Raw genomic sequence first — 144179 nt, forward strand, 5'->3', positions numbered from 1 at the left:
GTCATAAAAAGTGTTTTGGGACCTGGATCCTGCCCCAGGGGACATGTATCAATGCAAAAAAAGTTTTAATAACTGCAGTTTTTTGGGAGCGGTGATTTTAATAAAAGAGAAACAATAAAAGTGAAATATTCCTTTAAATTTTGCCTGTAAAGTGGTGCATTTTTCCAGTGTTTTGCCTCTGCACAAAATGACATTTCTAAAGGAAAAAAAGTAATTTAAAACTACTCGCGGCTATAATGAATTGTCGGGTCTCGGCAATACAGATAAAAGTCATTGAAAAAAATGGCATGGGTTCCCCCCAGTCCATTACACAGGCCCTTTGGCCTGGTAAAATCCATACTAGAACCTTCAGGTCTGGTATGGATTTTAAGGGGAACCCCCACACCAAAATTAAAATCAAATGTCTTTGCAGGATTTTGCGGTAACACAGGGATTCAAAGGGAGTGAGATGTCGTGTCCAGAGTGACTGTTGGGCGTGAGTCATGAGGAAATGCCTAATTTGTCTATAGGTCCAAAAAGATAGGGAGGACGTCTTGGAAATGGATCTCAGTTGTTCATAAGTTAGGGGCTTCTCGTTTGAGTAAAACTGAAGGGCCAGGATATCCTCATAGGCTCCCGACTCAAAAAGGCATCAGAGATACCCAGAGGGAAATCAGGATTCCCTATTAAGGTAGTCCGAGGGCTTGGGTGGGTGGCGAGCCTCCCATGAAGAGAGGCCTTCCTAAAGGTCAGGAGAGATGGGGCGATGAGCGGGTGAGACAGGAGGGTTTGAGGCCAATGTTTTGGAGGCAGCCACGGGGTAAGATGCAAGGGTCCAGACAAGAAGGCTGTTTCAAGGAAAATACAAGCCTTTTTGAAGGCATGGATGTTCTAGTCTGCTATCCTTGTAAGGTGACAAGCACTATGGAACTTTTGGAGGTCCGGTAGCCCGATGCCCCCTCTAGGTTTAGGTAATGTAAGACGGGCATGTTTAATGCGAGGGGGAGAGTCCTTCCACAGAAAATCGGAGCAGGCTTTCCGGTATGAAGTGAAGAAACCCGACGGTAAAGCAATAGGGATAGATTGCATTAGATACAGCAAGCGGGGCAAAATGATCATTTTAATCAGGGTCGATCGACCAAACCAGGAGACGTTCAGACCCCTCCAATCTTTAAGGTGCTTGTGAACCCCAAGCAAGGCAGGTTGGAAATTTCTCAGGTGGGAATTTGAATGCCCAGATAGGTCAGTGAAACTTTTTCCCAACAGAATGGGAATGACTCTTGGCAGTGAGTAACTTCCTGAGGAGGAAGGGAGACATTCAGTGCCTGTGATTTTGTGTGGTTAATTTTGAGGTTCGATAAGGTGCCAAAGAATTCAATATCCTTGAGGAGACTGGGCAGGGAAATACGAGGAGATTTTAACTTGAGCAGAATGTCATCCGCAAATGCCGCAACCTTAAATTCTCTCCCCTTCACAACGATCCCCTGTATGTCTGGATTGTTTCTCAGCCTATTAAGAAAGGGTTTCAGGGACAAAATGTAAATCAGGGGTGAGAGTGGACAACCCTGGTGTGTACCGTTGCTGATGGGGAAGGCATCCGACAGGTGGCCATTGACTTTCACTGCTGCAGAGGGACCAAAATATAAGGCCATAATATGAGATATCATGGTGGCTCCCAGGCTAATAGCCAAGAGAACCTCACGCATGTAGTCCCAGGCCACTCTGTCAAACGCCTTCTCAGCATCGAGCGAGAGGAAAAAACCCTGAAGTTTGGAAGACATGATCCAGTGGTGTAAATTTAGTGTGTGGATGGTGTTGTCCCTAGCCTCCTGGCCTGGGACAAAGCCAACCTGGTCCAGTGAGATAAGGCCAGGCACCAGAGGAAGCAACCTGTTAGCTAAGATCTTCGAATAGATTTTGATGTCCACATTCAGAAGGCAAATCAGCCTGTAATTAACCACCAAAGAGGGATCCTTGCCCTCCTTAGGGATCACAGCAATGTGCGCAGCTAGCATCAAAACTGGCCTGACATGAGGGGCCGAAAGGGAATTAAAAATGGCTAGGAGTCTGGGAGACAGAGGGTCAATAAAAGATTTATAGTACTGCAGGGATAGACCATCCAGGCCCAGACATTTGCCCGATTTCATCTGTTTCATAGCCATATTCAATTCCAAAGCCGTTATTGAGCCCTCCAACTCAAGCGACTGCTGGGTAGTTATCTGTTTAGAGCTATATTGAGAGAGAAAATCTTTAATGAGGGTAGTACGTGTAGCAGCATTGTGTGGAGAGGAGTTGGGAGTTTGTAGATTGTACAATGATGAGTAAAACCTCTCAAACTCTTTGGCAATGTAGACATTCTTGACCAGAAGAGATCCCCCAGGGATACATATATGATGTATTGTGGAAGAGGGTTTTGAGTTTTGAACTGCACGGGCCAAAAGGCAACCACATTTATTGCCTTGTTCGTAGAAAATCCTCTGGCCAAGAATGTACCGTCTCCTGGTACGCTTGCCCAATTCCTCTAAGAGGAGAGCATGGGAATGTAGCAAATCCTGCAGGGTAGCCTGTGCTTGGGTCAGTTTATGAGAGGTTTCAAGGGATTTGATTGACTCTATAAGATTATTTATGTTCTCTTGCTGTTGTCTCTTTACATTTGAGGCTAGAGCAATCAGTTCACCTTGGATTACGCACTTATGCACCTCCCAAAGGGAGACCGGAGACACCTCCGGACCAGAGTTTTCAGTGAAGTATTGCTGGAGCCGCACGCATATCTGGTCTGACACTGTAGGGTCTTTGAGTAGGGAGGGATTCAGACGCCAAACTTTTGTTCTAGATAGAGTTTCAGGGAAAGATAGAGTGATCGTGATCGGGTGGTGGTCAGATAAAAACATAGATTCTATCATAGATTGGAGGAAGAAGGGGAGGTCTAATTGGGAAAGGAAAAAGTAATCAATCCTGCAATATTTTTGATGTGGGGCCGAGAAAAAAGTGTAATCCCTATCCGAGGGAGACAGAGTGTGCCAAGCATCATGCAGGGTTAAGGATTGTAGCTGGAGATTAATCTGACAAAGTGCTTTATAAGTCAGGGTGGAGGAACCCGTGGAAGAGTCCAAAAGAGGATTCAGTGGGACGTTAAAGTCCCCTCCTAAAAGTACAATACCGGACTGGAACGAGGCTAGGAGATCACATGTTTTCCTAAAGAAAGCGACCTGGCGTTCATTTGGGCAGTATATGTTTGCCAGCGTGATTGGTTTCGAGGCATAGGTACCTTTAAGGAAAACGTACCTGCCTCCTGGATCAATAAGGGAGTCCGATAACTGAAAGTTAGCATTTTTAGAGATAAGTATAGAAACGGCCTTGGTCTTAGATTCAGGATTGGTAGCGTGGACCGCAGCAGTATAGATGTGATTCGCAAGCTTAGGGACCGCAGCCCAAGCGAAAATGGATCTCTTGCAAAGAATCAGTTCCGAGAAGGATGGCTGAAAGAATATTGTAGGCTAGACCCGTGGAGGCAAGAAACCTAGGGAGGGAGAGAGCCACAGAGAGCTGGGGAAAGAGGTAACAAGAGTGAGGGAAGACACTCACAAGCGGCAGTCCAAGACAGGAATGGTGCAAAGGATTTTAAGCGTCCACTCGGTCTCTACCCCTGGAAGGCGTGGAGGGGGAGCCTGGGCTGCGTTGGTATAGATTGCAGCGAGAAGCATGGTTACCTGGAGAGGCCGGACCAGCTCTGTGTCTGCGGGATCTGTGATGCTGAACCTTGGGTGATGGATTAAGGGAGACCGGAAGCCAGGGTTCAGAGGGGAAGTAGAAAGCATACCAATCCGGAAGGTCGACGAGTGGAAGATTGAGTTGCTCACAGAAGTTGTGCAAGTCTTCTGGTGTGCGAAGAAGGGCAGAGCGCCCTCTAGTGGATGCCGACAGTCCAAAGGGGAATTTCCAACAATAATGTATGTTCCTGGCACGCAAAGCCTCCAGCAGAGGGCACAGAGTGCGCCTGTTCTGAAGCGTTATCTGGGACAAGTACTGGAAAAGTTTTACTTCTGTGCCATTATTGAGGATTCGTCCTCTATCCCTGGCTTTGCGGAGAATTTCCTCCTTAAGTGGAAAATTAATCTCACAACATATCACATCTCTTGGTGGTTTATTTTCACGGGGTTGAGGGCGCAATGCGTGGTGGGCCCTTTCCATCTCAATGGGAGAATCAGCCGGGCGTTCCATCAAATCATTCAAGATTGAGCAAAGAGTCTGTTGCAGGGACCCCGGTTCAACACTCTCAGGAACTCCCCTTACTCTTATGTTGTGCCTCCGACCACGATTGTCGAGGTCCTCAACATGCCTATGGAGTTCCAGGAGGTGGGAATGCTGGGAGTCATAGGTGGTCTGAACCTGTCGGATGGCGGCTGCATGTGTCTGGGTGGTTTGTTCCACCTCGTCAATCCGGTGTGCAACTGCACAAATTTCCGCCTTGAGATCAGCAACCGCTGCAGTGACAGCATTCTTAATGTCAGCAGTCATCGTTTCTAGATCAAACAAGCTGGGGGGGATGAGCTCGCCCCGCACTCGAGACAAACTCCAGAGGCGGCGTTTCGGGCTCCAGACTAAGCGAGCTCGGAGTTTGGGCTATGGCCGCTCGCTGTATCATGGGAGCGCGCCCGCAATTACTGACCACCATAAAAGCTCTCGCATGACTGTGGTGAGTAATTGCGGGGAGGACCAGAGACAGCCGCCGAGGGACCCCAGAAGGCGTGGATAGGGGTCACTCTGTGTAAACCAACTGCACAGTGGAGGTAAGTATAACATTTTTGTTATTTTAAATGTAATTTTTTCCCCTTTATTAACCCTTTAAGCTGCCATCATGGTCTCCGTCTAGGCCACGCCCCCCACTTTTCACACTTTTACAGATAGTGGACGAGGGCTCTCTCCTCCTGCTGCCACCACTGCCTTTACCAGGCCCCCCTGTATGATCGAGGAGCCTGGTAAGGATGCGATTGGCAGCATCGGCATCCCCAAACACAGTGAGAGGAACTTATGTTGTTCCTTCCACTGTGTGACATCATAAACTGCAAGTGATAAGGATGTTGTCACTTCTGGTTTTAGTCCGATGTAAACTTTCCATTATCGGCTTGTGACAGCATCTGATAAAACTGATCTCGGTTTGGTCAGATGCCTTGGAGGACAGAGAAATCTTTCCAAAAAGAGAACCTGCCACAGCCCATCCTAGAACAAGTCATTTTGCTCATCTCTTGTGGTAGCAATAAAGTTGATGAAAAAAAAAGTACAGTGTTAAAAAAAAATGTAAATAAAATATAAAAAATGCATTATCCCCCGTGCTCATGACCAAATGCAAATGTGCATGTAAGTCCCACACACATTCTGTATGTAAACGGTGATCGCACCACACATGTGGGGTATCACTGTGAGCAAGAGCAATAATTCTAGTACTATACCTCCTGTTTAAAGCCTTGTACACACGATCAGTCGGAAATCCGGCTGACTTTTGCCCGGCGGTTTTTGGCAGTTTTTCTATGGGAAAAACTGTGATGGAGCATACACACGGCCAGGATTCCCAGCCAAAGCTCCATTGCAGTTTTCCTGTGGGGAAAACCGGCCATGTGTAGGGGAAAGCCTGAACCAAGCAGGTTCTCGGCTTTCCCCTCTGGATTTCCGACGGGAACTTTTCCAGTGTATGAGTCATAACTCTAAAATGGTAACCTGTAAAGGCTTTTAAAGTGCACCTATTAAGACTTTAAGCACCATAGTTTAGCACCATTCCACTGCATACACAATTTTAAAGTGCGACATGTTAGATATCTATTTACTTAGTGTTACATCATCTTTTATGTTTTATCAAACAGTTGGGTATTATTTTGTGTTTGTCATAACCAAAGTTGAAAAAACGAAATAGTAAGACCTATTGTGCGCTTATTCACCTGTATGAGGTGATCGCACAACTCAAACATAACTATGTAAATACTTGCGTGACAGAACACAAAGAAAGAGAGTCTTAAGCAAGGATCGGTTTTTTAACTGATGGTGTATAGGCACATCAGACCATCAGTCAGCTTCATCGGTTAACCGATGAAACTGAACTTCAGTCCGTTCTCATCGGTTTAGACTGATCGTGTGTACAGGGCCTTAGAGTAAGCACGGCTTCATAAATTGACAAAAGAAAGAGAGCTACAAGTCCAGCAAAAGTTAGCAAGCAGTTGGAAGTTAAATTTATGTACTGATAATGTGCTGATAATCAAAGCAAAGCAGCTGCCTAGAGATTCACTTGTGCCGCTGCAGTCGGCATATACACTTTTCCCAGGTCCAATGACTATACATTGGGTCTCATCACTCTTGCTGTGTCAGTCACTGTGTGCTTCAATGCTACTGCCTTGTCCGTGACCCGCTCCCTAAGTCTAAGAAGTGCTGCCGCTGCTGCTCCTGTGCGGCTGCTCATATGCTGGATCAACTTAGATAACAACTTGCTGTGGAGAACATTGTCAGTCATGACAGATGAGAGGTGTGGGCAGGGCTCAGAGGTGTCACCATGATGTTTATATGTTTTAACCAAGAATTGGGCTTATTCAGGACATTCAGAGAAGGCGTCAGAAACACACCGAGCTTCGCAGTGAAAGACTGTTCAGGAGGGGCATGTCAGGGCATGTCTGATCATTGGAGGAGAGCAGGCTGAGTTCCCAGCATACCTAGAGAACTGACCACAGTGTGCTCTCCTGGTTAGTGTGGTCAGTTTTTAATAGGAAAGCAGAGAGACTGACAGGAACCCCAGGGATTTCAAAAGAAGCAATACAAAGAGAACAAGATACTTTTTGATACAAGTACATGGTACAGCAGGCACATATCAGGAATATGAAATGTTGGGGTAACAGACATGTGCACACTGAAATATTTTGTTTCAGAATTTCGGTTTCGAAAAATACATTTATTTAGTTACTACCGAAATTTTTTTTTTTTATTTTGTTTAGTTAAAAAATGCATTTGTCCTAAAATCCGAATTAAGATAGAATCTGTCAATTGAAGGCTTATGGTGTCTGTCGAATGTTCTAATAAGATTTGACGAAGCAGCTAAACTGTATGACGCCGCAATCATACATTTCCGGCCGAATACTCCGCCCACAAGCTCTAGTAGAATTCTAATGATGTATGACTAGTAATATTTATATTTATTAAATATTATTACTAGTCAACCAACATTAGAATTCTTCTATAGCCTATGGGTGGAGCATTTGACCGTAAATTCTGCTTGCGGCGATCTTATGTTTTTAGCTGCTTCGTCGAATTTTCTGTCAAATATTTTCACTCTATGTTGAATTATCTTGGACATTCAACTGCAGGTTCGACAGACACAGATCGCCATTGTCAACGTTATGTTAAATCTTCTATCTATATCGAACTGTTGTCGCAACTAATGCCCGTACACACGACCGGTCCATCCGATGAAAACGGTCTGATGGATTTTTCCATCAGTTAACCGATGAAGCTGACCGATGGTCAGTCGTGCCTACACACCATCAGTTAAAAAAACGATCGTGTCAGAACGTGGTGACGTAAAACACAACGACGTGCTGAAAAAAAACGAAGTTCAATGCTTCCAAGCATGCATCGACTTGATTCTGAGCATGCGTGGATTTTCAACTTTAAAACAAGATTGAATTTTTTTAACCGATGGATAAATAACCGATGGGGCCTACACACGATCGGTTTGGTCTGATGAAAACGGTCCATCAGACCGTTCTCATCGGTTTGACCGATCGTGTGTACGCGGCATAAATGAAAATAAAGCATTTTTTATGTCGGATCTAATGGTGTGATTAGTTAGAGGAGGGTGAGGGGTGGAGTATCCTGACGTTCTGCTTTAAATATGATTCTTAACCACTTCCCTTCAATAGAAAAAAATAAATAAAAATTAACACAATCGATGCCAATCAGTGCCCACAAATGGGCACTGACTGGCAACATGGGCACTGGCTGAAATGATGCCCAGCAATGCCATCAGTGCCACCCCTCAGTATCCATCAGTGCCACCCAGTGTCCATCAGTGCCACCTCTTAGTGCCCATCTATGCCCAGTGCCACCTATCAGTGCCCATCTGTGCCACCCATATGTACCCATCAGTGCCACCCATACGTGCCACCCATGAGTGCCCATCAGTGCCGCCAAAGAGTGCCCAGTGCCGCCAATGAGTGCCCATCAGTGCCGCTATGAATGCCCATCAGTGCAGCATACCAGCGCCCCCTATCAGTGTCCATCAGTGCCACCTCATCGGTGCCCATCAGTGCCACCTCATTTGTCCCCATCAGTGCCACCTCATCGGTCCCCATCAGTGCCCATAATTGAAGAAGAAAACTTACTTATTTACAAAAAAAAATTACAGAAAAAAAAATAAAAATAAAAAATATCGGTCTTTTTTTAGTTGTTGCGCAAAAAAAAAATCGCAGAGGTGATCAAATACTACCAAAAGAAAGCTCTATTTGTGGGAACAAAATTATAAAAATTTAATTTGGGTACAGTGTAGCATGACCGCGCAATTGTCATTCAAATTGCGACAGTGCTGAAAGCTGAAAATTGGCTTGGGCAGGAAGGTGCGTAAGTGCCTGGTATGGAAGTGGTTAAATAGGACTTTTAGATTAAATCTTGAAATTCACTGCCACTGATTACTAAGAGCCATTTTTTTCTAGATATTCTATTCTAGAATACTCTGTCCACAGACACTTAAAGAGATGGTGTACTTTTGAACTAAAATACTTTTATTGTTTTTTTTTTTTTTTACTGAAAAAACTAAATAAGAATATTCATTGGCTGTTTTAAACACAAACTTTGTTTATTCTTATTTTATTTTCTTCACTACTTTTTGCTTTGCTTATAGTGCTCCTTAAATAGCAAAAATAGAAACATTTTATTATAATTTTGAAGACCTATCATGCTGCAAATTTACTAATTAAAATGCCAAAAAAATAACCAAAGATGCCACTATGGCAATGTTTTAACAGACTACATTTTCACTATCATTTCAGCTTAGTATCAAGGCACGCTCTTCTCTTGTATTTCATAGTCAAGGAAAGAGCTGATTGAAGGAAACAACTTTAAAAGGACTCACTGTATGCAAAGTAGGCAAATGCAGTCAAAACACTTACAGTAATCAATGGAAGTTGTTAGGTAAAGTTTTTTTCCATGTCCTATAAATTATTGAACTGCTAATTTTGTCTGCGTGCCTGCAAGATATCCTAGCTGCGGAATGACAGCTTTATCCATTAGAGTGAGCATGGTGACAGCAGCGGAGTGATTGCTAAGAACTATTGGGAGAAGGAGGCCATTTTCAGCTGCATTACTGACGAGCAGTGCTGGGACACATCAACATCTTAATCAATATGCAAGAGTCAATTACCGGGGGAAGCGCAAGCTTAAGCAGGATCTGATGATTAGGTTCATGTTCAGTCCACCAAATGGGTCTGATCAATACCAAGCAGAATATCATATACTGTATACATAATGTCTTTTCTCATGTGCTTGCTCATTTTACATGTGCCCTCTTTCATCACAAGTCCTTTGAAAAAATATACAGTTGAACTAGTTCTCTGAGCATTCACTCCATGGAACAAGGACAAAAGGCCACAGTGAAAAAACGCTATTCTTAACAATAACCTTGTAAGGGTCTTCTTAGACAATTAGTGAAATAACAATATAGATTCAGCATTTTATATAACACCTTTTATTTAACACTTCTCTCTCTTTCACACTCTCTCTTTTAATGTAAATGTTGAAGTGTATGTTCAGCAAAATATATTTTTTTGTTGCATAGAATGGGGAAGGTATAGAATTTGGATCAAATTGATACTGCTATCTTGGGCTTGGTTAGAAAGATTTCATCTTATTTACTATCCTGGCGGGAACAGTTTCACAAGGCAGGAAATGAGGCAAACTCTTCTACTAAAACATGGACTAAAAATAAAATTCTTAATTTTAGTAAAATAATGGATATCTAGAACCCTGGTCATTTTTTATTGCTGTCTATGTCTCTGTTGCAGATTTCCCTTCACGTTCTTGAAATTGTTGTAGGACAGGAAGTGAGGGGAATCCCTTTAGTGGAATGCCAGGTAGCAGTACTAACCCAACAGGAATTATGACTATATTTTCTAGCTTTGCTAATTTTCCAGGAATACTGTATTAATTATTTAATAATAGCTGCTGCCAGTTGATGAGCTTGGTGTTTGAGTCTTTTAAATATCTAAGTGTAGTGATATCTATTAGTCCTAACCAGAACATTTTCTATGACGTAAATGCACTAATTTTTACATTTTGGGCTCAGTGTAGCACAGTGACATGAACATCCTTTGTCTATAGCTGGCAGATCCAGCCTTGTAAAGATGGCCTGGATGCTACAGCTAATATAATGTATGTACTTCATAATTCACTGCTGTGGATTATAAAGAATACTTTTGAAACAATCAAACGTATTTAAGAGATCTCAAACGGAGGGAAAAAAATCCTAGATTACCTATAGAAACACTACAGCATCTAACGTAAGAGAAAGGTTTAGCCACTTTCAATTCATTCATGGACTTAGCTGCGCAGGTGCAGCATTTTGCGGGCAGGGGTAAAAGATTTTCTGATCTTCGGGTGGTGACCCTATTTTCCAATAGTTGGCTAAAATTCAGAGATCGGTTAAGGAATTACTGGGGGTCAAGGGGTTCAAATATTTTACACCTATTTGGGGTAACTATTTGTATAAAGATTTGCATAGTAAGACTTATGCAATTATATTGTAGTGGTTCTACAGGCCAAATTTCCTGTCAGAATAGTAAAACCAGTGGCGGTGTGTCCATTAGGGGCGCTCTCTCCAGCCACCTCCTCTGTTTACTATGGATAGATTCATGCATTGCATGAATCTATCCATGGCCACTGTAGCCACTACCATTCAGGCGTTCAGCCCCTTTTCGGGCGCCGGGCGCCTGAATTACAACGGCAGGCAGGGGTGTATTTGAAGCACCTGATTAGAGCCATAGGCTCTAATAGGCTTCAAAAAGATGCACTGTGAGCGCAAACCATTGCACCTTTTTTGAAGCCTATTAGAGCTTATGGCACAGCGACCATGGATATATTACAGGAAGAACACACGCACAGAAGAGTTGGAGGACACAGAGCCATTGCCACGCTACCGTCCCACAGCTCACCGCCTGACCAGCTGCCTGACACACCACCACAATGGGGTAAGTACTGGGCAGACGGCGGGTGGGCACAAAGACTGCAATTGATGGAGCACAGTTGGCTGCATTTACGGTGCACAGTGGCTGCATATTATGGGAACAGAGGCTACAAGTGATGGGGCACAGTTGGCTGCATTTGATGAGTACACAGGCTGCAAATTATGGGCACAGACTCTGCATATGATGGACACAGAGTCTGCATATGATGGGCGCAGTTGGTTGCATATGATGGGCACAGTAGCTGCATTTGATGGCACAGTGGCTGCATATGATGGAGCACAGTTGACTGCATTTGATGAGCACAGAGGCTGCATATGACGGGGCACAGTTGGCTGCAATTGATGAGCACAGAGGCTGCATATTATGGGCACAGTTGGCTGCATATTTTGGGCACAGAGTCTGCATATGATGGGCACAGTTGGCTGCATATGATGGGCACAGTTGGCTGCATATGGTGGGCACAGTTGGCTGCATATGATGGGCACAGTTGGCTGCATATGATGGGCACAGTTGGCTGCATATGATGGGCACAGTGGCTGCATGTAATGGGCACAATGGCTGCATATGATGGGCACAGTGGCTGCAATTGATGGCACAGTAAAGCTGCAATTGATGTTTTTGTTTCAGTATTTTTCAGTTCGTTTGCGATATGATAAATGGCAACTGAATTGTAGAATCGTAGTAAGCTGTAAGATATGGAATACTCAATAAATATAGGCAGAACAATATCAGCATGGCTACTAAAAATCATTACAGTAGTTGAAATAAAGATATATGTACTCCATTTCTGGTAAATTTAGTTGTCCTCTTTCACAAGAAGATGCCACCGATATCTGCAGCTGCAGGTACTGTAAAGTAGCAAGGAGAAAATGTGCCTGGTTCGATCATTGGATCCTGTTTGAACTCAACAAAACCTGAATTTGAAGAGAGGCAAATTTTGAAACTACAGTACATTCAAAGCATTTTCAAGGCTAATAGGCAAGCTATTGTCAACAATATGAAGGATATTTCACAAAGAAAAAAAAAAAAACTCTTTTAAAATACAGTACAGAGGGGACAGGGTCCTCATTTTAATGTGACTTGGAGGGAAAATAACCAATCTTTTAACCACTTGAAGACCAGACTTATGCTGACACTTTTTGTTCACATATGAGGTGTGTGCACGCTCTACCTTTGTTCGCGAGAATAGGGGGAGGGGGGGCGCTTTACATTTATTATTATTATTATTATTATTTTATTTTTTTTGTATATTTATTACCTTCAGAAAGAATGTAAACATCCATTGTGACAACAATAAGAAGTGACAGGTACTCTTTATAGAGAGATCTGGGGTCTATTAGACACCAGATGTCTCCTCTGCCCTTAAGATCATATGATAAATGGTGCTGTTTACATCTGAGAAACTGTAAGTGATAAAAATGCTTGTTGCTTCTGGTCTCCTAGACCATAAAGGTGATTGGAGATGATCCAGTCTCTGGTAACCTCTATTGTAAACCGACACAACCACCAGGTAACAGTGGGTAACACAAATTGTGTTAACCACTGGTGCCTAGAAAGTCCATTTTCTCCACAACAATAAACCCTTTTTAAATACTATCTAGGACGTGGCACTGCAGTACCTTAGGACACCCATAGTCCATCCTATGGTTTGTGTACCTCAAATCTTTTCAAATTCCAACCACCAGGTAAGACGCTGGGCTTCCTGCCAGAATGAGAGAGCCCAGAGAGACACCCGAGGGTGGTGGGAGGGGGCTGCTAGGTTTACTTTTACTTTGTAGACCTTTGCTGGCTATTGTCACGTACCTCAGAGGGTGAGCCCGACGTGCAGGAAGTGGCAGCCGTTACTCCTCTGATTCCGGGACCCCTGGTAGAGTAGACAGGGGGAACGGAAATACAGAGTCGCACAAGCGCCTGGAGAGACGCTGATGCAGGGGCTGGTGGTTGCTTCTGCAGGATCTGATGGAGTCTCTGGAAGGCAGGTGCAGCCTGGCAAGTAGCAGACCGGTGGGAAGAGGTCTGGAAGATCAAGCAGCAACAAGTCCCAGAAGACAGTGCAAGTCCCAGAAGCCGGAGAGAAACTGGACCAGCCGATCAGGCACAGGAAGGTCAGGATGGTAGAGGGGTCGTCAAGCCGGGTCAGTAACAGGCGGGCGGCAGAGTACCAGGGATGAGGCAGAGGGATGGTCGGAGCAAGCCAAAAGGTCAGGGCAGGCGGAAGACAGGATCAACAGGAACAAGCCGGGTATCAGAATCAGGATTCAAGCAGGGGTAACAGGTACTGGCAGGTTCAGGAAACACTTCAGACCGGACAGCAAGAGGCCAGACTCTCAGGACGCCTTAAGTACCTTGTTTTGGCGCCGAATTGCCGTTTGCACGTGCCCGTGCGCCGTTGCCGCCGGTGCGCGTGCCCGTGCGCGCCGTAGTACCGCAAACGCGCGTGCCCGTGCGCCGTTGCCGCGATTGCGCGTGCCCCGCGCGCGCCGATGCGCCGCTAGCGCCATCTGGTGGCTGAGGTATTTCATGACATTGCCCCCCTCCAATGGGCAGCCTCCGGATGCCCAATCGGGACATCTCCAGTGGATGCGAGTCCTTAAATGATTGGATTAGTCTCTCAGCATGTATGTTGTCCTCTGGTTCCCATGAATTCTCCTCGGGCCCATACCCCTTCCACTTAACGAGGAACTGAATTTGGTTGCGTCTCCTCCTGCAATCAAGGATGGATTCTACCTCAAATTCTTCTTCCCCATTGACTAATACCGGTTCTGGGGGACCAGTATCTCGTTCAGGAAAGGGGTTGGGAACATCCGGCTTGAGCAAAGCAACATGGAAGACTGGATGAATTCGAAAGGTTTCTGGTAAATCAAGTTCGTAGGCTACCTCATTTATCTTTCTTTTAACAGAGAAGGGGCCCACAAATTTAGGGCCTAGCTTCTTCGTGGGACATGCAAGTCTTAGATTCAGAGTGGACAAATAAACTTTGGTTCCAGGTTCCAGATTGAGTTCTCCTCTTCTTCCCTTGTCAAAGATCTCTTTATTGCGTTCCTGTGTCTTAGTCATTGTCTCCTGCAGGATCCTGTTATTTGTGTTGAAAAAGTTTAAAGTGTCCTGGACAGCGGGTACCGTACTCTCCGGAATAGAATTAGACAGGAACAAAGGATGAAACCCGTAGTTGGCATAAAAGGGTGACTGTTTGGTGGCGGAGTGAATAGAATTATTGTAAGCGAATTCCGCTAAGGGCAGCAGGGACACCCAATCTTCTTGAGAGAAAGAGGAGAAGCAGCGGAGATACTGCTCAAGAGTTTGATTTGTTCTCTCCGTCTGCCCATTTGACTGTGGGTGGTATGCTGATGAAAAGGAGAGACCGATTTTGAGACTACTGCAGAGTGCCCTCCAGAACCTGGAAGTGAACTGCACCCCCCGATCGGACACGATGTCCGCTGGGACGCCGTGAAGCCTAACAATTTCCCTGATGAAAACTTTGGCTGTTTCCGGGGCAGAGGGTGTGCCTTTCAAAGGGACAAAGTGTGCCATCTTTGAGAGCCTGTCCACGACCACAAAGATAGTGGTGAAGCCTTCTGATGGGGGAAGTTCCACAATGAAATCCATGGAGATCATTCTCCATGGTCTCTCTGGCACTGATAACGGTTTAAGGAGTCCCCAGGCTCTAAGCTTGCTTCCCTTGTTGCGAATGCACGTGGTGCATGACTCCACATAGTCCTTGCAATCCTTCAGAAGTTGAGGCCACCAAAAGGTGCGTTGCAAAAGTTCCGAGGTTTTTTGTATCCCAAAGTGACCGGCCAACTCATGATCGTGACAAGAGCTCAGAACATCAATTCGTAGACTCTCGGGCACGAAGATCTTGTCCTGATGCCATAGCAAACCGTCCCTGGACTGCAGCTCCGAACCAGATAAAGGGGAAATTCCAGCAGAGGCTTGCCTGATTTGCGGTAATAAGTCCCTTTGTAACAACAGAAAGTTTCCTGATGACAAGATGGTGTCAGGGGGGCTGAGAGACCCTGAATCTCCGTACATGCGGGAAAGAGCATCCGGCTTGGTGTTTTTTGACCCTGGCCTGTACGTGATATGAAAAGAGAATCTCGTAAAAAAAAGTGCCCATCTGGCCTGGCGTGGTTTAAGTCTCTTGGCCACCTTCAGGTACTCGAGATTCTTGTGGTCGGTGTAAATTAAAATTGGGTGCGCTGCGCCCTCCAGGAGGTAACGCCACTCCTCCAGAGCGGCCTTTATTGCCAACAACTCTCGGTCCCCGACGTCATAATTTCTTTCTGCTTCAGACAACTTACGGGAGAAGTAAGCAACGGGGTGTAACAGAGCCTTGGGGCCCTGTCTCTGCGAAAGAACTGCCCCAACCGCGGTTTCAGACGCATCCACCTCAAGAATGTATGGCAAACTCGCGTCGGGGTGTCTGAGAATGGATGCCGAAGTGAACAAGTCCTTCAGGGTTTCAAAGGCTGTTTGAGCTTCTGTAGTCCAACGGAAACGAGCAGTCTGTTTGGTCAAATCCGTTATAGGAGCAATGATGTTGGAGAAGGCTCTGATGAATTTCCTATAAAAATTTGCGAAGCCGACGAATCGCTGAACGCCCTTTCGGTCAGTAGGTGCTGGCCAGTCAAGAATCGCTGAGACCTTCTGGGGGTCCATCTCAACGCCTTTTATGGAAATTATAAGCCCCAGGAACTGTATACTTGAGCGTTCGAACTCGCATTTATCGGGTTTGGCATACAGTCCGTGGGTTCGGAGACGCTCAAGTACATTCCTGACGTGTAGCCGGTGTTTTTCCAGAGAAGGGGAGAAGATCAGGATATCGTCCAGATAAATGATGACAAAGAGGTCCAGGTAGTCTCTAAAAATGTCATTCACGAAGTGTTGGAACGTTGCTGGGGCGTTACAGAGCCCGAAGGGCATGACTAAATATTCGAAGTGCCCGAAACGGGTACGAAAAGCGGTTTTCCACTCATCCCCTTCACGTATGCGGACTAAGTTGTAGGCCCCACGGAGGTCTAGTTTGGTAAAGACAACCGCGGACCCAAGACGTTGAAACAGTTCAGGCACCAAGGGGAGAGGGTACCGGTTCTTAATTGTTATCTTATTAAGTTCCCGATAGTCCACACAAGGGCGAAGGGAATGGTCCTTTTTTTCCACAAAAAAGATGCCCGCTCCCGCGGGTGATGTGGACGGGCGGATGAACCCCTTCCTCAGGCTGTCATCGATGTATGTTTTTAAAGTCTCTAGTTCAAGTCCTGTTAAGGGAAAGATCCTTCCGAAAGGAACTTCAGCACCTGGAAGGAGTTCAATGGGGCAATCGTAGGCCCTGTGTGGTGGAAGGGTCTCAGCCCCCTTCTTGCTGAAAACATCCAGGTAGTCATGGTAAGCTTCTGGAACAGATTGACGTGTCTCGATGTCGAAGTCCATACAAAGTAAAGGCAGAGGAGGAGGTGACACTTGTAAGCAGTGCTGTCGGCAGAACAGAGAACCGAAGCTGACCTTGCCCGTGGTCCAGTCAATCTGCGGGTTGTGAATTTGAAGCCATGGTACCCCCAGTATGACAGGAAACAGGGGAGAGTGAATCACATCTAGGCATAGCAATTCATGGTGATTTTCAGCAATGGTGGTGGGCAGAGGCTGGGTTTCTCGGGTGACTGGTCCGGATTTTAACACCGAGCCATCCGCTAGGTAAACAGAGAGTCCAGTAGTCCTGGGACGAAGAGGGATCCGATGCTTGATGGCGAAGGACTGGTCCAAAAAGCAGCTGCAGGCCCCTGAGTCAATTATAGCGCTGACTTGGATGGACTCTCCTGGAAGCTGGAAGAGAATAGGAATAGCCAGATGAGCGGAATTACTTGGCAGAACAGGTAGGTGAACGGAAGACATGGACAGACACTTACGAAGTTTGGCAGGGCAGGTCCTCACGTAGTGCCTGGCCTCTCCGCAATACAGGCATAAGTTGTTGACCCTGCGGCGTTGTCGTTCTTCGGGCGTCAGGGAAGGACGGAGGAGACCCAGCTGCATGGGCTCTGAGGTGTCAGGAACAGATGAGGCTGAAGGAACCGGAGGAACTATACTGGAAACGGGAGGCACCCGTGGCAACATCCAGACCGGACGAGATGGGGCAGTGGTCCTTTCCGTTCGGCGCTCCCTCAGGCGCCGATCGATCTGGATGGTCAGGTTAATTAATGCATCCAGGGTCCCTGGAACCCCTACCCGGGCCAGTTCGTCCTTCAGTGGCTCAGAAAGACCAAGGCGGAATTGGTAGCAGAGGGCCGAGTCATTCCAGGTTGTGTCTGAGCTCCATCTGCGAAACTCGGACACATAGTCCTCTGCTGGTCTGCGACCCTGTTGCAGGGCGTGCAAAGCGGCCTCCGCGGAGGCGGCCTGGTGAGGGTCCTCATACAGCAGAGACATGGCTTGGAAAAAGGTAGTAACATTGTCAAGTGATGGATCTTTGTTTTCCAGGAGGCGATGGGCCCAAGCTTGCGGTTCGCCAGACAGCAGTGAGATGGCGAAACCCACTTTAGTGGCTTCTAACGAAAAGGTCCGTGGCTGCAGAGCAAAGTACAGTTCGCAAGCATTGCGGAAGGCCCGGTATCTACTACGCTCACCCGCGAACCTCTCGGGCATAGGGACTTTGGGTTCGGGCGGCAGCATGATCACGGATGGGGAAGCAGATGCCCCAGAAGCCGCTGCAGTGGTGGTGGGAGTAGATAGAGCCTGGACACGATTCTCCAAACGCGTGTAGCCTTCTTGTAGGGTTCGGACGGCCTGGGTCAGTCCCTCAAGATGGCGGCAAAGTTCCTGCATAGGATCCACTCCCTGTGCGGGCTCGGACATGGCTGTCCGGTACTGTCACGTACCTCAGAGGGTGAGCCCGACGTGCAGGAAGTGGCAGCCGTTACTCCTCTGATTCCGGGACCCCTGGTAGAGTAGACAGGGGGAACGGAAATACAGAGTCGCACAAGCGCCTGGAGAGACGCTGATGCAGGGGCTGGTGGTTGCTTCTGCAGGATCTGATGGAGTCTCTGGAAGGCAGGTGCAGCCTGGCAAGTAGCAGACCGGTGGGAAGAGGTCTGGAAGATCAAGCAGCAACAAGTCCCAGAAGACAGTGCAAGTCCCAGAAGCCGGAGAGAAACTGGACCAGCCGATCAGGCACAGGAAGGTCAGGATGGTAGAGGGGTCGTCAAGCCGGGTCAGTAACAGGCGGGCGGCAGAGTACCAGGGATGAGGCAGAGGGATGGTCGGAGCAAGCCAAAAGGTCAGGGCAGGCGGAAGACAGGATCAACAGGAACAAGCCGGGTATCAGAATCAGGATTCAAGCAGGGGTAACAGGTACTGGCAGGTTCAGGAAACACTTCAGACCGGACAGCAAGAGGCCAGACTCTCAGGACGCCTTAAGTACCTTGTTTTGGCGCCGAATTGCCATTTGCACGTGCCCGTGCGCCGTTGCCGCCGGTGCGCGTGCCCGTGCGCGCCGTAGTACCGCGAACGCGCGTGCCCGTGCGCCGTTGCCTCGATTGCGCGTGCCCCGCGCGCGCCGATGCGCCGCTAGCGCCATCTGGTGGCTGAGGTATTTCATGACAGCTATAATAGACAATACCAAAGTTATGGCTTGCAGCTGCAGCCATAACCCCCGGTAAAATCACATTTAGTCAATCACGTACATGATTTGGCGGTAAGTGGTTAAATTACATGCTTGGGGAAAGCCTTTAAAGCCTAATACCAGCTTTGCTATTACTTTAAATGTAGGCTGGCCCATATGAATTACTTATTTTATTAATAAATACAGCTGCTGTATAAACTGTATACACTAAAGCATTAGCTACAGACAGTAATGTATTTAGCACCTTGTTCTGCCTGAAACAGAATACAAGACTTCCTCTGAATGGCTGATGTGAGTATCATGAAGTCCTCCACTTGCCTCTCCTCCTCAGCCATTTAGAGGAAGCGTTGTATTTATTGATAGAATACAAAGCTTCCTGTGAATGGCTAAGTGGCTCCTGACTTTTTCTTCAGAATGGGACATTAAGGCCACATACACACGGTCGGTCCATCCGATGAAGCTGACTGATGGTCTGATGTGCCTACACACCATCAGTTAAAAAAACGATCGAGTCCAACGCGGTGAAGTAAAACACAACGACGTGCAGAGAAAAATGAAGTTCAATGCTTCCAAGCATGCGTCGACTTGATTCTGAGCATGCGCAGGTTTTTAACCGATGCTTTTGCATACTAACCATAGGTTTTGACCTATCAGTTAGGCGTCCATCGGTTCAATTTTAAAGCAAGTTCTAAAAAATTTTACCGAAGGATAACTGACCAATTGGGCCCACACACGATCGGTTTGGACCGATGAAAAGGTCCTTCAGTCCGTTTTCATCAGTTTGGACCGACCGTGTGTACGAGGCTTTAGTCTCCTTACCACTGTCAGAACACAGCGCTGCATACTGTATGCAGCTAATACTATATATAGTTGATACAGAGCTGACAGGAAATTAATGAAAGCCAAGTGTTTACTCTTAGTAGTCCCTGGCCCGGATTCAGGTAGATTTGCCCCTTATTTACGGAGGCGCAGGGCAGCGTTTTTGCCCTGCGCCCCGCAAATTTACTGCGCTACCTGCGATTCACAGAGCAGTAGCTGCGTAAATTGCGTGTGCGCTGTGTAAACTTGCCCTGTGTAAGGGCGCCTAATGTAAATGATCCCGTAGGGGGCGGGAATCATTTAAATTAGGCGCGCTCCCGCGCCGAGCGTAGAGCGCATGCTCCGTCGGGAAACTTTTTGGGGGGACTCCAGGCAATTTTGTTTTTAAATTTGGTGCAGAGTTCCCCTTAAAATCCATACCAGACCTGAAGGGTCTGGTATGGATTTTTTGGGGGAACCCCATGTCATAAAATATAACTAATAATATCCATACCAAACCTGAAGGGCCTGATATGGAATTTGGGGGCCCCCCCACACATTTTTTTTTAAATTTTGGTTCCCTGCACTGTCATTTTTTAAGGAAAAAAAAAGTAATTTAAAACTACTTGCGCTATTAATGAATTGACCGTTTTCCTCTGCAAAATCAATCAAGAAAAATGCTGGCAGAGCATTTTTGCAGAGAAAAACGGTTGTGTGTATGTTTTTCGTCGAGAAAACTGTCGTGGAGAAAAAAAGAGAACATGCTCTCTTTTTTCTCGTCTGGAGTCTCAATTTCCTCGTCGTGTTTCTCGTCGGGCTGGTTTACGTTCGTGTGTATGCTTAGAAACTCGCGCATGCTCAGAATCAAATCAGCCAGTGGAATCAAACTTCCCCTTTATAATGCCGTCGTACATGTTGTACGTCACCGTGTTTGTCTTGACAGTGTGTATGCAAGGAAAGCTTGACAAGATTCTTGTCAAGCCTGACAAGAACCTTGTCGAGGAAAAAGACGTTTACGACGAGATTCTCGTCGTGTGCACGAGGCCTTAGACTTTAACGGTGTTCGCGTGTTCAAACACATGTTTTGCCTGTTCGCATGTTCTGGTGCGAACCAAACTGGGAGGTGTTTGGCTTATCCCTACCGAGGATGACATTGTACTGAACTACAGTACCTCCCCCAACCATGTACTACTCACAGGGTTTGTGAGGCATGAAACCCACCCCTAGAGAGTACGTGATATGAAAAGAGAATCTCGTAAAAAAAAGTGCCCATCTGGCCTGGCGTGGTTTAAGTCTCTTGGCCACCTTCAGGTACTCGAGATTCTTGTGGTCGGTGTAAATTAAAATTGGGTGCGCTGCGCCCTCCAGGAGGTAACGCCACTCCTCCAGAGCGGCCTTTATTGCCAACAACTCTCGGTCCCCGACGTCATAATTTCTTTCTGCTTCAGACAACTTACGGGAGAAGTAAGCAACGGGGTGTAACAGAGCCTTGGGGCCCTGTCTCTGCGAAAGAACTGCCCCAACCGCGGTTTCAGACGCATCCACCTCAAGAATGTATGGCAAACTCGCGTCGGGGTGTCTGAGAATGGATGCCGAAGTGAACAAGTCCTTCAGGGTTTCAAAGGCTGTTTGAGCTTCTGTAGTCCAACGGAAACGAGCAGTCTGTTTGGTCAAATCCGTTATAGGAGCAATGATGTTGGAGAAGGCTCTGATGAATTTCCTATAAAAATTTGCGAAGCCGACGAATCGCTGAACGCCCTTTCGGTCAGTAGGTGCTGGCCAGTCAAGAATCGCTGAGACCTTCTGGGGGTCCATCTCAACGCCTTTTATGGAAATTATAAGCCCCAGGAACTGTATACTTGAGCGTTCGAACTCGCATTTATCGGGTTTGGCATACAGTCCGTGGGTTCGGAGACGCTCAAGTACATTCCTGACGTGTAGCCGGTGTTTTTCCAGAGAAGGGGAGAAGATCAGGATATCGTCCAGATAAATGATGACAAAGAGGTCCAGGTAGTCTCTAAAAATGTCATTCACGAAGTGTTGGAACGTTGCTGGGGCGTTACAGAGCCCGAAGGGCATGACTAAATATTCGAAGTGCCCGAAACGGGTACGAAAAGCGGTTTTCCACTCATCCCCTTCACGTATGCGGACTAAGTTGTAGGCCCCACGGAGGTCTAGTTTGGTAAAGACAACCGCGGACCCAAGACGTTGAAACAGTTCAGGCACCAAGGGGAGAGGGTACCGGTTCTTAATTGTTATCTTATTAAGTTCCCGATAGTCCACACAAGGGCGAAGGGAATGGTCCTTTTTTTCCACAAAAAAGATGCCCGCTCCCGCGGGTGATGTGGACGGGCGGATGAACCCCTTCCTCAGGCTGTCATCGATGTATGTTTTTAAAGTCTCTAGTTCAAGTCCTGTTAAGGGAAAGATCCTTCCGAAAGGAACTTCAGCACCTGGAAGGAGTTCAATGGGGCAATCGTAGGCCCTGTGTGGTGGAAGGGTCTCAGCCCCCTTCTTGCTGAAAACATCCAGGTAGTCATGGTAAGCTTCTGGAACAGATTGACGTGTCTCGATGTCGAAGTCCATACAAAGTAAAGGCAGAGGAGGAGGTGACACTTGTAAGCAGTGCTGTCGGCAGAACAGAGAACCGAAGCTGACCTTGCCCGTGGTCCAGTCAATCTGCGGGTTGTGAATTTGAAGCCATGGTACCCCCAGTATGACAGGAAACAGGGGAGAGTGAATCACATCTAGGCATAGCAATTCATGGTGATTTTCAGCAATGGTGGTGGGCAGAGGCTGGGTTTCTCGGGTGACTGGTCCGGATTTTAACACCGAGCCATCCGCTAGGTAAACAGAGAGTCCAGTAGTCCTGGGACGAAGAGGGATCCGATGCTTGATGGCGAAGGACTGGTCCAAAAAGCAGCTGCAGGCCCCTGAGTCAATTATAGCGCTGACTTGGATGGACTCTCCTGGAAGCTGGAAGAGAATAGGAATAGCCAGATGAGCGGAATTACTTGGCAGAACAGGTAGGTGAACGGAAGACATGGACAGACACTTACGAAGTTTGGCAGGGCAGGTCCTCACGTAGTGCCTGGCCTCTCCGCAATACAGGCATAAGTTGTTGACCCTGCGGCGTTGTCGTTCTTCGGGCGTCAGGGAAGGACGGAGGAGACCCAGCTGCATGGGCTCTGAGGTGTCAGGAACAGATGAGGCTGAAGGAACCGGAGGAACTATACTGGAAACGGGAGGCACCCGTGGCAACATCCAGACCGGACGAGATGGGGCAGTGGTCCTTTCCGTTCGGCGCTCCCTCAGGCGCCGATCGATCTGGATGGTCAGGTTAATTAATGCATCCAGGGTCCCTGGAACCCCTACCCGGGCCAGTTCGTCCTTCAGTGGCTCAGAAAGACCAAGGCGGAATTGGTAGCAGAGGGCCGAGTCATTCCAGGTTGTGTCTGAGCTCCATCTGCGAAACTCGGACACATAGTCCTCTGCTGGTCTGCGACCCTGTTGCAGGGCGTGCAAAGCGGCCTCCGCGGAGGCGGCCTGGTGAGGGTCCTCATACAGCAGAGACATGGCTTGGAAAAAGGTAGTAACATTGTCAAGTGATGGATCTTTGTTTTCCAGGAGGCGATGGGCCCAAGCTTGCGGTTCGCCAGACAGCAGTGAGATGGCGAAACCCACTTTAGTGGCTTCTAACGAAAAGGTCCGTGGCTGCAGAGCAAAGTACAGTTCGCAAGCATTGCGGAAGGCCCGGTATCTACTACGCTCACCCGCGAACCTCTCGGGCATAGGGACTTTGGGTTCGGGCGGCAGCATGATCACGGATGGGGAAGCAGATGCCCCAGAAGCCGCTGCAGTGGTGGTGGGAGTAGATAGAGCCTGGACACGATTCTCCAAACGCGTGTAGCCTTCTTGTAGGGTTCGGACGGCCTGGGTCAGTCCCTCAAGATGGCGGCAAAGTTCCTGCATAGGATCCACTCCCTGTGCGGGCTCGGACATGGCTGTCCGGTACTGTCACGTACCTCAGAGGGTGAGCCCGACGTGCAGGAAGTGGCAGCCGTTACTCCTCTGATTCCGGGACCCCTGGTAGAGTAGACAGGGGGAACGGAAATACAGAGTCGCACAAGCGCCTGGAGAGACGCTGATGCAGGGGCTGGTGGTTGCTTCTGCAGGATCTGATGGAGTCTCTGGAAGGCAGGTGCAGCCTGGCAAGTAGCAGACCGGTGGGAAGAGGTCTGGAAGATCAAGCAGCAACAAGTCCCAGAAGACAGTGCAAGTCCCAGAAGCCGGAGAGAAACTGGACCAGCCGATCAGGCACAGGAAGGTCAGGATGGTAGAGGGGTCGTCAAGCCGGGTCAGTAACAGGCGGGCGGCAGAGTACCAGGGATGAGGCAGAGGGATGGTCGGAGCAAGCCAAAAGGTCAGGGCAGGCGGAAGACAGGATCAACAGGAACAAGCCGGGTATCAGAATCAGGATTCAAGCAGGGGTAACAGGTACTGGCAGGTTCAGGAAACACTTCAGACCGGACAGCAAGAGGCCAGACTCTCAGGACGCCTTAAGTACCTTGTTTTGGCGCCGAATTGCCATTTGCACGTGCCCGTGCGCCGTTGCCGCCGGTGCGCGTGCCCGTGCGCGCCGTAGTACCGCGAACGCGCGTGCCCGTGCGCCGTTGCCTCGATTGCGCGTGCCCCGCGCGCGCCGATGCGCCGCTAGCGCCATCTGGTGGCTGAGGTATTTCATGACAGCTATAATAGACAATACCAAAGTTATGGCTTGCAGCTGCAGCCATAACCCCCGGTAAAATCACATTTAGTCAATCACGTACATGATTTGGCGGTAAGTGGTTAAATTACATGCTTGGGGAAAGCCTTTAAAGCCTAATACCAGCTTTGCTATTACTTTAAATGTAGGCTGGCCCATATGAATTACTTATTTTATTAATAAATACAGCTGCTGTATAAACTGTATACACTAAAGCATTAGCTACAGACAGTAATGTATTTAGCACCTTGTTCTGCCTGAAACAGAATACAAGACTTCCTCTGAATGGCTGATGTGAGTATCATGAAGTCCTCCACTTGCCTCTCCTCCTCAGCCATTTAGAGGAAGCGTTGTATTTATTGATAGAATACAAAGCTTCCTGTGAATGGCTAAGTGGCTCCTGACTTTTTCTTCAGAATGGGACATTAAGGCCACATACACACGGTCGGTCCATCCGATGAAGCTGACTGATGGTCTGATGTGCCTACACACCATCAGTTAAAAAAACGATCGAGTCCAACGCGGTGAAGTAAAACACAACGACGTGCAGAGAAAAATGAAGTTCAATGCTTCCAAGCATGCGTCGACTTGATTCTGAGCATGCGCAGGTTTTTAACCGATGCTTTTGCATACTAACCATAGGTTTTGACCTATCAGTTAGGCGTCCATCGGTTCAATTTTAAAGCAAGTTCTAAAAAATTTTACCGAAGGATAACTGACCAATTGGGCCCACACACGATCGGTTTGGACCGATGAAAAGGTCCTTCAGTCCGTTTTCATCAGTTTGGACCGACCGTGTGTACGAGGCTTTAGTCTCCTTACCACTGTCAGAACACAGCGCTGCATACTGTATGCAGCTAATACTATATATAGTTGATACAGAGCTGACAGGAAATTAATGAAAGCCAAGTGTTTACTCTTAGTAGTCCCTGGCCCGGATTCAGGTAGATTTGCCCCTTATTTACGGAGGCGCAGGGCAGCGTTTTTGCCCTGCGCCCCGCAAATTTACTGCGCTACCTGCGATTCACAGAGCAGTAGCTGCGTAAATTGCGTGTGCGCTGTGTAAACTTGCCCTGTGTAAGGGCGCCTAATGTAAATGATCCCGTAGGGGGCGGGAATCATTTAAATTAGGCGCGCTCCCCGCGCCGAGCGTAGAGCGCATGCTCCGTCGGGAAACTTTTTGGGGGGACTCCAGGCAATTTTGTTTTTAAATTTGGTGCAGAGTTCCCCTTAAAATCCATACCAGACCTGAAGGGTCTGGTATGGATTTTTTGGGGGAACCCCATGTCATAAAATATAACTAATAATATCCATACCAAACCTGAAGGGCCTGATATGGAATTTGGGGGCCCCCCCACACATTTTTTTTTAAATTTTGGTTCCCTGCACTGTCATTTTTTAAGGAAAAAAAAAGTAATTTAAAACTACTTGCGCTATTAATGAATTGTCAGGTTCCGGCAATACAGATAAAAGTCATTGAAAAAATGTCAGGGGTTTCTCTTAATATTCATACCAGACCCAAAGGGCCTGGTAATGGACTGGGAGGGGAGGGGGGCTGTCTTTTTTTTTTAATTACTTTTCTCTGTATTGCCGGGACCGACAATTCATGAATAGCCACTAGTAGTTTTAAATTACTTTTTTTCCTTCAGAAATGACACTTTGTGCAGGGACAATTCTAAACACGGGAAAGATGCGCTACTTTACATGCATACTTTAGACACCCCCCAGGTATGACATTTTAAAGAATATTTAACTTTTATTGTTCCACTTTAAGTATTATAAAAATCACTGCTCCCGAAAAAACTTCAGTTTTTAAAACTTTTTTTTGCATTGATACATGTCCCCTGGGGCAGGACCAAGGTCCCCAAACACTTTTTAGGACAATAACTTGCATATTAACATTTAAAATTAGCACTTTTGATTTTTCATGTTCGTGTCCCTCAAGCCTCGTACACACGACCGTTTTCCTCTGCAAAATCAATCAAGAAAAATGCTGGCAGAGCATTTTTGCAGAGAAAAACGGTTGTGTGTATGTTTTTCGTCGAGAAAACTGTCGTGGAGAAAAAAAGAGAACATGCTCTCTTTTTTCTCGTCTGGAGTCTCAATTTCCTCGTCGTGTTTCTCGTCGGGCTGGTTTACGTTCGTGTGTATGCTTAGAAACTCGCGCATGCTCAGAATCAAATCAGCCAGTGGAATCAAACTTCCCCTTTATAATGCCGTCGTACATGTTGTACGTCACCGTGTTTGTCTTGACAGTGTGTATGCAAGGAAAGCTTGACAAGATTCTTGTCAAGCCTGACAAGAACCTTGTCGAGGAAAAAGACGTTTACGACGAGATTCTCGTCGTGTGCACGAGGCCTTAGACTTTAACGGTGTTCGCGTGTTCAAACACATGTTTTGCCTGTTCGCATGTTCTGGTGCGAACCAAACTGGGAGGTGTTTGGCTTATCCCTACCGAGGATGACATTGTACTGAACTACAGTACCTCCCCCAACCATGTACTACTCACAGGGTTTGTGAGGCATGAAACCCACCCCTAGAGAACAACTCAATGTCATCTTCCCCTCAATGAGTGCATGGCATCCATACTTCTCGTCCTCCTCATCTTCCTCTTATGGCCTCAAAAGGATGGTGCAGGATAGAGTGGATCCTAAGACACATGCATCAGTGGCAACTGGTCTAGTGTCACTGATGCACGCATTGTCATGGTTCCCCAATTTTTTCTATGCTTCTTAAATGTTGACAACACAGTACATGTCTTCTGTATTAGCAACCACTAATGAGAGGGAAAATAGCCCAGCTCTCCCAAACCTATCCTCATTCCATACTTGCACATGTACTCACTGATGCACAACATTGAGTTTCAGCTAGTGTGCATTTCACAGGGCAGGAGTTTTGTGGACAGATTAAATTTTCTGCTGAATTTTAGCCAGCGGTACACTGGTTGCATAGTGACCACCTGAAATCGCTACAAACTCTTCTGGCCTGCCTCAAAAGATCTTTTAACCCAGGGTACCCTTTAAGGAACTACTTCACTACCAGAGGATGTGTGCCAGGAGTGTCAAATGTGTCTGCCAGAAGGCAGACAGCAGGTTGGTACCATTGTTGCCCACTACTATTCCTGCCACAATTTGCTGCTGGATTAATCACCTCTGGGCCTGCCTATTCAGAGCTGAAAGAATCTCTTCTCCGGTATGGCTCCTGCCCCTGTGGCATACAAGCTGCCTCACTGTGTGACATATTTTTTCCTGAACCATTGCATAGCCACTTGAAAGCTTAGGGGAGACTGCTGTAAAAGGATATTTGAGGAGGAGAAGTAGGAGGAGATGTCAGATTTGAAAAAATTGAAAATTGAAAAAGGCCCACTCAGGTGATCCCCAGGGAGCAGACTGGGGGACAACGGTGCCCTGCACCTATGAAGCTTTGCCACCTGGTGGAAAAGAGTGGCAGCTCCCACCACTTCTCTGTAAGCTTCCCCTGGACGACATCTTGCCTCAATAGGATTGTGCCTCTCCCTGACTTTTCCCCTCTGCCCTATGGCTCCCAGGTATAGTCAGAGACTTCATCATGATCCTCCCATTTTCATCGCTTGAGCCAACTTGGTAGTTTGATGGGCTGTGGGAACTTCAAAGCGAATTGGTTATCCCTGCTTGAAGTCCCCTTCTTTTAGACTCCCATTACTCTACTCCTTCACCTTGCATCCCATTAATTGCTGTGTGGCTCATGTTGTGCTCAAATAAGAGAATTAGACTCCTCTGTGATGATTGGCAGGGAAACAGCTAGAGTAGTTGTGGATGAATACACAGAATAGGGTGCTTTTGAAGCTGCGGTGAACCATGAGTTAGTCTCTAACTTGGGTGACAGACTTGGTTAGCCACTCCACCACCTCCTCCACATGCCCTGGCTGAATAGTATGTCAGAACCTGAAAATTGGCAAATGTACCCTGGTTGCAGATGATGCACTTTGTCCATGACAACCTCTTTGGCCTATGCAAAGAGAGGCTGCTCACACCCTCATAGCTCTATGCTAACTTCTGCCTCTTCCTGTAGGCCTACAAGACATGAGGCTGATAATGTGGGGTCAAATCCCTACTTTTATTTATAGCTATTGGGTGGAAGTGGTACTTGGGTGCACTTTAAATGGTGGTGCTTTCATAGAATAAACAACACCCTAATGATCTGCAGTACTCCTCTGCAGACAAGGGGCAGCTGTTGTAATGACACCAACAGATTCACTCCGCTATTGCTGCTGATGACCCCATCAAAAATAAATACATAAATTAAAATATAGAAAGCCAACAAATTAACCCCCCTCCCCAAACAAAATGGCCACAAACCAGGAATTGTTGCACCACAAGGTTTAGGACATGTGCCAAGTAGGGAAGATATGTGAACCTTCCCTAGAGAAGGGAGGCCAGCAGCTTTGTCGCATTGTCACACAAGACCTTGCCTGGCACAAGAAGGGGAGGGGTCATCCACCTTTCGACCCGGCCCTGAAAAGCTTTGAACATCTCTAGCCAAATGTGTCTTGTATCCCCAGACTCTAGGGGACACTTTTGAGGAGGGACTGGTGGTCACAAGGAGTTGGAGGATAAGACCAGTATACCAAAGACGGTACAGATGACTGCGCTTCCCCATGTATTAGACACAGAGTGCATTACCAACTCAAGCCCTATCCTGCATATTTCCTAGTCTCCATCAAACTTAACCATGTGTCCAAACCCATGCTTGCTGGATCACACACTCCCTCATGGGGACCTTGCTGCTAACAGTATGGTCCGGTGACATGAACATATTACTTTACAAATGCTGGTGGAGGGCAGGGGTGCAGTTGTGGATAAAGTGAAATGCTGTTTTACATCAGAGAACCATGTGCAGATATAACGTCAAGAGAATTTCTTGTAGTCATCACCCTGCAAGGCTAGCATCTGAGCCTTATCTTTCATGGAACCAATTTTTTATTTGGCATCGAGACAAGGTAGAGCTGAGGTCTAGGGATTCCTGTTTTCAGACATTGCTACCCTTGCCTGTGTTTGTTTCATGAGGGACAGGATGGTCTTAGGCCGAGTACTCACGATCAAATATGTCCGATGAAACCGGTCCGCGGACCGTTTTCATCGGACATGTCTGCCCGGGGACTGCCCGGGGACTTCTGTTCGATGGCCGTACACACCATCGAACAGAGGTCCGCACGTAAACAATACGCGGGGCGTGTCCGCGGTGTCGCCGCGTCGATGACGTGGTGTCGCCGCGACAATGACGCGGCAACGTGGGCGGCCTGCCTTTAAAAGGCTTCCACGCATGCGTCAAAGTCATTCGACGCATGCGAGGGATGGCGGGCGGCAGGACATGTACGGTAGGTCTGTACAGACGACCGTACATGTCCGGGCGGACAGGTTTCCAGCGGACTGTTTTAAAGCAAGTCCAGGAAACAGTTGTCCGCTGGAAACCTGTCCGATCCGCCCGAAAATGGTCCGCTCGGGCCTACACACGGCCAAACATGTCTGCTGAAACTGGTCCGCGGACCAGTTTTAGCAGACATGTTTGGTCGTGAGTACGGGGCCTTAGAGGAAAAAAATAAGAAAAAATTTAAATAATTTAAAGATGATAAAAAATCCATCTGTAAATACAGAATACTGATAAGCTACTACTACCACATGCAGAACCTCATTTTGGGTCTGACTGAACTTGGTTTTTATAATAGAGGGAATTCCTAAATTTTATATCAGCTACTGTACAGTGCCTTGAAAAAGTATTCATACCCCTTGACATTTTCCACATTTTGTCAGGTTGCAACCAAAAACTGACATGTATTTTCTTGAGATTTTATGTTATAGACCAGGGATAAGCAATTAGCGGACCTCCAGATGTTGCCAAACTACAAGTCCCATGAGGCATAGCGAGACTCTGACAGCATCAAGCATGACACCCAGAGGCAGAGGCATGATGGGACTTGTAGTTTGGCAAGAGCTGGAGGTCCGCTAATTGCTTATCCCTGTTATAGACCAACACAAAGTGGCACATAATTGTGAAGTAGAAAGAAAATGATAAATGGTTTTCAAAGTTTTTTACAAATAAATATCTGAAATGTGTGGCATGCATTTATGTTTAGCCCACTTTACTCAGATACCCCTAACTAAAATCTAGTGGAACCAATTGCCTTCAGAAGTCACCTAATTAGTAAATAGAGTCCACCTGTGTGTAATTTAATCTCGGTATAAATACAGCTGTTCTTTGAAGCCCTCATATGTTTGTTAGAGAACCTTAGTGAACAAACAGCATCATGAAGGCCAAGGAACACACCACACAGGTCAGGGATAAAGTTGAAAAGACGTTCAAAGCAAGGTTATGACACAACTGCAAACCTACCAAGACATGGCTGTCCTGCTAAACTGACAGGCCGGGCAAGGAGAGCATTAATCAGAAAAACAGCCAAGAGGTAACATAGTAACTCTGGAAGAGCTGCAGAGATCCACAGCTCAGGTAGGAGAATCTGTCAACCGAACAACTATTAGTCTTAAAGTCCACATCTGGCCATTATGGAAGAGTGGCAAGAAGAAAGCCATTGTTGAAAGAAACCCATAAGCAGTCCCATTTGCAGTTTGTGGGAAGCCATTTGGGGGACACAGAAAACATGTGGAAGACGGTGCTCTTGTCAGGTGAAACTAAAATGTAACTGTATGCCTAAAAGAAAAAAAGCTATTTGTTTGGTGGAAAATTAATCCTGCACATCACCCTGAACACACCATCCCCACCATGAAACATGGTGATGGCAGCATCATGTTGTGGGGAGCAGGAACAGGGAAGCTGGTCAGAGTTGATGGGAAGATGGATGGAGCCAAATACAGGGAAATCTTAGAAGAAAACCTGTTAGGCCGTGTACACCTGATCGGTCATAACCGATTAAAACGGACTGAAGGACCGTTTCATCGGTTAACCGATAAAGCTGACTGATGGTCTGATGTGCCTACACACCATCGGTTAAAAAAACGATCGTGACAGAACGCGGTGACGTAAAACACACGACATGCTAAAAAAACGAAGTTCAATGCTTCCAAACATGCGTCGACTTGATTCTGAGCATGCACGGCCTTTTGACCGATGCTTTTGCATACTAACGATCGGTTTTGACCTATCGGTTAGGCGTCCATCGGTTTCAATTTTAAAGCACGTTCTCTTTTTTTTGACCGAAGGATAACTGACCGATGGGGCCCACACACGATCGGTTTGGACCGATGAAACGGTCCTTCAGTTTGTTTTCATCGGTTTTGACCAATCGTGTGTACGCGGCCTTAGAGTCTGCAACAGACTTGAGACTGGGGCGGAGGTTCACCTTCCAGCAACAACAACCCTAAACATACAGCCAGAGCTGCAATGAAATGGTTTAGATCGAAGCTAGGGATGGGCCGAACGACCCCCTGTTTGGTTTGCACCAGAACTTTCAAACATCGGGAAAGTTCGGACCCGAATATCGAACCCCATTGAAGTCTATGGCACCCAAACTTGGAAAATCCAATTTTGCCCATTTTGAAGGCTTATATGCAAGTAATTGGGCATACAATGCATATGGGGGTCTGGGCATTGCCCTGGGGGGACACATATCAATGAAAGGTGTGTAAAAAACATACATTTTAAATGAGCAGTGATTTATTGATGCTTAAAGTAAGGGTATAAAAATGAAAAAGTCCTTTCAATACAGTGCCTGGTGGGTAAAGCGGCACATCTGTACTGTGTTTAGAAGCTGCTGCAGCTTTAACTGGTAATTGTGCAGTCATACAATGTTGTACCCAAACAAAATCTGCGTCTTTTTTTTGCAACAAATAGAGCTTTCTTTTTATGGTATTTGATTGCCTCTGTGATTTTTTATTTTTGCGATATAAACGGAAAAAGACCGAAAATGTTGAAGAAAATATGATATTTTCTACTTTTTGTTATAAGAAAAATCAAACAAACTCAATTTTAGTCATACATTTAGGCCAAAATGTATTCAGCCAAATGTCTTTAGTAAAAAATGCCAATAAGCGTATATTTATTGGTTTGCGCAAAAGTTATAGCGCCTACAAACTAGGGTCCATTTTCTGGAATTTACACAGCTTTTAGTTTAAGACTGCCTATCTCATTTCTTGAGGTGCTAAAATGGCAGGGCAGTACAAAACCCCCCCAAATGACCCAATTTTGGAAAGCAGACACCCCAAGGAAATTGCTGAGGGGCATGTTGAGCCCACTGAATATTACATTTTTTTGTACCAAGTGATTGAATAATGACAAAAAAAAAATTACAAAAAGTTGTAAGTAAATTATATATTGCTCACACATGCCATGGTTATATGTGGAATTGAACCCAAAAATACATTCTGCTGCTTCTCCTGAGTACGGGGATAGCACATGTGTGGGACTTTTTGGGAGCCTAGCCGCGTACGGGGCCCCGAAAACCAAGCACCGCCTTCAGGATTTCTAAGGGCGCAAATTTTTGATTTCACTCCTCACTACCTATGACAGTTTTGAAGGCCATAAAATGCCCAAATAGCACAAACTCCCCCCCCCCAAATGACCCAATTTTGGAAAGTAGACACCCCAAGCTATTTACTCAGAGGCATGTTGAGTCCATGGAATATTTTATATTTTGCCACAAGTTGCGGGAATATGCCAATTTTTTTTTTTGCACAAAGTTGTCACTAAATTATATATTGCTCACACATGCCATGGGAGCATGGGGCTAAACGCAGGTGCTAGCAGGTATCTGGGCTGATCCGGCTAACAATGCGTTTTTGGGAACCCTAAACTGCAGGGGACGCTAGTATAGATCTGATCAGATCAGGTATCCATCCGTTCAGATACTATACCACTAAGGGAGGCGTATGGTGCGTGCGTGGGTGTTAGCGCTACTGGCACTAATCTGACGCTGCCTGGGGCGATGCAGACCTTATCTGGCGCTAAAACCAAACTTTGATCATCCGCCGGGCAATCAGGGGGTTAAACCTTTATTGGGAAAAATATGGCGGGTGCCTTGACGCTATAAAAAATAAACTGGCTAAACTGCATCACCCGTGACACTTATACTGTGGTCACTGGGGACAACATTTATTGGGGGGTTAGGGGGGGGTCCCTAGACCTATTAGAGTCTAAGACTAATTACCCTAACACTTATTTTAGTCACTAATGACACTAGTACAGCGATCAAAAAAAAATCTGATTGCTGTACTGGGTGACACAGTGACAGGCAGTGAAGGGCTTAATTAGGGGGTGATCGGGGGTGAATTGTGTGCCTACGTGACCTAGTGTCAGTGTAGTGTTGTGCAACTCACATTTAGATGTTCTCTCCCTCTCAGTCTGGAACAAAAAGACCGCCACGAGGGAGAGAACATCACTTCCCCTGTCAATGTTTACACTTACAGAGACAGGGGAAGAAAACCATTGGCTGGGAGTGATCACCAGGTCAAGGCCAGATTTCATTGGTCTGGGTCTGGAGATTGATCAGTTCTAAAACAAATCTGATCGTGAACCCGCGCAGGAGAGCCGACCTGCCACCGTAAAACTGTGGCAGCTGGTCGGCAAGTGGTTAAAGATTATTTGGATAAATTCTGGTGTCTCTACCACAGACTTTGGATTTCTATTTCTGTAACATGTGTTCTTTGGGTGTCAATGACGCCTTCACAACATAGCCCTATAGAGGTACTCTTGATGAAAGCAAGAATTGTCCTTGCTGTCAAAAAGGTATTGGAGGAGGTAAAAGGTAAAGGAGGAGGTATTGGAGAAGGTAAACTTAGTTTTTAGAACAAAGTTATGCCTGGGCCCGATAATATGCGTATTGGGATATATGGAGCAGAGTGTGGGATCTGGGAACATGCGAATAGCAATATCAAGATGCTTAAACCAAGCTAGAATGGCGATCACTTGGAAATGGATGGATACTAGACCACCAACTATAACGGACTGGCTGAGAATGGTCAATAACACAATTATAACAGAAATAATTGGCCTATATGAGAAGGTGAGGTAATAGTAGATATGAAAAAATATGGAAAGCATGGATAGAAATCACAGGATTGACGTTAGAGATGATGATGAATTCCTAGAAAGTTTACTTTGAAAATGTAATAATCCTAAACAAAATGGGAAACAGGGTGGGGGAAGGAGGGAGGGCAGGGGAGTATTTGTTGTGCTGTTTTTTACTGTTTTTATGTACGGATAATACTTTTGTGCTTATTGGAAAATGGTGAAAATAAAAGTTAAATTAATTTTTTTAAATGATATTCACCTGTAAAACAGGTGTGGAAACATTGGTATTTGAGTGTTAATTGTGCCCATGAAACTTACACCAAAAACATTTTTACAGATGAAATCAACACCTACAACACTAGGCAGCCTAGAAGTCCTGCAGAGATTCCACATCTTAAAAACACTTCATCTGCGACATCGGCATCAGGGGCTTCATAGCTGATGGTAATCCAGGACTGATTTGCGGGAGCAATAATGCCACGCTGCAGTCTCAGCCAATGAGGAGAGGAGTCCTGACACTCCTTCGACATCCCTGGATCTAGATGGGGCTCAGGTAAGTATTAGGGGGCTGATGGGGGGCTGCTGCCCACAGAAGGCTTTTTATCTTAATGCATAGAATGCATTAAGATAAAAAAAAACTCCTGCCTTTACAACCACTTTAATCTATGAGGAAAAGCGGGCCAAGTGAGCTAAACATTCTTCTCCAGAACCAACAGACCAACCCTCCTGGTATTTTTCTAAATTGCCAGGTACCCAGTATGGGCCTGATTGGTTCCTATGGAACCTATGTTTTACTCTTACACGACTGAAATAAAATACAAAAATATTTTGTAAATATAGAGTCAGCTTATTTTCATGTCCACAAAGATTTTTATGTAGGAAAAAAATCTCAAGTCAAGGCCAGAAAGGTTCCTGGGAATAACACTTTTGTCAGTCCCCAGCTTTTCCCAATTTAAATTCTTGGCAGTGTATAAAAAGTGCAAGGTATTTTAGACTCCAATCCCTCAGGTACTAAATCTTGTGTTTTCAGGCACTACATGAATGTTATTGGAGTGAAAATCTAGCACCAGATTTCCAGAGCTGCTCATATTTAAACTTTAAAGACACCAAAATACATATAAATATTTTTTGTTCTTTCTTTATTTGGAGAGCTTATAATTGTAGTCTGGTTCAGTTTTCTTTGCGATAACAATGTTCATAAACTTCAAAAAGATATAGTCATGTAGAAAAGGTCACATGATATTAAAGCTTGGTGTTATTTTCGTTGCAGAAGGTCATGCTCACCGAGCCATTAAGCTCATACCTTTCTTTACATTGCTGCATGGAAAAAAAATTCACATTTTAAGTGTGGTCATCTGCTAACAATTTGGAGTCTAGTTTTAGAAGATGGTATAAGGGTGTTAAGCAATATACATATTACAATGGGATCTGACACTTTCTACTTAGGAAAGATGGTACTAATATGGAGCACGTTTGTTTTGTTCATGCAAATTTTGAGCAAAAGGTGCCAAGTATTTGAAATAAGTGAACATTTCACACAGCATATGGAGATAAATATTTTTCTAATGGTAATGTGGATGACAAATGTAAAGGTTCCTTTGCAAATATTGGCAGATTATCCATATGGAGCTCAGATTTGAGTAAAATATGTTTTTATCGTGTTAATATGAAATACATGTATTAGATGTTGGGGGGGGAGCTATATTTATATTTAAAGATAATCAGGCCCAAATAGGCAGATTTTTTAAAGAAATCCAGAATGTTCACACGTAAATTGTGTAAGAATTCACTTCAATTATCCAATCATGTGATAAGGAAATCCCTGTTTATCTATTTCACCTGCATGGCTGAAATGAATATTCACACATTTTATTATGAGGACATTCCCAAATTCTTTGGTAAGTCAGCATTGAAAGGTGCTTACGATAAAAACTACTGAAGTGGATATAGCTTGTAGTACCTTTGGGTTGTTATTTTACTCAATGACTGCAAATCTTCCACACCATCTATATCTGCTCTGGGGTCATAGTTAAACACAGGTGAAGATAGTTGACAGATACATGCATGATGCAAAAAGTCAAAATTCCAGAAGCACAAATACAAAACATAAAATAGGGAAACAATTAAGATAAGGAGGAGAAATAATAAAACAAATACATTTTTCATGTTTGAGGGACTCATCTATCATTATCATTTAAATTGTGCTCCCACTTGTCACTTTAATTTCTTTTTTAACACTGGTTGATCTTAATGCATTTTTAAGAGGTTGACTTTAAGAAAGCATTATAGAAAAATGATGCTGACTTCCCTCATTCAGGGATGTTTTTTAAGGCCCTGTACACACGATCAGTCCAAACTGATGAAAACGGACTGAAGTTCAGTTTCATCGGTTCACCGATGAAGCAGACTGATGGTCTGATGTGCCTACACACCATCAGTTCAAAAAACGATCGAGTCCAACGCGGTGACGTAAAACACAACGATGTGCTGAAAAAAATGAAGTTCAATGGTTTCAAGCATTCGTCGACTTGATTCTGAGCATGCCCAGGTTTGGAACCGATGCTTTTGCGTACTAACCATCGGGTTTGACCTATCGGTCAGGCGTCCATCGGTCCAATTTTAAAGCAAGTTCTCTGTTTCTGGACTGAAGGACTACAGACCAATGGGGCATACGAGGCCTAACAGTAGTTTCCCTTCTGCAGATCATAATGACATGGGCACTAGACTAGATTTTCATGATGTATGTCTTCTACATGATTTGAGTGCCATGGGTTATGGTGGCTAAAAGGGCTTGATTGTTAAGTAAAAAAAAAAAGAACTCCCTAGGATGAGGTTATCCATATCCATAATGATCCCACCATGAGTTATAACAAGGTTCTAGACATCATTGTTAGTGAGGTGGCAGCAGCAGATATTTTGGATCATGAGGTTGCCAATAGTTAATACCAGAATTCCCGCTTACTCCCATTTTTCACTATCCCCCAAGAGTTCACAAGAGAGAGGTTATGTTTTTTGTAGACTGGTTGTCACCAGTATTTGCTCCCTCTGTGAACCTTTGGGAGATTTGATAGTTTATCTACTTATCTATAAAAAATAAAGCAATACAAAGGTTATAAAATAAGATATAGGAAATTGACAGTAACTTGTGATATCATGTCATTGATTCCTGTGTACCCCATAGTAATTTAGGGCAGTAAAACACCACCTAGATTGCTATCCTCGGTATTCCATTGACCTAAAAATTATATTTTTGATGCAGTGACCCTTCTATTAAAAAAGTTATTTTCTATTTTATGAGGTTTACTATGTCAAATGATGTTGAGCCTCTATGGGTGCTAAGTTTGAACCAACATACACCAACCTATGTTGGAACATGAGGTTGCCCACATAAAGGTTGAACACGAAAAGAAAATATACCTATGGACCCGTTTCTCAAGGTCAGACAGAATTGCTCTACATTAAAACATTTTGACGTGGAAGCCATGAAGATGGGAATATTCCTCAAGCAGGGTTATAAAGGACCCATTATTAGTAAGGTTAGGGATAGAATTAAGTGCAATAAAAAGTTGAGAGAAGATCTTTTAAAAGAGAATGTGTCTAAGAAATATGAACAACAAGCCCAGGATGGTTCTCAACTGGTTACCTTTGTCACTCTTTACAGCTCAGAATTTGATGACATTGCATGTAGTTATATAATATTGTATATACAGTAGGTACCTAGACATTTTATAAGAAGATCGGGGCCTGGACCTATCATCGAGGTATGTTTTGTAGCTAAGAGAGTGTCCAAATAAGTAATAAGTAATTTTCTATTCACTAGCTTGTTTACTCAAAGAAACATGGCAAAATGTGGTTAAGTGCAACAGACAAGTTTCTTATTCCTTTGTTCTAATTGTATTTTTTGGTTGACTCACACACAATCAAATTGTACACCAACAGCAATTTGTTCAAAAATTAATCAATCTGTGAATTGCCAGACAACGGGCTCCATTCACAAAGTAGTATTTTAGTGTATCTGAGTATGCAGTAAGATACCGTGCATCGTTTTTCAAAAATGTGTTTTTTAGTTGACTAAAAACTCTACTGAAATACCCCCTCATGGCCCAGTTAGAATCTAGAAAATTCACCACATGCTCTGAATTACCCACGTGTGCTGATAGAAAAGGTATGACAAGCAATAAAAAGTAACAGCGATTGATGGGTTCTTATATTGTACGCCCTTGTGTACTGAAGTAGCAATCTTACGATAATGTTTTTTTCAATTTTGCAACTGAGACATGCCCTCCGGTCGCATACTCACATTCTGAGACTCAAAAAATCAAGTGTTGCAAATCTTATTTCTCAATTGTATACCATATCACATGCTAAATTTCAAAACAAGGTTTACATACTGGCCTGAGAGCACTAGTCTAAAGACCTGGGTCTCCTTTCGGATGACCACTGGAAAATGGCATTGTCGGCACAGCCTGTGGTGTCTTTGTCTCCTACCCACAGGCTCACACAACAATTTTTCTTACGTAGAACTAATCACTCTCCAGAAAAAAATTATGCCTGGTGATGTAGAGACACCTCACGTTGTCCTAAGTGCAGAGGGGGCCCTGCTAATCTCGTTCACATGATTTGGAGATGTCCCAAATTGCATCGCTATTGGCAAGGAGTACTAACCGCTATCAATACTGTGTTTCAGTTAACTTTGACAACAGATCCAAGTATTTGCTTATTAAGCATCTTAGATGAATCTGCTCTGCCTGACAATACTTAAATACCTCTTTCAAGCAAGAAAAATGGTTACCACCACACCCCCCCTACTTGGGCGAAATAGACACTTCTCTGTCTAGACTCTAGATAGAAACTTGTATTTTAGCACAGGAAATTCCCTTTGTGATTTGAAAAGTTGTGAGATATGTGGTTGGCTACCCCTGGACTGAACCAACCCTGCTTATTCTAAATCGATTATTGTCCTGTTTATTGACCTACTGAAAGGAGCGGAATGGCTTGTGATCAATGATACGTTGATGCTAATAGCAGTTACAAAGGGCACCTATGTTCTTTAATTAACTTTTAGTTTATTTTTGACTCAACGTTAGTCTGTAATTTCAGTCAAATCGTGTAAAAAGATTATACCATTAGTATAAATAACACCGCGCTACTTAAAACAAATATATATGGCTGCCAACACAACAGAAATAGATCAATTCTGTGAAAACATACAAAAAACAACAAAGTGTAGCGCTAAATATACGTGCAAAAGGGAATGTAGAAATAAACCCTGTGAGGAATAATCAAAGTGATGATAAGATGAAATATATTCGTGAGTTCAAATAGAAAAAAGCAAAAACTTATGAGTGCAGTCTCTAATGAAAAAAGTCCCAAACGATTGGTGAATCAATCAGCAGTGAAGTGATTTGTCATCATGCACATATAGTGACAATCCGAAGTGTGTCCACCACCAGGAATGATTGGAGGCTTACCGGATTAAATGGACCCAAACAGGTTTATATCTAATGGATCATATAAGCTCAAAATTGATGTTATCCAACTTCCAGAGGCGTCTTTAAATGGTATGCAGTAGAGAGAAATCCGATGCCATAAAGTAGAAGTACCAAGAGAAGGATATTCCCAATATCAGCTTATGGATGTATAATGATTTGGACCCAATGTGAGGTTCAAAATCTCAGATTTCAGTAGTATAATCAGGCATAGAAACTATCAGCAGTAGGATCAGCAGATTCCCGACATGTTTCGATCCAAATAGATCATCATCTGGGGTGCTGATGATCTTTGATGCACTCATAAGTTTTTGCTTTTTTCTATTTGAACTCACGAATATATTTCATCTTATCATCACTTTGATTAATCCTCACAGGGTTTATTTCTACATTCCCTTTTGCACGTATATTTAGCGCTACACTTTGTTGTTTTTTGTAATTTCAGTCAAGACTTTGATACTGAATGTATTACATCTCTTGATGTAACTATTGATGTGAAGGATGATTGTTTTACTGTATACACAGTTCATGTGACATGAACATGGATCTTGATGGATTTTGCCTGACTGTTTTGTATGTGCTAAAAACATAAAATATTTCATTTTAAAAATATCTGATTTAAAAAAAAAAAAGGGCAAATACAATTTTTTTTCTTTCTAAATAACCACTTTTTTTTATAGTGCACGCTACAGCAAGAATGACAAAAAAGCAACAAATAAATAAAAAATGTTGGGATTCCCCCATAATCTATAAAAGAGTATTTATTGTTATTGAAGTCTGTTATGGATTTTAAGGGGGGAGTACTACATAAAAAATAAAAAAAACATATACCAATGACCAAACCCTCATCTGCACCACACCAGGCAACATGACTTTAACATCATGGAAAAAGGTACCTTGCCCCCACGTTGATGTGGAAAAGTATATTTTTTCCACAACCCTGGCCAGCCCTGGCACTTTTTAAACGAAAGAAGGCTCATATATTGGCCTCCCCCCCCTACTCATGTACAAAAAAAATGGCTCACGGTGTAAGTCAATTATCAATCAAGTTGGTCAGTGATGCAGGACAATGGTGATGAATGACATCGGCCAAGAAAAAAAAAAAACATGTTAACACATACACTTCCTAAGGAGACTCACACTGAATGATATCATACTGATAGCTGAACTGTAAACAAAGGATAGTTGAGGTCATTGACCAAATATGACTATGGCCATATTTGGTCTGTCACGTCAGCTACCATCCCTTTACTTACATTCACCTGTCAGCTGGGGATCATTGGTTGACCGCTAAATGGCCTGGTTGGAGATATGTCACTAGTTGCTAGGAATCTGACAGCCACAGATTCCCTAACAACCAGTCTAAGCTAAAAACTGTAACATTCATCAATGGTATATTTTTCTTATATATATATATATATATATATATATACATATATATATATACATATACACACACACATTATACACATATACACAGTAAATATATATATAATGAAGTTCAAATGGGATTGCTGCACAAAAATTATTTTGTTTTGAAAAAATCGTCAAAAAGACATCAATGCTTCAGCTGTACAATCAGGGAATCATGATTAACAGTTTCGGGCTATTGTAGATCACGCCCTTCTTCAGAACATCATGCATATACAATGATCTCATATGTGATTGAATATATAGTTCACTAATAATGAATTAGAACAAACAAACAAGCTGGCTGGAATCAATTAATCAATTAATTATTTAAAACATCATCATGTAACATCAAGCTTGAATTAACTGCGATCTTGGAATCAAAGAGTCACAGGCAGTAATGATAAATAGAATAGAAAAATAGAAAAAATAGAAAAAAGTAGAAAAAAATAAAAAATATAAATGAACATGTCCAATGATATGGTGTAATTATATATGTATGCATGTCACTACACATCATATATCCACCATTGTAACATCGCACATGCAATAAATCGCATATGCAACATCACATATGCAATATGCAAAAAATTGCACATGCGATTAGTATTGCACAAATACTTGAATAAGCAATAAACTAAATAAAATACCTGTGGCCAGAAGAGGCTTGGGGCCGTCGAGAAGGGGAGACCCTTGAGGGGGAAGACCTGTTGGGGGAGAAGCCTGAGGGGGCTTCCCCTGATGGAGGTCTGACTGGTCCCAGCCTAAGGGGGAGACTCCTCCAAGTAGAGGCAGACCTCGTTGTCGCCAACAAACAGCCAGGTTTTATTTGCATGTTAGAAGAATTGACAGCAATTCCTACATAAATTAAACCTGCAAGCAGGGGTTGCAGACTTTTGTAAACATATTGTATCCATATTAACCCCTCGGCGCCAACATAAAACAAATATACAGTCCTGCTGCAGTGGGCTTTTTACCATGGGGCCACAATATTTGCATACCTCCCCTTGTGCTGGGAGCATGCCGTACAGTGTCCTTCCAGCACAGAGACCGGGGTCTCACTAAGACAGGCAAGTCCAAAGTCTGGCCCGCGGGCCAATCGTGGCCGCGTTCCAGTTTTGAATGTCCCATCGGGTTATTTAGACATATATATCTTTTGTGGCCCCCGACGATCAACCAGCCCCGGGGCCAAAAAAGATGTATATGCCTTGGAACAGGACAGGGAGGAGGCAATATGAGCGCCGCCGCCATACACACAGGAGAATTTCCTGTTTATGGGCGGCCTCTGTAATAGAAAGTCCCGCGCTGCCATTGGACGACTGTTCTGTCCATCAAAGGAGGCGGGACTTTCTATTAAAGAGGCCGCTATGTAAACACAGCGTGTTCCTGTAATACATTTTTGGCGTTTGCGAGTGCATTCCTGGCAAATATGGTGCTGCATTCCTGGCAAATATGGTGCTGCATTCCTGGCAAATCGTGCTGCATTCCTGGCAAATATGGTGCTGCATTCCTGGCAAATATGGTGCTGCATTCCTGGCAAATATGGTGCTGCATTCCTAGCAAATCGTGCTGCATTCCTAGCAAATATGGTGCTGCATTCCTGGCAAATATGGTGCTGCATTCCTGGCAAAGGTGCTGCATTCCTGGCAAAGGTGCTGCATTCCTGGCAAATCGTGCTGTATTCCTGGCAATGGTGCTGCATTCCTGGCAATGGTGCTGCATTCCTGGCAAATCGTGCTGCATTCCTGGTAAATCGTGCTGCATTCCTAGCAATGGTGAGTGCATTCCTGGCAATGGTAGTGCATTCCTGGCAATGGTGCTGCATTCCTGGCAATTGGGAGTGCATTACTGGCAATGGCGGGTGCATTCCTGGCAATAGTGGGTGCATTCCTGGCAATAGTGGGTGCATTCCTGGCAATGGCGGGTGCAATGGCGGGTGCATTCCTGGCAATGGTGGGTGCATTCCTGGCAATGGTGAGGCTACATTCATGGTAATGGTGGGTCTGCAGATGGGCATTTTTTTCCCTGAAACTTTGCTCTTAAAGTGAAGGCGTGTGTTATACGCCAATAAATACGGTGGGCCAGATTCAGATACGAGATACGACGGCGTATCTCCAGATACGCCGCCGTATCTCTGAGTGCGGGCCGTCGTATCTATGCGCCTGATTCAGAGAATCAGTTACGCATAGATTTCCCTAAGATCCGACCGGCGTAAGTGTCTTACACCGTCGTATCTTAGGCTGCATATTTACGCTGGCCGCTAGGTGGCGCTTCCGTATAGTTACGCGAGGAATATGCTAATTAGGTATTTACACCGATTCAGAAACGTACGTCCGGCGCATTTTTTTACGTCGTTTACGTTAGGCTTTTTCCGGCGTAAAGTTACCCCTGCTATATGAGGTGTAGCTAATGTTAAGTATGGACGTCGTTCCCGCGCCGAGTTTTGAAATTGTTACATCGTTTGCGTAAGTCGTTCGCGAATAGGGCTTTGCGTAAGTTACGTTCACGTCGAAACCAATGAGGCTTTGCGGCGTAATTTCGAGCATGCGCACTGGGATTCTTTCACGAACGGCGCATGCGCCGTTCACAAAAAACGTAAAATACGCGGGGTCATCTTAAATTTAAATAAAACACGCCCACAACATCCCCATTTGAATTAGGCGGGCTTACGCCGCCACACATATGTTACGCCGCAACTAAGGGCGCAAGTTCTTTCTGCATATGGAACTTGCGCCCAAAGTTACGGCGGCGTATCGTATCTGACATACGTTACGCCGCGCCGGCAGATACTGCAATGTATCTGAATCCGGCCCGGTATATCCAAATAATACACCCAAGCTCATCTCTTCACCACACACAGCCACAAAGGCAGGAGAATTCTTGTTGGGCAGTGTATTAGTGCTCGGAGGAACACACTTAGGGGTAGATCCACTTAGAAATAGATTGGCGCAGCATATGTGAGATACGCTACGCCGCTGTAACTTACTTTTTGCTGGTTCGATTTCCCAAAGAATTTGCGCCGTAAGTTATGGTGGCGTAGTGTATCTCAAGCGGCGTAAGGGCACAGAATTCAAATCAGCGATTAGGGGGCGTGTTTCATTTAAATGAAGCGTGTCCCCGCGCCAAATGAACTGCGCATGCGCCGTCCCAAAATTTCCCGCCGTGCATTGCGCTAAATGACGTCGCAACGACGTCATTTTTTTGAACATAGACGTGACTTACGTACATTCTGATTCACGAACGACTAAAAACAATTCAAATTAACCACTTAAGGACCGGACCAATATGCTGCTAAATTACCCAAGGGGTTTTTACAATTCGGCACTACGTTGCTTTAACTGACAATTGCGCGGTCGTGCGACGTGGCTCCCAAACAAAATTGGCGTCCTTTTTTCCCCACAAATAGAGCTTTCTTTTGGTGGTATTTGATCACCTCTGCGGTTTTTATTTTTTGCGCTATAAACAAAAATAGAGCGACAATTTTGAAAAAAATGCAATATTTTTAACTTTTTGCTATAATAAATATCCTCCAAAAATATATATACATTTTTTTTTCCTCGGTTTAGGCCGATACGTATTCTTCTACCTATTTTTGGTAAAAAAAAAATCGCAATAAGCGTTTATTGATTGGTTTGCGCAAAATTTATAGCGTTTACAAAATAGGGGATAGTTTTTTTTTTTTTTTTTTTACTACTAATGGCGGCGATCAGCGATTTTTTTCGTGACTGCGACATTATGGCGGACACTTTGGACAATTTTGACAAATTTTTGGGACCATTGTCATTTTCACAGCAAAAAATGCATTTAAATTGCATTGTTTATTGTGAAAATGACAGTTGCAGTTTGGGAGTTAACCACAGGGGGCGCTGTAGGAGTTAGGGTTCACCTAGTGTGTGTTTACAACTGTAGGGGGTGTGGCTGTAGGTCTGACGTCATCGATCGAGTCTCCCTATAAAAGGGGTCACTCGATCGATGCAGCCGCCACAGTGAAGCACGGGGAAGCCGTGTTTACATACGGCTCTCCCCGTTCTTCAGCTCCGGGGAGCGATCGCGGCAGGGCGGCTATAAACGAATAGCCGCGCCGTCGTCCCGGATCGCTCCTGAAGCCACGGGAACCGCCGCATGTACCGGGGGGGGTCCCGATTGGACCCCCGACCCACGTCTAGGCAGGCACGTACAGGTACGTGGATGTGCCTGTCCGTGCCATTCTGCCGACGTAAATGTACATGCGGCGGTCCGGAAGTGGTTAAACGCGGGAACGACGGCCATACTTAACATGGCAAGTCTAACTATACGGGACAAAATAGCAGCTTTAACTATACGCCGGAAAAAGCCGACTAGAGACGCCGTAAAAAAAATGCGCCGGCCGCTCATACGTTCGTAGATCGTCGGAAATAGCTCATTTGCATACCCGACGCGGAAAACGACGTGAACGCCACCCAGCGGACGCCGAAGAATTGCATCTTAGATCCGGAGGCGTACGAAGAGGTACACCTGTCGGATCTAACCCAGAAGCCGTTGTATCTTGTTTTGAGGATTCAAAACAATGATACGACGCGGGAAATTTGAAAGTACGCCGGTGTATCAGTAGATACACTGGCGTACTCGCTTTGTGAATCTACCCCTTAGACCGAATTTTAATGGTTCAAAGAATGTCAGGCAAAATGGTCGGCCCTCACGCATGTTCATTTCATCAAATCTGGCCCTCTTTGAAAAAAGTTTGGACACCCCTGCACTAAGAGGTCTAATGGTCAGAACCCAGAATGTCCGTTTCCAGGTCATTGTGATAGCCTCCATTTGTCTACCACAGTGATTAGTCACTGTGAAGCCCCCCCCCCCCATGTTTTCTGTCTTTGTAAATGGATAAGAAAGATTAAAAAAATAAAAAATAGAAAATACATTGGTCAAGGTTTGATCTAGGTCAATGCCAGGGTTAGTGTTTGGGACAAGTTTAGGGTCAAGGGTCATAGGTCAGGGTTAAGAGTCGGGGGCAGTATTTTTTGGACAGGATTTTTTTTTAATTAGTTTCAATTTTAGTTAACCACTTCAGCCCCGGAAGAATTTACCCCCCAGTGCGATTCGGCACTGTGTAGTTTTAACTGACAATAGCGAAGTCGTGCGACGTTGCACCCACACAAAATTGACATCCTTTTTTCCACACAAATAGAGCTTTCATTTGGTGGTATTTGATCACCTCTGTGATTTTTATTTTTTGTGCTATAAACAAAATCATTTTTGCTTTAATAAATAGCCCAAAAAAATATATATTTTTTTTCCCCTCAGTTTAGGCCGATATGTATTCTTCTACATATTTTTGGTAAAAAAATCCCAATAAGCATATGTTGATTTGTTTGTGCAAAAGTTATATCGTCTACAAAAAGGGGAATGTACTGAAGTAAAACTGACATTTACAATAAAAAATACAGTTGAAATTACCACAAGGACATTTCCTGGCTGCTTCAATTTATTTGTAAAGCTGGGATTTCCTTCAACATCCATAACAGACCTTAATCATAGATGAGGATCTAGTATGGATTGTAAGGGATGACCCTATTGATTTTAAGGGAGTACACAGTGAAAAAAAAACAAGGGTGCCCCTTGTATCCTAGCAATCAAAGGCCCCGTACACACGACCGGATCTGTCCGCTGAAACTGTCCGTCGGACAAATATCAGCGGACAGATCCGGTCGTGTGTACGTGGCCAAACATGCCTGTTTTCCTCGCGGTGGAAAGGTGTCATTTAGTGGCGGTAGCAATATCACCACTTAGAATGACTTCCATATGCTGTAGCAGCCAGTGGTTTACATGGGTGAGCAGGACAAATTTTGCCATTTAGTTCATCTGTTTGGCGAACAGGTAAAGTGCACTGCAAACCCTGTGACACAGCAAACTCAAACCTTCTCCCTATAGACAACTACAAGAGTCATTATTTTTGGTATTGCTTTTGTACACTTGGAACACAGTGAGACATGAACATCACACAGGCAGATATATAGGTATGGCTTTAAAATTTTTAGTTACAATAGTAAGCAGATGTGTTACAGTTACAGCTGGCAAGCATGTGTGGCCCTATGGTGATGGTGATGTCATAGCAAGCTCACAAACATTAATCTAAAACTTAATGTATTCAGGTACCTATAAAAATCTGGAAAATAAATTTCCCCTAGTTCACGTACTTCCTCAGTTGTAACAAGTAGAAGTTAAGCCCCATACACACAATCAGACTTTTTGACAACAAACTTCAAAATGAGCAGGTTTTCAAAAAAATCTGACAAACTTTTTTGTTTTTCATCGGACAAAAGTTTGCTTTGCAAACGGACAAACTTTTCGGCAACAAAAGTCCTACGGTGCAAGGTCTTATCATGTGTACAGAAATCCCTCAGACTTTAGTCCAAAGTACAAACACGTATGCCCAGAACCAATGTTAAAATCAACCAACAATAGCAGAAGTTGACCAAAGGGTGGCGGTAAAAAGCAGAAAAGAGCAGAAGAATCAAACTTGGGAAAGTTTGCAGAAAAAGTCCTGTGTATGCTATGGGTGTTCCCGGCCAAAGTCCTTCAAACAAAAATCCATGGAAAAGTTAGTTTGAAGTCCTACCGTGTGTATGGGGCTTAAGTCACAATTAACTGAACTTGTTCTGTAATGTTGAAGTTATAGCTTACCATTAGGGATGAGCCGAACACCCCCCCGGTTCGGTTCGCAGCAGAACACAGTTAAAGTCTATGGGACATGAATGTGAAAAATCAAAAGTGCTAATTTTAAAGGTTAATATGCAAGTTATTGTCATAAAAAGTGTTTGAGGACCTCGGTCCTGCCCCATGGGCATACGTAGGTGTGCTCAGCCCATTGCATTAGGGTATGCACCCCAAAGCTCAAACACGTGTTCCTGTGTATGTATATATATACTGACCGTGTCAGTAGGGTAGAAATTGGTGTCAGTAGAGTAGCGGATGGTGTCAGTAGTTTCTATTTTTATTATTTTATTTTGTATTCTTTTTTACAATTTTATTTGTTTCATTTTTTTTTTAAATAGGGGAATGTGTGGCACATGGAATGATTAGTGTGTGCCCAGGCATACCTGGCACACCCCATGGGACATGTATCAATGCAGAAAAAAGTTTTACAAATATTTTTTTTCTGGGAGCAGTGATTTTAATAATGCTTAAAGTGAAATATTCCTTTAAATTTTGTACCTGGGGGTGTCTATAGTATGCCTGTAAAGTGGCGCATTTTTCCCGTGTTTAGAACAGTCCCTGCACAAAATGACATTTCTAAAGGAAAAAAAGTCATTCAAAACTACTTGCGGCTATAATGAATAGTCGGGTCCCGGCAATACAGATACAAGTCATTATATAAATAACGGCATAACCAAAATGTAAAAAAAATTTGCGTGGGGGTCCACATCAAAATCCATATCAGACCCTTCAGGCCTGGTATCAATTTTAAGGAGAAACCCATGCCAAAATGAAAAAATGGCATGGGGTTCCTCCCAAAAATCAATACCAGACCCTTATCCGACCACGCAACCTGGCAAGCCACAGGAAAAGAGGGGACGAGAGAGCGCCCCCCTCCTGAACTGTACCAGGCCACATGCCCTCAACATGGAGAGGATGTCCCCATGTTAATGGGGACAAGGGCCTCATCCCCACAAAACTTGCCCAGTGGTTGTAGGGGTATGCAGGCGGGGGGCTTATCGGAATCTGGAAGCCCCCTTTAACAAAGGGGACCCTCAGATCCTGGCCCCCCCTATGTGAATTGTTAACGGGGTACATTGAACCCCTACCATTTCACAAAAAAAGTGTCAAAAATGGTAAAGAACACAATAGCAGCTTGGGACGAGTCATTTATAAAAAAAATATAAAAAAAAATTCCAGCGATGTAAATCCATTCTCAAGCGGAGGATATGCAGAAAAAAAACGCAGACACGATCCGCCTCCATGGGAGGCGTCCGACGAATGATGCTACATCCGCAGTGACAGCTCTAGGGGGCATGACAACGATGCCGACCCGATCGCTACTGAGAGAGACAGAACGGAGATTTGTCAATGTAAACAAACTGATCTCCGTTCTGTCAGGAGAGAGGAGACTGATTAGGAACAACGATCGGTCTCCTCCTCCAGGCAGTTAGAAACACTCCCTAGGACACACATTTAACCCCTTGATCGCCCCCTAGTGTTAACCCCTTCCCTGCCAATGACATTTAAGCCTTGTACACACGATAGGTTAACCAGAGGACAACGGTCTGAAGGACCGTTGTCATAGGTTAACCGATGAAGCTGACCGATGGTCCGTCACGCCTACACACCATAGGTTAAATAAACGATCGTGTTAGAACACGGTGACGTAAAACACAACGACGTGCTGAAAAAAGTGAAGTTCAATGCTTCCAAGCATGCGTCCACTTGATTCTGAGCATGCGTGGATTTGTAACCGATGGTTGTGCCTACTAACGATCGTTTTTGACCTATCGGTTTGGAATCCATAGGTTAATTTTAAAGCAAGTTGGCTTTTTTAACCTATGGTTAAATAACCTATGGGGCCCACACACGATCGGTTTTGACCGATGAAAACGGTCCTTCAGACCGTTGTCCTCTGGTTAACCTATCGTGTGTATGAGGCCTTAAACAGTAATCAGTGGTATTTTTAGCTCTGATCGCTGTACAATAGTCAATGGTCCCAAAATAAGGTGTCCGATCTGTCTGCCGCAATATTGCAGTCCCACTAAAAATTGCTGATCACTGCCATTAGTAGTAAAAATAATAATAATAAAAATTACATAAATCTATCCTCTATTTTGTAGACGCTATAACTTTTGCGCTAACCAATCAATATACGCTTATTATTTACCAAAAATATACGCTTATTATTTACCAAAAATATGTAGAATATTACAATCGGTCTAAACCAAGGAAGATTTTTTTTTTGGGGGGGGGGTGTATTATTTCAAAATTGTCAGTCTTTATAATATAAAATAAAAACTGCAGAGGTGATCAAATACCACCAAAAGAAAGTTCTATTTGTGGGAAAAAGAAGACATACATTTTGTTTGGGTACAACATTGATCGACCATGCAATTGTCAGTTAAAGTGATGCAGTGCCGTATAGAAGAAATGGCCTGGTCATTAAGGGGACAAATCCTTCCAGTCCTTAAGTGGTCAAAAAGTTTGATCTAAAGTACCATTTACCCAAAATGTAGGACAATTAGGGCAAGGATACTGTATCAAAGTCTTTACATATATCCAATGAAAGGAAATATGCTGGTGATGAGCGATGGGGATAAAACCTACTTGGTCTTTATTGATCAAGGAGCCGATGATAGGGTTCAGTCGGGTAGAGAGAATCTTGGCCAACAGTCTTATATAAAGGTTTAGAAGGGAGATTGGTCTGTAGTTAGAGCGTGCTGTAGTATCAGAGTTGGGCTTAGGTATCATGGGAAAAAAAGTGATTTGAGGAGCACATTAAATGAATTGGCCAATAACATATTTAGGTATTCCTAAAGGCTTTTTTTATAATAGAAAGCGTACAACCCATCTAAACTTGGACATTTATTGAGTTTCAATGATTTAATCTTGCACAGCACCCCTCCCATCAAGATTGGCCATTCGAGGGGTTTACACTCTGCTGGTTTGAAGGAAGATGAATATCTGAGAGCAGTGTGTCCATTGCGGTGATGGAAAATGAGCCACCCGCTGAATATTGCTGGGAAAGACAGCTGCGGAACTCCTTGAGTACTTCTAATGGGTCACTGGTATGATGATCTCTGCCCAGCTTCAGATTGGTTTTCTATCATGGTCTGGCTGGTTATGGTGTTGTGCTAGGTGAGTGTCTGTTTTTTTTTATTTATTGTAATATGTACAGTAAGACTTTTATGAGCGGAAGTGGAGTGCTGTTAAAAAGTTAAGAAAATTACTCTGGAAATCCCTTAGGCCTCGTAGACATGATCAGTCCATCCGATGAGAATGGTCCGAAGGACCATTGTCATCAGTTAACTGATGAAGCTGACTGATGGTCTGATGTGCCTACACACCATAGGTTAAAAAAACGATCGTGACAGAACGCGGTGACGTAAAACACACGACATGCTAAAAAAACGAAGTTCAATGCTTCCAAACATGCGTCGACTTGATTCTGAGCATGCACGGCCTTTTGACCGATGCTTTTGCATACTAACGATCGGTTTTGACCTATCGGTTAGGCGTCCATCGGTTCAATTTTAAAGCAAGTTCCTATTTTTTCCACCGAAGGATAACTAACCGATGGGGCCCACACACGATCGGTTTGGACCGATGAAAACGGTCCATCAGACCATTCTCATCAGATGGACCGATGGACCAAGAGATTTTCTCTTGTTTAAGTGGTGTAGCTATATAAATACTTATACCCCTCAAACCTGGCTTTTGGGCCTCCCATAGGGTGACTGGGGATATGTCAGGGGTTTATGCTATGCATGAAGAAAATTTGAATATTTAGACAGAAAGATTTCTCATGTGGGATTCATTTAATGATTAAGTCGTATAAGTTGATTTGGATATTGAGGAAGACAGTTTAGAAATGCCTGCTGAGTCATCCGACCAAGCTATTGGTTTAATTACTTTGTTTAATAGAAGCATAGTTAAAGTCATGGGGATCAAAATATGGTTGATCCACGAAAAAGAGTTATGAGGGTGCAAATAGTAGGTGTAATTACAGTAAAACCTTGGAATGCGAGAATAATTTGTTCCTGAAACATGCTTGTAATCCAAAGCACTTGTATATCAAAGCGAATTTCCCCATAAGAAATGATGCAAACTCAAATGATTCGTTCCACAACCATGTATTCATAGGTCCTTAAATTTATAGTCCATACAAAAAGATTATAGCAATTTGATAGGTTGTGTAACCATAAAATGTCCATCCACAAATGGAAGCCTTCACAAGGGGATTAGAAGCAAAATCCAGCAGGAACTACAGAGTATTAAAGAGAATAGAGGCGCCGTTAGGTGTAGGAATATGTTGCCAAATGTTGTACCTTCATTAAATGTAACCATATTGCTACACTTAGAGGCGCCTCTCTTCTCTTTTATACTCAGTTGTGACATGACGCTACTTGTATATCAAGACATTGCTAGTATATCAAGTCAAGAATTCTTTAAAAATGTTGCTTATCTTGCAAAACGCTCTCAAACCAAGTTACTCATATTGGGTTGCATTCACACCAGGAGTCGAATAACAAGGCCTGCTGGAGTATCGAATGGAATGTACGTGAGGTAAAGTGGGTATCTGAGGTGTAGAGAAACTTGGTGGGGTTATATCACCTGGTTAGAGTCGCCGCATATGATCAGAGTGCCTTTCCGATGGGAATAAATTACTTGAAGCAGATGGGTAAAGAAAAGGTTGAGGTTAGTATTAGGGGTATAGTAAGATACTAGGGTGACTTCAACATCTTGCAACAGACTTATTAATATAATTATTATTATTATAATTATCCGGGTCTCTTAATCCCAGCCATGGGCACATCTGGCAATGAAAGACCAAGAGCACTCCTCAACACTTATGCCGCGTACACACGATCGGTTCGTCTGATGAAAACGGTCTGATGGACCGTTTTCATCAGACGAACCGATCTTGTGTGGGCCCCATCGTTTTTTTATCCATCTGTGAAAAAACTAGGAACTTGTTTTAAAATTATCTGATGGTTAAAAAACCAAAAAAATGATCGTCTGTGGGCACGTCCATCGATTAAAAATACACGCATGCTCAGAATCAAGTCGACGCATGCTTGGAAGCATTGAACTTCATTTTTCTCAGCACGTCGTTGTGTTTTACGTCACCACGTTCTGACACGATCGTTTTTTTAAATGATGGTGTGTAGGCAAGACTGATGAAAGTCAGCTTCATCAGATATCTGATGAAAAAATCCATCAGACCGTTTTCATCGGATGAACCGATCGTGTGTACAGGGCATTAGTCGATGCACAGGATAAACAAACCTGTAAGTAGGCTGACCCAAAGTACTTAGGGGGACAAAGTGTCACAACTTACATTTCCAGATGTACAGTTAGGTCCATAAATATTGGGACATCTACACAATTCTAAGGTTTTTGTCTCTATACACCACCACAATGGATTTGAAATGAAACAAACAAGATGTTCTTTAACTGCAGATTTTCAGCTTTAATTTGAGGGTATTTACATCCAAATCAGGTGAACGGTATAGGAATTACAACAGTTTGTATATGTGCCTCCCACTTTTTAAGGGACCAAAAGTAATGGGACATTCGACTGCTGTTCCATGGCCAGGTGTGTGTTATTCCCTCATTATTCCATTTACAAGGAGCAGATAAAAGGTCCAGAGTTTGTTTCAAGTGTGCTTTTTGCACTTGGAATCTGTTGCTGTCAACTCTAAATATGAGATCCAAAGAGCTGTCACTATCAGTGAAGCAAGCCATTATTAGGCTGAAAAAACAAAACAAACCCATCAGAGAGATAGCAAACATTAGGTGTTTGGAACTGTTTGGAACATCCTTAAAAAAAAAAAAAGCACCGGTGAGCTCAGTAACACCAAAAGACCCAGAAGACCATGGAAAGCAACTGTGGATGACCAAAGAATTATTTCCCTGGTGAAGAAACACCATTCACAACAGTTGGCCAGATCAGAACACTCTCCAGGAGGTAGGTATATGTGTGTCAAAGTCAACAATCAAGAGAAGACTTCACCAAAGTGAATACAGTGAATACAGAGGGTTCACCACAAGATGTAAACTATTGGTGAGCCTCAAAAACAGGAAGGCCAGATTAGAGTTTGGCAAACAACATCTAACAAGATTTCACAGTTCTGGAACAACATCCTATGGACAGATGAGACCAAGATCAACTTGTACCAGAGTGATGGAAAGAGAAGAGTATGGAGAAGGAAAGAAACGTCTTATGATCCAAAGCATCAGTGAAGCATGATGGTGGTAGTGTCATGGCTTGGGCATGTATGGTTGCCTAGAACTAGTTCTCTTGTATTTATTGATGATGAGACTGCTGACAAAAGCAGCATGATGAATTCTGAAGTGTTTCAGGCAATATTATCTGCTCATATTCAGCCTAATGCTTCAGAACTCATTGGACGGCGCTTCACAGTGCAGATGGACAATGACCTGAAGCATACTGCTTTAAGAAAGAAGGGGAATGTTATGCAATGGCCAAGTTAATCACCTGACCTGAATCCGAATGAGCATGCATTTCACTTGCTGAAGACAAAACTGAAGGGAAAATGCCAGATGAAGCAGGAACTGAAGACAGTTGCAGTAGAAGCCTGACAGCGCATCACCAGGTATGAAACCCAGCGTCTGGTGATGTCTATGCGTTCCAGACTTCAGGCTGTAATTGACTGCAAAGGATTTGCAGCCAAGTATTAAAAAGTGAAAGTTTGATTTATGATTGGTAATCTGTCCCATTACTTTTGGTCCCTTAAAAAGTGTGAGGCACATATATAAACTGTTGTAATTCCTACACAGTTCACCTGATTTTGGATGTAAATACCCTCAAATTAAAGCTGAGAATTTTTTTTTCAATTTCCCTCTCATCCCCCCCCCCCTCCCTACCTCACCCCCTCACAGAAAGTAAGAAGAAATCCATGTAAATTAAAGTGATACTAAAGGTTAACATTTTATTATTTAAAAATAACAAACATGTCATACTTACATCCACTGTGCAGATCGTTTTCCACAGAGTGGCCCCGAACGCCGTCTTCTGGGGTCCCTCAGCATCTCTCTCGGCTCCTCCCCGCAATAGTTAACCCCCTCTGGGAAGCTCTCTCCCGAGGGGGTTACCTTGCAGGCTCACTCCCGTGTCATACACTCGGCGTCCATAGTCGCCTGTGTCATTGGATTTAATTGAGAACAGCGCAAGCCAATGGCTGCACTGCTATCAATCTATTCAATGAAGAGCCCAGAAGCCCGGGCAAAGATCGAGCACGTTCGCGACGCAGGACTTTCCAGGGTTCAGGTAAGTAAGTTGGGGCGCCAGCAATTATCAGATGTTTTTTCACCTTAATGCATAGGATGCATAAGGGGGGAAAAAAAAAACATGAACCTTTACAACCCCTTTAAGGGAATCCCTTAGGGACTCCCAGGTCACCAGAACTGGTATCCCCATTGGAAGATTTCCCCTCTATTACCTTTCTGGGGGCAAACCAAAAAGTGGGATTTTCTTTCACTTTCAATGATAATGGTAAACAGGACAAACAGAGAGGATGCATCTCCTTAACAGGGCACAGACAGCAAAAAAAAGAAAAGAAAGAAAAATTGTAATACCTATCCACTCTATCCAAAAAATAAAAAAAAATTGCCTTTAGTTATATTTAAAAAATGATTTATCTGCATCTATGATATCCCCCCCCCCCCCCCCCTAGCAGGCTAGTGTCAAAAGTCCTAACTCTGAAACCCTGCTCTCCACTAAAGTCTAGAAAAAGCTTCCACTGGTAAGGGAGCCTACCCCTGACATTTCAAGAGCCACTAGAACGTTCACAATGACCTCACTACAATTTATAATTGATTAGACAGGAGTAATAACACATAGGGGCTGATTTACTATTCTCACTGCGCTGCGCTGGTTCATGGCTTATTTAGTACTCTGGGTGAAGCCTTAATTAGGCGCATGAACCAGCGTAGCAGCCAGCGCATTGCAAGTAATATGTAAAGCCGCCGCCGAACTCCCTATAGAAGTCTATGGGAGAAATCAAAAGTGTTAATTTTAAAGGCTAATATGCAAGGCTAATAGGCAAGCTGAAAACAGTTCGGCTTTTCACGTGCGCCGACTCATGCAGCGCACAAGCTGCTACGCCGCTTGGTATTTACCAAGATTTTCCCGGCATAGTGAGACGGCATGCGTGAAAGGACGTATTTGCCCTGCACACATGCGCATTATGCAAATAAACCTCCCAGAGGTTTATTCCTACTTGCGGCGTACGGCGCTCAATTTCACAAAAAACACTTTCACTTTCAATTCGGCCCGGGAAACTTAAAAAAACACATGTCACTATACCTCCCCACTTCACCTCACATCCCCCCCTAATAAACTCCCGCCCAAACCCCTTCTATTTACATTTCGAAATGCCGTACGCCAGGTCTATACAGGCGCACCATGCACCCTCTTCTGGACGTACTAGGCATTATAGTAAATAAGGAAATACACTGCACTGGCAGCGTATTTCTTTAGTAAATGTCAAAACGGCTGCTACGCCTGGCTTTGCTCCATGAGTCATGGAGCAAAGGCTTGGTAAATCAGCCCCATAGCTTTCATGCATGACTTTCCTTGAATTTGAAACAGTGTGTATTACATCCTTTTTTTTTATATATATATAATTGTTGTCACTAATCTCTGACTGAAGTGAAGCACCAAAAGAAAAAAAAAATCTTAATTTTTGTAAAGAGTTAATAGTATTCCTTGCATTTTTTAATATTAGTGTGTTTCTATATGCTTATGCTATATATATAATACATTAAAGGAAATAGCTTGGGGTTTTTGGGGATAGATTCATTCCGGAGGGCGAATCAGTACTGTATTGATCTGATTATGTAAACAAAATAGGGAACCTACAAACAGGTACAGAAATATCAGCCCAGTCCCTAAAGGAAGTAAAAAAATAAAAAAAATGTTATATTGTTCCTGATAAATGCACTATTAGTTTCCTCATAGCATATCTGTTCTCTGCTGATACCAGAATGTACTTTGCAGTTTTCTCAGATTCCATACAGACATAATTAACACACTGCTACCAGATTCTAAGCTTCTCTCCTCCTGCATATGCCCATCTGAGGGCCCTGTGAATAAATACATGATAGACACAGTACTAGGGAATTAATTGTACATTTGCTCTGTAGAGACAGTTCTTTGAATTGTAGTAAAAAGTGACGATACACTGCCTGTGCACAATACAATATGATCTGTGGCTCCCTCTGCTGGAACTTTACATTTGTAAGGATTGTGTTGATCCTTTTGTGATTTATTTTTAACATACAGTACAAGTTACTGTCCATAACTCTGTCAGTGCTGTAAGAAAATGTTCATTGTATCTGGCTATAGAAGTACAAGAGATGTTAATACAAACCTCAGCCTTCATTCTTTTTAACAGCCTTATATCTTGTACACACGATCGGAATTTCCGATGGAAAAGGTTTGATGGAATTTTTTCATCGGATATTCCGACTGTGTGTATGCCCCATCTGACTTTTTCCGTTGGAAATTCAGACAGAGTTATAAAGAGGACATGTTCTCTTTTTTTCTAACGGAAAAAAATTCTATCGGAAATTCCGTTCTTCTGTATGGAACTCCAACGGAGGAAAAAACATGTATGCTTGGAAGCATTGAACTTAATTTTTCTAGGCTCGTTGTAGTGTTGTACGTCACCACGTTTTTGATGGTTGGAATTTAGTGTGTCCGTGTGTATGCAAGACAGCTTGAACGGAATTCTGTCGAAAAAAACAGTTTATTCTGACGAAACTCTGATCGTGTGTACAGGGCATTAGTGTCGTAGCACTACCCCCATAGGAGTTGTAGATAAAAGGGATACCCCACTTCTGCACAGCCAGACACACTGAATCTTCATAAGCACCCAGAGTCAGAGAACAGTCTGTGGCTTTGTTCTGTTTTTTTGTTATCAGCAATAGCCCATTACAGACAGGAACTCGTAGCCACTTTTTGTGTAGCACAGATATAGTGAAACAGCATGGAATTTCTCCTCTGTGGTCCCTGATCCCAGAACCACCTCTTTAGTCACTGCCAACCCACCTGGATGCAGCTGCCCCTTTCACCAGTCCTCCTGCCTGTCTCTCTCTACACCAGATCGGATCGTGTGTGGGCCCCATTGTTTTGTTTTCAATCGGTGAAAAAAAAATAGAACATATTAAAAAATGTTACGATGAATAAAAAAACGATAGAAAAAAACAATCATCTGTGTGGAAGTCCATAGTCAAAAATCCGCGCATGCTCAGAATCAAGTCGATGCACGCTCGGAAGCATTGAACTTCATTTTTCTTAGCACGTCATAGTGTTTTACGTCACCGCATTGGACACGGTTGGATTTTTGGCTGATGTGTAGGCAAGACTGATGAAAGTCAGCTTCATCGAATATCCGACAATAAAATCCATCGGATTAGATTCCATCAGATATCCGATCGTGTGCACAGGGCTTTAAAGTGGTTGTAAACCCTTTACAACCACGTTTTACTACAGGTTTGCCTATAATAAGGCTCACCTGTAGCTTCTGTGAATATCTCCTAAACCTGCAGGGTTTAGGAGATATCCCCTGTATCAGCATGTGCCGACATCATCAGCACAAGAGCACTGAAGATACGACTCATTTGTGTTCTTGCTTCAGCTGACGTGCCATTAACAGGGGCTCCATCGTGCATGTGCGGGAGTGACCTCATTGGCCAATCACAGCGCCGGAGCCCACGATACCCGGAAGTAACTCTGGTGCTGTGCATACTAGCTCATTATGCCTTTGTCTTGCAGGGTTTTTTTCTCCCTGTGTTACAACCACTTTAAGCACACCGCTGTCTTTAAGGGAGGCTGGCTACATGTGGCAGTCCCCCCCCCTTGTTAGTCCCCACAGGGTTGATATACTCACTCTACTCACTGTCCTATCTTGCTCCAATGCCTTCAGGAAGGGCTTCCTCCCATGTGTTTTGGCAGGGCCCCTCCCAGACTAGGTGGTACCCCCAAGGGCCAATGACAGCCTCCTCAACACTCTATCTCTATCTTCCACCCAACTTCTCTGCTGGCATGGCCCATGTCTACTTATGGAGTTGTCTCATCCCCCCTGCCAGCCCACTGCTGAGGATTGGTCAAGTCTCCATTCATTTTCAAGGCAGCTCCTCCTAACCCCCACCCTCTTATTCTAGAAGATTCTCAAACCTTATAGACCAGGGGGAGGCACCAGAGAGCTGCCAGGATGAGTCACCCAGCCTTGAACGTTAGTAAACCTTTGACCCAGATTCAAGAGACACATTTTTACCATGTGTCAGTAAATTTAGCTACAATAACTCTTAGCACACACTAGAGGGTACTACGGTGTTAAATCACATCTGAGGAACAGTTTTTACTTTTTTCTCAGGGCAGTGAATTCATCCTTTTTAGGATGCCTTTCACTGTTCAGGAGAGAGAACACAAAATGCTGCATAAAGTCTTGGTATTAGGTGTGACTTGTTCATCTACTTTGCTTTTGCTTGGTGCATAAAGACAGAAAATAATACTGTGGGGTTCCCCTTAAAATCAATATCAGAACAATATAAAAAATGCTTGATTTTACTTGTTTGCTTTGGTTCTGGTGAATATTTTAGGAGGAAATGCAGTACAAATACTTCCTAAAATTTCTCAGGTTAATCCCCCCATCCCAAATCCATACCCAACCCTGCCCCTTCTTCCTGAACCATGCCAAGCCACATGTAGGATAAGAGGGCCACCAGATATACCCCCCCCCCCACATGAATAAGTAAAGGATACAAATTACAATATTAAATACAGTAAAATCTTGGTTTGCGAGCATAATTTGTTCCAGAAACATGCTTGTAATCCAAAGCACTTGTATATCAAAGCATTTTTTACAGGGTATAAAAGAGAGGCAACTCTAATGCCGCGTACACACGTTTTTTTCTATCGGTTAGGTATCCATCGGTTAAATTTAAAACAAGATTGCTTTTTTTTAACCTATGGATAAATAACTGATGGGGCCCACACACAATCGGTTTGGTCCGATGAAAACGGTCCATCAGACAGTTCTCGGTTTAACGATCGTTTGTAGGCACGTCCACGGTTAAAAATCCATGCATGCTCAGAATCAAGTCGACGCATGCTTGGAAGCATTGAACTTCGTTTTTTTCAGCACGTCGTTGTGTTTTACGTCACCGCGTTCTGACACAATCGTTTTTTTAACCGATGGTGTGTAGGCACGACTGACCATCAGTCAGCTTCATCGGTTAACCGATGAAAACGGTCCATCTGACCATTTTCATTGGATGGACCGATCGTGTGTACAGGGCATAAGTGTAGCAATAAGTTGCTAAATGTTGTACCTTCATTAAGTGTAACCATATTGTTACACTTAGAGGCTCCTCTCTTCTTTTTTATACTCAGTTGTGACATGACGCTACTCTTATATCAAGACATTGCTTGTATATCAAGTCAAAAAATGTTTTATTAAAACATTTTGCTTGTCTTGCAAAACGATCTCAAACCAAATTCTCTCAAACCAAGGTTTTACTGTAAATACACACAAACATCAAACATTTGACAGGTCTAAAAAAAAAAAAATGCAGACCCTCATCAATCATCATGAAAGTTGCCCGCTGATCACCAAAAGACTAAAACTGCCTTTCCTGCTGACTCAGTTTTTTACAGATTTTTTGTGTTTTTTAAACAAAGGGTAGAGATGGTTGCTGACATTACTGACCAAATATAGCCATGGTTTCCTTTACAACAATTGACAGGACGAAAGCTGTCATATATACAGTAGCAGGAGAAACTTGTGTTTAGAGTGAATGCTGAAATCTGAACAAGCAGTATGCAGCTTGGTTAGGCCGCAACGTAAGAAGAAGTGAGAGAGAGAAAGGCAGGTTTTATCTTTTATCTTGAAGTGTATTATCTGAGAGACAACAGTTACAAACTTACTTCAGTGGCTAGAGAGTATGTAAGCAGCACAGTTAGCCACAATAAAAGAGGGAACAACAAAGCAGAATTTATCCTAAAATAGGAATTAAAGTGTATTATTTAAGAGACAGTAGTCGCAAACACCATTAAGTGGCTGCACATCCAGCTCAGCACATCACCTGTCTCCAACGGAGACACCCCAGGAATGACGCGGCTTCAGCCAGTGACAGCTCTTATGTAGGTGAGAGCGGGGCCACCCGTCACGTGACCCCATCCCCCTCTGACGCAAGAGAAAACCCAGGCTTTCCCAGTGTAGTGACGGGTGACCCCGCCCCCTCTGATGTAATGTAGGTTTGCCGTTACATCAGAGGGGGCGGGGTCACGTGACGGTTGGCCCAGCCCTCACCTACATAAGAGCTGTCATGGCTGAAACTGCATCATTCCCAGGGTGTCTCCGGTAGAGACAGGTGATGTGCTGCGCTGGATGGACATCTCATCGCTGGATCCTTTACCTGGATGAAGAGGAGATCTTCTCATCGCTGGACCCCGGAGAGGAGATCACCCATTGCAGGATACCGACAGCATTGGAGCAGAGACCGAGAGTGGATAACCACCGCCGGAATGTTTTTTTTATTTTAATTTTTTAATTTTTAATAAAGGACTTTCCTAACGGCGTGTGTGTGTTTTTTTTTTACAATTGTTACACTTTCTTTGTGAAATGGTAGGGGTACAATGTACCCCATTATCAATTCACATGGGTGGGCGGGATCTGGGGGTCCCCTTTGTTAAAAGGGTCTTCCAAATTCCGATAACCCCCCCACCTGCAGACCCCCACAACCACCGGGCAAGGGTTGTGGGGATGAGGCCCTTGTCCCCATCAACATGGGGACATGGTTCTTTGAGGGGTCACAGACCCCCAAAGCATCCTCCCAATGTTGAGGGCATGTGACCTGGTACAGTTAAGGAGGGGGGGCGCTCCCCTATTTTGTAAACGCTAAAAATTTTGCGCAAACCAATGGATAAACGCTTATTTTTTTCCCAAAAATAGGTAAAAGAATACGTATCGGCCTAAACTGAGGAAAAAAACTAATGTTTTATATATTTTTGGTGGATATTTTTTATAGAAAAAAGTAAAAAATATTGCATTTTTTCCAAAATTGTCGCTCTATTTGTGATCAAATACGACCAAAAGAAAGCTCTATTTGTGGGAAAAAAAGGACGCCAATTTTGTTTGGGAGCCACGTTGCACGACGGCGCAATTGTCAGTTAAAGCGACGCAGTGCCGAATAACAAAAACTGTTTGGGTCCTTTAGCTGCCTAAAGGTCCGGGTCTTAAGTGGTTAAGCATCATTAAAATCACTATTCCTGCATCAGGAGCAGTGATTTTAATGATGCTTAAAACTAAAAAAAAAAATAATGAAAAATTCCTTTAAATATTGTACCTGCTGGGTGTCTATAGTATGCCTGTGATAACGTCTTTAACCACTTAAGCCCCGGACCAATACGCTGTCTAAAGACCCATGGTGTTTTTTACAATTTGTCACTGCGCTGCTTTAACTGGTAATTGCGCGGTCATGCAATGTTGTACCAAAACGAAATTTGCGTCCTTTTCTTCCCACAAATAGAGCTTTCTTTTGAAGGTATTTGATTGCCTATGCGATTTTTATTTTTTGCGATATAAACGGAAAAAGACCGAAAATTTAAAAAAAAAATGATTTTTCTTATAACAAAAAGTAAAAAATATCGAATAAACTAAATTTTAGTCAAACATTTAGGCCAAAATGTATTCAGCCACATGTCTTTTGTAAAAAAAATCACAATAAGCGTATATTTATTGGTTTTCGCAAAAATTATAGCGTCTACAAACTAGGGTACATTTTCTGGAATTTACACAACTTTTATTTTATGACTGCCTATCTCATTTCTTGAGGTGCTAAAATGGCAAGGCAGTACTTCAGCATTTCTAAGGACGCAAATTTTTGATTTCACTCCTCACTACCTATCACAGTTTCGAAGGCCATAAAATGCCAAAATAGCACAAAACTCCCCCAAATGACCCCATTTTGGAAAGTAGACACCCCAAGCCATTTGCTGAGAGGCATGTCGAGTCCATGGAATATTTTATATTTTGACACAAGTTGCGGGAATATGACAAACTGATTTTTTTTTGCACAAAGTTGTCACTAAATGATATATTTCTCACACATGCCATGGTTATATGTGGAATTGCACCCCAAAATACATTCTGCTGCTTCTCCTGAGTACAGGGATACCACATGTGTGGGACTTTTTGGGAGCCTAGCCGCGTACGGGACCCCGAAAACCAATCACCACCTTCAAGATTTCTAAGGGCATACATTTTTGATTTCACTCCTCACTACCTATCATAGTTTTGAAGGCCATACAATGCCAAGATGGCACACAACCCCCCCAAATGACCCCATTTTGGAAAGAAGACACCCCAAGCTATTTGCTGAGAGGCATGTTGAGTCCATGGAATATTTTTTTTTTGCCCCAAGTGATTGAATATTGACCAAAAAAATAAATAAAAAATAAATTACAAAACGTTGTCACTAAATGATATATTTCTCACACATGCCATGGTTATATGTGCTATTGCACCCCAAAATACATTCTGCTGCTTCTCCTGAGTACGGGGATACCACATGTGTGGGACTTTTTGGGAGCTTAGCCGCGTACGGGACCCCGAAACCAATCACCACCTTCAAGATTTCTAAGGACATAAATTTTTGATTTCACTCACACAAATCTTGAAGGCGGTGATTGGTTTTTGGGGTCCCGTACTTGGCTAGGCTCCCAAAAAGTCCCACACATGTGGTATCTCCGTACTCAGGAGAAGCAGCAGAATGTATTTTGGGGTGCAATTCCACATATAACCATGGCATGTGTGAGAAATATATAATTTAGTGACAACGTTTTGTAATATTTTTTTTTTTTGGTCAATATTCAATCACTTGGGGCAAAAAAATTAAATATTCCATGGACTCAACATGCCTCTCAGCAAATAGCTTGGGGTGTCTTCTTTCCAAAATGGGGTCATTTGGGGGGGTTGTGTGCCATCTTGGCATTTTATGGCCTTCAAAACTATGATAGGTAGTGAGGAGTGAAATCAAAAATGTATGCCCTTAGAAATCTTGAAGGCTTTTCGGGGCCCCGTACGCGGCTAGGCTCCCAAAAAGTCCCACACATGTGGTATCCCTGTACTCAGGAGAAGCAGCAGAATGTATTTTGGGTTGCAATTCCACATATAACCATGGCATGTGTGAGCAATATATCATTTAGTGACAACTTTGTGAAAAAAAAAATCAGTTTATCATATTCCCGCAACTTGTGTCAAAATATAAAATATTCCATGGACTCGACATCCCTCTCAGAAAATAGCTTGGGGTGTCTACTTTCCAAAATGGGGTCATTTGGGGGGTTTTTGTGCTATTTTGGCATTTTATGGCCTTCGAAACTGTGATAGGTAGTGAGGAGTGAAATCAAAAATTTACACCCTTAGAAAGCCTGAAGGCGGTGATTGGATTTGGGGTCCCGTACGCGGCTAGGCTCCCAAAAAGTCTCACACATGTGGTAGCCCCGTACTCAGGAGAAGCAGCAGAATGTATTTTGGGGTGTAATTCCACATATGGGGGGAGTATGCTTTGCGCGTGGGTGTAAGCGTTACTGGCACTAACTAGCTACCTAGCGGCACCAGCCACACTAATACAGCGATCAGAAAAATGATCGCTTAGTGATGCTGGCAATAGGGGGGTGAAAGGGTTAACTCTAGGGGCAATCAGGGGTTAAAACCTTTATTAGAAAATGTATGGGGGTACCTAACGCTATAAAAACCTAGCGGGCGAACCTCAAAAAATAACTAGCTACCTAGCGGCACTAATACAGCGATCAGAAAAACGATCGCTTAGTGACGCTGGTAATAGGGGGTAAAAGGGTTAACTCTAGGGGCAATCAGGGGTTAAAACCTTTATTAGAAAATGTATGGGGGTACCTAACGCTATAAAAACCTGGCTGGCGAACCTCAAAAAATAACTAGCTACCTAGCGGCACCAGCGGCACTAATACAGCGATCAGAAAAACGATCGCTTAGTGACGCTGGCAATAGGGGTGAAAGGGTTAACTCTAGGGGCAATCAGGGGTTAAAACCTTTATTAGAAAATGTATGGGGGTACCTAACGCTATAAAAACCTGGCGGGCGAACCTCAAAAAATAACTAGCTACCTAGCGGCACGAGCGACACTAATACAGCGATCAGAAAAACGATCGCTTAGTGACGCTGGCAAAAGGGGGGTGAAAGGGTTAACTAGGGGGTGATCAAGGGGTTAAAAGTGTTAGGTCCAGGGTAGCCCCCTACCCCCCAATAAAGGTTTTAACCCCTTGATCACCCCCTAGTTAACCCTTTCACCCCCCTTTTGCCAGCGTCACTAAGCGATCGTTTTTCTGATCGCTGTATTAGTGTCGCTCGTGCCACTAGGTAGCTAGTTTTTTTTTGAGGTTCGCCGCCATGTTTTTATAGCGTTAGGTACCCCCATAAATTTTCGAACGCTATAAAAACATGGCGGCGAACCTAAAAAAAAAAACTAGCTACCTAGTGGCACGAGCGACACTAATACAGCGATCAGAAAAACGATCGCTTAGTGACGCTGGCAAAAGGGGGGTGAAAGGATTAACTAGGGGGTGATCAAGGGGTTAAAAGTGTTAGGTCCAGGGTAGCCCCCTACCCCCCCCCCCAATAAAGGTTTTAACCCCTTGATCACCCCCTAGTTAACCCTTTCACCCCCCTTTTGCCAGCGTCACTAAGCGATCGTTTTTCTGATCGATGTATTAGTGTCGCTCGTGCCACTAGGTAGCTAGTTTTTTTTTGAGGTTCGCCGCCACGTTTTTATAGCGTTAGGTACCCCCCATAAATTTTCTAACGCTATAAAAACATGGCGGTGAACCTCAAAAACAAACTAGCTACCTAGTGGCACGAGCGACACTAATACAGCGATCAGAAAAACGATCGCTTAGTGACGCTGGCAAAAGGGGGGTGAAAGGGTTAACTAGGGGGTGATCAAGGGGTTAAAACCTTTATTGAGGGGGGTAGGGGGCTATCCAGGACCTAACACTAACTGCCTGACACTAACTGCCTGTCACACTGACACTAAATGCAGTGATCAGTAAATGATCACTGCTATTTAGTGACAGTGTGACAGGGGGGGGCTGGGGGGGTGTGATAGGGGGGTGACCGGGGGGGATTGTATGCCTATGTGTACAGGTGTCAGTGTAGTGCTTGTGTACTCACTGTGTGATGTCTCCGCTCCTCCGCCGGACGAATATACCGGCGGGAGGAGCGGTGACATCACTTCCTCCTCTGCCTGTGTTTACAATGCAGGCGGAGGAGGGCGGGGGAGGAAGCGCATTGGCTGGGGAGCGATCCGGAGGGGGCGGACAAAAACGAACCGCCGCCCCCTCATCCCGGATCGCTCGTGAAGATTACCGACCCGCGGCATGTACCGGGGGGGGGTCCCGATTGGACCCCCGACCCACGTCAAGCAGGGCACGTACAGGTACGTTGATGTGCCTGTCCGTGCCATTCTGCTGACGTAAATGTACATGAGCGGGTCGGGAACTGGTTAAATAGCACAATCACCTGCCTGCCAGTAAATTAGGAAGAACTGATCTAGCTAAACTATACAGTGTATAAATATATGTTCAACACCTGGGATGCCTACTGACTAGCCTTCCTGCCTACCTGCCTGCTCTATCTACCTGCAAAAAAATGACACTCTCTCTGTCTCTCTCTGTTCTCTGTTAACTGCCGCAACGCACTACACAAGGCCGCCCTGCAGGCGGCCTTTTATAGTGTGGTCTCAAAAATATTCCGATTGCACACCTTCCGGCAAAATGGCCAAGTAGTAAAAGGGTGCTGAAACGATCACCGGCTGGGAACCGGAAAGCAAATCATATATATATATACTCGCCAGCACACCAGGAATCATAACGTCCAAAGATTTAATGCATATCTATTATGTCAAAAAGAGCTTTTATAGTGTGGGGCGTGTACTAAACCCCCTGAGCCATAATTGGCCAAAGCCACCCTCTACAAAAATGTAAAAGTGAAAAAATAAAAAGTAAAATAAATTGATGAATATTAACAAATGGATTTTTTTTTACCACATATACATTGTTGTAATCAAAAATTAGTGTCCAAAAGTTTCTGGAAAAAACCTAACAAACATGGCAAGTAACTTGATTAGAATACCAGTGCAAATGACAAAGAAAAGAGTCCAAAGAAAAAAGTCCATACAAACGTGAACTACCGAATCCACTTGTGAGAATGAAAATGTGTTAAATTCACACCACCAGTAAAAATAAACTCTTACCGACTAGCAATGATCCCCCATGACAGAGGATCAAATAATACGTGTAAAAGATTACATCTGGACTCCAGGAAAACAGCAAGACATTCATGGAATCCTTGAAATCGCCTCCAAATCAGTCGGATCCACAGTGGATATATATGGTACATAAAAAATATAGAATGCTCCATATCATGTAAAACCATTGATAGTTTATTGTTAAATAACACAGCGATACATTTATAATTTCGCAGTGAAAGGCACGGGAAGTATTTTAATATGAAACGTACGTCGGGTGGAGTGACACGCTGACGACACCTTGTGCTCCATTCCCCACACCCAGAAGGACGGGTTGTCTATCTTGTGTACTGGCCGGCACAGTAGACTACAGGCTTGCCTTTCACTGCGAAATTGTAAGTGTATCACTGTGTATTTTAACAATAAACTATCAATGGTTTAACACCATATGAAGCATTCTATATTTTTTATGTACCATATATATCCACTGTGGATCTGACTGATTTGGAGGCGATTACCGGGGGTCCATGAATGTTTTCCTGGAGTCCAGCTGTAATCTTTTATGCCACGTACACGCAACCATTTTTATTAGTCTAGAAAAAAATGACGTTTTTTTTTTTCAACCCAATTCTTGTTAAGCCTGCCTTGCTTACACACGACCGTGAAAAAAAATGCTCAAGCAAACCGCGGTGATGTACAACACGTACGAAGGCACTAAAAAGGGGAAGTTCCATTCAGATGGTGCCACCCTTGGGGCTGCTTTTGCTGATTTCGTGTTAGTAAAAGTTTGGTTAGAGACGATTCACGCTTCTCAGTCTGTGCTTTTCAGTCTGTTACAGCGTGAGGAATGTGCTATCTCCATTACAAACGCTAGTTTTACCAGAACAAGTGCTCCGTCTCATAACTTGCTTCTGAGCATGCGTGTTTGTTTCACGTCGTTAAAGCCTACACACGACCGTTTTTCACGACGTGAAAAACGACAACATAAAAAAAAGGACGCGAAAATTCAGAGCATGTTCTGAATTTTTAATGCCCATTTTTCACGTCGCGAAAAATGCTCTGGAGCCCACACACGATCGTTTTTAATGACATTAAAAAAAATAAAAATTTTCACATCGTGAAAAACGATCGTGTGTACGCGGCATTACACGTATTCTTTGATCCTCTGTCATGGGGGATCATTGCTAGTCAGTAAGGCCTCGTACACACGACCGAACATGTCTACTAAAACTGGTCCGCCGGACCAGCTCCCGCGGACATGTTCGGTCGTGTGTACGGCCGACCGGACAATTTTCCGGTGGATCGGACAGGTTTCCAGCGGACAAATGTTTCTTAGCATGCTAAGAAACATGTCCGCTGGAAGCCTGTCCGTCGGACATGTTCGGTCGTCTGTACGACTTACCGGACATGTCCACTTGGCCGAAAGCCCTTGCATGCGTCAAAGTGATTTGACGCATGCGTGGAAGCATTGACCTTCCAGGGTCGCGCACGTCGCCGCATCATCGTCGCGGCCGCGGCGCGGCCACGTCACCGCGTATCCTGTCCGCGGGGATTTCGGTTTGATGGTGTGTACAACCATCAGACCGAAATCTCCGAGCGGACATGTCCGATGAAAACGGTCCCCTCGTGTGTACGAGGCCTAAGGCCCGGTACACACGAGCAAACACGTACGATGAAACCGGTCCGTCGGACCGTTTTCACCGTACATGCCTGACAGAGGGCTTCTGTACGATGGTTGTACTAACCATCGTACAGAAGTCCGCGCGTAAACAATACGCGGGGCGTGTCCGCGTCGTCACCGCGACGATGACGCGGCAATGACGCGGCGACGTGGGCGGGCCTGCCATTTAAAGGCTTCCACGCATGCGTCAAAGTCATTCGACGCATGCGAGGGACGGCGGGCGCTCGGACATGTACGGTAGGTCTGTACTGACGACCGTACATGTCCGAGCGGGCAGGATTCCAGCGGACGGTTTTAAAACACGTCCAGGAATATTTGTCTGCTGGGAAAAGGCCCGGCGGGCAAATGTTTGCTGGAATTCGGCCCGCTCGCACCTACACACGACTGAACATGTATGCTGAAACTGGCCCGCGGACCAGTTTCAGCATACATGTTTGGTCGTGTGTATGGGGCCTAAGAGTTTATTTTTACTGGTGGTGGATTTGGCCGTTCACGTTTATATGGACTTTTTTTTTTTGGACTCTTTTCTTTATCATTTGCACTGACGTTCTAATCAAGTTACTTGCCAGGTTTGTTAGTTTTTTTTCCAGAAACATTTGGTCAGATCTCGCCATGCTAGAGAAGCCTAACATAAAATCCTATGACCACTTTTTTTATGCCTAATCCTGAGCTCCCATTATACATATATGACAAACAATGTCCAATCCTTTCCATTTCATGCCTTGGGCACATACACCCATACAAGGGTATATAGCAGGGGTATGCAATTAGCGGACCTCCAGTTGTTGAAAAACTACAAGTCCCATCACCCAGCCTCTGACTCTGGGTGTCATGCTTATGGTTGTCAAAGTCTTGCTTTGCCTCATGGGAATCGTAGTTCTGCAACAGCTGAAGGTCAGCTAATTGCATATCCCCGCTATATAGCCTTGTAAGGATTGGAAAAGTTGGGACCCATCTACCCATGTTAATAAAACCTTAGTGACTCCTCTTGCTTCACTAATAAAGTAAAAAGCCTGGTAAACCTAAAAGAAAAGCCAATGTTCTTGTTCATACTAATGTATAAAAATAGCCTCCAGCTGCACAAAGTTGTCTGGCACCATCCAGAGTTAATTAAATAATATATACCTGTTAAACATTTGAACTAAACGTCAGATGTGTATTAATCAGGCAGATAAAACTGCCTATACAAGTAGACCAGAGCTTCCTATACTATTTCATGTATTATGCCTAGAACTGCACCCAAACTATATTATAGATATTACCAGAAGCAGACATAAATGACAGTATATTTTACAGTGGCTCAACAGGGAATTATATGATTTAATTATATTGCAACAGTCTTGAAATTCTTTGCAAATAGGTTATTACCAATACATTTTCAAATATTTATTAGTGCTGTTTTACAAATACTTATTGAATATGCCATCCAATTAAAGGGGTTGTAAAGGTAAAAAAAAAAAAAATCCCTAAATAGCTTCCTTTACCTTAGTGCAGTCCTCCTTTACTTACCTCATCCTTCCATTTTGCTTTTAACCACTTAAGACCCGGACATTTAGGCAGGTAAAGGACCTGGCCAGTTTTTGCGATTCGGCACTGCGTTGCTTTAACTGAAAATTGCGCGGTCGTGCGACGTGGCTCCCAAACAAAATTGGCGTCCTTTTTTTCCCACAAATAGAGCTTTCTTTTGGTGGTATTTGATCACCTCTGTGGTTTTTATTTTTTGCGCTATAAACAAAAATAGAGCGACAATTTTGAAAAAATGCAATATTGTTTACTTTTTGCTATAATAAATACCCCCCAAAAACATATAAAATTATTATTTTTTTCCTCAGTTTAGGCCGATATGTATTCTTCTACCTATTTTTGATTAAAAAAAACGCAATAAGCGTTTATCGATTGGTTTGCGCAAAATTTATAGCGTTTACAAAATAGGAGATAGTTTTATTGCATTTTTATAAGAAACATTTTTTTTACTACTAATGGCGGCGATCAGCAATTTTTTTTGTGACTGCGACATTATGGCGGACACTTCGGACAATTTTGACACAAAATGCATTGTTTACTGTGAAAATGACAATTGCCGTTTGGGAGTTAACCACAAGGGGGCGCTGAAGGGGTTAAGTGTGACCTCACCTGTGTTTCTAACTGTAGGGGGGTGTGGCTGTAGGTGTGACGTCATTGATTGTGGTTCCCTATATTAGGGAAAACACGATCGATGACGGCGCCACAGTGAAGAACGGGGAAGCTGTGTTTACACACAGCTCTCCTCGTTCTCCAGCTCCGGGGACCGATCAAGGGACTCCAGCGGTGATCGGGTCACGCGGCTGCTGTCACTGAGCTTCGGACCGTGGGCACACACCCGTGACCTACGGCTGGGCAATTAAAGAGGACGTACCTGTACGTGCTTGTGCCCAGCCGTGCCATTCTGCCAACGTATATGTACAGGAGGCGGTCCTTAAGTGGTTAAATGTCCTTATTTCTTCTGAGAAATCCTCACTTCCTGTTTTTCTGTCTGTAACTCCACACAGTAATGCAAGGCTTTCTCCCTGGTGTGGAGTGTCGTGCTAGCCCCCTCCCTTGAGGGGGGAGGGGGCGAGCAAGAGAGTCAGGACGCTCTGTACATTGGAGATAGAGAAAGGAGCGATGTGTTAGTGGGCGTCCTGACTCTCCTGCTCGCCCCCTCCCCCTCAAGGGAGGGGGCGAGCACGACACTCCACGCCAGGGAGAAAGCTTTGCATTACTGTGTGTAGTTACAGACAGAAGAACAGGAAGTGAGTATTTCTCAGAAGAAATAAGGACATTTAAAAGCAAAATGGAAGAATGAGGTAAGTGAAGGAGGACTACACTAAGGTAAAGGAAGCTATTTAGGGAATTTTTTTTTTACCTTTACAACCCCTTTAAGCTTTCTGTGTTGGTGTGGCAATGATGCAACACTGCTACTGAATTTCTGCAGAGTTGACACTTCTATGAGCATTCTCACTGCTGATTCATAAACCTGTAGCTTGTCAATCAGTGCCTGGCCAAACCTAATCTTGCCCACTGCTTTTTGAAGTGCTAGCATTGCTTGTGTTGCTAAATCCCTCCCACTATGTGAAGCAGCTTCTAGGAGGGATGGATGTGAACCATGAATACACAGTGCTGCTCTAATTTCATCTATCTCTGCGATGCTGAGCTCAGCCGCTGCTGGGACAAGTGGAGAGAGAGGCCCGGATTCACATACGGCGGCGCATAGTTATGCCGGCGTAGCGTATCGAATCTACGATACACCGATGTAGCGCAGAGCGGCGAGCACAGTATTCACAAAGCACTTGCTCCCAAATTTACGCTGGGTTCCCTCGGCGTAACTCGTCGTAAGTGGCAGTGGGCGTGAGCCATGCTAATGAGGCGTGACCCCATGTAAATGATGGGCCGAGCACCATCAAGATACGAATAATGAACGGCGCATTCGCCGGCATATGGACGTATCCCAGTGTGCATGCTCAGAATCACGTCGGAACGAACGCCTAAGATACGTCGAATCACTGCCTACGACGTGAATGTAACCTACGCCCATCCCTATTCACGTACTACTACGTAAACAACGTAAAATACGACAGCTGTTCCCTGGTCCATACCTTTGCATGAGTTGCGCCTCATAGATGGGGAATAACTATACGCCGGACGTAAGTCTTACGTAAACCACGTATATTAATGCGCCGGGCGCAAGTACGTCCATGAATCTGCGTATCTCACTCATTTTCATATTTGAATCGTAAATCAATGGGAGCGCCCCTTGTAGCCAGCGTAAATATGCGCCCACGATACGACGGCGTAGGAAACTTACGTTGGTCGGATGAAGCCTAGTTTAAGGCGTATCTTGCTTTCAGAGTCAGGCGCATAGATACGACTGCGCATATGTGCACTTACGCGGTGTATCTCGAGATACGTCGACGTAACTGCTACGTGAATCCGGGCCAGAGTGTTTTATGTGCATGTGCAGCCTTTTAAAACAGGAAGCCAATGGCTGCTCTCTGTCAACCATAAAGCATTTCAGCCAGGTTGCATGTGGAACAGAAATTGCCTACAGGTATGTCATCTGCATCTAATATTATTTTAACAAATCACACAGTGCATTTAAAATTGCTGGGGCTCTGGGTCTGCGCAGATCAATTTCATTACAAGGTGAATCTAGTCATTAAAGCAGACCTTTACCCTCCTTTCTCTAAATTTCACATATGCATTTCCTCTGGGAAGGTAACTTCACCATTGCCTTTAGGAAAATCCCATACTGTCATACTGCGCATGTGTGAGATGAAATGCATGATGACATGCCCCACAATTTGCCTATCCAATGTATGAAATTCATTCATATTGTGCAGAAAAATAAACTTCTCCCAGAGAGCTCACGAAATCTTGCAGTTTTTTTAAACAGATGCATGTAGTGCCGCACAGCGCATGTGCAAGATGAAGCACATAACACTTTATCTTGTGCATACGCGAAATCACAGATATTTTTAAAATGCAGTGCAGGAATGGGGACCCAGCCAGCACAGAGGTATGACAAAAATAGGTAAGTGTGAAGAAAAAGTCACAAGGATATAGGTAAGTATGAGTGGCAAGTGCATTTCTGGCTCAACACTATGGCCCAGATTCACAAAGCACTTACGCCGACGTATAACAAGTTACGCCGATGTAAGTGCAAATGTGCGCCATCGTATCTGTGCGCCAGACCCACAAACTAATATGCACCTAAAAACAGGCTACACCCCGCCAACATATCTTACGTACGCCGGCGTAGAGTGGGCGCACATTTAGGCTGGGAGCATGGTGCCGCTCCCATTTATTATCCATTTAAACATGCAAATGAGGGAAATACGGCGATTCACAAACGTGTGTGTGCCCGGCGCATGCTACGCTAGATGCGCGTAAGTTGTACGTCCGGCGTAAAGTTATTCCCCATAAAGGAGGTGCAACCCAGCAACAGACATGCTCAGGTCTGCACCAGGGAACACAAGCCGGCGTATTGTGTGTTGGACGCATGTCTGGCTGGGCGTACATTATGTTCACGGCGTAAGCAGTGATCCAGCGTAGCTTAGGCAGTTGTGCTGGCGTGGTTATGAGCAGACGCAGGGGGGTACGTCCACGTCACGGCGCATGCGCAGTTCGTGATACGTACCTGTCTGGCGCTCGGCCCATCATTTGCATGGGGTCATGCCTCATTTGCATGGAGTCACGCCCGCTTCCACCTACGCTGGCGTACAGTGTTGCTCATCTTTCTTTAACCACTTCCCGCCCGGCCTATGGCCGATTTACATCTGGGAATTGGTTGTGAAATCCTGACAGGACGTCCATGGACGTCCTGCAGGATTTCATGCCGCGCGCGCCCGTGGGGGCGCGCAGCGCGGCGATCGGTGATGCAGGGTGTCAGTCTGACACCATGCATCTCCGATCTCGGTAAAGAGCCTCCGGCGGAGACCCTTTACCACGTGATCAGCCGTGTCGAATCACGGCTGATCACGATGTAAACAGGAAGAGCCGTTGATGGCTCTTCCTCACTCGCGTCTGACAGACGCGAGTATAGGAGAGCCGATCGGCGGCTCTCCTGACAGGGGGGGTTCGGGCTGATTGTTTATCAGCGCAGCACCCCCTCGGATCGCCACATGGACCACCAGGGAAGCCCACCCTGGACCACCAGGGTGGGCCAAACAAAACAAAAAAAGCATGAAAAAAAAAAAAGATGCCAATCAGTGCCCACAAATGGGCACTGACTGGCAACATGGGTAGATCAGTGCTGCCCCACAATGTCCATCAGTGCCACCCCAAGTGTCCATCAGTGCCACCTCACAGTGTCCATCAGTGCCACCCCACAGTGCCCATCCATGCCCAGTGCCCACCTATCAGTGCCCATCTGTGCCACCCATAAGTATCCATCAGTGCCACCCATAAGTGCCGCCCATGAGTGCCCATCTGTGCCGCCTATGAGTGCCCAGTGCCGCCCATGAGTGCCCATCAGTGTGCCCATCAGTGCCGCCTATGTGTGCCCATCAGTGCCGCCTATGTGTGCCCATCAGTGCTGCCTATGTGTGCCCATCAGTGCCGCCTATGTGTGCCCATCAGTGCTGCATACCAGCGCCGCCAATCAGTGTCACCTCATCTGTGCCCGTCAGTACTACCTCATCGATGTCCATCAGTGCCATCTCATCGGTGCCCATCAGTGCCGCCATATCAGTGCCCGTAATTGAAAGAGAAAACTTACTTATTTACAAAAAAATGTACAGAAAAAAATAAAAACATTTTTTTTTTACAAATTTTCAGTCTTTTTTTAGTTGTTGCGCAAAAAAAAAAAATCGCAGAGGTGATCAAATACCACCAAAAGAAAGCTCTATTTGTGGGGAAAAAAGGATGCCAATTTTGTTTGGGAGCCACGTCGCAGGACCGCGTAATTGTCATTCAAAGTGCAACAGTGCTGAAAGCTGAAAATTGGCTTGGGCTGGAAGGTGCGTACGTGCCTGGTATGGAAGTGGTTAAAAAAGTAATTAGTTACAGTTACAAATTACTTGTCCGAAAAAGTAATTGAGTTAGCGACTACATTGGCAAAGTAATTAGTTACTCGGCAAAGTAACTGAGATTTTTTTTTTATATTCTACAATGCAATTACGTTCTATAACATCTTTAATATCAAATATGTTTATATTAACTGATTGAAGAATACAATTATTATAAACCTAACTGAATATATGGTCTCTCTTCATTAAGTGCTTACAACCCCAGCTTTACAAGGCATTCTGTCTCCTGAAAACCTGATTATCATTTGTTCAGTTTAAAATACACCTTTTGTCTGAAGCACATTATATTTTAAAGTCTGAAGTATTTTTATGAATCATGTTGGAGAATACAGCACAGGGGATTAAGAATCCTACACGATTACATAGATATACACCTAGTCATTCTTCATCTATTTAGTTTGTCTGGTCTGGTAATCCTGCCTATTGAGCCCACAGAGAGACTAGAGACTGCTCAGTCAGTCAGCCACTAGGTGGAGTAGGACGCTTCCGACGAGTCTGCTCCACTCAGGGACAAGCTAGACAGGCAGTCAGTCTGCAGACAGGTGCACTCCTCCCAGCCCCCAGCGGCAAAGCACACACCACCACTTCCAGGACCCACCTTTGCCTCTTTTCCTTGGCCTCCAGTAGTCCATCTCCTGCCCCCCTCACAGGCTTCTTCCTCAAAGGTAAGCCCTGGTGTTTTACCACTTTACCACCGGTCTTCCTGCTCTCTGTCCGGGGGTAGATTGCGGCGGTCCTTTTAAGGATAAAGCCGCAACTTTCCGCCCGGATAGACTCCGCATCCTGTACCCCCACACTGCCACCCCTACTCAGGGCACCCCTCCGCCATCTTTCCGCTTCAATTTCCGCCTTTCGGGCGTTTTTTCGATACATCCGCGCCGGCCTGGAAAGAATCGCGGCAGCCGCGATCTAGGAAAGGCCGCGGCTTCATCCGCGGCCTAGCGGCGCGCCGCTCCCCCCCCCAGCAACCATCACCAAACTGCCCAAACGGCCCAATAAAGCCCCCCCCCTATCCCTGTAGAGCACCTTCTCCCCCCAGCAATCGGTCAAATCCTCCCCAGCAGCACGGATCCTCTAAAACTGACAGCCCCTAGCTGGATCCTGCTGACTGATCGGCGGCCATCTTGCTACACCCAACTCCACTCTCTCCTTTCTCAACACTATTGAACTTGATCCAGGGTTCGCCCGATCGCCTCACAAGGGGTCAGGAAGGAATTTTTTTCCCTGTCGTAGCATATTGGTTAGCACGGCCAGGGTTTTTTTGCCTTCCTCTGGACCAATGCCAAGATCGAGGATTAGCTAATCCTCCCCTCCCCCCCCCCCTGGTGTTATACGACCATGGCTAATCTGCAATATTCTGCAGAAACCATTGGGGATCTGAGGCGATTTGCCGCAATACTACCAGCCATCACCAAAAAAGAGGAGGAGGACTGGCGGTGATCTATAAGACCCATCTTGCAATCACCAAACCAGCCCTTCAAAACCCTCTTCCATTCATGGAAACCCTCACTCTACAACTGCAAACAAACTCCCAGAAGACCGTCCGGATTTTACTCTGCTATAGGCCACCTGGCCCAAAATCGCAGCTTTTACTATCATTGACGGACTTTATCTCCACTTACACCCTTAACGGCAAACATCTTTTGCTGCTCGGGGACTTTAATCTCTGGGCCAACTCCCCACAAGACCCCGTTGCCGACGCCTGTATTGACCACTTGGAAGGATTAGGGCTACAACAACTAGTATGTGGGCACACACATGCTTCAGGTCACACACTCGATCTTATTTTCAGACAAGATCTGGAAATAAAAATCTTGGAAAATTAACCATTGCCATGGACAGATCACCATGCAATTAAATTCTTTATTTCCGAATTCCCCCCCTTAACTAAAACATCAAAACCAGTGACAACACACTGGACTAGATGTCAGAAGAAGCTCCACTCGGAACTCTTCAAAACCACGTTAAGTAAAAAAATAAAAACAATCCTGCCGCATCAAACGGCTGAAGAAACACTGGATGCCATAAACACAGCCCTATTACAGTCAGCCGACTTAATAGCGCCGAAACGTAAAACCTGCATCCGGAAAAATACCTCCAGCTGGTTTAACAACCAACTGGCGTTACTGAAGCAAGAGCGCAGAAGGGCGGAAGCTGCTTGGAAAAGAAGCACTTCTGATGAGAACCTCATCATCTACAAAGCAACAACACGAAAATACCACAAAGAAATTTTCAAAGCCAAGAAAAACTATTTTTCTGAGGCTATCAACAGCGCCCTTAATCGCCCACGCGAACTCTTCAAATTGGTCACTCAGACCATGAATCCAGGATGTCTTGAAGCCCCCAATTCGGATACCCAAGAATTTTGCAATGAATTATCAGATTACTTCATTAATAAAATCGAGGGAATCCGGAAAAGCATTCAGCAAAACAACACCCCCCCAACCCCCCCCCATAATTATCCATACAATACCTGCAGTAATTCACCACAATTAGGTAAGTTTACGCTGGAACCCATCTCTATCCATGCCACTAAGAATATCATTGGTACTTTGCGTAACGGCACAGCGCCAAATGATATCATCCCCACTAAACTGCTGAAGGAATGGGCTGACATCTTGGCACCTCCTATCACGCAGCTTATCAACCAATCATTCAAGGAAGGCATAGTGCCCTCCCAGTTGAAAGAGGGCATAATCCGACCTATCTTAAAGAAACCCACCCTAGACCCCAAGGACCCAATTCACCGCCGTCCCATAACAGGCCTAAACGTTCTCTCAAAGGTAATGGAAAAAGTAGTGGTACAACAGCTGCAACAGCATCTAGATACCCACAACCTACTTGATCCATTTCAATCGGGCTTCCGTCCTGGACACGGGACGGAAACAGCATTGCTCAAAATATGGGACGACGCTCTCGAGGCAGCAGACGAAGGAGAATCTTGTCTTCTGGTTCTGTTGGACCTAAGTGCAGCCTTCGACACCGTAGACCACAAGCTGCTTTTGACTCGGCTAGCTGAAGTAGCCAGAGTCGCAGAAGGCGATTTATCTTGGTTCTCCTCTTTTTTGGACAACCGATCGCAAACAGTGAAGTTAGGACCTTTCACCTCTGAGAAACGCACATTATCGTGCGGAGTCCCTCAAGGATCGCCTCTGTCGCCGGTGCTATTCAACATCTATCTTCGTCCGCTTTTTGAAATCATCAGCAGCCAAAAACTGCTTTATCATTCATATGCAGACGACACGCAACTATATTTCCGCATTTGCAATAAAAAGGATCATCACCTCAATCTAGAGACATGCCTCTCTTTGATAGAGAACTGGATGACAAAGAGTTATCTTAAACTCAACGGAGCGAAAACAGAACTTCTCCTGTTTCACGCCAAGCGTATGAATCAACCTACAACAACTTGGACCCCCCGCCCATTCTGGGCAAAATCATCACCCCTAGCGCCAAAGTCAAAAGTCTCGGGGTCATATTCGACTCCTACATGACAATGGATGCACAAATAGGGTCAGTAGTCAGCGGATCTCACCATCTGCTTCGCCTACTAAGCAGACTTACTCCTTTCATTCCCAAAGAAGACATAGCAGTCGTGGTGGGAGCAATTGTAAACTCCAGACTGGACTATGCAAATGCCCTTTACCTCGGACTCCCCAAGTACCTATTTCAAAATAGGGCCGCCAGACTCGTGACTGGGAAAAAACCCTGGGAATCAATCTCACCTTCACTGAGAACCCTTCATTGGTTGCCAGTAAAAGACAGAATTGCTTTTAAAGCACTCTGTCTAACGCATAGATGTATCCATGGGAATGCTCCCCATTATCTATGCGAAAAAATAAAAGCTCATAATCCCAATCGCGTTTTGCGATCCACCAATCAAAATCTTCTTCAGATACCGAAAGCCAACTACAAATCTAAAGGAGAAAGGAGATTCGCGGTCCAAGGGCCTAGACTATGGAACGCTTTACCAACCAGCATTCGGTTGGATGAGAATCACTTAGCATTCAGGAGAAAGATCAAAACGCATCTCTTTTGAGAAGGAGTCAGGAACAACAAGCGCCCAGAGGCGATTAAGTTCGCATGTGCCGCGCTATATAAGTTTTCATTCATTCATTCATTCATTCATTCATTCATTCATTCTAACAGGTTGTAAACCAATAAAGAAAGAGGACAAAATTGGGATACACAAGTTGAAGTTGGAGAGCACCACAGTACAGAACTGATATTGCTTGTAAAGCTTAAAAGACTCCAATTATCTGTCTATATAACAGCCTGTAATATATTTATAGACAGATAATTGGAGTCTTTTAAGCTTTACAAGCAATATCAGCAGTCAGTCAGCTCAGCCAGTAGCACAAAGTTCATATTTCGCCACACCAGGCCTAAGGGCTTAGTAAGGCCTTAGGCCTGGTGCGGCGAAATATGAACTTCAGACTTTCAAATATAATGTGCTTCAGACAAAAGGTGTATTTTAAACTGAACAAATGATAATCAGGTGTATTATCCCCTCCCAATCCGATCCTCGGCTCCTCACCTGGCTGCGCAGGGGCCACAGTCGGTCAGTGCTGTCTGCTTGCGCTCTAGCCTCTCAGGAGTCAGGAGGTATCCCGGAGTCCGGACCGGTGGTGGAGCGGAGCCTCTGCGGGGGACGGGGGAGATGTCGGTGGCCGAGGAGTGAGAGTGAGTGACTCAGGTGAGGACTCTGAGGACTCAGAGTGAGGAAGGAGTTGAGCGCCAGACTCCCTCGGGCCTCAACACACGACACTGCAGGCGGCCGCGGGCAGGAAACTCCAGGCACGTGCATGCGCCAGCGCCACCCACCCACGATGAGTCACGACCGACACATGACCCACTGGCGCCGAATCAGACAAGAAGATGATGTGCAGTGTCATGTGCATGTGTGACCCAATCACAATCACAGGCCACTGGCCAGCTCCACCCCGCCGGCCCTGACAGTGACTGACACTCACAGTCACAGACGTGATGATGATCACTCAGACATGACCCCAGAGTCTGCCCGGACTGCCCCCATCCGCGTTCAATGTAATCTCGGTAACGCCGCCCATCAAATGGCCAATTGTTACGTAACAGCGTTTATTTAAACGCTGTTACTTACAACACTGCCGGCGTACACCTTCGAAACCCATGCCACGATGGCGCAGCGTTGGGAGCACTGGCTTGCTGAATGCAATGCTTGCCTCTCTGCGCTGCGTTGGCGTAGCGTACAGTGTTTGCTCTATGGCGGCGTAATGTGCGCCTTGCTTTGTGTGAATCTGGGCCAATATTTTCTGTACTTGCATGAACTGCACATGTTTTTTTCTTGTTCAAGTATTTTATTAAAGATTATCAGAAAGCATTGAATGTAATGAGTGAAGAGAAAAAATGTACATTGTAACATTTAGGCCTTGTACACACGACCGGATCTGTCCGCTGAAACTGGTCCGCGGACCAGTGTCAGCGGACAGATCCGATCATGTGTACAGGCTAGTGGACAGATATCCGGTGGACAAATGTTTCTTAGCATGCTAAGAAACATGTCCGCTGGAAAGCTGTCCGGCGGACATGTCCACTGGTTAATACACCTAACCAGCAGACAGATATCTCCTGCATGCGTCGAATGGATTCGACGCATGCATGGAAGTATTTTACTTCCTGGTTTGGTGACGTGGCGGCGTTAAAGTCACCGCCACGTCACCGCGCTGTCTGTCCGCGGGGATTTCGGTTTGATGGTGTGTACAACCCATCAGACCGAAATCTCCGAGCGGACATGTCCGATGAAAACGGTCCGGCGGACCGTTTTCATCGGACTGTCCGCTCGTCTGTACGGGGCCTAAGATAATCTTATTACAGGAAAGTATATCTCTAGGCGCATCTTATTATATAATTGTTTAATTAAATTAAGACAGATCAATGCAGTAAATTATTAGTTATCTATCTAAATAAGAATTTACCTTATATATTTATATATATATATATATATATATATATATATATATATATATATATATATATATATATATATATATATATATATATATATATATATATATATATATATATAAATTTATGTAGAGTCGCTAGTATATATAGTAGTGCTCTTTTGACTAGTGGAACATTATGGCTAGTTACTGCTGATTTGGGGCCTAATAGTAGCATAATATTATGGTATATCAACCATAGAGTTTGCCTGAATTAAAAAGGTAATATGAAAAATAAGGAGGGGGCGGGTTTACAACAAGGAGGGGAAAGAAAGCAAGTAGGAAGAGGGACGGATCAGAGGTCCCCAAAAGTAGGTTACTCCCAGAGGGTAATGATATATCTGGACTGCTTTAGACACAACATATGAAAATAAGTGCCGCTTAAACAAGCTGCTGAGTAAATTAGGACACATTTTGAGTTTCTGGCAGGGACCAAATACCAGCGTGTTAGGAACTATCATTTTGTTTCTTTGCTAAAGATTTTGTGGCACTCCAAACCCAGGAAGGTTCTGAGGTCTCCGATGTGTTACATAGGTGAGGGGATTCGATTAAGGCTTAGAGAGTAATTGTGCATAGAGGGGGAGATAAGACTCAGGGCGTGGGGATTGCATTTACAGGTACGTTCGAACTGTGTTTTGTGGCTTAAAGCTGTTCCCAATTGGAGGTAGAGTGTGATAGAGTGCTTAAAGGGGTGTTCCAGTCATTTTTTATGTTTATTATAAGTCAGCAGCTACAAAAGTGTAGCTGCTGGCTTTTAATGAACATACACTCACCTGCTCCACGTTCCAGCGACGCGCCGGCCGGGGCTCCGCTCCTCTCCCCCCCTCCCTGGCCGGCGTCTTCATTCTAAATGTGGGCACCCGGCTGTGACAGCTTTCGGCTTCATGTCCGGGGCCCCCACTGCGCATGCGCGAGCGGCGCTGCGCCATCCTATTGTACAGGCGATCGCCTGGGACCTGTCACGTGTCCCAGGCGATCGCCTACAGGGAGGGGCTGCCAAAAGGCAATATGACTATTCGCCTTAGCAGCCCCTCGGCGGAAGGAGGAAGTGGGACAGGAAGTCCCACTCCTCCTGAAGCCCCCACTCCCCCCCCAAAAAAAATTACATGCCAAATGTGGCATGTAAGGGGCGAGGAGTGGATTAAGCGGAAGTTCCACTTTTGGGTGGAACTCCGCTTTAAGTTGTAGGCAACCGAAAATTTTGGCACTGGGCAACCGATATGATTGCTTCAAGAGAGAGAATAGTTTAATAGTTGTGGTCATTTTGTATATATTGGCTGTGGTTGTGCTGCGTGCCATTTTCCCTGTAGCGCAGGCTAGGGTTAAATTAATGGACTTGCTTTAGGTTTAGAGTGGGTGCAGCCAAAAACCATTCTGATGGCTGCCTGTGTCCTCCCAGGTGTAGTGAATGAGAGAGCCGTGTGTGCTGACAAGGCTGTTCTCAGGAGATGTAGATCTTCACTCAAGCATGTCCAACTCAGCGTGCTGCGCATATGTGCCTCTAGAGAATACTATAGCTCTGAAGCTGGCAATAGATGGATTGAAATTTGGCTAGTTCAGCAAGAATGGATGGATTTTGAACCATGTGTCGCTTTCCCTGTTTGCTAGAAGTTGATTGTAAGATTGATTTCTGTTGAACAGGAATGTTGGAAAACTTTTGTTGGTCAGCAGATGCAACTAATCAGCTGCAACTGCTGATCAATGTAATCTGACGTCAGAGACCCGAAAATTACCAGCAATTTTAAAAGTTGTCAGTGCTGCATTTAAAAAAATTACTGCTCCTGGCCAAACTGAAACTTTCTTTAATTTTTGCAACGTACAAGTTTACCAGTGCAGGACCCTTCCCCCGTGCTATTTTTGACATCCCTTGCATATTAGCCCTGAAAATGGGCATTTTTGTGACAGATTTGGCTCCCATTGTAAACAAACCCTAAGTAAAACTATTAGCATTATTGGCTGCCTTCATATTTCTCTCATAAAGGTATACTTTCCTTTACAAAAGGTTTATTAATAGATAATTCAACATATCAGGAGAGCTGTTAGATGGTTAAAGCTTGTAGTAAAAAAAAGACAAATAGTAAAAAGGGAGAACATAAGCAATGGCAAAACACAGGTTGCAAACATAATGACCCAGATAACAAAGAGCGTAAGGGAAGTCCAAAAGTAACCTTTCAAGGTATCATGAAAGTCATACAATACCTACAAGCATAAATGTCCATTTATAGAATCTGGCATATCTAAAATAAGACATGCATGGTCTAGAGCAGGGGTCTCAAACTGGCGGCCCTCCAGATGTTGCGAAACTACAAGTCCCATGATGCATTGCAAGGCTGACAGTTACTAGCATGTCTCCCACAGGCAGAGGCATGATGGGACTTGTAGTTTCGCAACAGCTGGAGGGCCGCCAGTTTGAGACCCCTGGTCTAGAGTCTCCCTATTGGGGAGGATACAACATAAAAAAAATAAACATAATATAAAAAGCACAATAATATCAAAATAACCATCCTGCTTAGGACAATACTTGGTGGCCTGATAACCTTTTTAATTTGATGCAACAAGCATATTGTAAAGAAAAGAAAAAGGAATAAGGAAAGAGAGGAAACCTGAAAGAATGAGAAAAGACCAAAGTAAAAAGGAGGAAAAGAGAGAAGAGTCCATGGGTGTCAGGGCTGGGCTCAGCCCTTCCTTCTCTGAGCTGGCCGCTCAGCTGTCGGCTAATTGCCAGCTCCAATCTCTCCACAGTGACTCACCTGTTGATGATCCTGCTCGTCAGTCCTGCCTACTTAAGCCTTCCAGTTCAGATGATCTCTGCCTTCGCCTTGGTCAACATCACAGAGACTTTCTCCTGCATTCCTGTTGACGACTTTGCTTGGCTGACATCCCTTCTGGCTCCTGATACTGCTTGCTGTTCTACTACGTTCATCTCTGGCTCCCTGACCTTTGGTTTGTCTGAGTATCCAATCTGGTTCCTGAACTCTGGCTTTGTTTTGACTGCGCTAACTGGGGTAGATCCACATACAAATAGATCGGCGCAGCGTATGTGAGATACGCTACGCCGCTGTAACTTACATTTGGCCAGTTCGATTCCCCAAAGAATTTGCGCCGTAAGTTGCGGCGGTGTAGTGTATCTCAAGCGCCGTAACGGTGCGGAATTCAAATCGGCGATTAGGGGGCGTGTTTCATTTAAATGAAGCGCGTCCCCGCGCCGAATGAACTGCGCATGCTCCGTTTCTAAATTTCCCGCCGTACATTGCGCTAAATGACGTCGCAACAACGTAATTTTTTTTAACTTAGACGTGAATTACTTCAACCCCGATTCACGGACGACTTACGCAAACAAAAAAAAAATTCAAATTTCGACGCGGGAATGACGGCCATACTTAACATGGCAAGTCTAACTATACGCCGCAAAACAGCAGCTTTAACTATACGCCGGAAAAAGCCGACTACAGACGACGTAAAAAAATGCGACGGCCGCTCGTACGTTCGTGGATCGTCGGAAATAGCTAATTTGCATACCCAACGCGGAAAACGACGTGAACGCCACCCAGCGGACGCCGAAGAATTGCATCTTAGATCCGAAGGCGTACGAAGACATACACCTGTCGGATCTAACCCAGAAGCTGTCATATCTTGTTTTGAGGATTCAAAACAACGATAAGTAGCGGGAAATTTGAATGTACGCCGGCATATCAGTAGATACACCGGCGTTAAGTTACACTGACTTAAAATTTCTACCTAAGTGCCTGATCCACAAAGCACTTACCTAGAAATTACACGCCGTGTAACTTAAGTGCCTCCGTCGCAAGGCGGTCCTCCTCTCCGGGGGGCGTTTAAAATTTAAATGAGGCGCGCTCCCGCGCCGGCCGTACTGCGCATGCGTGTGACGTAATTTTCCCGACGTGCAGCGCGCGAACGTAATTTACGCCGGGCTTTGTGGATTGCGACGGGACACTAAAGTTGCGACGGGTGAAAAAAAATATACGCGCCGGGAAAACAAATAATTATAAAAAAAAATGACAGCGTCGCTCGGCATGCATTCCTGAGAGGGAGAACTCCATGCCAATTTTCAAAGAAAAAACCGGCATGGGTTCCCCCCCCCAGGAGCATACCAGGCCCTTAGGTCTGGTATGGGTTGTAAGGAGACCCCCCCTACGCCGAAAAATCGACGTAGGGGGTCCCCCTACAATCCATACCAGACCCGTATCCAAAGCACGCTACCCGGCCGGTCAGGAAAGGGAGTGGGGACGAGCGCCCCCCCCCCCTCCTGAGCCGTGCCAGGCCGCATGCCCTCAACATGGGGGGGTTGGGTGCTCTGGGGCAGGGGGGCGCACTGCGGGCCCCCCCACCCCAGAGCACCCTGTCCCCATGTTGATGAGGACAGGACCTCTTCCCGACAACCCTTGCCGTTGGTTGTCGGGGTATGCGGGCGGGGCTTATCGGAATCTGGGAGTCCCCTTTAATAAGGGGGCCCCCAGATACCGGCCCCCCACCCTAAGTGAATGGATATGGGGTACATTGTACCCCTACCCATTCACCTGGAGGCAAAAAGTTAAAGTTATTAAACACACAACACAAGGGTTTTTAAAATAATTTATTAGTCTGCTCCGGAGGCCCCCCTGTCTTCTTTATTAGCTCTAATACCAGGGGGGCTTCTTCTTCCGCTCTCCGGGGGTCTTCTCCGCTCTCCGGGGCGGTTTCTTCTTCCGCTCTCCGGGGGGGGGGGTCTTCTCCGCTCTCCGGGGGTCTTCTTCTATCTTCGCCGCTCTCCGCTGTTGACTCGGCGCACCCCGGTTCTTCTGCAGCTGTCCAGTGCCTTCTTCTTCAGCGCTGGCTGCCTGCTATCTTCGTGTGTTAGCTCAATTACTAACAGGCAGCCAGTGCGGTCTACTGTGACGTCATGTTCTTCTTCTCCCTTCTTCCGATGTTGACACGTCGCCTCTTCTCACTGCAATGATGGAAGCGCGCCTTGCATCCCATTTATATAGGCATCACCGTCCCATCATGCTCCGGTAGGTACCCACGTGGTGGGTGCACGTGGGTAGGCACCCACCACGTGGGTACCTACCGGAGCATGATGGGACGGTGATGCCTATATAAATGGGATGCAAGGCGCGCTTCCATCATTGCAGTGAAAAGAGGCGACGTGTCAACATCGGAAGAAGGGAGAAGAAGAACATGACGTCACAGAAGACCGCGCTGGCTGCCTGTTAGTAATTGAGCTAACACACGAAGATAGCAGGCAGCCAGCGCTGAAGAAGAAGGCACCGGACAGCTGCAGAAGAACCGGGGTGCGCCGAGTCAACAGCGGAGAGCGGCGAAGATAGAAGAAGACCCCCGGAGAGCGGAGAAGACCCCCCCCCCCGGAGAGCGGAAGAAGAAACCCCCCCCGGAGAGCGGAGAAGACCCCCGGAGAGCGGAAGAAGAAGCCCCCCCTGGTATTAGAGCTAATAAAGAAGACAGGGGGGGCCTCCGGAGCAGACTAATAAATTATTTTAAAAACCCTTGTGTTGTGTGTTTAATAACTTTAACTTTTTGCCTCCAGGTGAATGGGTAGGGGTACGATGTACCCCATATCCATTCACTTAGGGTGGGGGGCCGGTATCTGGGAGCCCCCTTATTAAAGGGGACTCCCAGATTCCGATAAGCCCCGCCCGCATACCCCGACAACCAACGGCAAGGGTTGTCGGGAAGAGGTCCTGTCCTCATCAACATGGGGACAGGGTGCTCTGGGGTGGGGGGGCCCGCAGTGCGCCCCCCTGCCCCAGAGCACCCAACCCCCCCATGTTGAGGGCATGCGGCCTGGCACGGCTCAGGAGGGGGGGGGGGGCGCTCGCTCGTCCCCACTCCTTTCCTGGCCGGCCGGGTAGCGTGCTTTGGATACGGGTCTGGTATGGATTGTAGGGGGACCCCCTACGTCGAATTTTCGGCGTAGGGGGGGTCTCCTTACAACCCATACCAGACCTAAGGGCCTGGTATGCTCCTGGGGGGGAACCCATGCCGGGTTTGATTTTACAAATTGCCGTGGAGTTCTCCCTCAGGAATGCATACCAAATGCCGTCGCTTGAATGGGCCTTTACAAGGTGTGAATAATTTTCCACATTGTAAAACCAGCCGTAGTTTTGCGCAAGCAAATCGGAACTTACGCAGAAATCACAATGCTGAAAAGCGTTGTGGATCTGCTTAAGTCCTCATTTGCATACTCAAAGCTGCATTTCAATGAGAAATGCCGCCAGCGGCGGATGCGGTACTGCATCCTAAGATCTGACCGTGTAAGTGTCTTACACATGTCAGATTTTCTGCCTAACTTTGGAAAAAGCCTTTTGAGGATCGTTTCCAAAGTTAGGCACAGACTGAACAGCAGTTCCGCCTGCGTATCTCTTTTGGGAATTTGGCCCATTATTTCCAGATTAGATGACCAGGATCACTGCATGGATCAGTTTGCCATGACGTTACATACGCTCCCACGGCTCACCTGGAATCTCCCACTGTGGTTGCTCCGGCTGACTCTCTTTTAAGGAGCTCTTGCAGAAGCCTCCTGTTCATTTGTTTCAGAGCTTTGCAGTTCCACCCTTGCCTCCCTCACCTCCCATGCCTCCTGGTACCAAAGTCAGTCAGTGAAGGTGAACCCATGCACTTGTGCTTTACATGTCTCTGCGGATGAGAGATTGTGCCTTTATTGTGGCCAGGCAGGTCACTTTTTGAAGTATTGTCCTACCTGTCAAGGGAATGCCCAAACCTTGTCATGGACAGACCTTAGATGGTGTAGTTTCGTCTTCAGTTATCCAGAAGGATAAGCCCCTGGTTTCAGTTACCCTTTCTTGGGCTGAGTCGGCCATCGAGATACAGGCTCTAATCGACTTTGGAGCTGCAGACCTGTTCATTGATGCTGCCTTTGTATCAAAGCACTCGATTCCGCTGCAGCTCCGTGACACTCCACTTGCCATTGAGGCTCTTGACGGGAGACCTCTAAGGGCATTTCACCATGAGATAATCCAATTCCAAGTTATTTCCTCACATAAGTTTCCGCTGGTTATTGGTTATCTTTTGTTACAGAGGCACAACCCTTCTTTTGATTGGCTCCATGCTGAGGTGGTCTCCTGGTTGCTACAGTGCAGTATGACATCCTTCCTGAAGGTAGCCAAGGTCCTGTGCACCTCTTAACTCTCCTCCCTGCTGGAGGAGTGCCGCAATTTCAGCAATGTCTTTGACAAAGGTCAAGCCGGTACTTTGCCTCCACACCAGTTGTATGATTGCGCAATTGACCTTCAACCTGGTGCCATACCCCCTCGTGTCCGGGTTTACCCTTGGTCGGTCTTGGAGGAGTATGTTGCAGACGCACTTCTCGATGTTTCATTCGCAAATCCTCATCTCCTGCTGGTGCTGGTTTCTTCTTTGTGAAAAAGAAGAGTGGTGAACTGAGACCTTGTATTGATTATAGGGGTCTCAATCCTTTCATAAATAAGAATGCCTACCCAAATCCATTGATTATGGAGTTATTTGACCGCCTTAAGGGAGCAACGGTTTTCACAAAGCTTGATTTGAAAGGGGTATACAATCTCATGAGGATTAAGGAGGGCAACGAGTGGAAAGCTGCATTTAATACCAGAACAGGTATACCATAGGTTTACGTCCTCTGCAGCGTTTTCTTGGCTTTGCCAACTAATATCAGGAGTTTATTTGTAACTTCTCGTCTCTGGTCATGCGCCTGACTGATATGACCAGAAAGGACGGTAACCCACAGAGTTGGTCTCCGGAGTCCATTAAGGCCTTTGGGGGTCTCAAGGCTGCCTTTGTTTCTGCTCCTGTTTTGGCACATCCTGATCCTACGTTACCTTTTATCTTTGAAATTGATGCTTCTGAGACTGGAGTTGGCGCCCTTCTGTCTCAACATCCTAGCTCTGAGAGAGCTATGCATCCTTGTGGCTACTTTTCCAAGAAATTGTCACCTGCGGAGTGCAATTACGAAATTGGTGACAGAACTGTTGGCAATTATTTTAGCTCTAAAAAGAATGGAGACATCTCCTCGAAAGTACCACTGAGCTGGTTATCATTCTTACTGACCATAAGAATCTCACATTCTTGTCTGAGGCTAAATGTTTCTCTCCCAGAAGGCCTTTGGAGAGGACTGTTATTTCTGGTGTGGAAAGTTTATGATTTGACAAATTTATGATTCCAAATTCCTCTGTTATATCCACATTTTCTGTCAGGTCAGTATTTACACAAGGGATACCTTGGGATTCTGCATTGGGTTCCAAGTTGCTGATAGCATGAGTTATAGAGGTTGTGTTGTTTAGGTTGTATCCAAAAGGTCTGCTCTTGGTGTAGCTTTTGGAGTTTTTTTGTCACCTTTGAGTGACAAAATTCTTCCTGCTCAGGTTGATGCTCCTCCTGAGAAACCTTGTGATCGCTGCTTTGTCCCTGAGAGTCTATGTACTGCCATGCTCCAGAATTGCCATTCTCCCAAGGCTGCTGACTACCCTGGGAGGAATCAACTCTTTTGGGCCATTTCCTAACAGTTCTGGTGGCCTAGTCTACATGCTGATGTAACCGCCTTCGTAGGTGCATGTTCCATGTGTGCTCAGAGTAAGACTCCATGACATCTTTCAGTGGGCCTCCTTCAACCCATACCCAGTGAAGAGAGGCCCTGGACCCACCTATCTATGGATTTCATTGTGGAGTTACCCAACTCCCAGGGCAACACAATTATCCTTATGGTGGTTGACCGGTTCTTGAAAATGTCTCATTGTATTCCACTTAAGAAGCTGCCCACTTCTAAGGAACTGGCTTCCATTTTTGCTTGGGAGATCTTTTGCTTACCTGGGCTACCGAAGGTAATTGTCTCAGACAGGTGTAGTCAGTTTGTGTCCTGATTCTGGCGAGCCTTTTGTACACAGTTTTGAATATGGCTTTCTTTCTCCCCTGCGTATCACCCGCAGTCTAAGGTGGCCGCAGAACGAGCAAATCGGTCCTTGGAGCAATTCCTACGTTGCTATATTTCTGACCATCATAACAACTGGTCAGACCTCTTACCATGGGTGAAGTTTGCTCACAATGTGCCTTGAATTCTGCTTCCCGATTGTCCCCGTTTATGGCGAACTATGGTTTCCAACCTTCCATGTTGTCTGACTCGTTTGTTCCGCAGAGTATTCCTGTGTTAGAGGAGCATCTCCGCGGTCTTCGTTCCACTTGGGCACAAGTCCAGGAGGCTTTGCGACATTCTAATGATAGGTACATACTCCATGCTGACTGCAGACGCCTGCCTGTGACTTCCTACCAGGTTGGGGACAGAGTCTGGCTGTCATCTGGCAACCTCCGACTTCCTGTTCCTTCTCTGAACTTTGCACCTTGGTTTATTGGGCCTTTTCGTATCCTTTGCAGAGTTAAAACAGTGGATTACGCATTGGACCTTCCGCCTAGTATGTGTATCTCAAATGTGTTTCATATCTCCTTATTGAAACCTTTGGTATGCAACCGCTTTACCACCTCAGTGCCACATCCTCACCCTATACAGGTTGAGAACCATGAGGAGCATGAAGTACAATACGGTCCGGAGGAACGCTCTTGGGTCTCATCCTCGGACATACATGCCCCTGTCCTACTCCATGGTTTACATAGACGTCTTACCCTCAAGCCCAGTGGTCCTCCGAGAGGGGAGGGGTCATTGAGGAGGGGGTCCAGCCCTTCCTTCACTGAGCTGGCCGCTCAGCTATCAGCTAATTGCCAGCTCCTATCTCTCCACAGTGACTCACCTGTTGATAATCCTGCTTGTCAGTCCTGCCTACTTAAGCCTTCCAGTTCAGATGATCTCTGCCTTCACTTGGTCAACATCACAGAGACTTTCTCCTGTGTTCCTGTTGAAGACTTTGCTTGGTGTTCTACTATGTTAATCTCTGGCTCCCTGGCTCCCTGACCTTTGGCTTGTCTGAGTATCCGATCTGGTTCCTGAACTCTGGCTATGTTTTGACTATGCTTACTCTGTTTATCTTTTTATTACTATTATTAAACAAGTGTGATTTAACTGTACTTCTGTCTCGGTCTGATTCATGGTTCCTGACAGCGGGATATGCATTTAAGGAGTGTTAAATTGAGAGATGTGTACGTCGAACCGGGAGGGCTGAGAATAAGTGATCAACAGTTGCCAAACTCTAAGACATTTGTCATGTGTATCTGAGAGGATGGCCGTCTGCTTCTCATTCACCATGACATCATTCATGTGGTTTTTGACAGCCTCAAAGCTAAGCATGGGAGTCTTCCATGCCCTGGCAATGGTTAATTTAGTTGTAGTAAAGAGATGTTGGGCCAATTGCCATTCCAAACATAGCAGTTCAACAATTGGTTTGCCTAGCAGGGCTCCATAGGGGTCCCTTTTGAGGTTAACATGAAATAAATTACGAATAAGTGTTTAGATTCTGACCCACAACCTGCATGCCCTTTGGCATGACCACCAACTATGTGCCATGAAACCCTCCTGTGAACATCCACAAAAGCAGAGAGGAGAGTAAGTATGGAGAAAATGGCCCAATCCAGCCTTTTCTAATATAAGAATTTTTTTTGAACTCTTATGCCGCGTACACACGTTCGGTTTGTCTGATGAAGACCGTTTTCATCAGACAAACCAATCGTGTGTGGGCCCCATCGTTTTTTTATCCATCGGTGAAAAAGCTAGGAACTTGTTTTAAAATTATCTGATGGTTAACAAACCGATAGAAAAAAATGATCGTCTGTGGGCACGTCCATCGGTTAAAAATCCATGCTCAGAATCAAGTCGACGCATGCTCGGAAGCATTGAACTTCATTTTCTCAGCACGTCGTTGTGTTTTACGTCACCGCGTTTTGACACGATCAGTTTTTTTTTTTAAACAATATTTTTTATTGAATTTTCACAAAGAGAAGACCATAGAAATCAAAGTACATTCCAGATTTTCGTCAATAGTATGTATGCAATACACATGAAGAATGAACAAGTTACAATCAATTATATATATTCATTGTGCATAACTTAGATAACAAAGAAAGGAACTTTGGCCCAGATTCTCAAAGGCGTTATGCCGGGGCACCTTGATTTGCGCGGCGCAATTGAACAGATGCGCCGTCGTATCGGTGCGCCGTACCCACAGAACCAGGTACGCCAGAAATTAGTCTTGTTTCGATCGGCGCAACGTTTGTGCGCCGGCGTAGCGTAGGCGCACATTTACGCCGAGAACGCCCAGCGCTCCCATTGATTTCATAATCAAATATGCAAATGAGGGATATACCGAGGCCCAGATTCTCGTACATCGGCGCATCCTTATGCGGTCGTAGCGCATCCAAGATGCGCTACGCCTTCCTAACTTAGAGAGGTAAGCTCCGTATTCCCGAAGCACCGGCGTTCAAATTTGCGCCGGCGTAGTGCAAATTCGTGGGCGTATGTGGGCGTAAGTGAAAGTAGGAAGGAAGTGGGCGTGATACATTTAAATGAACCGTGACCTTATGCAAATGATGGTCTGAACGGACGGCGCATGCGCCGTCACGTGACCGGGTGTCCCCCGCCCCTATGCGCATGCGCACAACGCGATTGGCGAGTTGCTCCAAACAAGTGCATAAATACGCCCAGACATGCGCCCATCATGTGCAAAAGTACACCTGTTAGTTTACTGTTGGTGGTGAGCTTACTTTTGCAGTGCTTTGCCATGTCTGCTGAGCGTACAAGTAGAAGGAAAAAGAATTTCTCTCATGAGGAGAGGGCCATCATTCTCGCAGGCATGGAGAGGCACTATGACCGCCTCCATGGGTCCAGGAGTAAAACCACAAGCAAGGGGCGAAGGGATGAGATCCTGCAGAGGATAACGGATCAAGTGAATGCTGTGGGCAATGAGGCGAGGAGGCCCCATCATATAGGCAAGAAAATTAATGACCTTAGGAGGAGGGTCAAGGACAAGATGGCCCTCATGGCGAGGCATGCCAGGGGCACTGGTGGGGGACCTGCCTCAAGGATCCGTCTGACACCAGATGAGGAGGTAGTTGCCCGGTGCCTTACCAGGGTTCAAGTTGAGGGAATGCCGGGCTATGATTCTGTTCATCCGCCCTTGAGGACAGGTAAGTGTTTATTTCAACTATCTGGTGTGTAGCATGTGTGTGGGGGGAGGTAGGGAATATGTGACAAGTTTGTGGGTCCACCAACATGTGAATGTTTTGTGTCATCCACAGGTGTCCAGGATGAAGCTGGCCCGTCTCGTGCCCCTGCCCGTCCCACAACATCCCCTGATGCTGATGTCCCTGCCCGTCCCACACCATCCCCTGATGATGATGTCCCTGCCCGTCCCACACCATCCCCTGATGCTGATGTCCCTGCCCGTCACACACCATCTTCATCTGATGAAGATGCCCCTGACCCCCAGGGAAGGCAAGCGGCATTGGTGGAGGAGAGTGGTGGCCACGCCTCCATTGAGGAGGTTCTGCAGGATGCGGAGCATTTGGGGGAGGAGGTGTCACTGTCCCTTTTCTTGGAGGATTTGGGAAGCTTGGCTGGTCCATCCCGGACCTCAAGCCCACGATCCTCCATATCCTCGGACTCCATCTCCAACCCAGCCACTCCCTCTGTCTCCATCTCCAACCCACCCCCTCCATCTAATCCCTCACCCTATGCCAGGCCTGAAGCCTCTCGTGGACCAAGGAGGTCAACGCGGAGAACCAGGGGGGTACCCGAGTTGCTGTCTGTGACCCTGACCACTGCGCAGGAAGACCAGACCCGCCTTATGGGTGCGATGGGCCAGGACTTCACTCGAGTGGCTGACAGCCTAGGGGAGAGGGGACATGTCACCGATGTGATTCAGGACATTGCAGGCAACACCACTGCAATTATCACATGTTTGCGGGATCTCGAAACCACCACAGCAAGCCTGGTGAAAGAGGTGCAGACCCTAAATGAGTCCGTCCAGGGGCACACAGCTGCCATTGTTGGTGTTCAAACCGAGACCAATAACCTCCTGAGGAGGATAGCGGTGGCATTAGAGGGCAGGCCTCCAGCCACGGTGGATGCTCCTCTGCCTGATGAACCCCCCCCCCCCCTCAACCAGGCAGTTGAGGAGCCGGGGCCGGGGCCGTGGCCGAAGGCAGGCCAATTAGTTTTTCGGGTTGATTATTGCTCTGGTAAAGAGTTTTTTTATTTATTTTTCTAAGTATTGCTCTGGTAAAGAGTTTTTTAAGTTAGTGTTGACAAATGCACACGGTGAGGCGTGCAGAATAGTGTGACTGGTGTGAGAATGGGGGGGGGGTTGACACTCCTGCCAGCAAAGGGGTGTCACCCTCTGCCGTGTGAAAGGTGTATGAATGTACAGTAACATAATTGGAGCCTTGGCGCGGCGTTACTGCTCCCTAAAACAATGTGGTTTGATTGGGTCTAATCCAATTCGATGTGCATGTGGGGGGGGTGTGCTAGGGACCACAGTGGTGTGCACGTGTGCATTCACATTGTGCCATTTTTAATGTGTGTGTTTAACGTTCAAAGAGACGTTCAACGAGGCATCTCCTGATTGCTGATCCCTCAGCAGACGGGGTACCCTCAGGCAGGGGGGGATTGTCGGGTTGGGGGCTCAGGTCATCACGTAGTTCAACCTCCAGGCCCTTTCTCACTGCGAAGTTGTGCAGAATGCAACATGCCCCGATGATCTGGCACACAAAGTCTGGGGAATACAACAGGGTCCCCCCAGACTTATCCAGGCATCGGAAACGGGACTTCAGTTGGCCAAAGGTTCGTTCCACCACTGCACGGGTACTTATGTGTGCAGCATTGTAGTTTTCCTCTCCTGGGGTTTGTGGGTTCCGGAATGGGGTCATTAGATGAGGTCCAAGTGCATATGCAGAGTCACCTGGAAGAGAAAAGACAGGAGGAGGTTAGTCATGCATGTGTCCCTCGTAATGTCTGCGTCATGGGGGGGACAGTCATACCTGACACCCATGTCACTCACCAACCAGCCAGCTGTCCCCGTACACATTCTGGTCAAACTCCATTGGGATGTCGCTTTGGCGGTAGATGAAGCTGTCATGAGAGGATCCGGGGTGTTTGGCACGGACGTGCCATATGAGGCCATGGGCATCCACGATAACCTGGACATTGATAGAATGCCAGTGCTTCCGATTGCGGAATAGGTGCTCTGTGTCACGGGGGGGCTGTAGTGCCACATGGGTGCAATCAATTGCCCCGATGGTGCGTGGGAATCCTGCAATTTTGACAAAATCTGCCCTTGCCTTATTCCGCTGGACCTCCTGGGTGGGTCTGACGATTTGGTTGGACATGTGTCTCAGGATTGCGGGTACAACCTGGTGCACACATCTGCTCATGCTGGTTTGTGACATCCCAGCCACACCTCCACTTGTGCGCTGAAAAGATCCAGTGGCCAGGAAGTGGAGTGTTGCCAGGACCTTGATCAGTGGCTGCACTGCATGTGAGCGGTGTGTTGGGCTTGTAAGGTCATCCTGCAGGATTGTGGTTATTTCCTGGATGGCTTGAGTATTAAATCTGAAGAGGCGATACACCTCTGCTTCCCCGATGGCCAAGACGTCTAATGGCGTTCGGTAAAAACGCTGCCGTGCCCTCCTCCTTCTCCTTCTCATTCGAAGCGCCTGGGCGCACACTAGTTGTGCTATGACCATGCCTGCCCCTGGCATGTTGGCATACAGAAGTCTTGTCCTGCAAGTGTGGTTGCTGAGCTCGTCCGTAAGGGTGCTGCTAAAGCTGCTCTCCAGCTGACCTGCACACGTCTGGTGCAAAGTTGCCCCTGCTTTTATGAGGGGCAAGTTTACACCGGACGAACAGCTTACGCGCACCGCTCGTAGCCTGCGTCGGGCGGTCGTACGTTCGGGAATCTCGGTATATCCCTCATTTGCATATTTGATTATGAAATCAATGGGAGCGCTGGGCGTTCTCGGCGTAAATGTGCGCCTACGCTACGCCGGCGCACAAACGTTGCGCCGATCGAAACAAGACTAATTTCTGGCGTACCTGGTTCTGTGGGTACGGCGCACCGATACGACGGCGCATCTGTTCAATTGCGCCGCGCAAATCAAGGTGCCCCGGCATAACGCCTTTGAGAATCTGGGCCCGAGATTCCCGAACGTACAACCGCCCGACGCAGGCTACGAGCGGTGCGCGTAAGCTGTTCGTCCGGTGTAAACTTGCCCCTCATAAAAGCAGGGGCAACTTTGCACCAGACGTGTGCAGGTCAGCTGGAGAGCAGCTTTAGCAGCACCCTTACGGACGAGCTCAGCAACCACACTTGCAGGACAAGACTTCTGTATGCCAACATGCCAGGGGCAGGCATGGTCATAGCACAACTAGTGTGCGCCCAGGCGCTTCGAATGAGAAGGAGAAGGAGGAGGGCACGGCAGCGTTTTTACCGAACGCCATTAGACGTCTTGGCCATCGGGGAAGCAGAGGTGTATCGCCTCTTCAGATTTAATACTCAAGCCATCCAGGAAATAACCACAATCCTGCAGGATGACCTTACAAGCCCAACACACCGCTCACATGCAGTGCAGCCACTGATCAAGGTCCTGGCAACACTCCACTTCCTGGCCACTGGATCTTTTCAGCGCACAAGTGGAGGTGTGGCTGGGATGTCACAAACCAGCATGAGCAGATGTGTGCACCAGGTTGTACCCGCAATCCTGAGACACATGTCCAACCAAATCGTCAGACCCACCCAGGAGGTCCAGCGGAATAAGGCAAGGGCAGATTTTGTCAAAATTGCAGGATTCCCACGCACCATCGGGGCAATTGATTGCACCCATGTGGCACTACAGCCCCCCCGTGACACAGAGCACCTATTCCGCAATCGGAAGCACTGGCATTCTATCAATGTCCAGGTTATCGTGGATGCCCATGGCCTCATATGGCACGTCCGTGCCAAACACCCCGGATCCTCTCATGACAGCTTCATCTACCGCCAAAGCGACATCCCAATGGAGTTTGACCAGAATGTGTACGGGGACAGCTGGCTGGTTGGTGAGTGACATGGGTGTCAGGTATGACTGTCCCCCCCATGACGCAGACATTACGAGGGACACATGCATGACTAACCTCCTCCTGTCTTTTCTCTTCCAGGTGACTCTGCATATGCACTTGGACCTCATCTAATGACCCCATTCCGGAACCCACAAACCCCAGGAGAGGAAAACTACAATGCTGCACACATAAGTACCCGTGCAGTGGTGGAACGAACCTTTGGCCAACTGAAGTCCCGTTTCCGATGCCTGGATAAGTCTGGGGGGACCCTGTTGTATTCCCCAGACTTTGTGTGCCAGATCATCGGGGCATGTTGCATTCTGCACAACTTCGCAGTGAGAAAGGGCCTGGAGGTTGAACTACGTGATGACCTGAGCCCCCAACCCGACAATCCCCCCCTGCCTGAGGGTACCCCGTCTGCTGAGGGATCAGCAATCAGGAGATGCCTCGTTGAACGTCTCTTTGAACGTTAAACACACACATTAAAAATGGCACAATGTGAATGCACACGTGCACACCACTGTGGTCCCTAGCACACACCCCCCACATGCACATCGAATTGGATTAGACCCAATCAAACCACATTGTTTTAGGGAGCAGTAACGCCGCGCCAAGGCTCCAATTATGTTACTGTACATTCATACACCTTTCACACGGCAGAGGGTGACACCCCTTTGCTGGCAGGAGTGTCAACCCCCCCCCATTCTCACACCAGTCACACTATTCTGCACGCCTCACCGTGTGCATTTGTCAACACTAACTTAAAAAACTCTTTACCAGAGCAATACTTAGAAAAATAAATAAAAAAACTCTTTACCAGAGCAATAATCAACCCGAAAAACTAATTGGCCTGCCTTCGGCCACGGCCCCGGCCCCGGCTCCTCAACTGCCTGGTTGAGGGGGGGGGGGTTTCATCAGGCAGAGGAGCATCCACCGTGGCTGGAGGCCTGCCCTCTAATGCCACCGCTATCCTCCTCAGGAGGTTATTGGTCTCGGTTTGAACACCAACAATGGCAGCTGTGTGCCCCTGGACGGACTCATTTAGGGTCTGCACCTCTTTCACCAGGCTTGCTGTGGTGGTTTCGAGATCCCGCAAACATGTGATAATTGCAGTGGTGTTGCCTGCAATGTCCTGAATCACATCGGTGACATGTCCCCTCTCCCCTAGGCTGTCAGCCACTCGAGTGAAGTCCTGGCCCATCGCACCCATAAGGCGGGTCTGGTCTTCCTGCGCAGTGGTCAGGGTCACAGACAGCAACTCGGGTACCCCCCTGGTTCTCCGCGTTGACCTCCTTGGTCCACGAGAGGCTTCAGGCCTGGCATAGGGTGAGGGATTAGATGGAGGGGGTGGGTTGGAGATGGAGACAGAGGGAGTGGCTGGGTTGGAGATGGAGTCCGAGGATATGGAGGATCGTGGGCTTGAGGTCCGGGATGGACCAGCCAAGCTTCCCAAATCCTCCAAGAAAAGGGACAGTGACACCTCCTCCCCCAAATGCTCCGCATCCTGCAGAACCTCCTCAATGGAGGCGTGGCCACCACTCTCCTCCACCAATGCCGCTTGCCTTCCCTGGGGGTCAGGGGCATCTTCATCAGATGAAGATGGTGTGTGACGGGCAGGGACATCAGCATCAGGGGATGGTGTGGGACGGGCAGGGACATCATCATCAGGGGATGGTGTGGGACGGGCAGGGACATCAGCATCAGGGGATGTTGTGGGACGGGCAGGGGCACGAGACGGGCCAGCTTCATCCTGGACACCTGTGGATGACACAAAACATTCACATGTTGGTGGACCCACAAACTTGTCACATATTCCCTACCTCCCCCCACACACATGCTACACACCAGATAGTTGAAATAAACACTTACCTGTCCTCAAGGGCGGATGAACAGAATCATAGCCCGGCATTCCCTCAACTTGAACCCTGGTAAGGCACCGGGCAACTACCTCCTCATCTGGTGTCAGACGGATCCTTGAGGCAGGTCCCCCACCAGTGCCCCTGGCATGCCTCGCCATGAGGGCCATCTTGTCCTTGACCCTCCTCCTAAGGTCATTAATTTTCTTGCCTATATGATGGGGCCTCCTCGCCTCATTGCCCACAGCATTCACTTGATCCGTTATCCTCTGCAGGATCTCATCCCTTCGCCCCTTGCTTGTGGTTTTACTCCTGGACCCATGGAGGCGGTCATAGTGCCTCTCCATGCCTGCGAGAATGATGGCCCTCTCCTCATGAGAGAAATTCTTTTTCCTTCTACTTGTACGCTCAGCAGACATGGCAAAGCACTGCAAAAGTAAGCTCACCACCAACAGTAAACTAACAGGTGTACTTTTGCACATGATGGGCGCATGTCTGGGCGTATTTATGCACTTGTTTGGAGCAACTCGCCAATCGCGTTGTGCGCATGCGCATAGGGGCGGGGGACACCCGGTCACGTGACGGCGCATGCGCCGTCCGTTCAGACCATCATTTGCATAAGGTCACGGTTCATTTAAATGTATCACGCCCACTTCCTTCCTACTTTCACTTACGCCCACATACGCCCACGAATTTGCACTACGCCGGCGCAAATTTGAACGCCGGTGCTTCGGGAATACGGAGCTTACCTCTCTAAGTTAGGAAGGCGTAGCGCATCTTGGATGCGCTACGACCGCATAAGGATGCGCCGATGTACGAGAATCTGGGCCAATGCTTCTTGCGAACAGTTCACAATGAAGGACTATTAAAGACTGTGAGATCAAAGACTTCGTCAACCTGAATGACCTATAAGGTCGTTGGATTCACAAAAATGTTGCTGCTCTGGTCCAGCGTGACCATATGAGCCATTTCGTGCGTGTCTCAGTGAGGCGACCTCTACTAGATGCCAGTGTCAGCTCATAATTGTAGTGCAGATTTATCAATTCGATAGTACTTTCTACCGTCGGGGATTGGGTAGTCTTCCAGAGTCTGGTTATGCTCAGTCTAGCTGCAAGGAGAATGTTGGTGATCACCAGTCTCATGTTGTTAGGGATCAGGTCAATATGCATATTGAGCAATGCTAGTGCAGGTGAAGGAGGTAAGGGGCTACCAGTTATGTCTGACAAGATTTGGAAAATAGTTGACCAGTATGGGCTAATGGACGGGCATGACCAAAGGATGTGTAAGATATCACCTTTAGCTTTGGCACACCTCCAGCAGGTGTCAGGGATATCCTTACCAAACTTTGCTATTTTAGCAGATGTGAGGTACCAGCAGAGAGAAATTTTTATTGTGAGTTCCCATAGCGCCGCATTTTGGGTAGCTTTGTATATGGATCTGAGCGCAGTTTGCCAATGTGATTCAGTGAGTGTTTGACCTGTGTCTTTGTCCCACTGATTGTGCGGTTTGGCTTTGATGAACACCTGTTTCTGACGAAATATATTATAAAAAAGGGAAATTCCTTTCTGCTTCGAGGTGTAGTCGGTCAAGAATGACCATACTTTAGGAGGAATGGAGTAGCACGGCTTGGTCATCTGAGATATACAATGTTTAATTCTAATGTATGTAAAGAGCTCCGTGTGGCTAAGTTTAAATTTGTCTTGCAACTGAGGGAATGTGAGCAGTGTGTCACCCTGAAAGATATCCTGTAAATAGCGTATACCATTGGAGGTCCAATGTGTTAACATGAGGTCTTCAGTGCAATGAACAAGAATGTTCAGTGGGAGAGGAGGGTAAAACGGATGGGGTTGTAGTTCACCCTGTCTAACGTGAAATTTCCAAGCTAGAGCCGAGGCTCTCATCATAGGAGGAAGCGATTTGGAGACGAGTGTGCCATGTGGGACCCCCAGAATCCAGTCTCGGAGAGTGTTGTGCTTGACCATTGTAGATTCCAACTGTCCCACAAGGTGTGAGGGTGTGGTTGAAACCAATCCCTAAGCTGGGTAAGTATTGAGGCCCAGTAGTATTCTTCGAAATCAATGGACCCTGCACCACCTGCAAATTTATGTTTGGTGAGTAAATGTTTTGCGCACCGGGGTTTCTTGCCTTTCCACAGCAGTTTATTCAGGATTGTTTGTAGAGATTTAAAGTAGGATGTTGGAATATCGAAGGGGATTGTCCGGAATAAATACAATAATTGAGGAAGATGCATCATTTTAAACGCTGCCAGCCTGCCTGACCGGGAGAGTTCGTGTTTGGCCAATGAATTAGTTTCGGCTTGGAGTGCAGAGAGGAAGGGCTTGAAGTTACTTTTAAATAGGTTTTTGGTGGATCTTGTCAGTTGGACCCCCAGGTAGGATATTTCATGTTCCGCCCATGTGTAGGGAAATTGTGTTTGTAGTAGGTTTCTAGTGGTGGCGTCGAGACCTAAGTCAAGTATATATGATTTAGTGGCATTAACTTTGTAGTATGACACTTTACTGAACCACTGAAGGGTTTTTTGCGCTTCCGCCAGAGACGAAGATGGATTAGTTAACATAAGAATGACGTCGTCTGCAAACAGACTGATCTTGTGGGAATTGGGGCCTATCTTAAACCCAGAGATGTTTGGATTTTGTCTAATGTGTTCTGCAAGGGGTTCGATGAGTAAATTAAAAATTAGTGGGGACAGGAGGCAGCCTTGTCTGGTGCTGTTTGTTATGTTGAATGGCTGAGAGAGCATGTCAGCTGAGAACACTCGGGCTCCCTGAAATACAAATTTTTGGAGAACCTGCCGGAGGTATCCCCAACGGATTCTGGATCGAATGCCTTCTCTGCATCCAGGGCAAGGAGCAGAGAAGATGTTCCGCTAGTTTCAGCATAGTGTAAAATGTCAATTACTCTTCTTGTGGCGTCTGACGCCTGTCTACCGGTCGTGAAATCCAATTGGTCTCTATGTATCAGCGTGGGCATAATATTAAGAAGCCGTGTGGCAATTGTTTTCGCGTATATTTTTTGGTCTAGATTTAAAAGTGAGATTGGACGGAAGTTTTGGGGTGTTGTCGGGTCTTTTCCCGGTTTGGGCAGGGTTACAACAAGAGCTTGTAAGGATTCTTTTGGGAATTTGGAGGTGGCAGCCGCGTCATTAAATAATGCAGTTAGTGTGGGCGCTAAGTGTTGAGCACATTTTTTATATTTCTTCCCCGTAAGACCATCCGGGCCAGGGGATTTACCCAAAGGTAAAGAGTTGATGGTTGCTAATATTTCTGGTATGGTGAAGGGGTCGTTTAGTCGGGACAATTGGTCCGCCATCAGGGATGGGAGACTTATGTGGCTAAGAAAGTTATCAATGTCAGTAGAAGAAGATTGGTGCGTGTCGGGATCGGTATGCAGGTTGTACAGGTCACTGTAGTATGTGCTGAACGCGTCAGCGATTGCCTGGGGATTCTTAAGTTGTTCTTTTGTGTGTGGATGGAAGATGTGGTCAATCTTATTTTTTGATCTCCTTCCCTTAATGCGTTGTGCTAAGACTCTACCCGCCTTATTGGATGTGGAGTAGGAGAATGCCTTCAGTCTCCTTTGGTTGCATTCAAAGGATTTTAAAAGGAGGAGTCTAAGTTCATGTCTTAGGGATAATATTTGTGCAGAGTTGTTCGGGTTGGGGTTGGATTTATTGAGTCGGTCCAAAGTTTCTATTTGTGACACAAGGGTATCTATTCGTATCTGTTTTTTTGTGAGTTGAGCTCATCTTAATCAGAATGCCTCTGATGAATGCTTTATGCACGTTCCACACCACTCCTGGATCGGGCACAGAGCCCGTGTTACTGTCAAAGTATTCTTTTAGATGGTCGGAAATTTCCAGAGAGAAGGAAGGATGTTGCAAGATGTAGTTGTTAGCCCTCCATAAAAATGTAGGTCTTAAATTTTGTGGGTCTGAAATGGTAATGGTGATGGGGCGTGGTCCAACCAGGTCATGGTGTGGATCACAGATGCGCTGATTGATTGTAAAAGCCTTTTGTCAGTAAGAAACAGGTCTATGTGCGAATATGTTTTGTGAAAAGGAGAAAAGTACGTAAAGTCACGTTCAGATCCATGGCAACATCTCCAAACGTCAAACAGATCGTGACACGATCAGTTTTTTAACTGATGGTGAGTAGGCAAGACTGATGAAAGTCAGTTTCATCGGATATCTGATGAAAAAATCCATCAGACCGTTTTCATCGGATGAACCGATCGTGTGTACAGGGCATTAGAGCTATAGTCATAATCTGCCAATCCCCTCGGTCTAACTGTCTCCCCAGTTATTTTTTCCCATTGGAGATAAGGCCTCAGTGGAGAATTTTTGTTTGTTTTTAGTTTATAAATGAATATACCAGACATATGATGCCCGTTGAATGGGGTCTGGCCCTGCATAAGCTCTCAAAAGGAGTCAGCGTATATGAAGTAGGGCAAGATTTAATAAGTTGCTGAAGAAAATGCCTAAGTTGCAGGTAGCTATAATGTTCTCATAAAGGGATAATATGAGAAGGCATCACATGTTAGAATCTTAGTAGAGTAAACAGAGAATGAATGTCTGTGAATCCATTTGCGGTCCACCAGGAAATTTGGGCCAGATTCTCGCAGCCTGGATGGAATAATGGACAGTGAAGAAGTCTTAAAAGAGGGAGATGGGGAGATCAGACCAGAACAGAATATTTAATCTCCAAGAGTGAGCTAAACATGGCCCAACTGTGACCGTGCGATGAACATGAGGGAGCCAGAGTAGGGAAGAGAGCTCAACAAGATCGGAGTCAACAAGATCAATTATGGCCCATAATGGTAGTTGGTAGGTTTCATGAAGGTGAGACAGCGGTGCTATGTTTGCTGCGGTATAATAGGTCTGTAAGTTAGGGACCAAGAGGCCACCATTTATCCTCCAAGCATACACAATTTGTAAATTATGAGGTACAGATCCTGTTGTATAATGTACAGCCTAGTACTTGATATGAGGTACAGAGCCCTGTGAATAATTTAGAGCCTGGTATATGTTGTACAGTGCCCTGTGTATAATGTACAGCCTGGTATATGATGTACAGTGCCCTGTGTATAATGTAGAGCCTGGTATATGATGTACAGTGCCCTGTTTATAATGTAGAGCCTGGTATATAATGTGCAGAGCTCTGTGTATAATGTACAGCCTGGTATATGATGTACAGAGCCCTGTGTATAATGTAGGGCCTGGTATATGATGTACAGAGCACTGTGTATAATGTATAGCCTGGTATATAATATTCAGATCCCTGTATATAATGTAGAGCCTGGTATTTGACATACAGAGCCCTGTAATGCTGAGCTATATACTCTGTCCTGTGATGCTGGGGCTGTATACTCTGTCCTGTGATGCTGGGGCTATATACTTTGTCCTGTGATGCTGAGCTGTAAAGTCCTGACACTATGGGTGGAAGCAAGTTAAAAAAAAACAGAGGGCGAAGTGGGTGGATTATATAAGGGGTGTGGCTTATGAGAAATGGGATAGGTCAAAAAGGAAGGGCGGGATCTGGCACCCCCCCATCCTAAAACTTCACCAACCGCCACTGATTTGCTGCCTCTTGAGGTATTTAAAAACTTTCACTCATTTTTGAGGAGAATTCATTCCCTGAACATTCAGGGACAACCAATTTAGCGTCATAGTGAGTGGAAGTGAAAATATGAAATGATTCCATAGAACACAATCCCTGCGGACTCATGGAAAAAGAGAAAAAATGAAAGGGAAAGAGAATCGGGCAAAAGACAGGAAGACAAGATCATGCAATGAAGCAGAAAAAAACCGGGAGTTAAGCCCACACGATCGGATATCTGATGGAATCTAATCCGATGGATTTTTTCATCGGATATCCGATAAAGCTGACTTTCATCAGTCTTGCCTACACACCATCGGTTAAAAATCCGATCATGTCCAACGCGGTGACGTAAAACAATACGACGTGCATAGGAAAATGAAGTTCAATGCTTCTGAGCATGCGTCGACTTGATTCTGAGCATGCGTGGATTTTTGACCGATGCATTTCCCCACAGACGATCGTTTTTTTTCTATCGGTTTTTTAACCATAAGAAAAATTTAAAACAGGTTCTATTTTTTTTCACCGATGGATAAAAAAACGATGGTGCCCAAACACAATCGGTTTGTCCGATGAAAACAGTCCATCGGTCCGTTTTCATCAGACAAACCAATCGTGTGTACAGCGCTTAATACTCAGAGTAGAAAAGGTCTATACAACTTTGTTGTAACTAATAGTGGGACAAAAGGCCCACTGAAGGAACAGAGTTTGACCAAATCTGGGGAAGCAGTGGCCCATCGGAACCCTTCGGCATTTTTATAGTCAAATTTACAACAGAAAAGTAGGCACATAATATATGCAAATGATCGTTTAAAGGCACAACAGAATGAAAAAAGAACATTGGCTCAACCAAAATAATTTGTTTATTCTACTAAGATTGGCTACCAAAACGAAGGGCTGCCCCCACACAAGCAGGGGTGCCCAAGGCAGAGAGCCAAGATACAGTCAAAAAACCTACACTGGTAACCAGAACACTTAAATGTGACCATAACAAGGTTAATAATACCATGGATCAAGAGAACACTGAGCTTTAAAGCCCGGGTCTGCTGGATTTTACCGCAGAGGTAATAGCTCACATCCTGTAGCCCGTGATGAGCAAGGAGTTCCCAAAACCAAGGTGGGGACTGCCAGCTCAATATAGGGTAAATCCCCCTTGCAAACGACAGGGTGCTTTCACCACCAACAATACAAAAAAAAAAACAGAGGAGCACCATACATGAAAGCTATTATTAGAAATAAAGACTAAGGTTGTCACAACCCAGTGCCACCATCTTAAAAATGTTCATGCAATTTCATCCAACTTTGTAGCAGGAAGAGAAGGTTTGTTAAAGTGATTGTAAACGATCACCTTGTGAAACAACCCATTTAATTTAAAACAGAAATGAAAGGCAAAACATTTGTTTATAGACATACAAAATCACTATAAATACCCCTTTCCTCTCTTTTTTATTTTATTTTATAAGTGATTACATTCCCTCTGTTTTCAGCTGCATAAGAGCTGGGGGGGGGGGGGGAACAACAGTACACTGGTTTTCCCAGTGACTGCCTGTGCAGGAGGAAGGGGGGGGGTGTTAAGACAAGTCTGATCAATGGAGAGGAGAAGGCTAAGTTACCAACATAGCTAGAAAACTGACCATGTTGTATTCTCCTGCTTAGTATGATCAGTTTTCAATAGGAAAGCAGAGGGAATGACAGGAACACCAGGGACTTCACACAAAGGCAGCAATACAAAGAGAACCGATATTTTATTCCCTGGAAGTACATGGTACAGCAAGCACATATCAGGAATATGTACATGCATTTTTTATGCTCTCCCATTGAAGTCTAGGGGGCCAAAAAATGCAGTATCCTGCACCAAAAGAAGCACCTGCACCTTTTACAAAAACCTCACTGCATCATGTTGCATTGATGTGTGTAGACAGCAGAGGGAATAATGTGATTTCCCCGGTTGTGCATTGTAGCATGATGGCAGACACAGGGGAAATCGCACTAGATAGAGGGGGGTCTTAGACAATTGTCAGCAAAACAACTATACAAAAAATTTAAAGAAAACAAGTGAATCTCTCAAGTAGAGGCATATACAGCAATAAAAAAAGATTTATTTGTATTTATTTTTTAATTAAAGGGGGCTCTAACTCTTCCCCATATTTAAAACTATCGTTTTTTTTTTTTTAGTTTTTACATGCACTTTAAGTTTCAGTATTCCATATGTGCCATTTGTCTTACGATCTGTTTTACCTTTTTTCATTTCTCTTGTGTTTTCCTACCATTCATTGTACATTCATCTCATGTGTGTACCTTCATGCCTTGTTATAGTAACACAAGAGTATAAAATAACATAATAGTAAAGTAATCAAGATAATAATATATTCACTGTATATCGCAGCATCTGACCTTCTCCTCTTTTCAATAACAGCACAATGTAAATAGACAGAGAATCACTATATTATGTTTAAAATGTACTTTGCAAAGCTAAGACGGCAACGGATCTGTCTCATAACTGAATTCATTGCCAAGGGAAAAATACAATATTTAGGCTTGAATGTAAACAGCATCAGAGTCAGCCCCAGCAAGGTGCGCAGGGGCATTCTGTCTATAAAGTTTTTGAACTCTAATGCAAGTGAAACTATGTTTTAATCTTTTGTCAATGTATACTATTTTTTAAATCATTTGTCTATTATCTATTGGGAACAGCTAAATTAAAATTATGATTGGCATTAGCACTAATTGTAGCAAAAATTGTCTTTCTAGATCTAGGAAATGATGCAGTTTTTCCATGGGATGATTATAATTAGTAGTCCATCATGTTAATTAAAATCTATTTCTTTGTAGGTGACATTGATGTTATTAAAATATAAGACCGTATTCTGAGAGTTCCTTCTTAGGCCTCATACAGTGGGCGTTTAGCCTCAATGCATGAAACTCCAATGTTTATGGGTGGGTGGAAGACACAGATCTATGTTTCAGCCCCACTGCTGGCATCCTGTAAAGCAGTCTGGGATTCCTGAGCATATACAACTCTAAAGCCCCATACACACTATCGGTTTTCCTGCAGGTTTTTCTCTTCAGGTTTACCAAAACCATTTAGTGCAAGGGCCTGCCTGATTACATACAAATTGAAACTCTTGAGGTTTGGCCTCATATTAGATGGTTTTGGTAAACCTGAAGACAAAAACCTGCAGGAAAACTAATAGTGTGTATGGGGCTTAAGACTTAATTTACAGATTTTTAATGGCAGGTGGAATCACTACAATTCTGTCCGCGATTTAACAACACAATGTCAAAATGTCAAATCGCACATTAGCGTGTTCAAGTGGCATTCATTTCAATGGCACCTAAAAATGCAGTGCAATTCTGCTGAGATTGCTGCGTGTCAAATTGCGCTGCAATTACGCAATGTCAAATTGAGCGTTTTCTATAGTCCAGTGTGAATGAAGACCAGTTAGAGACAGCCAATCTCTGGCACGGATCAGTTGAAATAGTTCCAGTGTGAGTGCACCCTTAGAAGGTAAGACTTAGTTTACTAAAAAGGGGAAAAAATCCTGCGCTTATTCTAGCCCCCTGGAAGAGGCGAATAAATAAAACAGCATCAATTGAAAGAATAACATACATCAGGGAATCAAATCCCATTGTAACATACTTACTTCTCTCCATGACCTCTTTAGCGTTAACTAATTTAATCTACTCGCCATTACTGTAACCTGGCTTCATGAATCTGACCCTACTTCAACCTACTCTTTCTCTTTGTTCCTCCCAAGTCCTCCTTTCTAGTTCCTTTGTCACCTCCTCCCATGCTCACCTCCAGGACTTTTCCCGAGCCTCTCCTATCCTCTGCAACTCCCTCTTATCGGATAGGGCTACCTACACCATTTTGAAAAAAGGTCCTACCAATATGAATGCAAAGCATTTGAACCAAATGGTAAAAGAAGGTTTTGAATCCAGATTAACTAATACAAAAAAAAATAGAATTCTTGGGGGCACTTACACCCAGAATCCCCTTCATATTTTACTTGCTGAAGGTTCACAAGAGTTTAAGCCAGCAAAACCCCAGCATTCTTGAAAGATACTATGCAAAAATAAATATAGAGGAAGGTATGCTATTATTAACGGCTGATGTTTCATCGGTATACAGTTATTCCGAATAAGATAGGTTACCAAGCAGCGAAACATTTTCTTGATAAAGATAACCGGCTGACCACTTCCCACTAAGATTTAATTCTGGAACTTTTTCCTTTCACCATGGAACATAACTATTTTTTCTATCAATATAAAATATAAATGATTATTAACAGCAGACTGGCGTGGCGATGGGGGCAACATTTGCTCCCAGTCTGGCTAATCTTTTTATGGCTTTATGGGAAAATGTCATTATCTTCACAGATATGCATCCCAATCTGAGATTTTGGTGTTGCTATATCGACAATGCCTTTTTTTATATGGATGGAGGATGAGAACTTCCTTCATATTTTCATAAATAACCTTAATGCCAATGATTGGGGTATTAAGTTTACCCATGAATGCAGTAGTACTTCCATTAATTTTCTGGACGTGACTATATTCAAGCAACACAACAGACTCCTGACAAAAAACGTTTTTTAAAATCACTGATAGAAATGACTTTATACCAGTGGGAAGCTGTCATCATCCAAACTGGTTACAACCTGTTTCTAAAAGTCCATTCCAAAGGATTAGCCACAATTGTTCTAATTTAGAAGACTTTAGTCTGCAAGCTTCCACTTTGAGAGATTGCTTTGTAGAGAAAGGCTATGATAATTGAGTCAGAAATCCAGAAAATATCCATTATGGACAGGAATACACTGTTAGTTCCCAAAGATAAGAACGTAAATGTCTTTAATAAATTGAAATGGTCTTTTTTGGCCACTTTTACATCTCGGTACAGATGCGTTAATACAATTTTACCAAAGCATTGTAAGGTCTTAAAGGGAGACAGTGTGTTGGGTCCAGCTCTTCCTGACAAACCAAATGTTATCTATAGAAGAACCCAAAATATGAACGATTTGGTAGCTCCCAGCTCCACAGAGGTGTTCCCCAAAGTTAGAATCTTTGGGAACCTAAAAGGTTTTTTCCCTATGTAGACAGTGTAAAGTATGTGGGGTTTCAAAAACTATAAAGACTGCTTCCTTTACATCCCATACCACTAAATACACCTTCCCTATTAAGCAGTTTATCACATGTGGGACTATAGGTGTTATATACCTCTTGAGGTGTCTGTGTGGGTTGCAATATATTGGGAAAACCACACGGGCACTTAAAGTGAGGATAGCAGAACATCTCACCAACATTAGGAAATGTTTTAAAGGGCACAGTGTGTCCAAACCTTTTCGTGAATGCCATCATAGACATTTAGCTTTGTTTAATGTCATGGGCATTGAGAAATTTCCCCCCCCCCCCCATTGGAGGGGGAGTAATATGAAAAAATCTATATCCTGCCATGAAACCCATTGGGTTTTCTATTCACGTACTTATAGACCACTGGGCATGAATATCGAATGGGACATTAATTGTTTCATTAATAATAGTTAATTCCACCCCATTTGACTTATTTGTGCTAGTGTTAGAGCTTTTTAATTATTTTTAAATGCTTTATTTTTTATCAAATTAATTAATGTTTTCATATAAAATTCATTGATAATTCAGTGAAGGGTTCATAAAATAATTTTTAGATTGTATATAGATTATATAACTATTTGCCAAACTGGGTTATATGAAATTATGTATAACAATAATCTTACCCACCAAAGTGTATGATTAATCACATGTTAACACCAATGGTGGTTGAGATTATTGCAATTGATCTTTGCATCTTGATTATTTTTAAATTAATTTTTTCTTATTGATTTTTGTATTAAATCTTTTTACCCCTAATTTTGAGTGTAACACCAAGTATTCATTGTAATTTGGATGTACAGTTAGTTTTAGAAGCTAATCAGAGTAATTTATATGTCCAAAAAAAGTGACACCAAAAGGATGCATGGATGAACTGGATTTCCGGTGTCACGTACATCCACTAGTATTTCTACGCTGTTAGTAGACGTCATAGGTGAGTCTTCTTTCCCAGCTGAAGCTTATTATGGGGAAATGTGTCAAGTGGAGCCCATAGTGAGAAGTCTATCTGTTTGTGCCGGCTGGTGTAAACTGCCACTCTGTTTTGTGTGCATTTTTTTGCTAATTTCTGGTTGCCTTGATGTAAGTGTTTAGTGTGCTGTTTTAATAAACCATTTGTTGGAACATGCCTGTGATTTATCCTGGAGCTTTTAGATTTGAAAACAGCTTTTCCATCAAAACATAGGCTTCTGGGTCTATTGATGAATTGGATTTGCTGCCATAGCCCATCCCATTTGAGTTTGTTGGGATTATCACCTAGGTCTTGATATCTTTACCTTCATCGTCCCCCTTTCTACTGATGCAGAGGTTCCTGAATCCATTGATGAATTGGATCTGTCGCTATTGGAGTTTGTTGGGAGTATTATCCAATGCTTGATACTTTTGCCGTCCGGTAAAAAGTGATATATCTGCGTTTTGAAGAACACTGTTTTTAGCTCTGGTTCACCTAATTCCCTTTTTTTTATAAGGGTCTTCCAGTTGGACACTTATTCACACATTTTTTTGGACTAAATCATATACATATTTGTTCATATATTTTTATTGTTAGATTTGATTATCAGTTATTATAATTATATATAATTTTTTTTATCAAATATTACACTTATATTTGGATACGTGGACATTTATGTCCCAATTTTTGCGCTGTGAATTTATTGATTATCGCACTTTTTTCTAATTATTAGGGCTTGGTTTACACCTATGCTCGTGTGCGTGCCGTGTTTGCTTGGGAACGGCAGCCCATTCATTTAAATGGGCTGCCGTGCCTGCATTTCAAGCAGAAAAAGGTGCATGCACCTTCTTCAAAATACATCCCACAAGGAAATTGCATGGTCATTTTGCACCCACAAACATGCTGCATTTTTACATGCGTGGAGGTGCCATTCAGATTGATAATAGAGTAATCAGAGTAATAAAGCAAGAAACAGCCAAGCAGCTAGCCTTTTTAGAAGGATACCAGCAATGACAGGCTCCCTGTTACCCTTAGTACAGGTTTCATATTAGTGAAACTCTGTGGGATCCTGTTTTTTGAAAAAAGAGCAGAGGTGGTGTTTTTAGAAACCTTTACAATCAATTTTTTAAATGTATTTTTTCATATGTTCATTGAGGGCTAGTTCACACCAGAATGCGAGTTCCATGCGCACTTTCCACACTGAGTTCAAACACAATGCACTTTCGATCTTCATGGGGTGCCAATGTATAGTTAATGACACCCCACATGTAGATCATAAACACAGTGCATTTTCAGGCACCAAATTGCATGGTACCACAGTACCATGCAGTTTGGTGCAGAGCATTTTTAAAAGAAGTGCAAGCACTACATTTTGGGCGGTCTGGTGTGTTTTGCAGCCCATTCAAATTAATGCACTTTCAAAACACACCACACGGGAACCCAGTGTGAACTATCCCTGAGACTTATTTAATTACAATAGGAAAAAGCTCATTATAATTTGTAGCTGGCTTATAGTGTATCTGTGGTCAAAATGTTAAATCATATATTCATGTCTAAATTTTATTCCAGCGATTTCTAGTCTACTCCTACATATACTTCCTCGAATTCTGTGACTCATATTTACTACACTACTGTGCAAATGTTTTAGGCAGGTGTGAAAAAATGCTGTAAATAGGAATGCTCAGAAATAGCAGTGTAAGGGCTCTTTCACACGGTCGGACTGTTCAGGTCCGCCTGTCAGTTTTTTAGGCGGACCTGAACGGGCGCTCCATGCTCCTCTATGGAGACACGGATGTCAGCGATGACATGCCCGCTGACATCCGACCCGCTCCGATCCACCAAAGTGTGACCGAGGAAAAACCTACTTTTCTATCTGTCTGGCGGATCGGATCGGGTGAACACGGACAGACGGTCCGTGTTCATTTGATCCCCCCATAAGGGAGAGCGTAGAAAAGACAGGATGGTCCCTGCACAGTGTGCGGGGACCACCCTGTCATCCGCCGGCTCAGCGGGGATCAATGGAGCGATCCCCACTGAGCAAGCAGAGGTTTACGGGGCAGATCATTACTGATCCGCCCCATGTGAAAGGGGCCTTAATAGTTTATTTTGTATCTATTAACAAAATGGAAAGTAAATGAACAGAGGAGATATCCTAATCAATTCAAAATTTGGTGTGACCACACCTTTCTGTCAATTCTTCTAGGTACACTTACACACAGTTTTTGAAGGAAGCAGCTAGGTTGTTCCAAACTCCTTAACCTCCCTGGCGGTATAATTCTTTCAGAAAAAAGGTGCTGAAAGCGGTACCATTATTTGCAAGGAAATTTGGTGTTTTATATTGTAGGCCTGTAATTCTTAGGAATAACTCACTTAAATCTGTCCAAACAAGAATCTAATAGGCATCCCAGGTATGAATTTTAAAAAAAAAACAAAATTATAAATTATAATGTAATAAATAACTATAAATAATTATAACAAATAATAATATAATTATAATAACAATTATTCAATAATGTAATCAACTCAAAATCACTGAAATTTGCTCAGTTGCAGAATTGTCGCTGTCATTACTTTTATTTTTTTATGAGGAATTTCCCCACAAATCGCTATCGCACAATTCTGCAAGTGATTATAATTTATTATCGCTGTTTTCTAGCTGCTCTAAAACCATTTTTGACATAAAAAGACACTTTTGGTTGCTATGGACAATCTACAGTTTGCAGGCAAAAAGAACAGTTTTTATTATATAAAAGTACATGTAGGACACTGGGCAGACCACTAGGGACAAGGGGGAGTGTGTATTTTTTACATACAGTACTGTAATCTATAAGATTACAGTATACTGTATGTAATGTGTTTGTTTACGTTTTTGAATTTGGCGCCGTTCTCCGCTCCCGTGCGTCGTAACGTTGCAGGGAACGGAGATCGGCGGCACAGGAGGACACTGTGTGAATTGAGCGAGGTCCCGCTCGCTCACACAGCGCGGTGGCATCGCTGGATCCAGGGACAAGGTAAGTAAACCATGCCTGTGGATCTAGCGAGGCAAGCCCAAGTCTGATTCGGGGTTACCGATCGCAGCACAGAAATCTAACCCCGAGTCAGACTCGGGAACACCGCCAGGGGGTTAAAGAACTAAACACAGTTCTTCTGTGGATGTAGGCTGCCTAAAATCTTTCTGTCTCTTCATGTATTCCCAGACAAACTCAATGATTTTGAGATCACTTCCAGGTCTCCTTGTTCTTTACACTGAAGATAGTTCTTAATGATATTGGCTGTATGTTTGGGGTAATTGTCCTGCTGCAGAATACATTTGGGTCCAATCACACACCTCCCTGATGGTATTGCATGATGGATAAGTATCTGCCTGTATTTCTCAGCATTAAGGAAGCCACTGATCATGACCAAATCTCCAACTCCATTTACAAAAATGCAGCCCCAAACTTGCAAGGAACCTCCACCATGCTTCACTGTTGCCTGCAGACACTCATTGTTGTACATCTCTCCAGCTGTTCAAACAAACTGCCTCCTGCTACAGGCAAATATTTCAAATTTTGACTCATCAGTCCAAAACAGCTGCTGCCATTTTACTGCAAGCTGTAGAATTAAATAAAATTTGAGGGTTGTTTCACAATTTTTTTTACATACTCTCACCATTGCAATACAGCTTCTCCATATGACTCGCGTGGCAGTGATCAGGGATACTAAATGATGACAGTATGTTAAAAAAAAAAAATGAAGTCATTTTTTATTCTATATTTAATTATTTTTACATTTTCTTTACCATTTTTTTTTTTACATACTCTCATCAGAGTAGTTATGTGTCTTCATGGTGACACTGTACTATTTTACAAGGGTTATCATTGTTTTTTTTTTTACATTGTGACTGTTTGTTACAGTGATGATCACTGTAACAGCAATTGTTTTAACTGTCATGCCCCCAAAATACTGCCCTTATCAACAGTGCTCCCCGAGCAGAACTGCAAAAAGAATAAAAACAACAGGATCACAAGGTCATTTAGTGACATTACATAAGGCTGATTTTAAAGAACATACTCTCTTAGAAAACTGATTAAATAACTGTTCTAAACATTGTAGCTTGGTCCTCAATGCAGACAGTGAAAGGTAGTCATGTGCAATTAATTTTGATTCAAATATAATTTTGAACACGTTTTTGGCTATTCGCAGAACAATTCGAATTTGGATCAGTCGAAAAATGATCAACTGATTCAAATTATGTGTGAAGAATAGCTGGTTGTTAAAGAACAGGCCAGGAAGGCGGCCGCTATGTCTTTGACAACTGATGACTAGTGTTGAGCAGAATATGCCATATTCGATTTCGCGATATATCTCGAATATATATTCGAATATTCGAGATATATTCGCTAAATTCGAATATTCGTGATATTTTATCGAAATTAAATTATTGCGATTTTTCGCTATTGCGAATGCGAAAATAATTGCGATTTTTTGATAACTGCGGTAGGAGCACTCTGATTGGCTCAGAATATTCGTGATATTTTATCGAAATATCGCAACATGCGAATGCGATATTTATTGCGCAATTTCGAGAAATGCTGGAGGAGCGCTCTGATTGGCTCAGAATATTCGTGATATTTTATCGAAATATCGCAACATGCGAATGCGATATTTACTGCGCAATTTCGACAAATGCTGTAGGAGCACTCTGATTGGCTCAGAATATTCGTGATATTTTACAATACAAAATAATTGCGAATATTCGGCAAAAGCGGAAGGAGCACTCTGATTGGCTCAGAATATTCTTGATATTTTACAATACAAAATAATTGCGAATATTCGGCAAATGCGGAAGGAGCACTCTGATTGGCTCAGAATATTCTTGATATTTTACAATACAAAATAATTGCGAATATTCGGCAAATGCAGAAGGAGCACTCTGATTGGCTCAGAATATTCTTGATATTTTACAATAGAAAATAAAAAGTGTTTTGCATTGGTGGTGATTCTTTACTCTATCCATCTGTCACAGCCGTTTGTCAATCAAACACCTTGAAGATTGAACACGTTCATGCTGCATGCTTTGGACTTTTTTTCACTTCACATATCAAAGACATTTTTATGAAAGATTATTTTTCTATTATTGGGACTATATTTCTTTATATATTTGTTTCACTGTGTATTTCACAAGTTATTTGCGCTTGCTTATTTTATAATTTGCCCACATGTCTTGTCACTAGACATATTTTTTATTCTTGTAGAGCGACTCCATTTTCTGTCTTGTATTAATTTATGTTGTATAACATTTTTGAGTTGCTGCTGTATTCTCCCCTTTTTTTAAGGTATGCGCAATTTTTTCCTTCTTACAAAAAAAAATAATATCAAACATACAAATATTCATAGCAGAAACATACACAAAGCCCCCCCCCTTTTGCATCAGAGACAATCAGAGTTCTCCTACCACAGTTATCGAAAATTCGCAATCATTTTCGCATTCGCAATAGCGAAAAATCGCAATTTTTTTTTTTTCAATTTGGCAACATAAAAGGATCGCCTCAGCTTAGCTACTCGGCCCAGGGTCTCTAATCATACCAGCAATGCTTTTAGACGTCGATAGGATGTGATCTGTTTTAAAAATCAAATTGAAAAAATGCGAATATTCGGAATTGCGAATATTCACCGCGAAATTCGAAATATAGCGCGATTTCTCGAATATGCTATATTCGAGTCGAATATTCGCAATGCGAATATTCGTGAGCAACACTACTGATGACTCATCAGCCCCTCAAAATCTATACCTGACCCTTATCCGAAGATATACAGCCTGGGAGGCCAGAAGCGCCCCTTCCTGAACCATACCAGGCCACATGCCCCGAATATGAGGTGGTGCTTTGTTTGCCCCCCCAGAGCACCTTGTCCCCATGTTGATGGGGCCTCTTCCCCACAACCCTGGCTGGTGGTTGTGTGAGTCTGCAAGCAAAAGTGCTAATTTTAAAGGTTAATATGCAAGTTATTGTCATAAAAAGGGTTTGGGGACCCGGGTCCTGCCAATGCAAAATGCAGTTTTTTTGGGAGCAGTGATTTTAATAATGCTTAAAGGGAAACAATAAAAGTGAAATATTCCTTTAAATGTCATACCCGGGGGGTGTCTGTAGTATGCCTGTAAAGTAGCGCATGTTTTCCGTGTTTATAACAGTCCCTGCACAAAATGACATTTCTAAAGGAAAAAAAGTAATTTAAAACTACTCGCGGCTATAATGAATTGTCGGGTCCCTGCAATACAGATAAATGTAATTGAAAAAAAACGGCATGGGTTCCCCCCAGTCCATTACCAGGCCCGTTTGGTCTGGTATGAATATTTCAGGGGAATTAGGACGACTCATGTATTTGAACATGTGGCTTTTTTTCCTTTGGAAATTTCATTTTGTGCAGGGACTGTTATAAACACGGGAAACATGCGCTACTTTACAGGCATACTATAGACACCTCCCAGGTTCGAAATTTAAAGGAATATTTCACTTTTATTGTTTCACTTTAAGTATTATTAAAATCAATGCTCCCGAAAAAACTGCAGTTTTTAAAACTTTTTTTTTGCATTGATAAAGGTCCCCTGGGACAGGACCCAGGTCCCCAAACACTTTTTATGATGTTAACTTGCATATTAACCTTTAAAATTAGCACTTTTGATTTTTCATGTTCGGGTCCCATAGACTTTAATGGTGTTTGCGTGTTCGAACAAATTTTTTGCCTGTTCACATGTTCTGCTGTGAACCCAAGCGGGGGTGTTCGGGCTCATCCTAATTGGTAAAGTAGATGTAAACCTGATTCATTAAATTTTACTCTCTCTCCAAAGCCCTAAGTCTTGTGTCTTTCTGCTGTTTCATTCCTCTGTTATCAGCATTATAACTTCTGACAAGTTCTCCGACAACTGAGATAATACCAGCCTGATATTTGTGTCAGGGTGGGTGCTATAAATAGATCAGCCTATATGGAGGGGGGTGTGCCTTTCCTCAAATCAGCTCTCACACAGTGTATGCCAAAAATCCACTCCTACTGCTGAATGAGGAAGTAAAAATTCTAAGTCGATGTTAGAATTCTAAAGAATATAGCATGTTGAAGACAGCAGATTTACATGTTAAACTTATGTAGGGAGATTTGTTTCATCTCTGTGTATCATGTGAGGCTGTTCACCTCACTAGGTATATGTGAGGGTTTACATCCACTTTAAGAAAATTGCAGCCGGCTTCCCCACCTACTCTTTAACAAACAGCTATTCTTCACACAGAATTCAAATTGGTCGATTATTTTTTTCGATCGATCCGAATTCGAATAAAACAATTTGGAATTATTGAAATTTGAATCTCGTTAGAAAATTAATAAACAAAGCAAAATTAAATTAAACTAATTCAGAAATGAATCAATAAAACAAAATAAGTAGCATAATGAATCTATCCGAAACTGAAATAAAACATAAGAAATTTTTCCATTCTGTGCATGTCTAGTGAAGTGTGGCTGCAGGGCTCAGGTTGTCTGCTGGCACTGTCTCTGTTGTTGTTCCCCCAACTCCCTCCTCCACTGCATCTGACAGGCACAGGCGTGGCTGCAGGAAGACACTGTCACTATTGGGTTGTGAGTAGCTCCAATGAGCACCACCAACCAGCCAGGGGTCACAGAGTATGTTTTGCTGTGCCTGTTGGGAGGAACTAGTGCTGAGAGGAAATGTAGTGCCCTCTGGGAAGGAGCAGTAGGAGAGATTTTTTTTTTTATTTCCTAGGGTGGCAAAATTGAGGGGGCATATATATATATATATATATATATATATATATATATATATATATATATTTCAAAGTGTTTTTCAAATTGTTTTTTTTCAAAGTGTTATAATGTTAGATTGAATTCAGTGAGCTGGCAAACATCTCCAGCACTGTATTGGTGACTTGGTGATGATAAGAATCTCAGAGATTCTACATCATTAATCGCTAGATGTGCATTTGGTGGTAATTTATTAATATTTTCGAGCGTTTTCAGGAAATCAATTGCATCTTACAGAAAACTAGTAGAATTTCTGACTAACGACTTTAGCATATTCTCTAAAAAGCCTGATATTTGTTCAGGGAATATGTTTCCTGGCTTGTAGGTCTTTGGCTGAACATGAAAGTTCCCTGTTTCTGTATTGTCTGGAATTGTCATTCCAAGCTCTGAATGTAGGTGGGTTGGTAGTGTTTTAATTAGACATTTCAGCTGTTGAGTAAAGTCATGAGCGGGATCATAATTATTTTTTTTGTAAGCATTGAAATAGAGTGTCCATTTACTAACCTTCTCAGAAGAAAGTGTAGGCCCCTTTAACTCTATCTCCCACAACCCTCTGGGTTCCTGGACACACTCAAGGAAGATACGTTATTCAGCTTACCTCCCTCAGCAGCTCAGAGAGGCCACTCCTGATGAGGCAAGTGATCTTCAGCCAGGTGAAGGGCCCTCCACTGTCAGCACTGGCATGCAGGCAGCTGGGCCAGAGCCTATCAGCATGTACCTAACCAGAAAACTCAGCTACCGTGTTGAGCATCACCCCAATTTTCACTAGGCCTTGGAACCCTCCTTCTGTTCCTCTGTGTTACCAGAGCTACCCTCAACTTCACTGCTAGGGATGCGACTTATAAGGATAAGCTTAGAAGTAGCAGTTTTTGTTCGGAATTACTCTACTGAGGTTTAGATTGTCAATTAGACTGTCTGTTGTTATAGAGTCTTAGGGGTCGTTTACACCATACATGCATGAAAACTGATGGGAAAACCATGCAGATATCACTTGCAGAGACACCAGTTTACATCAGTTTTCATGCATGTTTCAGTCAGTTGTTATGCACATTGACATCAGTTTTCATGCAAGTCAGCTATGTGCTCTGTTCAAACTAATGTAGATTTCATGTCAGTTTTTTTTTTTCGCTTACAGAAAACTGCATACACTTCGTAGATTCCTATGCAGAAGAGAACTGTACATTGTGGTGTGAACAGGGCACATAGAGAACCATTGTTTTCATGAGCCCTTGAACGCATGCAGAAAAACTGATATCTCTGCACCATGGTGTGAATGAGGCCTTATAGAGAATATGCTATGCAGCCCATGTTACACTGACTGAGTCACAGAGACATTGCTGTAAAGAAGCCATATTGGTGCAGCTTTCATAATCTTTTGTGTATTTTTTCTGCAGTGTATGCATGTTGTTTGCCATCCTAAAGCCATTTTGCAGTATTGCTTCTAGTTTTGCACTTGTTTAATAAACTGTAAGTTACAGTATCTCCCTATCTGATCATTTGGCTGATTACCCTTTCTGTTTACCTTTAGCCTATTTGTATATACAGTATTTGTGTCCCTTATAAATACTGCTCACCCTTTATCTGCTGGTTTAATGGTGATGGCCTTATTAGGTCCTAACTCCTCTTTAGTCTTTTGCTTCAGCGGTGAACGGTTGTATAACGGAAAATAGTAAAAAAATCAGCGCAATATACAGGTAAAACACAATCAGCAGCTATGCACTAGGATTCAATTTATAAATTCCTTAAGAGTCAATGTAAAGTAGATAGTGCAGCGCTAGAGGAAAAGTCCAAATAAAGATCATCCAGGTGATTCTCTTATAAGTGACTGACAATATGAGGCATGCAGGTGATATTTGACCTTTTTGGTCCATATGCTGCATTGTAGCCACTTACTCTCTATAGCAACATACATGTATATAACTGGGTGCACGTTTCCTCTCCCCTACATCCGCTGAAGAAGTCCCGCCCTTGGGACGCAACGTTCGGTAGGGAAGTACGTGACGTCACCCGCTGCCATCTATCGGACCATGCTGTGCGTTTTTGTTTGCATTTGATTCCTAGCACTGGATATAGTGCTTTTTATGTAAGTGTATTTTCACTATTAAATGTTATATTGGTTATTGCGGAGAAACACTATGTTTTGTTTTTCTTACATCGGATTCCATGGCTGCTATCCATGCTGATATTACTTGAGATCTGCCATCCATGCTGATATTACCTGAGATGTATTCCTTGCCTGCTTGGATTATGCTGTTACATGCCTGGGATTGACCCTTATGGGAAAGCGATTTTTTATTATCAGTGAGGTGAGCGGCCATTGTTACTATTGGTGGAGGTCTCCTGCTAACCCACGCTATATCACCTGCATGCCTCATATTGTCAGTCACTTATAAGAGAATCACCTGGATGATCTTTATTTGGACTTTTCCTCTAGCGCTGCACTATCTACTTTACAACGGTTGTATAACATTTTATTTCTCTGAGTGGATATTTTAAGCATCTGAAACTTGCTGTAACGTTTCCTTATTTTGCAAAAACAAGCTTTCAGAAGCTGACAAAAATTGATTTGGTAAACAAGGTTTTGAGGACAGTGTAGTAGACTGGCGGGAAATCGTGTACTAACGCTCCTTTGTTTAATATGTGATTTTGTAGGTAATGCGCTCTCCATTGGGGAGGCTTCTTATCTAGCAGCAAGGTCTCTACTGCTTTTAGAATAATCCTAAGTTGAAAGGATGAATGCACTTTTAGTGCACTTATCCTTCTCAGAGCCATTTTTGTAATAGAAAATGTATTCAATGCAGCTCCCCTGTGACCTTAACTGTGCAGCATTTCACTTCAATGGGAATGCCTGTCACAGCTTCACAAGCAGTGGGCGTTCATTTTATTGAAGTACAGGAGTTCGACGGTACATATTTTGGGGATGAAGTATGGGAATGAGACAGCTTTTGAAAAATTGCCTTTCAGCGCTGATCAGGCCACATCGCAAAGATTACAGGGGAGCTACTAGTTAAGTTAATATGTTCTATTATACAATAATTGGGGAGGAAATAAAAGTAGAGCTATCCTCTATACGAGAAAAAGAGCTCTTGCACAAACAGCATTTTACTACATATAGAAAAAAATAATTCTGCAATGTTACAGTTACTATGGAGCAATGTTATATACTTATCTGCAATGCATTATACCAATTACTGCAAGGCTTTGTTCAAATTTTCCACCACCAATTACTCAGCAAGGTCAGAGGCAATTTAAAAGTAAAAATTATTCCTATATGTTCTAATTGTTATGTTTCTGTGATCTGGTGTCACATAATATGGATTCCTTTTTTAACTGAGCTGGGTCAGGCTAGTCTTCTGAGGTTTTGGGGAGACTCGGTTTTGATCTTTTTCCGTGCATTTGTACACGAGTGTGATTTATTTTCAACTGAGACGACCGTATTTTCCCTACATTTTTCACTTGTCACGGTTTATTGTATTTGGCCAAATATACTTCTGCAGAGGAGAATGTAGAAATAAAAATGACATGTACAATGTAATGTGTACATAGTTTAAGGTTGCCATTTGGCCAAGGATTAAACGGAAATGTGCAGCCAGTTAGCTTTTCTTTTCCTTTAAACCTGGCATGGAAATTACAGATCACAATCCAATTAAACAACATCTAATTCTTTTGCACAGAGAAAGATTAATTCAGCAGTATAACACATTAACTACCATTTACAATTGTTTCTACAAAAATAAACACTACCAGCTACATTCAAAACAGATAGTTAAAAATTAACTAAATAAAATAAAAACTATTTCAATGTGAGAACAAAGTTTTATTTTGAGCTTGATAGGAGACCAATAAAGTATTGATTTCCTCTTATAGATAGTACAGGAATTAAAAATAAAGACACAAATATTAGAAATATTAAAACGCATCATTATATTACAGAAATGGTGGGATAGATTCACAGAAGAGATACGACGGCGTATCTCCTGATACGCCGTCGTATCTCTGTGATCCGCCCGTCCTAACTAACTAACTTCATAGAATCAGTTACGCATAGATAGCCCTAAGATCCGACAGGTGTAATTGACTTACACCGTCGGATCTTAGGATGCAATTCTAGGCCGGCCGCTAGGTGGCGATTCCATTGCGGTCGGCATAGAATATGCAAATGACTAGTTACGGCGATCCACGAAGATCCGCGCGTTTGTCGCAATCTCGTATGTCGTCGCTAGTCGTTTTTACACCTGCTTTAACATGGCTTATCTTTAGAACAGCCATGTTAAAGTATGTCCGTCGTTCCCGCGTCGAATTTCGATTTTTTTTTTTGCGTAAGACGTCCGTGAATACGAAACGCATGTCGCAGTTCAAAAAAAACTTTGGGGCGCCGTAATTTCGCACAAAGCACGTCGGGAAATTTTAACACGGAGCATGCGCAGAACGTTCGGCGTGGGAACGCGCCTAATTTAAATGGTGCCCGCCCCATTTGAATTAGGCGGGCTTGCGCCGAGCGGATTTACGTTACACCGCCGCAAGTTTACAGGTAAGAGCTTTGTGAATCAGGCACTTACGCTGTAAACCTGCGGCGGTGTAACGTAAATGAGATACGTTATGCCGCCGCGGAGTAACGTAAATGTCTCTGAATCTGCCCCAGTGTGCCTGCTGCGCAGTGTAAATAAAATAAAAGGGCTACAAGTGATATTTATTTTCATAGGATTTATTGCAGTTACAATCATAGTAAGCCTTAACACATGTAAATTGAACAGTTAAAGAACATTTTAATTATTATAGGGATTTTTTTTGGAGAACGTTCACCCCTATTTATATCATGTATATCATGTACCTGGTGAAGACTGAAACATTCTGAAGGCCTCTCTTGTACCTCCTGCCCAACACTCTTGAAGATGGAGATAGGGAGTGTGAAGGCATGGCACAGTGACGGAATAGCTGACCGGTGATGTCTGCTGCTTAGGTGGGTTGAGCTGGTAGTTGCAGTGCTCAGGACAGGATGCAGGAACAGCTTGGCACCAGAGCTGAAAATGTAAGCAGGACCAGACAGTGGTCAGTAACAGCCAGGCGGCAAGGGAAAATACTGGGAGGCAGAGCAAGTCCAGATGGCAAACCAAATTTAGCAACAACCGAGCAAAGCAGTATAGAATCAGCAGGTGTAGTAGACAAGGGTAGTAAACAGGCTGGGTCAGAGTAATCAGGTGGACAATGATGAGACAAGAACAGAAGAGAAGTCCAACTGCAGCAGCTGCTCATAGCAAGAGACTAGTTTGAATAGGTCACCGGACGCTAATTGGTATGAGCAAGTGAACTGAAACAGTACATTAAACATTGCCCCTTCGCTTGAAAGTATGAGCATGTGTGCAATGTACACACACATAAGCAGGGCTGTCTTAATGAAAGGGCACACCTGGACACTGCTCAGGGGCATATGGTTCCCCTACACTGTCCACAAAGCAGCTGGTCCTTGAGCCCATGCTGCCCTGAAATTGGGGGCCCTATGATGGCACTGAGAGTGATGGATACACAGGGGAGGCAGGCTAGCAGCGGTGCGCCATGCTGTGCAGAACAATGCCTATTATTTCACAGCCAGCAGGGAGCGGCAGGGCCAGAGCGCTAGTGATGCTCTGACCCCGCCCCATGCAGCTTGAATCCTCGGGACTCAAAGGCTGCTGGGTAAGAGCTGGAGTGGAAGCTGCTGAGTCGCCAGCACTGAGAGCCCACCTGCGGAAGTAGCATTGTGGATGGTGTCATGATGAGCCCAGCTGTCCAGCACTGTTTGCACCGAAAGGCTTGGAATGCCCGGAGGCGAGTGCAGTGCTGGAGGTGGGCATAGAGCCAAAAGTTTACATGCACTGTAGCTCCACTGGAAAAGGGGGTACTACGTGGATGGAATAATGGTGCTGGGGAATATCAAGGGTATATGGGGAAAACAATTCTGAGGGGGAATCTGGGGTGTAGAGGGGGTAGCAATGCTTGGGGTAGCTATAGTGTTAGAGGTATCAGGAATGTAGAAAGGACACAGTGTAGGGGGCATCAGGGATGTAGTGGGCTCACAATACAAGGGGTATCTTATGGTATATGGTTACAGTGCTGGGGCAATATCTAGGGTGTAGAGGGGTCAAAGTGCTGGGGGAATATCTAGGGTGTAGAGGGGTCAGATTGCTGGGGGGATATCTGGGGTGTAGAGGGATCAGAGTGCTGGGGGGATACCTAGGGTGTAGAGGGGTCAGAGAGCCCTAACTCTTTCAGAGCTTTTTACAATGCTAAATGTCAATCATGAGAGCAAGTGACCCCAATAAACCAGCTTGGACGTGGACTCGAACCGAAATCCAAGAAAACTTGGCTAAATACTGTATATTTCACTTTTAACCCTGGTACATATAGTTCCATAACTTAAACTAAAAAGGCTCTGCCACTACCTGTTATACCAATAGACATGTGTTCAAGACTGGTTAACCACCTGCTGTTGATTCAGTTAGCTACATGCTCAGCACAGCTATGTCATATCCCTTTCTATTTAAGCTGTCTGAGCAACTTAGTGCCATGTGCCCCAGTGACTGTATTTCTGAGTAGATTCCTAGTGTTCCCCAGTGTTTCCTAGTAGACTAGATTTCTAGTGCCCCAAAAGTGGAACATCCACTCATTTGTCTCCTCCCCCCTCGGGTGCCACATTTGGCACCTTTCGGGGGGGGGGGTACAGGTATCCCGTTCCCACTTCCAAAAGCCACAGCCATGGCTATTGACGTCACCATTGGACTCCCTCCTCCTCCCCCTGTTGCCGGGCCAGTAGAGTGGAGCGGAGGGACTTATCTAACGACTATCTGCTCCCCATAGAGAGCAAGTAGGTGGTCATGCTGTCCCTAGTGAATTGGTTCTAAGGGTTTTAGTCCAAATATGAACAATGACTCAAACACTAGAGGAGAGTCTCTACGGGTGGTAAAAATGGTCAAATATGAACAATGATGTCACATGAAATGCCTTCTCTAGGGTTCGGTGGCACATAACACCTTGGAAAGTTTAGTCATTTGCTAATTGCTAATAATACTAATAATGAACAAGTACATGAGGGAGTGCCCTGCTCCTCTCATCTGCTACTGCTGCATCATCGTTGGAACCTGGAAGGTAAGTTTAAACAAAATTAGAATTGTTTGTGTTGGTTTATCTACGTTATTTTCTTATCCACAGGCATTGTTAACTAATGAGGAACCTCCAACACTAGCACTCCAGGCTTAGGGTAGAGGTGACCACATACCCATTGTCAGATGCCCTGCCCCTGACCCTTTTTACCCTACTAAAAAAATGTTTTTGTCTTTGTCTGTTTCCTTGTTGGAGAGATTTTACACCACCCTCTGACTTGATGGGAAATGAGGGGGGCTGTGTCTTTGAAAGTTCTGAATTATGCAGAGGATTTTGTAATGCTTTAGACCAGGGGTGTCAAAATCAATTTGCTTGTGGGCCACATCAGCATTAATGATTTCCCTCAAAGGGTCGACTGTATCAACACCCCACCCCCCTTACATCAGATGTCAAGAGCCCCCCCCACCATCAGAAGTCGAGCACTATTCCTTACATCAGTGAACCTCCTTGCCTTGTGCTGCTGCCATGAGGGCTTGACAGAGAAGTGCAGGATCTGGTGAAGGAGTCAAGTCCTCTCTGCTGCTGACTGCTGAGACCAGGTGGGGGCAGAGACAAGGGGGGTGTGACGGCCACATGAAATGACCTGGAGGGCCAGATTCGTCCCACGGGCCTTGTGTTTGACACCTGTGCTTTAGACGTTTCACTATACTCAATCAAGTAGCTTCCTCATCTTAGTGTTAGAAACTGGAGGATTTATATCTACACTAGTACACTACCCTTATCTAATCCCCATATCCAAAAACAAGAACACATGTTCTAACATAGGAGAGCAAGCTCTGAAGGTCAATTTTCCATCACTTTAACCACTTGCCCACTGGGCACTTAAACCCCTGTCCTCAGGGCCGCCATAAGGAATTTTGGGGCCCCTTACACAGCTTCAGGCATGGCCCCCCTGGAGCAGAGAACCGGGGGGTGCCGCCTGAAATTGAGAAGCGGGGGGTGCCTCCGCTAATTGAGAAAATTAAGAAGCGGGTGGGGCCCTTTACAAACAAAGATAAAGAAAAATATATAAAAAAAGGGGGTTAGCTATCCAGGGCCCTGGGGACCTCTGGGCCCTTTAATAAAAAAATATATATATATTTATATAAAAAGGGGGGTTGGCATCTGGGGCCCTGGGGACCTCTGGGCCCTTTATTAAAAAAATTACAAAAAAATGGGAGTTGCCATCCGGGACCATGGGGACCTCCGGGCCCCTGGGGACCTCTTGGCCTTTTAATAAAAGGAAAAAAAAGAAACCTCTGGGCCCTTTAATAAAAAATAAATAAAAAAAAATATAAAAAATATATATATATATATTTTTTTTATAAAAAATAAATAAATAAAAGGGGGGTTGCCATCTGGGGGCCTGGGGACCTCCTGGCCCCTGAGGATCTCTGGGCCCTTTAATAAAATATATATATATATATATATATATATATATATATATATATATAAAAAATAATAAAAAACTATTTGTATAAAAAAATATGTTTTTATAAAAAAAGGGGGGCTGCAATCTGGGGCCCTGAGGGCCTCTGGGCCCTTTAATAAAAATAAAAATATATATAAAAAATAAAATAAAAACAATATATTATTTTTTTTATAAAAAAAGGGGGGGGTTGCCATCCAGGCCGCTGTGGTCCTCCGGACCCCTTCGGAAAAAAAATATGATAAAAAATAAATTAAAAAAAGGGGGTTGCCATCCGGACCTCTTACAGGTGTACTGCCTGTACCACCTGATGGCCGCCCTGCCTATCCTAACCAGACCATTTTTCAGCTTTCAGTGCTCTTACAGCACTGTACCCATATGGAATTGTATCCTTTTTACACACAAATAGAACTTTCTTTTGGTGGTATTTAATCATCACTATTTTTTTTGTGTGCTATAAATGAAAAAAAAAATCATGTAAAAATCAAAAAAAAATTGCTAGAAAATTAATCAGAACCCCCAAACATTATATATTTTTTTTTGCAGACACCACACGGTATTTGCGCAATCATTTTTCAAACGCCTTTTTTGGGGAGAAACAAAGGTTTTCATGAATTAAAAAATAACAAAACAGTAAAGTTAGCCCAATTTTTTTATATAACGTGAAAGATGATGTTATGCCGAGTAAATAGATACCAAACATGTCACGCTTTAAAATTGCGCACACTCATGGAATGGCGCCAAACTTCGGTACTTAAAAATCTCCATAGGCGACAATTTTTTTACAGGTTAGTATTTTCGAATTACAGAGAAGGTCTAGTGCTAGAATTGTTGCTCACGCTCTAACGCATGCGTCGATACCTCACATGTGGGGTTTATACGGCCTTTACATATGTGGGTGGGACTTACATGCATGTATGCTTCGGCGCGCGAGCTACCGGGGACAGGGGCGTTTAAAAAAATATATATATATTTTTATTTTACTTATTTATTTTTATTTTTATACTTTTTTTTTACATTTTTTTTTTTTTTTTTTTTTTTTTTCAATTAGGTTTTTATTGGAAAATTTTTCAGTTTACAAACATATAAACAAATGCGTCAAAAAGACATGAGACACCGGACTACAGTGAGAATAGGGACGCAATAAAGGCAAATATCACAATCATAGGAGCACATTTCCAGTACAGTACAAGCAGGAACTGTTACATCTGAGAGACATATTAAGCAAATTGGGGAAGTGCTACCACTCACAGCAGTCAGCCCAGCATACTCCCTCCCCTCGAGGTCATAAAAGGGACCAATGTCAAACGACCACCCGTTGGAGGGGGAGAGGAAGGACCCAGTACCGGAATGGAATGTAGTCGAGAAAGGTGAGTATGATTATATCAATAGTAAACATAAGCATAAAAAAAAACATAACATAAAATGAACTGAGACAAAATGAAATGGGGGGAGGACAAGAACAGGGGTGAGATGGATCACAAGGTCTGGTTACGATAAGGAAAAGTAGTCGTACCAGGACGTGACAAGAGCCACCGCTCGCTTTACATTGTCATCAAGAAGGCCGTGTACCAGAGGTAAGTTCACTCACCAAACACTTCTCTCCAGATCTGCCATTTTTTGTCAAAGCTTCTCCTCTGGCCCATTCTAGAGGCTATTTGAGATTCGTATATATAGTTGTTACGAGTGAAGTTGATGACATCTGAGAGATTTGGGACTGTGGAAGACTTCCAGTTCCGGGTAATCAACGATCTCGCAGCTAGTAACAGGTGTGTCACTACTGTACGGAACTGAGGGGGGAAGGAATCAATGTTCAGTCCAAGTAGGGCCAGCGCAGGCCCTGGTCGGGTGAGAATCCCGGTAATAGATGATATGCATTTAAACAGACTCCTCCAGAAGCTTGTTAAATATTTACATTTCCAAAAGACATGTATAATATTACCCACCTCTCCACAATCTCTCCAGCACAGGGGGGAGTTGTCTTGGGAGAACTTAGACATTCTGTATGGCGTAAGGTACCACCTTAGGGCAATTTTTTGGGCAAGTTCCCAGTGGTTAGTGCATTTGGATGCTTTATACACCGAATTGAGGGCCACTCGCCATTGAAGGTCTGTGAAGACAGTGCCCAAGTCTTCCTCCCATTTCAGGAATGGGGGGGACTTGACAAAGGAGTGCCTGTGCTGGAGAAGACCGTAGAAGAGGGGAATCCCCTTGGTGGAGGGGGATGTGGATACGTAGAACTTCCATATCTGATCTGGGAGGAGTATTCTGTGTTCACTGAGAGAGCTAAGGAAATGTGATACTTGGCGAAACCTGTACAGATCTGATTGGGTAAGGTGGTATGTTGCCTGAAGGGACTGAAATGTGGAAATGCGGTTAGCACTGAAGAGGTGAGAAATCTGCGTGATACCCTTGTCTTTCCACCCTCTAAGACTAACATTGGGGATTGCGCTTTCTAAGACGTCAATAGGGACCGGAACCTCCACCAGCGCGTCGCGGGGATCGGTCCTGTTCCCAAGGTCCCTCCAGGCCTCCAGTGAGGCCCGAAGAGACAAGGGCAACCTATGTAGAGGAAAAGGTTTCCACCTGTCCAGATACAGCAAGGAGACCAAGTCCTTGGTGGGACTCAAGGATCTCTCAATACTGCACCAGGGGGTCGCCTGGGGGTTTGTGAACCACACCTTGAGCTGGTTTAGAAGGGAGGCACGGTAGTAGTCTCTTATGTCCGTTAGGCCCATACCCCCGACTGACCTGTGTCTGGTTAAGAGTGTCTTAGAGCATCTGGGCTTATGTGAACCCCAGACATGGGACCTAAGGATAGAGTTTAATGAACGGAGATGGTGGGCTTTTAAGGGAATAGGGAGTGTGCGAAAAATGTACAGGATCTGGGGAAGTAGCAACATCTTAAAGGAGGCAAGACGCCCAACCCAGGAGAGTTCTATTTTGGAAAGGCGCATCGACTCCCTATTGAGTTTCGCTATTAGCGCTGGGTAGTTAGCATCTGCCAGTCCGTAGGGGTCTGCTGTGATCTGAAGACCTAGGTATGATATGCTCTTCTTGGCCCACGAGTAGGGGAAGGTTTTTTCCAGATACGCTTGGGTGGGGGTTGGTAGGTGCATAGGTAAGATAGTTGATTTGGAGGCGTTCACCTTATAGTAAGAAATATTGCTGAAGGAGTGCAAAACCTCCTGAACATGGGGGAGTGATGATGACGGAGATGTTATGGACAGGATGATATCATCAGCAAACAAATTAATTTTATGGGACATACCTTGGATAGAGAACCCAGTGATATGGGGATGGGCCCTAATTTTTTCTGCTAAAGGTTCGATTAGGAGGTTAAAAATGGAGGGAGAAAGAGGGCATCCCTGTCGCGTCCCGTTGGATATGTGGAAGGGTCTTGAGAGGCAATTGGATGTGAAAACCTGGGCTGAAGGGTGTGAGTAGAGGGCCAGAATAGCAGACATAATGGGGCCTTGGAACCCGAATTTAGTTAGGGTATGGGACATATAGTTCCAATGGACCCTGTCGAACGCCTTCTCCGCGTCCAGAGAGAGGAGCAGAGAAGGCGTCCGAGAGGTCCAAGCACACTGTACAACCCCTATGATCCTGCGGGTGGCATCTGAAGCCTGTCTTCCCGCAGTAAAGCCAGACTGGTCAGGATTAACTAGGGAAGGGATGACAGTCAGAAGTCTCTGGGCTAGAATTTTGGCATATAGCTTAACGTCTGTGTTCAATAATGAAATGGGGCGGAAGTTTGAGGGAACATCGGGAGGCTTACCAGGTTTGGGGATTGTGACAATATAAGCGGAAAGCATCTCAGGAGGGAGACTAGCAGAAACCATGGCTTGTGAAAAGACTGAACACAGTGAGGGTGCCAGGATCTCACCAAACGTTCTATAGTAGTCATTAGATAGGCCATCAGGGCCAGGGGATTTACCTAGGGGCATCTTGGATATGATTTTCTGGATCTCTGCAGATGTGATGGGAGCATTAAGTGCATTGAGTTGTGTAGGTGACAGGGCGGGGAGGGATATGTCAGCTAGAAAGTTCTGTATGTCTTGATCTGAGGGTTGTGGGGTGGAGCTATCCTCTTTAATGTTATACAGGGCGGAGTAGTAGTCTGCGAAAGAGTTGGCAATGTCTCTCGGGTCATACAGTTTGCTATTGTTAAGTGGGCTGCGGATGTAAGGAATTTTCGTATGAGTTCTCTGGTCCTTCAGGCGACGTGCCAGAAATTTGCCAGCCTTATTCCCAGAGGAGTAGCACGTTAGTTTCAGGGCGTTAACAAATTTGTTATGAGATTCTAGGAGTGATCGCCGAAGGTCGCACCTAAGGCCGACCAGTTTGTTTGACAGGGCTAGAGTTGGCGAGGCCCTATTTTGCACCTCCAAAGATCTGATTTCCTTCAAAAGAAGGTCTATCTTCAGATTTCTCTGGCGTTTTAGTCTAGCGCTAATTTGGAGGAGAATCCCTCTGATGAAGGCCTTGTGGGCGCACCACAAGACTGACGGGTCAGATACTGACCCCTCATTCACCTCAAAGAATTCTTTCAGTTGCTTGGTGATAGCATTCACCTGGGCCTGAGTTTGGAATACCCCTGCGTTTGCTCTCCAGATGTAAGCAGGACTAGGGGTCATCCCCTCCGCCAGCGAAATGGAGACAGGTGCGTGGTCAGACCACGAGATGTCGTGGATGGCGGAGGAGGTGACCGCCCTGAGAAGAGTTTTGTCGACGAGGACCATGTCAATACGGGAGTAGGTATTGTGTCTGGTCGAGTGGAAGGAATAGTCCCGTTCACTAGAGTGCTGACACCTCCAAACATCGTAGTAGTCTTCTCTGAGAAGAGCAGGGTGTAGGGAGGGAAGAGGGCGTTTGGATTTAGATGTGGTGTCAACACTGTAGTCAACCGTCATATTATAGTCACCACATACAATAACATTACCTTTTTTAACATCACTTATTTTCTTAAAGACCTTGTTGACAAACCTGACCTGATTGGCATTGGGGGCGTAAAGGTTAGCAATAGTGTACATGTGGTTGTTAAACTCCCCCACAAGAATCACAAACCGGCCCGCTGGGTCGGAGACCACCTCTTCTAGTTTAAACAAAACAGAGTCCCTTATGGCCGTGACGACTCCTCTATGCTTCTTATTGGGGGCTGAGGCGCAAAACACATGGGGAAAGTTTTTGTGTTTGAGGCAAGGGGGGTTGGAGGATAAAAAGTGGGATTCCTGTATGCACAAGATGTCCGCCTGTAATTTCTGAGCCTCTTTCCACAGAGCAGTTCTTTTAGCAGGGTGGTTCAGCCCATGCACATTAAAGGATATTACGTTAAGAACCATAGCAACGTGGGGTGAAGATGTAACAGTACCTCTGGTTGAAGAAGCTGGTGTAGCAGGGATGAAAGCCAAGGTGTTGTTTTCGGAGGCGAGGATCTCGACAAGTCCTGGTCCATGGGGTGAAGTCCATCTCTAGGTAGGGGGTGGGGAAGAACAAAAAAGAAAAGAGAAAAGAAAAACAAAACAATGCCACATGGGTTAGTGGTCTTTAAACAGCAAAGAAGTTCGATCAGAACCAAGTCAAACGGTAAAAAGGGAGATTCTTTTGAGAATCTGAGAGCAGGGGGTCTGCTCATTTAACACGGGGGGGAAAATAACAAAGTTAGTAGGGAAGCATGTAGTATCAAACTGTTGAAGTAACCGAGGCACTTAAGAGAGACGTTTCTTGTTCTTCTTCTTGTGGGTCACCTTGTGCCATGAGTCCTGGGTAGAAACCTTTGAGGCAGAGGGCTGGTCTCCATCAACCTGCGCCGGCACGATATCCCAAGAGCGTAGGAGGGCCAAGCCCTCTGTGAGGTTGTTGACCACAGATGAGTGGTTGTCTCTCGTGACGGTGAGTTTGGCTGGATAGCCCCATCTGTAGACGATGTCATGGTTGCGTAGAGCTTTGGTGACCGGAAGAAGAGCCCTGCGTCTTTGCATTGTGTATTGTGAGAGGTCGGCGAACAATTGAACAGAATCATATTGGGGAAGCGGGTTTTTGTTCTTCCTGAAGGACATCATGAAGCGCTCCTTTATTTGGAAAAAATGTACCCGCATTAAGACGTCTCTGGGTATGTTCTCGGGGAGGTAGGACGGCTTAGGCAAGCGGTGTATTCTGTCAATAGCCAGATCAGCGTCTGACAGGTCGGGGACCAGCAACCTCATAAGGTCCTGTGCATACTGTTGCAGTTGGTGGGGGAGGACAGATTCAGGGACACCACGGATCTTAACATTGTTCCTCCTGGATCTGTCCTCCAGGTCCGAGACCTTTGTTTTGAGCCAAGCCAGTTCATCCTCCTGGTCGTTATGGGCATCCACCAGTGAGTTGAAAGATGAGGCAAATTCCCCCATCTTCTGTTCCACATGATCCACTCTGCCCCCCAACTCCTGCACATCAGCTTTAAAACCCCTCATGCACTCCATCATGTCCGCATGGAGGGAGCTGCGGAGGGACACCAGCATGTCTTTCAACATGGTGTCTGAGAGCGGCTTGTCAGCAGTGGGGAAAGAGTTAATGGGTGCCGCCAGCTCCCTGGTGTCATTCAATGAGTCCTGCAGTATGTCCGCCCTCCCACCGGAGCTTTCAGGGGAAAGCCGCGGCTTGGATTTCGCTGGGCTGCGCACCAGGGGTGAGGAGATCTCGGGGGACCTATGTGCCTCACCTGGAAGTGGGTTAGGACTCGTTGGGGCCGAACCGGAGCCGCTGGAGGAGGACGGCGAGGCGCCGCCGGCGCCATCTTGGACTAGGCCGCGGGACGCCGGGGAGAAGAAGTGGGACAGCTTCTGTACCTGCGGAGCTGTTTTCCTCTTGCGAGCCATCCCGGGATGCTGGGCGATCTGGTGGAGCGATCTGAAGGGGATAGAGCCGTAGACGGAGCCTCGGTAAGTTGATTTCCCTACGATTGGCGCGGAGCTCTCTGCCTACACGTCCATGCAGAAAGCCCGGTAGCCACGCCCCCTTTTTTTACATTTTTTTTGATCAATTTTATTTCTATTACAAGGGATGTAAACATCCCTTGTAATAGGAATCACTGTGACAGGTCCTCTTTATGGAGAGATGTGGGGTCAATAAGACCCCACATCTCTCCTCCAGGCTTGAAAGCATGAGATTGCGAAAAAAAATTCACCGATCTCATGCCGACAGCCGCAATTGCGGCTTTGTTTACTTCCGGGTACAAGGGTGTGACGTCACAATGTCGCGCCCAGGCCTCCTGACGGTCATAGAGATGACTGGTGACCGTCTGATCACCAGTCATCTCTACGCTTCCCAGCCAGCGCCGGCCGATTCGTTCTCCGGGCCCTCGATGGCACGGGAGAGCCCGGAGAAGCACCGGATGGTGGCGGGAGGGGGGACATCCCCTCCTGCTGCTTATAAGAACGTTCAAGCGGCGGAACTGCCGCTATGATTGTTCTTATCATGCAGAGAATCGCCGGCAGAAGACGGTGATATCTGAATGATGCCTGTAGCTGCAGGCATCATTCAGATATCACCGCACAAAATCGAAGACGTCATATGTAGGCAAGTGGTAAAGCAGCATATGCATACTTGCAACTACACCTTAAAACACATTATACTACTCCTCCTGAGTATGGTATTACCACATGTGTGAGACTTGTTCACAACATGGCCACATACAGAGGCGCAACATTCAAGGGGCACCTTTAGGTGTTCTAGGAACATAAATTATATATTTAATTTCTAGACTACCTCATACACTTTTGAAGGTCCTGGAGCACCAGGACAATGGAAATGCCCAAAAAATTACCCCATTTTGGAAAGAAACACCCCAATGTATAATCTATGAGGCATAATGAGTCTTTTAACCACTTGCTTACTGGGCACATATACCCCCCCTCCTGCCCAGGTGAAATTTCAGCTTCCGGCACTGCGTCACTTTAACTGACAATTGCGCGACGTGGCTCCCAAACAAAATGTACGTCCTTTTTTCCCCACAAATAGAGCTTTCTTTTGGTGGTATTTGATCACCTCTGTGGTTTTTATTTTTTGCGCTATAAACAAAAAAAGAGCGACAATTTTGAAAAAAAAAACAATATTTTTTACTCGTAGCTATAATAAATAGCCCAATTTTTATAAAAAAAAATCTCAGTCTAGGCCGATACGTATTCTTCTACATATTTTTGGTAAAAAAAAATCGCAATAAGCGACTGGTTTGCGCAAAGGTTATAGCGCCTACAAAATAGGTGACAGAATTATAATTTTTTATTATTTTTTTTATTAGTAATGGCGGCGATCTTGGGACTGAAACATTATGGCAGACACATCGGACAGTTTTGACACATTTTTGGCACCATTCACATTTATACTGCTATAAATATGCACTAATTACTGTATAAATGTGACTGGCAGGGAAGGGGTTAACACTAGGGGGCGAGGAAGGGGTTAAATGTGTACCCTGCATAGTGTTTATAACTGTGGGGGACTGACTGGGGGAGGTGACCGATCTGTGTCCCTATGTACAAGGGACACAGCATCGGTCTCCTCTCTCCCTGACAGGACGTGGATCTGTGTGTTTACACACACTGATCTATGTTCTTGTCTGTGTAACCGCCGGTCGCAGGTGCCTGGCGGACATCACAGCCGCCAGGCACGCGCATCGGCATCTCAGTGATGCGGCGCTTGCGTGCCCCCCAGTGGCTGGAGGCCATTTATAGACGGCCTCCCTCTGCGGCCGTACAAAGTCGTACGGCCAGCAGCAAGTGGTTAAAAATGTGATTTTTTTTTTCCACAAGTTTTTGGAAAATGTGGAAAGAAAATGAAAACGCATTTTTTTCCCTCAAAGTTTCCATTTATATGATATTTCTAACATATCGCATGTGGATAGCAAAAATGACACCCCAAAACACATTCTGCTACTCCTCCCGAGTAAAGGAACACCACATGTGTAAGACTTTACCACAGCCTGGCCACATACAGAGGCCCAACATGCAGGGAGCACCATCCGGTGTTCTAGGGACATGAATTTTAAATCTAATTTGACTACCTATTACACTTTTGTAAGGCACTGATGTGCACTATAGTGGCATGGATGTAGCACTGATGGGCACTATAGTGGCATGGATGAGCACTGATGTGGCACAGATGTGGTATGACCATTAAGCATTTTTTATCCTCATTAGGGGAGCTATAAGTAGATCATACTGGCCCTTATACACATGTACAATGTCGAGCCAACGCTATTCAAGATGCATTATGTTATTACATATGATGTGGTTCACTCAATTTTAATGTTGACTTACATTCTACATGAAGCCAACCAGCCAAATATGTTTGTACAACTTTCTTTATGATTGATACCTCTGCATGTTATTACCCAACAATGGGCCATTGGTTATGATGATCATTCAACCAATCATTTGTGCATGTATATATGTGATGTCATTTATATCTCCAAAAAAACAGCGATTTTGATCGGATATGTTTTCTACTCATGTGCCTCATTAACAGTCTCAAACCTCCCCCCTTTTTCTGTTTTGAATCAGAAATGTTAGTCATTGTTTCAAACAATATGCAAGGGAAATAAGTGTGGAAACAAACTGTTACTTTTACCTTTGGGGAGGTTAGAGTTGGTGCTGGTGTTAGGATTTAAGGAAGGGTTTATGTGTGGCAGACTGAGGGCAGAATATTACTCTCTGTGCTTCAGCAGTGTCAGAAGTTAATATAATGAGAATATATTACATGTGCTGCCTTGTAGAGACATTTGTTTTACAACATTTCTTTAATAAAAGATCCTTATTAAATATCACTAAAGAATACTGTAATATATGTATCACACAGGAAATGTTATGGCCTGTTTCAGACTATTTATAGGTTACCTTTCCTAGTAAAGGTTAATGTGTAAAGTGTTACCTAAGCTAAGCATATGAAGAGGAAAAGAAGATCATGTTGCAAGAGGATGATATATCTAGCTGGAATTCAGTGGTTTAAATTTTGGAAACTTTGTACAGCAGAACAAATATTGTCACCATAGCGACATTATCCTGCATCAAACAGGTAAAGTTGACATCAGTCTCTCACGAGACACTTGATTCCAATTATAACAGACATTTTTTTTGCCAAACAGGATGTCTGTGAGGTCACTGAAACTTAAAGTCAGATTCTATATTGGACCTGGTTCTTTCATCTTTGTGAACATATTCCTCAGCGCACATAAAAGGTTTTTCTCTCAGCCACCACTGCTGTTATATTAACAAATGACTTGACATGACCAAAGTGATAATAAATGGCTTGTTTGTAAATTACAAATATGTGAGGTCTGGGCTATGCAACATCTGCTTTAGAGAAACCGTGGTAATACAGTATTTTCTAACATGGCACAGATGATGGTTAACTCTGACCTAATAGTCATTTTAAAGCAGTATGACATAGTTTAAAAAGACCTGAATTGTATAGGGTTTTCAGTAGTAAAGCAAGAGTCGTTTATCAAAAATGAGCCATGTTGTTAGACAGTATTTCTAAAGTACTGTTAACATAAAGGATTGTTTTCAAACTTCTCATCCCAAAGCAAATATGGATTCTGGCAACACCAGATTGTGAATTGACATAAACATTTTAATATGAGCACCCTCCTAGCATGACACATTGCTATTTGATGCCAGGAGCCTAGTACATTACACCAGGCCTCCTTTCAGTTTAGAAAATCCACCAGTTTCTATTGTGTCTGTGAAGATTTTTCCTTTATCCAGTTCATGATATAGCAAGTAAGGTACAAGTATAAGGTACTGTTGCCAAGGGCTTGTGCAGAGGATCTTCATGTTGTGGGTCTGAGGTACATCTGAGGGATGTAGTGTCCTATGTCAACATAGTTTGGGAGGAGTAGTGTCAAGGGTGGAGGTAAGGAGGATTTGAGTAGTGGGAGGTAAGGAAAGGGAGAAAGGAATGGGAGATGAAGGCTTTAAGGCTTCCAGGCCCCTGAGGCCTCCCCAGAGTTGGAAACCAGGCCATCTGAATACACAATGAGTTAATGCTTCTGGAGAAATCACATTTTGGTCATAAGTTAATGGTATTGAGTAGTGGAACAGTAACCAATGGTTCAACCTGATTGTGGAGTGACTAAATTAAGAACTCTATGTTGCATTGAGTGTAAAACTAACAGTCTTGTACAGTGGGGGTGTGTGACTGTTTCCATAATTTTGGAATTGTCATTCTGGCAGCAATATTCAGATGAATGAGAAGAAACTTTTTATATTTGTTCTGATCCTTATCATTCTGGGGCAGAAAAAAAATATGCGGGTTGTTGGAGAAAAGGTGAAGTAGAGAACCTTCAGATATGGAGCATCTCCAGCATAGTGGGCTGGTTTCTGGTACATTTTTTGAAGAGTTTTGATGAAGTAGAGTACCAGTGGGATAACAATGTACAGACAGATTTTAGTGGAGATCAAGGCTTTAGGTGTAATGCCGCGTACACACAACCGTTTTTTGGGTTGTAAAAAATGACGTTTTTTTATGTCATTAAAAACTATTGTGTGTGGGCTCCAGAGCATTTTTCACGATGTAAAAAATGGGCATTACAAATTTAGAACATGCTCTAATTTTTCACGTCGTTTTTAACGTTGTCGCTTTTAACGTCGTAAAAAATGGTCATGTGTAGGCTTTAACAATGTGAAAAAAACGTGCATGCTCAGAAGCAAGTTCTGGTAAAACTGCCGCTCGTAATGGAGATAGCACATTCATCACGCTGTAAAAGACTGAAAAGCGCAAATCATCTTTTACTAACACAAAATCAGCAAAAGCAGCCCCAAGGGTGGCACCATCCGAATAGAACTTCCCCTTTATAGTGCCGTCGTACATCACCACACTTTTCGAGAGCATTTTTTTTCCACGAACGTGTGTAGGCAAGGCCGGTTTAACGATCGGGTTGAAAAAAAAATCATTTTTTCTAGACCATTAAAAACATCATTTTTTTACAACCCGAAAAAATGTTGTGTGTACGCAGCATAAGAGTGAACATTGTATCACATTTAAAGTCTGTAAGGTGTCTGTTGGTGTGTAAGTTCTTTTTTTGAAAGGTAGAAGAATGGATGTCTGTTGGGGTGATCATTATGGAGTTATTTATAATATTGGATAGTAGGCCTCTAGTAGCAGATTAGTTGGAAATGTTGGTTTCTCCAGAAGAGTGAGTGGTCTTAACAAGCCATCTTATTGGGGAAAGTAGTTAATGAAGTGCTTAATTTGGAGATACCTCCATGTGTCTAGATTGCAGGATCCAAAGGATTCAATCATAGCTTAGAAAGGGATGCAACCTTGTGTGGAAAAGAAATGGGTAATTATTTTGACTGTGACTTATCTAAATCTTTTAAAGCTATATTGTTGGAGGGGGGGGGGCTGTATTGTTTGGGGGAGGGGGTTGTTAAACATGGGTAGATGTGCAGCAGAAAGGGTGAACTATAGTTCTTCCCTTTCCATTTGAGAAGGCTTTCCTAGAGATGTCTATCAGAGGCTGAGCAATTATTATGGGGGAGGTTGAACAGGGAGAGATCTGAAAGGCAAAACTGTGTTTTAATAAGTCCCATGGTTTGCTTGTTGCAGAATAGTAAATTAACTTATTCAATACTGCCCCAGACCACTAAAGGAGGAGAACCACCAGATTCCTTAGGATAAATGAATAGTTTATATTGGATTCTTGGGGGTGGGGGAGGTTGCAATTTCAAAAACACCTATTGGAGATTGAAATCAATTGGCCAAAAAGATCATACTGTATGATTGGAAATTGATCAGTCATGATCTCATTTCATGAGCTTAAAATTCCAGGACAGTACAAATACCCACCCAAATGACCACTTTTTAGAAAGACTTTCCAAGCTGTTTAGAAAGAGGCATGGTGAGCTTTTATCTTTAACAAGCTCTGTCCTTGTCTGCACTCCATAAGGTTGCTCCATAAAAAGGCCTGGTGGAGCCTTGAGCGGTACTTTGTGTCTGTTCAGATAGAATCGTGTACTGCATGATTGTTGGTACACCTAAAGCGGTGGAGACTGGTGTTTTTTGGGGGCGAGGGGCAAACCAATGCACCCCCAGTCAGTTTGTTCACCCGCACCCAACCCCCCGTGGGGCGGTTGGCGGCTGGCCCCGCACTTACCCCATCTATGATGCGGGCAGCCACTGGCACAAATTCTACCCCGGATGCTTGCAGATAAAGAGGAAGCAGCTGAGGCCCCAGGCTGACCTCTCCACCACCACTGCCATGCAGCTCCCCTCCGTACAGCATACCTCCAGACACTGTCTCCAGCTGTACACCTCCCTGGGAGCCTTCAGGAAGGTGGACCCAGCCTCCAGGAAGTCATTGATACAGATTATATAGTCACCCAGCTGGTTAAAGTTACACAGATCCTCCACCACAGATAGACCGCCACTTCTTGGAGCTGCTGCTGCATGTTCTCCTCCTCCTTCTCCTTTGTGCCTCCCCACCATTCTGGCCTTTTAAGGTGCCTGTGCCTGATAGGTGGCAGTTGGGTAACTAATCCCTACAATAACATCAAATACAGCATCAAAGACATCAACAAAAACAGCTGAAACCAGCAAAGAAGTATTAGGACCTCTGTGGGTTTTTTATAACAGTTTGTTTTACCATTAGATTGATTCCAATTCTTGTTACAGGTGCCAATGAAAAAGGAAATGATGGACAATCTCTCCATTTGGAACATAGATAGCAATAGAGTGGGTAGAATACTAAAATAGGAAAAGGTTAGAACCTATTTCCTATTATTTTCACAATATGTCCCTGTTGGGAGATTTAGCCTTACTTCTTACATAATATTAAGTGGCAGTGTTGTTAAACTGGTAACCTTACTTTAAACTCAAATACTGTGTATTTCATCCTTGTCTTATTGGGATAATGACATTATCAGCAGTGCTTAATTCCCTTTTTTTAATTTTTTTTACATTGTTCAAAATATTCTTTTGCCCAATGATTGTTGCATTGTCGGAATGAAAAGATTGAAAAAGAATAAAAAAAAAACAAAAAAAAACACTAGCTGAGCACGTCAAAATTGAATCATCTTTTTTTCTTTAATACCACTTCTGAACTTATTGTTCAAGCCCATAAAAATCCAATTACTTTAAATATTGTATTTCAATGCTTTTTCTGTATACGTCTCTTCCTGTATTGTGTGAAGCTTGTTCCGATTTTCAGAAAATCTTGTCCTGATTCCTGCAATTTGACTCGATCTTGCTACATTGTAATAATGCCTTTTTCATCCACACTCTAACTGAGGAAGAAGACAAAAGACTGTTTATCATACCTCAAATGACATATGCAAAATACATGGTGCCATCTATATGGCACTTTCATTTTTTGTTACAGCATTTTTATCTTACTGTGGTGCGATAAAAGGAATCAACAAGTATCTTCATGTCTTTTCTAATATTGCAAGTAGAATTTTCGTGTTGCATTGTCAAATACTGTGATACTAAAAGTTATGCTTACAATAGGAGGATATGTTCATTTTCTCTGTTGAATACAATTCCTAAAGCACCTTTTCATTACTTTGGAAAAAAAATAAAAAAAAATATTGGCTGTGCAGTATAACCAAATAAAAATGGAACCTTTAAATGCACATTCATATGCATAAAAGATATACCAATTGTATTAAAAAGTAAGTCCACCCTAAAAAAAATATTACTAATTTAGGTACAGTATATGAAAACTGACTGACTCCTTTACTGACCCTGATACATAAGTATAGGGGAACATGGGCAATATTTTTAGCTCAGTCATATTACTAAAATTGATAGTGATAGATTGATAAAACTAGCCATACACTGATCGAAATTTGCACAGTGAAACAGGGTCGAACTTCAATCCATGTATGGCCAATCGCTTGTTCAACTTTTGTTAAAGGGACATACTGGAAAACCTTTCTCGATCAGTGGCTATAGCAGCTCGGCTGCAACTCCTGATCAATGTATTTCCACAGTGATAGCTGATCTGATGAAGGCCAATGAGAGGCCGACACGCGTTTAGAGGGGAGGAGTCGTATCTGTGATATCAGGCGAAGCACCGTGAGTCTAGATCTGCGGTGATTGAGCTGGTGATTTGATACATGCTGTTTTTATTGTTATTTCTTATAAGTGTAACTTTTTAGGGGGGCTTTTTTAATAAATTTTAAAGCAGAGAATACTATGGTACTTTTTGTTTCATGTCCTTAACACCTGGAAATTTAAGTGGAATTGATATTTAAAAAGCAAATGGAGGAAGGTGATGTTTGGAGACAATTCAAGCGTTGATTACCCACACAGAGGTGCAGTCTGGGGACTGTAGGAATTACTACCATTGGTAAAGTGGATTGATCGTGGTGAACACAAGGAGTGATCTGTCTATGAGTTTTATACTCATCCTTGAGGTGAGCAGACATTTTAGCAGGTGGTGGAGTGCACTGAATATTGGATCCATTTAAATAGGATTTTACACAGCGGTGACAGCTTTGGAAACCCACATATAAACATTTTTTTTTTATAAATTTTTTTCATAAATTGTTTTATGGAATGTATAATTATTTGTTTATATAAGATTTATAGATACGCAGCGCTGCACTATTTTCACAAAATTAAGAGCACCTAAAAGCCACAAAAAAGGGACGCATGTCTGTTCCTTCTCCGTACTCACCTCAGTCTACCCTCACTATACCTCATGACCTCTCAGCAGCCTCCACTGACAGGGATGATGGTATAGCGCAGGGTGTCCCAGGTCCTTGCAGCACATCTGCCAGTAGCACACCACCAGCTGTAGACTAGTGCCAACAAATTTCTCTGCCCCATCTGCTGCAGCAAAAAATATACAGTCTTTGCCATCCACACGCCCAGTGTCTAAATGCATTCCGTCTGGTGGATTCTGCCCCCTTCTGGGAATTTTCAGAATGTGCTGTACCACAATGGCAGGTTCCCAGTCACTATTTCTTTTCACATAAGGCCATTCCAGCTCTGTAGCATCTCATGGAAGACAATGTTGTGGCATTGTTGGGCAAGGCAGTTAGTCGCAAAGTCCACTTTACTGCTGACACATGGTCCGGCATGCATGGTCAGGGACGATATATCTTGTTCACAGCACACTGGGTAACTCTGCTTGCAACTCTGAAGGGTTCAGCACAGGGCTCAGTGCTGCAGCTTGTTGTGCCACCATGTCTCCATACAGCTAGTGGTGATGTCAACTCTACCCCTCCTCCTCCTCCTCCATCCCCTCTGCTGCTGTGTTGTCCTATTAACCACAAGTACCCCCTACGTCTTCAAGGGGCTATTCAATGAGTCAGGCTAAAGGGTGCCATGCAGTGCCAGCTGGTGTGTCTAGGGGACATGAGCAGAGATTCTTCCAGCTCTGCAGGGGTAGGCCCAGATGTGGTTCACACCATGCCAGCTGGAGCCAGGAATAGTGGTGTGCGATAATGGCACAAACCTCCTGTTTTCCCTTAGGCGGGGAAAGTTGACACATGTCCTCAATTTTGTGGTGCAGTGTTTCTTAAATCGGTACCCAGGGTTGGAAGATCTGCTAAATGAATGAATGAATCACTTGTATAGCGCAACGCATGCGAACTGAATCGCCTCTGGGCGCTTTTTCCAGCCAGTATCTGCTTGGCTGGTGTGGTCAGAAGAGTCTGTAGCCATTTCAGGCGGTCATACACAGCCAATGCTCAGTTGGCTGAAATTCTGCAGGAATTCCACCTGCCCGTAAACCGCCTGATTTGTGACATGCCCACCAGGTGAAACTTGAATTTGGCAATGCTGCAGAGACTGAACATGCAGCAGAGGGCCGTCAATGAGTAGCTGTGTGAGTATGGCACTACGACACGCTC

Source organism: Rana temporaria, chromosome 1, assembly GCF_905171775.1.
Source record: "Rana temporaria chromosome 1, aRanTem1.1, whole genome shotgun sequence".
Lineage (NCBI taxonomy): Eukaryota > Metazoa > Chordata > Amphibia > Anura > Ranidae > Rana > Rana temporaria.